Below are 122,225 nucleotides of genomic sequence, written 5' to 3'. Positions count from 1 at the left end.
ATGAACAAAATTTACCTTATGTTAATACCAATCCGATTTCCTTATATTTGAAATATTTTGAATTCTAAGTATCAATCCCTTGATTTTTCTACAGATTGGCAAGTTATTAGGACTCCCCAATATCAATATAACATAATTATATACTCTTAGGTATGAAATCGAACATATACTCTTAATACATTTCTTCTATTGAATTTGAATTTTAAATTTGAGAGTTCAGCCGACTTAAAAATTTGTTCAATATCTTTTTAAACCTAACAGTATTTTTTTAAACCTAATATAAATCATGATCTCTAGACATTTGGAAGTGCTATTTGGACTAAAGTAGCAATCCATAACTCAAATGAAGAACTCAAAACATGATAGGCATAATCTAATTTCACAAAAACAAAAATTAAATTACATTGTATCTTCACCATTATTTCAACAAACCAAATTAATTGGGTTAACATAATTATAATTATATATTCTTCGGCACGAAATCGTTGAGACTACCCAACATAATTATAATTATATAATCTTAGGTATGAAATTGAAATCTAATGGTGCATATCTCCAACATAATTATATATATACTTAGGTATATACTCTTATTATGTCCAAACAATACAAATATAGGTACAAAAGATTGAAATCGAGAAATGAATGAATTCTCTCCACTTAATATTAACTCACTCCCAATTCTAAAGAAATCATTGCAAAGAATCAACAAAGAAATCGAGAATGAATTCTCTTAAAGTCGTGCTAATTCATCTCCATCTCTCTTTCTATACAAAAACTAAATTATTTGTCAACAATTTTAAAAAAACTCTAAAGAAACCTAAAAAACACTAAAGATAATAGAAAAGACAATAGAAAAACGAGATCGTTTTTCTAATTTAAATTCAACTTCTTTTGGTATACTCTAATATCCCAACTTAAACTTGAAAACAGAGTCCATTCTGTTCAAGTCCCGACATATAATTCCGTACTTCCTTCTTTATCATCTCTTGCATTATAGATAAAAACTCAGAACTAAACGGAATAAAACTCTTCTCAACTTCCTGTTGTTGCTGATACACAACTGGCGACCTGAACTTTGTATATCCATTGTGTGGAGTTTTTGGGCAAATTTGCTGCAACGGAACCGCCACTGGTGGAAAAACTTGGCTTTGGTTAAGATTTTCTGTTGTTTCTAATGTCGCTGTTGTTGTTGTTGTTGTTGTTTTCGCCTCTGATGTGTGGATTCCTGGTGGACCCAAACTTAAACAAGTCGGTGGATCAATCATCGAAGAAGATATCTCCATCTGTGATGGAGTCATCATTACTCCTCCTGATCTCGGCACAGGTCGATACACATACGAAGAAGAACCCATCAAAGGAAGACTAGAATCACTTACATCAGATCCAGAAAGACTAACAGCACCAACACTAGAAGATCTTTTAAAACGTTGGTGGTGGTGGTGTTCTTCATGTCCATCCGAAGCAATACCATCATCTCCCGCCATTAAACAAGATTTCCTCTTTAAAGTTGAATTCCAATGATTCTTGATCGCGTTATCTGTTCGACCAGATAGAAGTCTAGCGATTGTAGCCCACTTATTTCCAAATTTCGCATGAGCACTGATGATCTTCTCGTCTTCTTCTGGTGTGAACGCTCTATGTTCTACTTGTGGTGAGAGCTGATTACACCAACGAAGACGACAAGATTTTCCAGATCTACCTGGAATCGATTTGCTTATAAGAGACCAATTTCTTGCTCCATGTTTATGTACAAGTTTCTGCAACGATTCGTCTTCTTCTGGACTCCATGGACCTTTGATCCGATCGTAATCTTTTCTGTTTGAAGCCATAACTTCAGATCTCAACAAAACGAAACCCTAACCCTAAAAAAGAAGGAAAATTTTATACAGAGAGGATAGAGAAGAAGAGAAAATTATGTAATCGTGGGAGGGAGATAGAGAGAGACTATTATTGCTCTACAAGAAAGATAGAGGGGGCGAAGAGTGGAATTGTATTTAAAGGAGAATTAGAGTAACCGAGTAAGTCGGTTAGAATTACCGGTTATAGGCGTTAGAAGCACGGCTTCTTCCAGCAAGGGCAGTTGGTTCTCAATACAGCTGTTAGGAGACACGCGTCGCTTCATAACCATATCTACTTTACGTAGTCACAATCAAACTCTTATCTTACGATTTGATATCTCGAGAAATTTGATAGAAATAAAACTTATTATACTGGCGCACCAATTTTTTTATAATACATCAATTTTATAATAATTATAAACAAAATTGAATATAAGAGAGGTCTTTTTTTTTTCTCATACTTTCCTAAAAAAGAGAAAGTATTATTGTCAATCAATCTTAATCTTACTATTCAATATTTTGTAAAATATTAGTAAAAATTCAATTGAATTTATATATATATATATATATATATATATAATTGAATAGGATTAATATGACTACCTCACATAACACACTCAATCAACCCTCCAAACATGACAACTTCGAGAATCTTAGATTTATACGTCTCAAAATACATGATTCTCTCTAATTACATATTTTTATGGGAAAATACAATTTTATATCTCGAGATATATAGATCTATGATTCTCGAAGTTATCACATCAAGAGAGCCGATTGAGTGTGCCACATGAGATAGTCAAATTATCATATTTCTTTTTAATTATTAAAATGTTTGTGATTGGTATAATATTTTCTGATTGAATGCAAATAAGTAATCTTATAATAAGAAGTAAAGTATTATTTTTATTATAAATATAAATATAAAAAAAAAAAATTGAATTTGAATATACAAGTATTAAGTCAAGACCAATTATTTCTATTTATATAATTCAAAATTTTGAATTAAACAATTATTCAAATATAATTAGTACATTTTATCTAACTACTTAATTAGGCGATTTTAACGTATTATTTGACAAATAATGTGAATGGAGACGAGGTTTAGTTAGTCTGTTAATATAAAAAATTGGTGTGACCCTATAAGTTTTCATAGAAGAGATAAGCTCAAAAGGAAAAGGAAATAATTACTAAAAATTATAAAAAAAATCGAGTAACGTTGAGTACGGAAGGCATAAGTTTGACTAAGCCAGGCTGTAGAGCATTTGTGAGGGATTTTCTTTATTAAAACTGCCGCACGAAAGTGCTGAGCTGTCAATAACGACAAAATCAGTCGCCGAATCGGAAGGCGGATCATTATTGCCATCCTGTCAGTCCAGTCTGTAAACCTGCCACCCAAACGGCATCTTAACGGCCTTCCTGTTACCTACTATAGCCGGTAACCTTTCCTTCTTTTTCGAACTGCCACAACCGACTACCTCCACCGTGACCGGTACGGATACGATCTCCACTCTCTCACTTCAACTTTGCTTCGTATTTCTTTTTCTTTTTTTTTTTAATTAATAATTTAGGTTTAAAAGGGGGACAAAAAAATAATTATTAAATTGCAAGGATGTTGGGGGAGATTTTAATAATTAATGCAAGATCTTGTAACCGATTCGTGTCGATTTCGGTTGCTTGTACGTCGTACCTACTACCTAATGCGTTGTTTGTGGTAACGATTCGTTTTGAATTTATTTTATTATTATTATTTTGAATCTTTGACTAAAAATTGCTTCAAAGATAATATCAAATAGTTATTATTCATTATCAAACCCCACCACCTAGGCCGGTGATATCTGTTTACAATCTCTCATAATAATTTTAAAACTCGTCCAAGACCGAGTTCACTCGCCCGATTCAACTCGATCTTTAGGGGCAATTTGGACGAGATGATCAAGTGAATCGTCCATTTCATTATCATTGACTCCTCCCATATTTTTAAAATTCAAAAAAATTTAACAAGTCAAAGGCTCTTCTTGATTAGTCAATTCTCGATCAGATTAGGGTATTAATGGGGTTCATCAAATGGAATCAGATCAAAATCTTTAAGATTGATTGAATCACGATCATAAAACGATGACGAACACATTTGCATATAAGTACCCACGTGCACCTTGATCATATTTGTTTATCAATCTCTCATGTAATTTTATAACTCATTCGAATTATTTGACTTCTTGAAACTGTTGGACATGAAGATGAAGCGAGCCGTTCAATATTTCGAAAATGTTATCTAATCAATCAATTTTTGTGTTGATAATTTTTTTTTTTTTAATTTAAATACTTTTTAATTTTATAAAGAGTAATTATATTCTGACATTCCCACGTGACATACTCAAAATACTTTTTTGACGTGGCATGTGTTAGAATCATAGATTTTTCTTTTAACGGGATACACAATAGCATAGATTTATAGGGATGTACAGTTGTATATTCCAAAACATAAAATTTGTGGTTATAGCGCATGTCACATCAGGAGAGTATTTTAAGTATGACACGTGGGGGACTCAAATTATCATGATTAGCCGATCCACCTTATAATGGGAAAAAAATTATAATTACTTAGTTTTAAATAAATAATATTAAATAAAATTAAAATTGGGTTAGATAGTTTGAATCGTCCGAGTTAGATGACCTTGACTAATCATCTCCTTTGTGATTTTGTAGGGGACGAGATGCTCGATTTGAAACTTGAGTTGAAATTTGGATTCGATCGGTAGTTATTGAGATTGGTTTGAATTAGTTGTTTTTATCTTTAATCCAATGAGTCAAATCCTATCAAATCACTTAAGAGATCAGCTCATTAGTGAATCACTAGAAAATATCTTTCCATTTCAGTAAGATTTTTAGGATTATCAAAGGATTAGGCGATTAGCATAACTTCGGGTTTGGAACAAAGCTTCATTTGATCTGACCAATAATATATGAGAAAACATGCAAATTATATTATATATTTTGTTTAAATTTATCATGTACTTGTATATATATCTTGCACATCAAATTGGGATTTATAGAGATCGGATCCTTATCGGAATCCAAAACATCGATCCAAACCCGGAGTTACGGAATAGATCGAATTTCGGATCTGATTTGATCCATTGACAACCCTAATTCATTCCACATTAAGATTTTTAGGGTTATTAAAAGATTAGCATAACTTTGGATTTGGATGATTCGGATTTCATGTTATCGGTTTGGATCAACCAAACTCTATAGAGATTCTATTAAGCCAATAATATATGAGAAAACATGTAATTTATAGTGTATATTTTGTTTAAATGTATCATATACTTGTTTATCTTGCACATCAAATTGGGATTTGATATGATCAAATCCAATCCTTTTGTAACCGGTTATGATTTGGGGCCAAATGATCAGATCAAGTGGGAAGACAATCCCAACAAGGACTCGATCCAATAATCGTCACATTGTTTGGAACGTATCCATTTTTATTGGATTGGTCCCAAATCAACTCTAATCAAATCTTTAACCCCCAACCCTAATTTATATCAGTAGATGGCATATACAAATGCATATGTATTACGAAAATTAGAATATAGGCATGATTAATTTTTTATTTATATTAAAACTTTATTTCAAAAGTTTAAAATAAAAAATTTAATTTTATATCATATTTTAATGTTTACAATATAATAAGGGCCTTTTTTATAATTAAAAATATTAAGTCATGATTTTGAAGAAAGCAAAATAAAAGAAATTTTAATAATTTTAGAAAACTAACTAGCAAGGTTGTGGGATTATAAGGAGATTTTTGTACCTTAAAATATTGATTAATGGAATTTTGAATATATATATTTTTGATTATTGAATTTTGAATATAAAATAACAAAAGGATATTTTGTAAATTAAGAAAACTAATGAGGGGATTGTAATTTTATTTAGGTTGGAAAAATTAACCTTGATAATAATAAAGTGAAAATGCAAATGTTGGGGTGATTTTGGTATCAAACCAATGTATTCCGCCTTCTCTCATTATCTCACCCCAAACTCGTATCCTGAAGAAGATCTCCCTCTTGTTCCCTACAAAAGATCTTAAATTTGATATGGATTCCGAGATTAAGACCTTTCGACAATTAAGTTAACTAAAAACAAGAAGGGCTAAATTAGAATATGCGTCAAAAAAATTTACATGTGTTTTGATAATTGTATTTATGAATTTCTAGAATTCTCACATTGATAACTTCATTTTTTTGAAAATCTTGAGCACATTCTAAAATCCTACATTAATTAATATCTTTCTATTTTATCTTGTCGATTCTGTGATGAATCGTAATTTTTTCTCATGTTCGTCTTCTTTGAATTTGTTCAAAAAATTTAACTCTAATTAAGACCATAGGAGTCTGTTAGGGTTTGCTACGATCTCCTTGTTATTTTTGTAGTTCTATCCTAAAACTTCAAACCCCATCAAAATTAGTTTACAAGTTGAAGGTAAAAATTGACAATCCATGATTCTTCAACTTGTAAACCACTTTTAATGGGGTTAGGAGTTTTAGAGTTAATTGATTTCTTGTGAGGATGATCTCTTCACCATAGTCATTTCAGAAACTTTTAATCCATATGAAAAAAAGGTTGTCAAATTTTGGTTGTCCCCAGATCTCAATCTCACACACACATTAGTAGGCGGCTAGTGCAAACGTACAACACATGTAAGCTGATTTTAAAGATAATATAAAAAAAAAAAAATTTTATAATTTTAAAAAGATAACTAAAATGATTATAAGGTTGTGGTGACATGTGTCACTCTATTATTGATCAAAAATTATCACTCACATCAACCATCAAGGGCAAATTTCATCTTGTATAACACATGATTAACAATGAAAAAAAATGACCATTGTAAATGTGTCTATAATCATTTGCGAGAATCATTGAAACAGTAATCACAACCTTCAAATCTCCATGGAAGGGACAATAGTTGTCTGTTACAAAAATAATAATATGATACATATCAATATGTAGGAATAAGGAGTAATGTAATTAAAAGTGCATCTCACGTGTGAGATAATTTGTTAGATGTAATTATTTGATAGTGGGTATTATAGGTGTAGTTTTTCTTCTCTTTTATTATTCTTTGTACTCGATTTAAGTAGGAAAATAATAATAATAATAATAATGAAGTTATCAAAATAGTGGGATAAGCCTAGATATATACTCCATTTATTTTCTTTATTACTTTTTTTTATGTGATTTTGATTACCACAATAGTGAATCCAACTTTGGCAAGAACAAAAATTGATGTTCAAAACAAATAATTAGAAGGTTTATGTTGTTGTGTATCTCGAGGAGTGAATTGGTCAAAATCATCACAATAATCTACATTTAAAATCATTTAAAAGCATATTGGACTTGGGAGTCTTAGAGCCATGCTCACGAATTCAATAGTATTCATTATAAGCAGGCCGAATTAATAAGGAACTGGTGGGGATAATTGTACCTATAGAACTTTGAGACACCCTTATATTTTCAACTAATTATATGTCTCATTTGTCCTCACTCCCTCATCTCTCTCCCCATTTGCCCCCACACCCTCACCTCCCTCCAAATTTTACCCCCTTCAATTTTTATTTTTTTTTTTGATGACATTGCCTGTTGACCAGGTATTCTCATGTATTAATTGGAAATTACTTAAATATCTTTTTCTTCAATTTTCAATAAAAAATCTCTTAATTTCTCTCTAAAATCATTCATTATTAAGTTCCTCAACTATATAATTAATCATAATTTGCCCTCATTACAAGAAAATCCTGGCTATGGCCCTGATTATAAGTTGAACAACCGTTTTTAACTGTATCTCTAACTGTAAAATAAAGGAAAGACATGAAGTTAGTGTGAATGTGTTATACGTCATGGTGTATGGATGATGGTCAATCATGGATTTATGTGCCTCACATCATACATACATACATGACGTATCGTCGTTTTGAGAACTAAACGGAAAAAGTTGGAAAATAGAAAGAAACAAAATTACAACCTTTTATGGACCCAACCTTTAACTGCTTTTGTCGTATACGTTAAGCAAGTACAAACCGTTTCTCACGCGTGTTTGACTGTTTAACCTACATATTCACTCGTGTATCTTATGTGAAAAGGGTTCCAATGGAGAAAATACACGTGTGCCGTGACGTGTTTTGCAGGGCTGTGAATGGACCGATTGACATCGGATCAGACTCGTGTAGGATCGTGTTTATTGATCTCAATAATAGGATCCAAGCCCGATCCAATAATAATCGGATCTGGTATGGATCAAACAAAACCTGATTATCAAAAACATAAACAAACTTATGTTCACCTAGAGACTTAAAAAAGTATTAAAAGCAAAGGATTGTGCCATATTTCAAGAAGATATCAATACAAACAATTTGATTCTTAGAAATATTGAATTATGATTGTAGACACCTCAAATTGCAGGAACAATGTTCAAATTAAGTAAAAAATCAAAAAATTGGGAAGGATTTGATCAATTGGTCACAAGGCAATATTAAATTTAAAATCTAAAAAATTAAAAATGTGGGCAGAGAACACTCAAGAGAGAGAAACTCACTCTTCTTTTTTTTTAAAATAAGTTATGTGCTTCCACGTCAACGTGCATCAAGTCCGTCCATCATATTATCAACACTCTTAGATTAACTGGCTTTTCATCTTTTTTAGAACAAAAGGAAAAAAAAAACTTTACCTAAGTTTCTCTACTCTATGACACAACTAAAGGAAATATCTCTTGAATCCAATTTTTTCTCACCTCAAGGAATCCAACTCTGATTTTCTCTCTCTTGAATATAAGTAATTTTAAGGGCTGAATCTTGTGGAATCACCCAAATGATGTAGAGGTCAAAATTCTAAACAAATTGAAAAAAAAATAAAAATCAAAAGAAAGTTATTTTCATTGTTAGATTGTAATTTTAATTTGGGAATTTTGTGGCCGTTCATTTTCAACACCTTGTATCAAGTCCAAAACTCTATATATATTTTTATTTAGATTCTAAGTTTTTCTATTTAATGTTGAGGGTTGTGGCGTTGAGCTGCCAATGTAGTAATCCATGCGAGCCCGACGACCTTTAGTAAGATTTGAAATCTAACTAAGCCAGGTTAGTCTTAATCTTTTAGAAATAGCAATGGGATTTTGAGGGGAGAGATTCATTGATAAATCATACTAAGTCAAATTAGAAAGATGGTAGGATTTCCGTGGGTCTCCAAGACCATGGATCTCCAAAATGGCACTCGTCAAAGCACTCGTCAAACTAGCCTTATTCATTTAGGCTTACAGAAACATTGACTAAGATTTAGAAGGAGAGAATTGTGGATATTAAATAATCTATTTATTTTATTTTTAAATTAATCAAATTATCCCCAAAAGCAAAAAAAAAAATAAAAAAAAAAAAAAAGGATAATTTTATCAATAAAAATAGTGGGACTCATGCTGTCTTGGACTTAGCATATATATATATATATACACACACCAAAGGTTCGTGTAAGGCCTAGACTGAGGTTCACATTTGGCCTAGGTTGTTAGGTTTGTCCAAATGACAACTCAACTATCTAGAGTTAATGGTTGAGATCTGGTTTGATTAAAAAAAATTCATAATTTATTTATTTTTTGTTAGATCTAAGACTTTGAAAATGAGTTGCTCCTTAAGACACAAATATAAAATTGAAATCCAACAGTGAAAAGAGACCTTAAAAAAAAAAACATCAAAATTCTTAAAAATTTATGCTCTACAACCATTTGGCAATCAATCATGTTTTGATGCCATGGACATGTGCAATTCATATAGATAGATTGTCATTTGATCTATATAACCCCGTCTCTTATATCTATATTATAAAATACAAATGTAAGTTCCACTCCTACTACAATTTTGTGGGGGGATAAACGTCCCCTCCAACTACAATGAAATAGGATTTACATAAATTTATACTCTATTGCATTTTTTCTTCACCCTTTCAATTTTATTGTCTTTCAACTCTTCCTCCCTCTTTATTTTTTAATAGTACTCCTCTAACTTTACACCCCCTAACTTATTATTTTTTACCCAAAAGAGGATGTCGTGTTATAGGTCTGGGGGAATTCTAGTATATAATAAAATGCAACAATTGTCTTCCTTCAATGTTATTAATGTCGCTCACATTTCGAAGAATAATTTCAATTTTATTCCCTTTTCTCCCCTCCCTTTCTAAGAATACCCTTTTAACTTTATTTCATTTTCTCTTTTACCATTTTTCAATAATATTCTTCTAACTTTATCATCTTACCTCTTCTCCCATTTTTCAATAATAACTCTTACAATTTTATTGTCTTTCTCTTTTACCCCCATTAACCTTAAAAATGATAAAAAATAGGATTAGATTCTATTGTCTCATGAAAAAAACACACAATCCCAAGCATTTAAACACAAAATCCAAATAGTTGAGATTTATCCCCGGGATAAGTATCCCTAAGATGAGTGTTATTTAAATGTATAAATCCCAACCAACAATTGGATTTCGTATTTAAATGGTCGGGATCATGTGTTTTCCAATGAGTCATTTTTCATTAGTCACTAGACCTCAACCCTATATATATAGGATCTGGTTCTACAACACCATTGGGAGACAAAATTTGTCTTATATGACTTAAAAGTTCATATTAAACTGATTTTTTGTATGAGGATGGTATCTAAAATCAATCCAATCTGAAACTTCTAACCCCATCTAAAGTGGTTTATAAATAGATGTTGTCTCCTTAAGTCCAAATTGAGTCTCCCATGCATGTGTTTTTGAATAATGATTTTTGATGCCCCCTCTGACACATTTCCTCATACACCCCCTGATGTGGCATGTGCTAGAACTATACATAATTTTTCTCGACATATACAAATGCACATATTTATAGCGATGCACAATTGTATATCCTAAGAGAAAAAATCTATGGTTCTAGACCATGCCATGTCACAGGGCGTGTGTCAAATTATATATCCTAAGAGAAAAAATCTATGATTCTAGACCATGCCATGTCATGGGGCGTGTGTCAAATTATATATCCTAAGGGAAAAAATCTATGATTTTAGACCATGCCATGTCACGGGGCGTGTGTCAGAAGGGGTGTCAAAAATTACAACATGAATCTAAATTTTATTTGTGCTTCTATTGACAACCTTTGATTAAACTAAATCCATCTATACCTTGGCAAGGGTGGAGCTAGTAAGGAGTTTGTGGGAGCAATTGCCCCCATAGGACTTTGAGACAGTCATGTATTTTCAATTAAATACATGTCTCATTTGCCCCCCCTCCCCCACTCACTTATCTCCTTTCTTATCCACCCCCACCCCCACCCCCAACTTTCCTTTTACAATTTTTGTAGATGAGATTATCTCTTGATTGGGCCTACTCTCATAGATTAATTGAAAAAGACCTAAATAACCTTTTATCCAATTTTCAATAAAAAATCTTTAAATCTTTTTTCAAAACTATTTATATTCAAGTTTTTCAACTATACCATTAATTATAGTTTGCCCTATTACAATAAAATCCTTGCTCTGCCTTGTCCCTTGGCCTTGAATATGAGATCTTGCATGACCAAAGGTGACCATCCTTATTCTCGGGATCTTGTGTGAATATGTTAAATGCATAAAATTATAGGTACATATCTCATGGTGATACATGTACCATCTGATAATGTTGAGATATTTTACTTGCACAATTATTATACTCTTTGAACCATAAAGATCTAAGATGTTTCCTCACATTGGGACCATGAATGTGCAGGGAGAAAAATAAAAGGAGTCCCACTTGGTGGATGAGACAATAATATAAAACCAAAACTTTGGTCCCGAGACAAAGTAAGCACGTCTCATTGCTTTTGCCGCATTCATACAGAATAAATAATTCTTACATCATGAAGACAATTAACTGCTACTAAATAAATATAAAGATGATTCAGACTTACCCTCCACATTTTGATGCATTTTTTAGGCATCCTTATATTTTATTAAAACTCATGAAATAAGTCCCTTGACCTTATTATATTATGTAAGACTAATAGAAAATGACCTAAATATCCTCAATGTCAAGCAAAAAATCTCATGATTTTACCCACTCATGGGTTGCTTAAGTGGTAAGGGTGAGCACATGAAGTGTGGGTTAAAAGCACGTCACGAGTTCAATTCTTCTCTTAGATTTTCTCATGATTTAACTGGGGGACCATGACGGTGGGTTGCTATGGTAGTCCTCCCCGAGATCAGTTGTGGTGCGTGCAAACTGACTTGGACACTTAGTTAGCAAAAAAAAAAAAATCTCCTAATTTTCTCCTCATAGATAAAAAATTTTCCTCATCTTCATCCTTGAGACCTTTTATTTTCTTCAATGACCAAACATATAGAACAAGATATATTTTAGCAAAGTCAAGTATAATAGAATTTTAGGTAGAAAAAATCAAGAATATTTTAAAGATGACGGATTAAAAACAAGATAGCATGAACATGTTGAAAGAAATGTATACTAGATTAGCGGCTCAAAAGCTTGAAAACTGTAGATATCTTGAGAGAAAAATCAATGGATAAGGCCATTTATGTCATTTGTGTCAGTTTTTCAATGTAGATCATAGTCAAGGGACATGTATTAATTAGTTTAAAATTACAGGGACTCTCAGATATTCACCAAAATGTTTCGAATATAAAACTATTGAAAGGATAAGGCAAAAGCTCTGAAGATTCGTTTTTCTTATGTTAAGTACATCGTTCTCGATATCGTTATTTTTATTATTTATTAATTACTGATAGTCGGATACAGACGAAAAAATATTTGAAACATCAGCCCTTTTAAAAAATACTTTTGAAGAAACCCTCCACGTGGCATTTCAAGGAGGTATTTAAAATTTTTTAAAATATAAAAATGTGAAATAAATAAATAAAATGCCACGTGTCTTGCAATGAAAAGGATTTCTACGAAATTTGAAGCGGCTAAGTCGGACTCGATACAGACTTCTCTTCCAACACAAAACCTATCGTGGAAAACGTGCCGCTTATACGGTCTCTCTCTCTTGTATTATTGGGTGTGGCACGTGAAAAACAAGCGGATAGACATGATGTCCCCTTCGCCCGAGACGGTCGGTAAGACCTCACAACAAGAAGTTTTCTACGATAAAGACGTCTCTATCAAAATTTAGAAGTTTGATATTATACACCACTCCAAAGAAAAAGCTCCTCCTTTCCCTTTTTGAAGGGCACTTATATTACCACTTCAACATAAAACTACCATACAATATACACTACTCATTAAAAGGAAAAAACTCCACCTTTATCAAAAGTTTTTAGTAAGAAAAAATAATTAAAAGTATTTTAGACTTTGGAAAAAATTTGAGATACCACCATGTGTTTTCATGTTCATGATAGATTAAAATAAAAGGACAAGAATGCCCTCAACTTTAATTAGGGGAGTAGCCAAGATTTTGCTCATGTGGGACAATTAGGAGTGGTAAAATATTTTGTAAGGGTAATAGTGATGAATTTTTTTATTCGTTGTTAATATATGTTATAATAGTTCATTATTTCATAGACTTTGAAAATTCTTGCTGGGGTCCATTGTAAATCCACCCTTGACTTTAACCTCTGACAAAAACCTTTTAATCTTTTTCTTAAAATTCATTGACTTCAACTTCTACGATTAATTATTTTTAACCTCTTTGAGTTTATCTTCAACTCTTGTGACAAATCCTTGATTTTCTTTTTAAAAATCTATCATTTTTAGTTTTTCTAAAATCATATTTTATTAACTTTAAGTTGAAGAAAATGGTATATAAGTTATTTTACCTCAGAAGTAGAACACGATGGATTTTTGAAAAAAATCAATGTTTTGAACAAATGTTAACTCATTTTATGTTAGTCTCACACAAAAGATGAAAGTCAAGGGATATGCAATCAATTTGAAAACATAAAGGTGTCACTAAATTTCATCAAAATCAAGAGGGGTTCTTCAATATTACCCAAGTGTGGTAATATAACATTCAACGATGACAATTTCACATGTGTTTTGTGATATACTATAATAGGATGATAAGTAGCCATATTACAATGGTATGGTAATATCACTTTCCTCATTTAAGTATAGATTGGAAAAAGAAAAAAAAAAAAACTCACACACATACACACATCATTAATTAGAACTAGGGGTGCAACTTGGTTCAGTTTAAACCAAAAATCGAACCAAATTGATAGTTTTGGGGGATAGATTGGTTCGGTTTGGTACAAGTTATAGTTTGATTCCGAATTGCAAAAATAGAAAATCGATCAATTTGATTTGATTATCGAATCAAGCTTGTATAGAATCAAATCCACATGCAAGATTGAGTTATGTTAGGATTATCTTCCACAAAATACAAGATTAGATTTATCTTTTGATCGAAAGTTAATTTTTCTTTTTGTTGATGATTTTGTTTTAGTAATCTAAATTTTTAAAGGAAATTAAAAGAAAAATAACAATTTTACTTTAAAATTTAAAAAAAAAAAAAAAAAAGTATTTGGAACAAGCGTATAAACCTATATTGGAGATAAAAACTCAGTTTTAGGGTGCTGTATATTCGTAGCATATTGGCGTGGTAAATATAACAAACTTTATTATTGTACTCCAGAAACCACGTGGCATTTTCAAAGAGGTTTTCCTTACATTTCTTTCACAACATGTCACGTATGCAAATAAATATTTCAACTTCTGATCTGATTCGATTCTGTTTAATTTGTCGTATCTCACAGTGAGACCCAACTGGTTATTTTGTCGTTTAGTGAGTGACGTGGTACAGGTATTTTAGAACCCTAACTGCTATTTTTTTTTTTTTAATATTATAAACAATTGTTTCCTTTCTTCGAGAACCCTTCAATTCAGTTGGGTTAAAGCCACGTCACAATTGCCAGCTATAACCCACTTTCTCGCACTCTATACCCGAAAAAGACAGCATCGCTTCGGGATTCGCTAACTGGGTACCACACCATCTGCCCCATATTCCCCTCTTTCTCGCTATTTTAAGCCGTATGCATACATCGTACGCGTAAACCACGTCCGTCCGTCCTTTTTTATTTTATTTTATTTTCATAGAAAAATGGGAGTGGTCGTATCATAATGTACTTAATGGTGCAAGTTAGAATTTATCCGTTTTTATACAGCATGTGAGTATGGGCTGCAATTGGTAAATGAGAGCTCTATTACCACACCAACTCTTTCTTATAGCAGTTCAAATAAGTAAAATCAAATCAATTAAGGATTTTGGAGAATAATATCATCGGGAGAGAGAGGGTCGTTTGGAAAGAGAGAAAAAAAGGGGTAGAGAGAAGGTTGGTGGTGGAGGACGAGATAATGAGTTGTTGTGCTAGCTCAACAAAATGGTCGAGCACAAGGCAAGTTTTTTTTATTGTTTGAGAATTTTTTTTTTTTTTTCTGATGGAAATTATGATAATAGCAACAATATCATTGACAGAGAGGAAAATAATAATCATAATTTATTCCTTAATTGTCATATTTATAATGTAGTTTAAAATCAAATGTACCAACTAATTTAGTTTGTAAAGTCTATGCATAATGTTACCATATATTTGGGATTCATTTTCTTCGATTACCAAGTTACTGATCTTATTAAAAACTGTCTTTGTTGATTGAAATTAAATTGAGTTGAATTGACTCAATTAGATTATGAGATGACACAATCTCCAAACTCAAGAGAACCAACTCATTGGCTCGAACTTGAAAAAGCATCAAGTTAGCTCGTCAAATAAATTGAGTCAACTAAAAAATGCATATAGTCAGATTTGAAACTGAACTCCCAAAACCCTTAATTTTTTGTTCAAAATTCATCATCTTCTAGTTCTTTAACCTATTCGACCTCGTCTTCAATATAACCACTTCAACATCCCAAATAAAAAAAAAAACAAAAAATCATTGATTTTTCAACCTGAAAGTCAATCATCTTCTACTGAGCCAAAAATCCTATATGTTCATAAGACATGTTAAGGTTGAAGAGGAGGGTATAAAGTTTTACCCTAAGGATTGAAGATGATAAGTTTTAAGGAGGGAAAAAAATCAAGGGTGTGCAATAAGTTTGAAAACAAAAGGCCATCTCAAATATTCACCAAAACTTGAAGGGACACTTCTAAATTGCCATGATAAATTTTATATTTTAGTCGATATATTCAATTTGACCCATCATGGGTCTCAACTGTGGATAGTGATCTTTTAATTGAGTTACAATTGAAGAATATTAGTGTGAGTTTGAAGGAGCTCTATAGATAGAGGTTAGCTCACGACCGTAAAGCCACCACCTCCCCATACTCCGAAAGGGAAGGGACAAAGCAAAGGCTCATACGGTCTGAGATTTTGATCGATCAAGTCCGAACTGACATAAGGGTAAGTAAGGATCTTGAATGTACAAGACCCAAAATCAAGGAAGTTGCTTTCCTACCCAAATACATGCATGTACATATTAATCTTATCAGAATGCGAGCGCGATTGTACTAGCGTACCTTAGGACCCACAATCTTTGACAGCTATTTTAAGTTAATAATCCCCATACTCTCTTAAGAATAGTTAGATTCGAAGTAATTCTTTCGAAGATTTTGAATTCTCCCCCGGGGTCAATTCGTAAAGGGTCGACATTACGAATTTTCAATTTGACTTGACTCAATGGAAATTTAAGTTGGGCCAAGTGTTTGAGTAATAAAATTATACTTTATTAGAAGTACCACGGCATAAAAGACAAATATATTGCATAATTATAAGATAAGTAAAATAATAAAGGGATATTTTGCATCACCTCCTTGGTTAATGTGATGAATTAGCGAAATACCCAGCATGTTTTATATAATAGACTGTCATTGTGTCATCTTATTTTACTCAGGCAAACATTTTAATTCTACAAATTGAGTGAAGTTTTAATGAAAATCAATTTTGAGATGAAAATACAATGTGATTTATGAGATCTCGCTTTCCATTTTGTTAAAATCATATCTTAATAGGCAATAAGGAAACTTTAATGAACATTTTGGTTATGCCAGAGACAGACAACTATGGCGGAAAGTTGGGCTGCCTACTGGCCCATTAAAGTGATCCACGTCAAAAACAAACTTTAGGGCCAAGCTTGGGCTTTTCCAATTTAGGCCTCTCAATCAAGCCCACGACCCACATACATTCAAATTTCCTCTTCATTACAACGCACGTGGCATTGTCTATTTATTTCACGCCCCTACATTTCCATCAAAATTTTAAATACCTCCTTTGAAATGCCACGTGGAATCTAATGGAGAGGGTACCTTCAAAATTTTGAAGTTTCAAAGTTTTTTCCACACAATTGAGGTTCATTGCTTGTCAATGACATTGACCCAATTCAAAGATATTTTATTTCTCTTGAGAATTTTGTCATTAAGTCTTAAATGAAAAAAAAAAAAAAAAATCCTCTCAAAGTATAAAATGTGTATAAAAATACTTCTAGAAAAATATAGAAAATTTTAATCATTCTTCTAATTAACTAATACATAGAAAAACAACAATAACAACAAAGGGAGGGACATAATTAACTCATCACCACCAAATTGATTCTTCCAAGCTGTCTTATATCATATTAAGATGAAATCTTTTAACTTTGATTTATAATTATTTATTAATAAATATTTATATTCAAATTTTACAATTTTTACATTAAAAAGTAGATTAAAAACAAGATCATATTTATATTTAATTAATAAATTTTAATTATTTATATCGAAAGCCCAAATGAATAATATTAATTAGATTTCCAATTAGTCAATGTGAAGGACAATTCACATTTAAAATCTCACTCATTTACAAAGATAACCAAGACGACTTACGCAAGTCATCTCCGTCAAGTTCGAATTTTAAAATCATAGCATGGCTCCACATATATTTAATTGGGCAGCCGTGCTTTGTTTCACAACAACCATCTTCCAACTGTCTACCATCAAACATAATAAATCTTAGAGAGAAAAAGAGAGGTTTGATGATTGATGTGGTCTGCCCAACGACTATTTCCTCTCTTTCTCTCTCCTATTATTTCTCTTCTGCGCTTGTTAATGTCCACATCGCTTTCACTATTTCCTTACTCTTTTGTAGAATAAGTTGTCACCATCTTATCTTTGGATGTCTATATCTTCGATTTTATATTAAATGAAGGAGCTTAGAGGCAATGAAATGTCCAACATCAACTTAGCTTTTTTTTTTTTTTTTTCATTTTAATCTTCTTCTTTTGATTGACATTTCTTTTTCTGATTTCTCTCCTCCATCAATTTTTTTTTTTTAATATTATATTTCCTTTCTATTCGGGTACCCATCCATGATTTTAAAATTCGTCGAAGACCGAGAGATGGGTTGGGTGAGTCATCCCTATCTTGGAGGTTACTAGATGAGATGGGCAACGTTAATCATCCATCATCGACATTGATTATTCCACGATCCTATTTTATAAAAAAGTTGTGATTTTCTAACGCCCCCTCTGATGTATGCCTCGATTTTTTTTTCTTGGGAGACACAATTGTACATCCCATAAATATGTGCAAATGTATATCCCGATGAAAATAATCTATAGTTCTAATGCATGCCACGTCGAGGGGGGGGGGTCATAAAATTATTATTCTTTATGAAAACTTAGGCAAGTCAACTGGGATTTGTGTTTTGTATATGAAGCAATTAATTTTTAAAATCGTGATAAATTGACTCGAAAAAAATCCACTAGAAATTCGTTCATTGATGTGGCATATGCACATAACCATAGTTCTTTTTCTTTGAGACACACGAGGAAAAAGATCTATAGTCCCTTACACAAATCCAAGTCAATGAGTGAATTTCAAGTGATTTTTTCCTAATTAGTCTATCATTAGTCTAATTTTTATTAATTTGAATATTTGTTATGATATAAAATATGATTTTGTGATTATCTATTAATCCAATTTATAGTTTAAAAAAAAAGTTATAAATATTTTTATTATAAAGTTAAATGAATTTGAATCAATTTAAAGAATTTATTTTTGAGGGCTGGTTTTCTAACTGGAAAAATCTTCACTTGGTCAATAATTAAGGATGTGCATTTTTGTATCCCGAGAAAAAAATTCTATGATTCCATGCCACATCAACTGAGTGTTGATAAGGGAAGACTTTCTAGTTAGAAAATCATTATCCTTTAATTTTTGAAACTCATCCAAGACAAGATGACTTGGATGAGGCAACTCAATATCGACAGGAGTGAGATAAGAAGAGAAACCAGATTTCGAAACCATGTACTCATGACCCTTGTAAATATCAAGTCAAGGTCGTCACCCCCACTTATGCTACAATTTATGATTTCCTTGGGTTAAATTCCTATCACCTCAAATTAAAAATTTAGATGAGACGCAATCAGCAAACAAGCAATTACAAGTTAGCCGTGAGTGGGTGAAGGCAAGTTTTGATCCAAGTGCCTTAAGGGTACACTTTAAAGAGCAACAAATACACTTTGAAAATTGGATTTTGTATCGAAAATTTATTTTTCTGTTTTTTTAAAACCCAAAATACCCATAAAATTATAATTTTTCAAAGTTTATTTATTGCACTTTAAACTGTGCTCTTAGGACACACATTAACAAAATCCAAAAATTTGAGAGCATTTTTGGTAGGAAATTTAATTTCTAAGGTGTATTTATTGCACCTAAACATGTTGACAAAACCCCGTTACAGTAATCACACATTTAATTACTTTAGAAAATATCTATTTTTGAATGGGAAGAATATTTTTTCGAATAATGATGAATGCAAGTGAGTTTTGGTAAACGCTACAATGCCAGTCACTTCTTTAGCATGACATTTATCAACTAACAAACACTTGGTATCTACATAATCATTCAAAGCATGGTTAATGTCATGAAGGAGTACGTTTGCTTAATTTCATACGTTGTGGTGTGTTAGGGATTCACTGACCATGATTTACTACCTCGGCGCCTTCGCTCTTCTCCTCTTACACGAGTTATGTTAATTTTACCATAATAAGTAGTTTGTTATAACAGTTCTACTTCCATGAAAAGTTATGATTGAAAATTTTAGAATACCTAATTAAATCTCATAAATGATCGTCATAGTGCTAAAAACAATTTGTACAATTGGATTGCCCTCCATTGTATCTAATGTGTGCCCTAAGGGCACACATTAAAGTGCAATAAATACACTTTGGAAATTGAATTTTATACCGAAATACCCTTAGACTCCAATTTCCAAAGTATATAAATACAACTATTAAATTAGGGTTATGTTGATTTGGTCATTTTCCATCGAAAATGAAAAATAGATTTCTTGATAAAACAATGGTTATTTTCCATCGAAAATGCATTGTAACATGATGAAACAATAATCTTTTATCTCAGTCCCTAGGAAAAGACATTTCCATCGGCTTTTCACCTTATTTCACCTCACCAACCTTCCCTATGCCTACGATGTCACAAACAATTTTCTTCTTCCTCGTCTCCTTCCTTTGTGTTTTGTAGTGCTAACCAAACCTTTAAGGTTTGATAGGGTTTATTATAATCCTTGTCGAACCATCAAATTTCAGTTTGGGCTGCATTGCTATTAAAGATAGATGATAGATTTGAAACATGGTGTGGTGGTATTATGTAATTAAGAGATGAATCGAAGCTTGAAACACATGGTATCAGACCCAACATTCGATTGGATGATCATAACCATTGACTATACATTTGTACTCTTGCATGTGAGGCCCACAAAAATATAATATTTGAAGAACCAACAGTCTGTGTAGATAAAACGGGTTGAATTTTTCCAAGGATATACTCTCCAAGATATGAATAATTCACCATACAGTCGGAAAAAATGCATATAGGAGAAGATGTTGCATGGACTACTGAAGCACCATGGGAAACCTAAACCAAGCTCCTCATTTGAGCCATGTGGATTGCCACGACAACAAGCCCAAATAACACCTCAATCTTATAGATTACATTGTTTAGATTGGGTATGCAAAATATATATACATTTTTTTGAGTCAGATCTAAGCTTTGAAAATGGACCACCACTAAACTTTCAAATTTAAAAATTAAATCGAGCAAAAACTGTCTTTTTTCAAACTCTCTTTGGACATTCATAAAATTTTGTACTGGTACATTCATCTGGCACTCGATTGTGTTTTTGGGTGTCACGTGGACATACAGTCTATATAGATAGATGATCCTTCTATCCATATACCCCATCATTATTTTTTATTTGTATGACACATATGACCCCATCTCATACATAACCAGTTTTTTAATAGTTAAAAGTAATACGAAAACATTTAACATATACTCCTCTGGCTTTATGTAAACTAGTCTACATGGAAATACATGTTGTGAGGACTCACAACCTCCTTAACCACCCAATCATAAGCGCTTTGTCGAATTGGGGTGGAGCCTAATATTCCCTTGGAGTCCAGGACATAAAAGACAAGAGGTTTAAGAGCTTATCTAAACAAATTTCGTTACAAGAGGATAAAGAATTGATTTACAAAAATTAAGTATAGTTTATAAAGAAATATAGAAAGGAAAAAAAAATCATAGACAATCTGGTTTGCTCTTTATATGGCATGAAGGTTGATTAAATATAAAATATGAACTTTCTCTCTTTGTTGATCATGCGGGCATGAGATCTAATTTGGTTCAACCTCCGAAAATAGACACATGGTTCTTAGAGACTAGTGGTGCAACTTGGTTCGGTTTGGGGTCAAATTGGAATCAAACCAACATAGGTTGGTTCCACTAAATAAGAATTAGAACCGAACCAAAATGCATTGGACCAGAACAACCCAAATTGAACTAAAGTCGGTTTGTTCGGTTCTGTTCTATGAGTTGCCAATATTCAAAGCCAAGTCTTTTTATTATTGAGGGTAGATATGAAAATTCACTTTCTTTTGGATCTTCCTCTCATTTTGTTAGTACCCACTTTCAATTTGCATACTATTTTTAGTTAGGATTGTAATCGATCTTCATTGAATGTGACCACACACTTGAGTTTCTCTTAATGTATCATCCATATTAAAGTCACTCCTACATTTTGTCGATTATATTTATTTCTTATTTTATTCTAGTTCTTCCATTTATCATTTACGAACAATTCTAAAATACTAACAACATATGTTGACTACCTAATGTATGAATCAATTCAATTTCAATTATGAGCATATTGGGTCCATTATTTCTACATCAAACCAAGAACATATTAAAAAAATAATTGTCACAAAAGATCTTGAGATCCCTTGAGGATTTCATTCATTATTTATAGAAGATTCAGTTACAACAAAAAATTTAAAATAATTTAAAATGTAATAACATAGATTTTCTGTTGAGATTGTGTTTATCACAACTTTCTTTTCTCAACTCAAGCTGTCGAGTCAACAGCCCAGTCAACAACATAAATCTTTTGTTGAGATCTTATCTTTTGTTGGAAGTGATTGTGTACTATATGCTCCAATATATATTTGTGTCTTTCTATCATCCCCCCTCGAGAAGTACGTGGATAATGGTCAAATGTTCAACTTTGATCGAAGAGCAACATAACTACCACTTGGTGAGAATTCACAAATACAATTTAAATCTTCGATAAGCTTGTTAACAAAGATTAGATTTTTTGTGATACCAAATATTAGAAGTACATCTTGTAACTTCAAATTACCCAAATCAATTTTCCCAATATGAGATATATAAGAGGCATTTCATTAGCAACACAAATTTTACTCATTCCATTATAAGGTGAAAGAGAATGAAAAATACCGTGTTGATTGGTCATGTAAGATGTAGCTCCGGTATCTAGATCATTTGGATCTTATATATTTAGAGTTGATAGAGTTTGGTAAACTCGATTTAGTTGAAAAGGTTGATCAAAACGATGCCAACAATCCAAAGCAATGTGACCACGCTTACCACAAACTTGACATTAAACCGGGTTATACGGTCTTTGGAAGTTGGATGACCCAGCAACAGAAAATTGATGTGATCCTTTTTGTTGGTTTGATGCAGATCTTGGTTGATTATTTTGATTTGAATGATCTTTCAAACCCTGCCCTTGAGGACTAGTAGTCCCCTTTCCTTCGAAATTTTCTTTCTTTGTAAAGAATGCACTTTTTAAATTCCCTTCGACAAGGATGTGTATCTCTTATCTGAGGAGATTTGGTACTAAGTCTTCACAAGAAAGTACTGGGGTTTTTTACAAATATCAAAGTAACAAAGTTCTCATAATCTGGACCTAAGCCATTCAAAACCCACACGACTTTGTTCTCATCAGATATGGGTTGACCTATGGCAGCCAGAGAATCATAGAGTTTTTTAAATCTTCTAAGATAGTCAGTTACAGAATCACCCTTTGCTTGCAATGCTATAAATGTTGTTTGAGTTGATACTCTTTAGCCTTTGAATGTTGGGAATAAATACTTGTTAATTTTTCCTAAATGTCTTTTGCTGAAATTAGTCTAACCACCTCAGTAAGGACATCTTCAGTCATTATGGCATCCATCCAACTCAATAAAATTTGATCATTAGCAATCCATGCCTCATAAGTTGGATTTAGAGATGTCATTTCGATATTGTCTTTAGTAACAATTATATGAGTTGATGGACGTGGGACACTACCATCAACATATCTCATTGATTTTTAACCTCTCAACAAAGATTCAAATTGAGATTTCCATAACAAATAATTGTTTGAATTGAGTTTTATGGAGATTAAATTCAAAATGGATGACAGAGAAAGAGTCGGTGTTACCGTGACCATTGATAAGACGCTTGAATGATTTATAAAGAAGATCTTGTAGATGGTTCTATAATAGCAGCTAACATGTAAAAGAGTTGTTGGTGAAAGAGTTTTTTTTTTTTTTTTTTTTGAAAAAAATATATATATATTTAACAGATTATCCGAGTCAACTCTTGAGTTTTGAATTGACTCGAGTCGGTTGATAGTCGAGTCAGTTTGAAAACTATGGTGCCAACTTTCTAGTTTCAACAATGCCTCGCTAAAGAACAAGAAGTTCGTTGGTTCGCTCAACTATAAGTGGGCCCCAACCACCAGAATTCATCATCCACCATAGCTGATGATATCCAACGGCTCCTATTGTCCGTAGTTGATTTCGCCCTGAAGTTGTAAACCCGTCAACCATTCGCAATCCTTCCTAAAGCCAAGCGAAACTCTTACGCCGTCGTAACTAGATACTTCCGTACATCCTTGCTTACTCTCTCTCTCTCTCTGTTACAGAAAACCCTAATCACCATGGGAGGAGACGATCTGGATAGCTCATCTTCATCAGATCAGGATTCATCCACTATATCTCCTCCCCCGTATCAGAAAGATGTCCATCAAGCTCTCGGTGGTGGCGCAGGTCTACTCCTTCTTCCTCTCTGTGTTTCTGTTTCTTTCATTCTTTTTTTTTTTTTTTTACTTCTAGGGTTTGAGTTTGCGTTCTCGTTTTCTTTTCGATTATATTATTTTCTATTTGATTTCTAATTTAATCCGAAATCTATGAATTATTGTGGCATTGATTCGGTATTGAGTGTGTATACATTAAAGAACCGGATTTTGAGACCTGGGCGGTTCCCACCGAGTCCAGTATTTGATTTGACGAGGTGACTCCTCTCAAATTGGTCCGAATCCATTTTAACATTAATTGTTATGAGTTGCAAAAATTAGTATTTACAAGGTTAAAAAATTCTATATAATTAATTTGAGATTGTTTAAGAAATTTCTAATAGATAGTCTAGCTTTATACAGTGTTGAAAATTTTGGTCAAAACAATTAATTTTGGTAAGAACTACATTTATTGCAGAAACACTATTTGCAATCAATGGTTTCCAAATTTTTAGATGGTTCAGTGGTTATCTTAAATCAACAGAGAGATTTTCTTCTGTTGTTTCCCACATTTTCTAAGATGGGTAGAAATTTGGAAGGTCTATTTAAAGTGGAGGCCGTCCCCTCCCTCTCTCAGTCTCTAAAGATCATACCATCGGTTTTAACTGTGAGAATGGTAAGGGTAGAGCACCACATTTTTTGTTCCTGATTTTGCAAGTATTAAGGAGAAAGGTCTGAAGAGTTTTAGATTTTATTGTTCAAGAGTTTTAAGGTTTAAAGAGGTTTCTTATTGATCTATTATATTGGGTTAAAGGTTGCTAATCTACATGGCCTTTGATCTTTATTATTCATGATATTAGATAACATTGATCGAATGTAGTAAGCTCAATATTTATGTATTTGGGGTAGGCTTTCATGCTTACCTTATTATTATTATTATTATTATTAAAAGGAGTAAGGGTTTTTTTATTATAAATTAAGAGGTTGAGTAAGGGAGGTTTGCTTGTTGGCTCTCATGGCTTATGGTCGATTTTATTTTAAGGTTCTATCTTTCAACAGAACCATGAGCTAGGTACTTTACCTTAAAAACCCATTTGCAGGTACCTGCTTGCCTTGGGGAAGCATAACTAGATCCCAAGTACCATTCTTCTCTATTCGCTCATATCCTACATAAGATCTTGCCAACATTTTTTAGTGGCGACCACGAGAAGACTTAGGTTCACTAAGAGAAGAAATAAAAGATAATAATGCAAACCTAGGTGTAGAAAAGAACCTAAAGGTACTGTAAGTGAAATAGGAAACGAGACTTTTGACTATTTTACTCTCTCAGGATAATAGCGCTAAGAGGTTCCTTTGGGATCTGAGCTCGGGTTCAATGGTTGATTGGGTTCTATTGGATGAGGATTAATAGGCCGTTAAGGAGTGCTTTGCATAATATCTTCAGAGCAATAAACTTGATTGTGATCATCATTTTGGCTTTCAAAGCTAAAACAGGATGCAAAAAAAAACTAGGAGAAACCAATGACAATTTATCAAATGAGGGCCACATCTCCCCTTGAGGACTAGTGAAGGGGCACAATGCTATTCAAGGGTATAACTATTTATAATAAAAAAAAAAGGTAGAACTAGAAAGAACAGAGAAGGTGACATGCGAAGAAGTCACAAGCTCTTTAGTGAGAAAATCAAACAAATAGGAGAACTGGATTTTATAAGATGGGTAACCAAGGAAGACGCCTAGATGAGATGTATCACTTAGCTTGTTCCTAAGAACAAATGGAATATGGATAAAGCAAAGAAAATCGAAAACGCGCAAGTTTTCATACTTGACTATATGTTTAATCAAAACATGTAGAGGAGATTTTCGCCCAAAATTGGGGTTACCATGCGATTAATAAGATAGGCAGGAGTCAAGATGGTTGAAGCCCAAAATAGTTTAGGAACATTCATTTACTAGAGGAGAAAACACTCAATACATAAATAAAAAACAATAAAATCCCAAATCTCTTTTAATCTTTTTCCTTAATACTTGCAAAACCAAGAACAAAAAATGTAGTTATCTATCCGTATCCTTCTCACAGTTAAAACCTATGGAATGATCTTCAGGGACAGTGAGAAGGAGGGGACGACCTCCACTTTAAATAGAGCTTCCCAGTTCCTACCCATCACAAAAAACATGATGAAATCTCTTCATTGATCTAAGATAACCCACTGAACCGTTTGAAAAACCGGAAACCATTAATTGCAAATAGTGTTCCAGCCATAAATGCAGTTCTTACAAAATTAATTATTTGGACCAAAATCTCCAACAATCTACCATTTGGTCCATACAAATTACTTTGATTTTAGAAAAGACTCAAAGATTTAAAACTTTATTTTTAAGGTCGAGTGACCACTCTTAATTTTAGAAAATCCACTACTTAAAGGTCTTTAGGAATTACTTCAACTTTCACCCAATTTTAGAATTAATATTAACAATGGATCACAAATGTCTTGGAGTTCCTTATAGTGATTCTAAGACAATTCCATGGTCTCAAAGCTAGATCACTAATGAACTTGAGAGTTAAAACTTTATGATAGTTTCAATGGAGTAATATATAAGATTATGTACACACCTCATGCAATCATTTGTGTACATATACTCTCAACATCACAAAACTAGCAGCTATGGGAGGTTGTGTCTTTCTTGAATTTTGGGATTAGCACTGATTTGCGTGAAACTTCTACATTTTTCCAAAAGGTGATTTGGTTGTCTTACGTGAATCGAGTGAACAAAATAGTCGCGAGTGCCTTAGAAGATGACGATAACTCTCTTGCCAAAAGGTAATGGAAGTGTCTAAGTCAAACTTGGATATAGGTGACTAGGTCTGTGCAAACTACTTGGTGTGATCCTGGGAGACATATTATGTCGAAATTTCTACCAAAAGGTGAGATTTTAATTTGTTTGTTCCCACAGGGTGGTAAGTTAGACACACATTAAGACACCATGGTCAATCCAATCATAACCCCTAGTGAGGATTGAATGTTGTTTAAAGTTAGAAGACCCCCGTAAAAAAAGTATAATTAGTGACACTTGTCATGTTTTCTTGTAAATAGCTATAGACGATTCTACAGTTTAAAGGCAGTTGGTAGGAATTGAGCCACTAAATCAAACCAATTATTCCCAATAGCAGATGAACATTGATATCACTTTGGGATATCTGGATTACGACTTTGTCATAAGGGCATTTTTGTAGCTTTTAAAAAATAATTAATGTTTCTCTCATTATAATAATGATGACTGGAGAAGTTGATTAGGGACTTCTTGCAGAATGACAAGGACGGGAATACGAAGCTCCATCTAGTCAAGTGGAAAGTTGTGTGCCCCCCCCCCCCCAAAAAAAAATAATAATAATAATAATAAATAAATAAAGAAGGTTGGGGACCTAGGTATTAGAGGTTTTAGGGTTTCCAACATGGCACTTCTAGGGAATGGTTATGGCGATTTAGGGAGGAGAGTGAATTTTTGGAAGAGGATTATCAAGGAAAAATATGAGGAGAAAACGTTCATGTGGGAGTGAGGAGGTGAAATCCACGTTTGGGTGTAGTATATGGAAATGTACAACGAGGTTGAACTCGAAGTTTATAAAATGGATTGAATTCAGAGTGGGGAAGGGAGATAGGGTCAGGTTTTGGGATGATTGGTGGTGTAGCGCCTCACCTTTGTGTCTCAAAGTCCCTCGAATTTTTAGATTGCCTACAAAAAAGAATTTGCCTGTTAAAGCTTTCTTGAGCCAAAATGGGAGGAATCGTCGTGGAACTTGGGATTCAAGAGCTAGCAGAACTAACCGACCAAATAGTTTTCATGCCTCGGGAGCCACTTGGTATGATAGGTGGGAGTGGACTTTCATCAAAAGAAAATTGCTTTATTGTTAAATCCTTCTCTGTAGCTCTGGACATCTCACACCAGGCCCCGCTTCAACTCCTGGTCTTAATTTGGGGAGCTAAGGTCACCTCGAAAGTGTTCTTTTTTTATTGGCTGGCCTCCCATGGTGGAATTCTCACAATCGATCAACTCATAAAGAAGGCTTTTTTTTTTTGTTGCCAAACTTTTGCGTCTTGTGTGCAAAGCTAATGGGGAATTGACGGACCATGTCTTGTTGCGTTGCCCTGTCTCTTTGTTTCTTTGGTCTCATTTTCTAGTCCTCTTTAATCGCAATTGGGTGGCTCCAAGTTCGATTTTGTGTCTCTTTCTTGGTTGGGATCAAACTTTGTTTTCTATGGATTCTTCTCCCATTTGCAGTGTGCTGGGGGATTTGGTTGGAGAGGAACATGTGAGCGTTCCAAGGAGTGGAAGCCTCTAAGCAGGAGCTCTAATTCAATGTTCTTGGGCTTTTATTTTATGGGAGCAAACAATTCCTAGAGTTTAAAGGAGTCTTCTTTGAAGAGTTTGTATTTAAATGGCAGTTGTTGCATTCTAGCTAGTTTTTTTTGGTTTGTTCTTGGTAGTCACCTTGACTACCTTTGTAAATCGCCATTAGCTTCAATAATTTATACTTAACATAAAAATCTTAAACATTGTTTATACACAAAAAAAAAACAATGAGCTTGACCAATTTTTCAAAATGTTGGACAAATTGACTTGACTTTTGGAAGAGGCAATGAGGTGGTTCATTCCCAATGGAAAACTTTCTCAGTAGCCCCAACCATTTTTGACTTGCCCAAGACAATTCGGACTCATCTGAATTTTAAAACAATGCGTGAGAGGTTCAATTGGTATTTACAGTTGCTGATGTGCTGTTGTGGAAGCAACCAAAGGCTGGAGCTTTTCTATTAGTTGCCGCAAGTGCAATGTGGTTCCTTTTTGAAAGAGCTGGATATAGTATCTTATCAGTTGCTGTGAATGCCTTACTACTTCTGGTTGTAATCTTGTTCTTCTGGGCAAAGTCGGCATCAATACTCAATAGGTATCATTGTTACGGCTTCTGAACGTTCTTCGTAGTTTTATCATTGTTAAACTCAAATAATTAGATATTTGTTTACTAGAGTTTATTAACTGATTATTATTGTGATTCAGACCTCTTCCCCCACTTCCCAATCTGGAAATTTCTGAAGAATTTGTTGGAAAGGTTGCTGATGTAGCAGTAGTGTGGATCAATCGTGTATTGGCAGTGGCACGTGATATCACTCTCAGGGGAAATGTGAAACTTTTCTTGAAGGTCTGATCAAGTTCTACGCTTTGAACTCCTTTGTTTATGTTTGTTAAGGAAACAAAATGACTTTGTTCTGTATGTAATTTGGTTTTACTGTTTTTAGGTAGCTTTTGGTCTGTGGCTAGTTTCTTATATCGGAAGTATTTTTAGCTTCCTCACTCTGGTTTATATTGGTAAGTTTTGAAATAGCTTTACTTGATTCTTTATTTTGTGTGAGTGGCGCCTTTTATTGCATAGTGTGTGTATCATTTTTGGATTGATTCATCTTTATTGATCGTGTTTCAGGGGTGCTTCTTTCTCTTACAGTTCCTGCTCTGTATGACAAGTACCAGGATCATGTTGATGAGAAGCTGAGTGTAGCAAACAAAATCCTTTCGACTCAGTATAAGAAAATTGATGAAAAGATCTTAAGCAAGATACCAAAGTCCCTAAGCAAGGAAAAGAAGACTCAATAGCATTAATGTAACTCTCTCTCTCTCTCTCTCTCTCTCTCTCACACACACACACACACACACACACACACACTATGACAAGAAAACTGGAACCAAACTCAAAAGGAAGAAGTCAAGCAGAATTTAACCCCTCTCAACAAGAGAGCATCATTGGTTCATGGTGAAACCAACCAAAATGATTATATGACTTTAATCAAAAAATGAATTTATGTATCTGTGAATTTCAGATCACCATGAACTGTCGAAAATATATTAGACTAAGAACCACTAGTACTAAAAGTAAAAATAATGACTTTTTTCCTAGTCATTAGTGATTTTTATATTGCCATTTATATTCTCATCTAAATATAGCTTCATTTTTTATCTCTTTTTTCTTTTTCTTGCTAGACTATTTGAAGGACAGACTGGTTTTGATTTGTTGGAGGTTGTTAGATAAGATCCAAAGACATGCTCTACAAGAAGATATGACCTTAGATGGAGTGGATGATGGAATAGGGCTTTTATAACTATCCACCAAGTAGTTGGGACAAGGCTTCCTTTGACTGTTTGGTTGGTGTTGGTTAGATTACCATTGCGAATCATCCATGATTAGGTGATACCTTTTACTAATTATTATCCTATAATTATCAACTATCTACTTTACACCCCCATGTAGTGTTCCCAAACCCAAATAAAGGAGGAGGTTTTTGTTTAGGTTGGCAGCTGGTGTAAAAATCCACCACTCCTAAACAAACAAATCTACTTTTCACTTTGTTAGTTAATAATTCTCTTGATTCTCAATGGTAAGAGTGAACAGATGAAAGTGAAAAAGCTTGACCACACTCCAAGAGAGCCTCTTGGGATTGATAGGCGGAAATTGATATGCACTAAAGGAAAATGTTTTTTTGTTAAATCCTTTTTCTCAGCTTAGCAGAATCCCCTTCAACCTCTCTACCATTTTCTAGTCTTGATCCTTTGGGGCTTGAAGGTCCCCTTGATGGTGTCTTTTCTCATTTAGTTAGCTTCTCAAGACAAAATCCTAACAATCAATCGTCTCTTGAAAGATGCGTTTTGTTGCCAAACTTTTTTTTTCCTTTGCAAGTCTAATGGAGAATCAGTGGACCACATCTTGTTGCATTGCCCTCTTACCTCATCTCTTCAATCTTAGTTGGGTGTGGTTCCAATATCAATCTTGGCTCTCTTCGAATGTTAGGATCAATCTTTGTTCTTCGAGAGGAAGAAAAAATTATGGGATTTTCTCCCCTTTGCAATGTGTTGGGGGATTTGGTTGGAGAGGAACAAAAGAGTTATTCTAGGAGAGGAATCCCCGGCCTAGGAGCTTGAAATTCACATTTTAGGGCTGTTATTCTTTTAGTGTAAAGTGTTCTTAGATTTTAATTTTTTTTTCTCCAAAGAGTTTGTATTTAGATGGGACTTTGTGTTCGACTTAGTTTTCTTTGCTTCTTTCTTGCAAGGCCAATCATCTCATCTGCCTTCTGTACATACTCTTTTTCTTTTAGCAAAAAATTATACTTGTCAAAAAAAAAAAAAAAACGCACAGGATCTAGGTAGATGTAAGATAGAGGCTATCCACAATTGGTTGACTCCGAATATGTTGACCAAGGTATTAAATTTCAATTTCGGTCGATGTTTCAGTCGGCTTGGAAATGGAAATATTTCGACATGTGTGGAAACAATTATAATTTTGTGGAAATTATGGAAATATTATGAAAATGATGGAAATATCACATAATTTTTGTTCAAACTTCAGAGAATGATAAATCGTGCATGAAAACACAATAATATCACAAATTACAATTAACTATATGTAACATATAAATAAAGATTCATAGCATTGTGCTATATGTTGTTGGTCGTTGATACTTGGAACCTAGCAGCTAAAATAGTTACATGGGAGCAAAGATATATGAGGATCTCATAGAAAAATTATTTTGAAAGTGCTGGACTGAAATATGGGTGGATTGATTGAAATTTCACTTTTTTAGATCAAATTTTATTGTTGAATAGTAGGTTATAAAATTTTAGCCAAGAGGTTGAAGATGATTGGGTTAGGGAACAAAATTCAAAAGGTTTATTTTATTTCAAGTTGAAGATGAGGGCATTTATGTTATTTTACACTAGTATATAAGTGGCCACATGGCATCTTTTAACATGCTAACAATTTTATTGTTTGACAGTCAATACCTACTCAATGTTAAGGAGTGAGGATATGTTGTTAAAATAAACCAACGTAGCAAATACTATCCTCAACTTGGCATATTTCTATTGCTTCACAGCTTACATCCTTATACTTCAACACAACAAATCTATACTCTTGAAATCTTGACTAATAAACCAACATACCAGGAGTCTGTTTATGGGTTTCAATGGAGCGAGATAGACACTGATCTCTCCGAAGACGCTGCTCTCTCTCTCCTAACATCTATAGAAGACGAACGAAACCCACTTCTTTTTTTTAAAACAAAATATTTTGTGGAAATGATTTCATGTTTCTGCTGTTCTTTAACTGTTTTGATCGAAACAAATAATGCTTTCGGCTGAAACATATACAACACTACTTTGTAACATAAATTTCGTTTTGCCAGCTGTCGAAACTGATATATTTCAACTGAAATAATCGAAATACGTCGATTTTTAATACCTTGATGTTAACGTAAGTCAAAGTTTTCACAAGTTATCAATGTCTTTTTGGCATCCCTTTATACTTCATGATCTAGGACATCTATAATTCTAGTTAGAGTTTTACTAGGATTTCTACTTCTAGTAGGATTTCTATTTCATATTTATGCTAGGAGTACAATTTCTTGTTAGTTTATAATTTGTTTTTATTATTTAGGCTATAATTAGAAGTGCTTAGAAGTGTCCAATTTGAGTTCTAATAAAATTAGAAAGTTAATATTATATTATAGATAGGTTAGGAATGTTAATTTTTAATATTTTAGTAAGATTCTAAGTTATGATAGAGTTATCTATATAAGAGGTTCCAAATCCAAAAATCCATCAATTCAATTATCTTTTCTCTTTTAATCACTTTTTAGCTTCATGTTGTATTTTCTTTTAAGCTACTGCTTGTTTATCAATTGAATCTATTGATTCAAATTGATTTAGAGTGTTCCATTGAATACAACCTTCTGCTACGTCACTTCATCCCTACACAGGATCTTGTGGAATGATAATAATGGGGTCAAGAAGATACACCTAGTGAATTGGAAGGTGACCTATGAGCCCAAGGAGAATGGGTGTCTAGGTATCAGGGGCTTTAGGGTGTCAAATAGGGCGTTGCTAGGAAAGTGGCACTGGACGTTTGGGTTGGAAATTTCCTTGTTATGGAGAAAGGTAATTAAGTCCAAATATGGGGAGAAGAGGAATGGTTGGGAAAGCGAGGATTTGAGATCTCCATATGGGTGCAGTATGTGGAAAGGATTCTTGAAAGTAGGAGAGGAGTTAGAAAATGGATTAAGTTCAAGGTGGGAAAAAGAGAAAAGATAAGATTCTAGGAGGACTGGTGGTGTGGTGCTTCAACCTTGTGTCATCAATTCCCTCCGCTTTATGATCTTTCCTCCAAAAAGGGAATACCATGCAATGCTTTCTTGAACCTTGAGGGACTCGATCCTGTATGGGATATGGGTTTCAGGAGGGACTTTAAAGATTGGAAAATTCAGGATCGTCGTCATCTTGAATATACTAATTGGACATCCATGGACGACAACAAAAGGAAATGGACTTGCACGAAAAGCAATGACTTCACTGTTAAATGTTTTGCTTCGGGTTTGCACATTCCCACTGTCGCTTTAGAGCATTTTCCTACCAAACTTATTTGGAGTTCTAAGGTTCCTACCAAGGTGCGTTGTTTTACTTGGCTAGTCGTGCTTCACAAGTTACCCACTCTTGATCTTTTAATTCGCAGGGGTTTTGTGACTCCAAACTCTTGCTTTCTTTGTAAATCGAATAACAAATCAATGGACCGCATCTTAATTCACTGCAAATTATCTTCTCGGGTTTGGTCAAATTTCTTTGATCTTTTCAACATTCCTTCGGTCTTTCCTCGCTTGCTTTTTTTTTTTTCTTCTTCTTTTCAGAGTTGGGATACCTCTTTGTTTGGCGGAAAAAGTAAATTCTATGAGGTCTCCTTCCTTTTGTTACCACTTGGGGTTTATGGCTTGAGAGAAACCGGAGGATCTTCAAAAGCTTGGAAACCACCTTTTAGGAGCTTATTCTAAATAGCTTAGGCCTTTTATTCTTTTGGTGTAAATTGTGGCCAAATTTCAAGGGCTTGTTCTTTGAGGATTTTGTTTTTAGAAGGGTCACGTTGTATTTTAGTTAGGTGTTTGTTGTTGGTTGGTCATCTCAACCGCCTTTGTTCTTTTCTTTATACCTTTTCTTCTCTTAATAAATTTATACTTTTTCAAAAAAAAAAAAAAAAAACAAACTATAGTACGAGAGGACAACTTTTTATGGACACCTCAAGCTAGGAGTTTTCAACAAATCAAATGTCACATGACAGGGAGTCCAAAATTGGCATTATCAGACTTTGACAATTTCTTTGATGTTGATTGTAATGCCTCACATTTTTTTGTAAGCCTAGGAAGCGTGATTGGTGATTAGTAATTAGTAGGTGAAGGAGGGTTTTGAACCGAGGTTATGGTATTGAAACTTACTCACTATAAACAACTTAGCAAGTTGACACCTTCCTAAGGCCTCACATGAGGACCCGGCCTCTATGCTTAGACAAGAATGTGGAGCAGTTGGAATGTGATATGGGAAGCCTACCTCCATGAACTCATGTTCATTTTTTTTTTTTGGCTTATCGTGGGTATCCCCCTCCTTCGGGTGAGACTACTCCCATGGTCACACGCACCGCCTCCTTGGAAAGTTCTACATGCAACTGGTTGAGTCATGGATCAACTGGACCCTGGAGGGTGGCCCCAAGGAATTCAATGCTTCGTGGTGTTTTGAACACTTGATCTACCCTTCCTGAGGAGCTTATGAAGGCTCGGCTTGCCACTAGGCCAACCCCTTGGGGTTTCCTGTTCATGTTAGACAACAAATCTGTGGCACCAAGTAATGTTGCAAATGCATTGAACCAACATTCCCATCTCCTACTCATTACCATCTGTCAATATTGGTTTTGAGAACCTCAAAGAACTTTATGTCGAAGATCCATTATTTCGAAGCATATTTCGAGAGTGTTGGAAAGTGTCTGCTTTGCTAAGTTGGCTAAAGTTAGTGAATGTTGATACCACAACTGGGTTCAAAACCCGCCTTCACCTACTAATTACTAACCACTAATCTTGCTTGCCTGGCGAAAAATAAATAATCGGAGTGTTGTGAGAAAGATAACCAAGTAGACTTCCTGCCATGGATGAGTTCAGAAATGACAAAACTCTGCGTACCTGAAGGCTTATTTCCAGAAAGGTTCGAGTTGCACAACAACGAATACGTGAGTTCGAGTTAAGACGTATGTAGCCATGTCTGGCAGTTAATATTGGTCTGAACTCTATTGAGATGTATGATTTGTAGAACAATGTAGAATGTGCCGGGTCTATAAAGGTTAATCTCAGAAAATCAGGTTGCATTTACCCTTTCCAATTCTGGAAAGGCCCTAGGTCAAGATTTCCTGGACTTCTTGAGGCATTTCTTGGTTACATGTCGGCAGATTCTTGGAACAAGGTCACAATATAGCAGTCCTTGCCAACCACTCCCAGTTGATTGGCAGACCAAAATGGTGGAAGCATAAGCTTGAGAATTTGCTCCATTGCTTAGCCAGTAAACGTCTGAAGTACTGGAATTTAGTATAATCTCATGCTAAGTTTGCCTCATATGGTGTTGTACACAATCATTAGGAGGTCACCATTTCAGATGGTATATTGGAAATATCCAAGATACTGATACCGAGTTGATGAAGGATGTTCATATAGAAATACAAAGAACATGCAAAAAGTTAAATTCAGAGTCAAGGAAGACATGGATCAATACGGAAGGGACAAATCTTATGAATTGGGAGATCTAATAGGCAAGAGCGATACCCTATAGGGCCATTATTTGAAGTTCAAATCCCGAAAGGTTGGTTCTTGTCGGTTACTCTTGAAAACTCACAAGGGCTCACACATGAAGCATTTGTAGTCAGTAATACTTGATTGGTGAAAGAAGAACTGTGGATTCAATGAAGATGTGTTCATCGCATTCAAAGATCATACCCACACTAAGTCAAGTTCTGTTCAACCAAGAGCGAGTTAATGCAGTGTGGAATTTTCAAAAGATTTATTTCGGTGGAAAAGGACGATAAATATCTTTCTTTCTTTTTTCCTCTTGGTAAAGTATGTAATAGTATAAAGCAAGTCCTAACTTACTGGCACTTAGCAAGGGTTCAGTTAGGGCTGTCAACGGATACTTATCGGTTCGAATACAGCTATATTCGAATCCGAATCCAAATCCAAGAAAATTATCTACTAATTGAATTCGTATCCGAATCCAATTATCCTCTCAGGTATCGAATAATATCCGATTTGAATTCAACAACTTCCATGAGATTCAGATGGGGTTACAAATTAGCAAATACGATGTGAAGCATCTAAAATGGTTCTCTATGATGGATTAGATGGGGATCGAGCATAAGGGTTTCATGCACTGGCTTGTAGCGCAACCAAGCAAGAGGGAGAGAGATAGATCAGAAGAGAGGGATTGGTTTTTTTTCCCTCCGAAGTATTTTAAGCAAGGGTTAGTTGCAGGGTTGAAAAGGATAAAAATAACTCTCGAGGCAAGCTTTAATGGTAGAAAGAGAGAGAGAGAGAGAGATGCTTACCTTCAACCACCAGAGACAGGATCACCAAAAAAGTTGAGGAGATGAAGATACTCGCCGACTCCCTTTTCTCACAAACCCTAAGTCGATGGAAGAGAAGATGAAGAGGCGATTTGGCGATGAATGACGAGTTGCTCAGAGCATAAAAGTTAACTATATGTATTTAAATATTTAATTAAATATCCAAAAATCGAATATTATCGGATCCGATATCCGAATATATTTCGATATCCTACTATCCGAAATATATTCAGATATAAAAATTCATTTGAATTCAAAGCCAATATCCGAAAATTCCGGATAATAACCGATTTTTCGAATACGGATTCGGATTTCGGCTATCCATAGACAGCCCTAGGTTCAGTAGTTTAGTATATAATCTTCTTATTGAGAGAGCTAGTTTTGCTCGGGTGTTTTCATGAGTCCTCGTCAGAGAAGAGTGAATTGTGTGTAATGTAGCTTGTTTCCTTCTCTTTGTAGATTCTGTCTCCCAGCCCACAGATGTCATAAGTATTTCTGTGGTGTGTTATTAACAGAATATATTTTTTCTGCTCACTTTAGTACCCTTATTATTATTATTATTATTTTGCATTCTCATCACTTGTTCCTGGAAATGAATAATTTGTGGTGTTATCTACTTCATTCAAGATTCTTTAGTTTCCGTTGCTTTTATGCGATAAATAGGAGCCCCTGATGCAATTGTCTAATATGTAAATTAATTTCAGGTTCCTGCTTTGTGGCCTACCAGCATCGTCATCACATGCAACAACCGATCTAATTACCATCATCCATTACAACTTCGACACTCTGGGTGAACTTTGATTGTTCGTTTTGATTGATATATTTTTTATTCGTTCGTTTTGATTTTTAAATTTTTTGCTCATATTGATGGTTTTTGTTCTACTTTGTGCTGAAGAATTCCTTTCTCCCACAGTACACGAATTTTCTGTAGGTAATGGGACCAAAATTTATATAATCTCTCTGGTGCTCACACTTTACTCAGTTGACTTGTTTATGAGAGCTTATTTCGTCACACCTACTTTTTTTAAAACATATATAAATATTACACACCAAATAATGATAGTGACAAAGAAGGGATATGAAGCAAAAGAAAAAAAAAATAGATTTAAAAAAGAGGAACCAATCTCTTTGGTAGCTCAAAGAGCTTTCCTAACATGAAACGAAGTGCTTGTACTCAAAAGAAGAAATGTGAAGTGTGTGGTCATTAAAAGTATGAATGCTTAGAGGTCAGATATGCTATGCTTTGCTTATGTTGGACAAGTGAGAATTTTTGTACTCGTAATTGAGCGTAACAAAAATGAGGATACTGAGGATCTTCTAATCAAGGTGAAGCTTGTTTTCTGAAACTTGGATATGGTAATTTGGTACTTGATCCTACTTAGAATCTAATTCTCATATTGTTCAAAATGTCGATCTCAATATTTACTTATCTTATTCATTATCATTAGTTTGGTCTGTCAAGGGTCTCCTTGCAGTGGGCACAAAGCCAACTGTTCTTTCGCCTTTTACTAAAGAATATGGTGTGCTTGTAGTGAAAAATGGCATAAAAATCTGACTCCTTTATCTAGAGAAGATCACAGGCTAAGTACTACATGCTGAAACTGTTTGCTTATAAGGAGAAAAAAATTCATAAGCCTATCTCATATAGAGTTACCAAGCTTGAGAAACTAAAATTTTCATTTCGGAACTTTTAATAATGTTCGAAGAACTGGACGGACTGCCAGACCAGGTTCGACCAGATTTAGTAATTGGTTCAGTTCTCTCTGAATTAGTATTTTATAAAGAGCTGTCAATTTTTTCAAAACCAATTGTTCAACCGTAAGAACTATGGGCTCTCATGTACCGGTTCTTGAATTTTAAAAAAGTATTATTACAAAAAATCACTTATATTAGGATTTTTTTTTTTTTTTTTTTTTTTTTTTTTAAGATTTGAAGAAATATAAAAGATTTCAAGAAAATCTTTAATACTTTTGCATTTTTTCATCGATTCATTAGAATCTAAAAAATTTCTTTCTTTTCCTTATATCTAATTTTTATATATTAACTATTAGTTGGTTTTAAAACATGACTTTTAATGGATAGCAATTCACGGGTTAATGTTATTGATTTTTTTTTTCTTTGGTAAGTGTAAAAATGAAAGGAGGCTGAGATAGCCCGTGGTATCAGAAATAAGAAGAAAAGAAAGCAAGAACAAAACAAATCAAAAGACCCCCCCTCACTCACTCACACACGAAAAAAATCTACGAATTATAAATAAAATCCCATCTGAAACAAAATCCTGAAATGAAATACTTCCCCCCCCCCCCCCCCCCCCAAAAAAAAAAAATAATAATAATAATAATAATAAAAAAATAAATCTATGCTTAGCTTGGACCGAAGATATAGAAAGCCCGATATTTCTAGAAACAATGCTTAGGATTTCCTTATCTTGGAACACCCTTTTATTTTTTTTTTGCTTTTCAAAGATCCCAAACAATAGCGGAAGGAAAAAAAGCTCATAAGTGTCTTTTTCTTAGAGAATAATGAAGATCCACCCCTCTATGAACAAAAAGAATGTTTGAAGTAATATCCAACCCACTTGAAAATGAGCAAGAAAGAAAATCCATATACCCCAATCAAAGGGATAATGAATTAAAATGTGAGTAGTAGATTCCCCATCTCTTATGCATAAAGAGAAAAAGTTTGAAGAAATCCAACTGCAAGAGATCAAATTATCCAAGGTGAGAATCTGCTCAAGAGAAGCCAACTACCAAAAAATAATAATAATGCCTTGACGGATGACTGAAAAGGATGAGAGTATGAATAAAGCTTGAAATTATTAGAATCAATCTTAAAATCTACCTATTTATAGAAAAATGAACCACCTATCTTATCCGTAAGAGTAACTTAAATCTGCTTATTTATGCCGCCTAACGTCAATGAATAAAATTAACTATAAATATGTAAGAATTACCTAATTTTATTTCTTTATTTCACCCAATTTGCTTCTATACCAGTATGGCACTAGATTTCCCTATGAACCATAGTATTTTTTTTTTTTTTTGTAAAAGCATAATTTAGTAAATGATTTGTCAAGGACAACATAAAATTTTAGTTGCAAGAGAAAGGTTCGTTCTTTAAACACGAATATTAACAGTTGTGTGATCAACACTCCACACATCTTACCAGCTTAACTAAGTTGGATGCTTCGACGTTGGCTTACTATGAAGAAATAAAAAACAAGCATATTTGATGATAGATCACAATGGCTATCATGGTGGGGCACAGATAGCTGAAGAATCATAGTCATCCTAGTGATCATTCTAAATAGCTTGACAAGTTCAAAGCAACAAACGATTCTGGGTCTGGGTTGCATAGCAGATCAAAGGCTGTAACTCGTGACTTTTCCCAGCTTTTGATATTTACTTTTCCCCACCAATGTCAGGCCTAGCAGCATTGGAAGGGTGCTTACCCAACCATACCCCTTCCCTTGACGCAACCTAATACAAGTTTGTGATGATCCTGAAAAGATTTGAGATCACATGGGTCAGACATTCCTCCATTGTGAAGTTCTCCAACAGTAGAATTGGAGGTACAAGCTGTTTTTAATGGATGAATCTTACATTGAACCCACCACAATTTAACCTTCATAACTACCATTTATACAATATGTGCTTTAATTCTGTTGGGTCATTTTCTGAGATAGATAGGCTTTTATTTCCAGGTAGGGCGCCTTATACGAGTTTAGTGGTTCAAAATACAGACGAAATTGAATTAGGGACTTTGAGAAGTCGATATTCCATATCCTCAACAAAGTAGGTAGAAAATCAACCCCTCGATGTTTTTCTTAAGCATACAAAACATGGGAACTCTTGAAGTAGGATTGTGATCAGTTGAGAGTACATTACATTATCTCACACAGCTTGATTGTTCCTCTTCATTGGCAAATATTCTTTTGAACCCCACTTTGAGAAATTTTGTTGACTTACTCAGGATTCGGGAAAAGTTAAAGCTTATGCAACTCTGGGAACTGGAACGCCTTCTGAAGGAGGTAATGTCACCGAACGTAGTAGCTCCAATGAGCAAACAAGCCCCAAGAAATGAGCAAGTATAGTGTTGGCTGAGGCCTACGAAAAAAAGAAAAAAAAAAGAATATAAGGTTGAGAATTAGAATACCAAATGAAGAAACACCTGGATCAAATCCATTTTCATTGAGAGAAATGTTAGCTAAATATTAAACAGTTAATAGTAAAGTGCAAAAAGTATTTCAAAGGGAACATCAGCATTCACAAACTCATAAATCAAACAACACTGGAGTCCTACAGCATACTACAGCTTCAAACTGACTGGACATGTGGTTTAGAACTCAGAAGAACCCAGTCCTTCACCAAAAGTATGGGTTCACACTTGAATCTTGAACTCTTGGAGGCGTTTGGTTTGAACATTGATGCTTTTTGGATTGAGTTATTGCAGCATATGTGCTATTTCAAGCTTGGCTTGAGCAGGATTATCAGCGTTCAATTGAACATCCTCAACATACAATTTTGGTTTTCCTGGGATGCAGTTTTCTTCGAAAAAGATGGCTTATACTCACTGTAGACAAAGAATTTTCATTTAATAAAATTTATTCTACTTGGTTTCAGGAGTCACAACCATTCATCAAAATTGAAGAGTGAATGGTCTCCTAAATTCATTTTTTTTAAAATTATTTTGAGAGAAAATTGACAACATTAAGCTTGGTAAAACAGAGAGACCGGATAAGGAGGTTCAATTGAAGAAAGAGGAAGGTGTTAGGCACCCCCCTCCCCACCAATTGATGGTTACTAAGAACTTGGTCATTATAAGGATTTTAAGGCTTAAATTGAGAGTGCTATTTAAATAAAAAATAAAAATCCTTGTTGGAACTTACCAATTTTGGGATTTTCGATTAGATTACCTCAAAAATGGATGAGAAATCTCTATTTAAATCCCTTGATGCACTTCATGATAGGATGCATGAGAATGTTAAAGCATTAAATCAGTCAACATCCTCATGCATCCCATCATAAAGTGCATCAAGGGATTTAAATGGAGGTTTCTCACCCACATTGAGATCTAATCGAAAATCCCAAAAAATTTCCAACAAGGATTCTTATTTTTTATTTAAATAACACTCTCAATCTAAGCCTAAAAATCCTCATAATGGCCAAGTTCCAGGTAAGCATTAATTGATGGGGAGGATGGGGTGTCTAACACCTTCCTCATCCTTCAATCGAACCTCCTTGCCCGTTCTCTCAACTTGACCAAGCTTAGCGTCGTCTATTTTCCCTCAAAATAATTTCACAAAAAAATAAAATAAATAAATAAGTGATCATTCACACCTTCAATTTCAATGAATGGTGGCCAACTCCCGAATCCAAGTAGAATAAATTTTCTTAAATGAAAATTCTATGTCTATACTCACAATAGAGTTATTGCTGCAACAAAGCATCCCCTAAAGCAATTTGTATTCAACTCATTAGCATAGTGAGGCAAGTAAGTCTTGAAGATCATTAGTATGACATGTATGCTACATTAGCTTTCAAGCTGTCATCATCATCAAAGCCTTATCCCAAATTTTGGGGTTGGGTGAACAAATCCTGTTCCTCTATTCAATTCCATCTAAAATCTCATAAATTTTGTTTGACTAAATGCAAAGCAGTAATAATACAATTCAGCATATAACCAGCAGTGGCGTGAGACGCACCGGACAGGTGAATTTCCAAAACATATGTTCTATTGAAAGAATTGAAAGAGGACTGATCAGAAGCCATTGGTGGTAGATCTTGTCAAGAGGTTGAAATTTGAATTTGAATCATTCATAAAACATAAAAATAAAAAATGGAAAGCTTAGGATTATCTTACTGGATCAAACAAAATGGAAAGCTTAGGATGTGTACAAAATCAGGTTCAATACTGGTCTTCATTCAGTGACCATTAATCTGCCTGCCTACCCCCCACCAAAAAAATGAAAAAGAAAAAGGAGGTACCATGCACTCTTCAGCTGCGTTAACAAGAACATTTTGGAAGCTATTTGCATCAGGAAGAATTTAAGCAGAGAAGTTAAACTTCCAAGGCCAAGAGTCCTTTTGAAGAGTCATAGGTAATGCCAACCTGTATTAAGATTCTGATCATGGGGGCCCAATGGCAGCTTTAGATAAATACCACGTGTAGAATTCTTACATCTGACCTTAATGAGGGAGAAGTATAGTAAATCCTTCAATTGAGTCTGTCTATGAGAAAATTTTGGAACATTGAAACCTCTTAAGAATAAACAACCCACTCGATTCACAATGGAAACTAACACAGGTCAAATTGCAGAGAGTAGATGGCACTGAGTTAAGAGTCTCTTTCACAAGAACTCTCTCTTTCTAATTCAAAATCTAATCAAGAATGAAATCATAAGATGATACTTAATAGTTTCAGATTGTGATTTGATGCCTCGCCTCGCCTCGCTAGTTGCAGGACTAGAGGTCTTCTAAACAGGTTGAGGTAAATAAACCATATCAGATTCCCAACACACAATTGACTTGGTGTACTCATATTGAACTTTGACAGACTGAGGCACACAAGTTTTAAATTTTAATGCAACATAACTTCAGGACTTATGAACTATGAATTCATAAATGGGGTGAGAACTCCTAAGAAGGCAGTAGGGCTTGGGGTCTGAAGCATCAAAGGGTCGAATATAGCTCTTCTAGGAAACAGGTTGTGAAGGTTTGGGGAGGATCGCGATGATTTATGACTTATGAGACAAGATTATACCAATTTGGATGGGCAACCAAACCCGTCAAAATTTCTTTCGATTCTGGTTTTTGGAAAAAAAATCCTGAAGGTGTTGCATCAGTATTGCAAGGGATTACCTTTTAAAGCTAGAAAGGTGATACAATTCAATTCTAGGAAGATTGTTGGTGTAAGCCTCTGCCTTTTAAGGATCAGTTTCCGGAACTTTATGTAGTGTCAACAAAGAAATGTTTACCCATTTGAAGCTCTCCTTCTTTGGACAGGAAGAGGGTGGTCTCATGGGTCTTTGTTTTAGAAGGAAGAGCCTTAACGATTAGGAGATTGACCTATTGTATCTTATTACTCGGATCTCATCGGAATGTCTATCTCCATCTCTATCTCTATTTTTGTCAAATGTTGATCATGGGACTTGGTTGAAGGGTCGAAATGGTGTCTATTCTGTTAAATCATTTATAGGGCTCTAAACTTCTATTATGATTCCTCATTTTCGGCATCAGGTCTTTGGGGCAATAAACTTTTTTCAAAAGTTTCCTTCTTCATTAGGTCGGCAGCCTAGGGTAGGATTTTGACCCTCAATAGTATAATTATAAGGGGTGTCACATCTGTTAATTTCTAGTCTCTACAAATGTTGTGGGGAATCCATTAATCATATTCCCATCCATTGCGCATTTACTAATAAGTCAATTTGGTCTCATTTCTTATCCTTATTTCAAATATCTAGGCCTTCTTCAAAGTCTGTGTCTTCACCTATCAAAAAAAAAATTTGTTTTTTGTAGTCCAAGGATGGATGTCCTCTCCTATAATTGACAAGAAAGGAATTCTCTAGAGTATGATACACTATTCCATTTGTTGGAGTTTATGGAAGGCGAGAAATGAGTGGGGTTTCCATGGTAAGGAGAACCAAGTCTACATGTTATTATATCCATCTTAAGGTTAATGTTCTTTTGGTGTAAATAAGCAACCCCCCGACTTTAAGGAATTCTTTTTGACGATTTTTTGTTTAAACAGAGTTTGTGTATTGTAACAGCTCGAGCAATAGTCATTAGTTTGGTCCTCTTTGCATTTGTTGGCTTTTTTCCTTAAGGTAAGTCCTGTTAACCTCCTTTGTATTCCACTCCTTTTTTTTTTCCCCTTCTTGAAGAAATTTACTTACCAAAAAAGAGAAAAACAATTCAGGACCTACTGTCCTTGTATTTTCTTCACTTCATCATCTCTCCATCGAATCAAATTAGCTCAAGGTGTAAGCTCACAAGCCCAAGCTACGGGTTACTTCATAAAACTTCCATAATCCTCATTTCAAATAACAATTCAATGAGAAAAAAAGAAGTGTACCTGCACCAAGAACACATCCAAAGCCAAAACAGGACTGGTACCAGGAGAGATACCCTGGTAATATGGGTTTGCAGAGGAAGTGAGTGCCTTAGCAACCAATATTCCTACAGTAGCTTGCATGCCAAGAATTGCAGCACCCATGCCCAGAAGATTTACCCCTATACCATTCTTCAAGCTTTTCACCACTTCAGCACGAGGAGGAGCCTGGAAAAGTTCCACTCAGTGAAATTCGAAAGGCAAAAATTACGCTTAAAAAGAGAGATTCTATTGCCACACCAACTTTTGCTAACGCCGCCCAATTCATATGTAAATCACCAAAGAATTAGCACACATCTTGGGGTGGCATTGGCAAAAAAAATGGTGTGGCAATAGAACTTCTCCTAAAAAATTCACTGTCCAAGGCATGATACAAATTCCACAAAACTTTCTAGTGCTCACACTTAAGAACATTTTTAAGAGTACATATACAAGTTTGTTGTTCTATGCTCTTCTTGCACATGCACTTTGCCTGAGAGTTCTAGCTGAATAATTCAAACACACTAGAGTCCATAGGTGTTTGAATGGACAAATGAAGTGCGTGCAGCCACCTATGCACATGGATAATACATAAATACTTACAAAATATTCATTTTATCAAGTTTATATATATATATATATATATATATATATATATATAACATATTCATGAGGTACTAATATTGAAGACGTGCAATTATTACACTAGAACCAAGCCTAACTTGTAATCGGATATTTGATACTAGCATTTCCGGCCATTCATCCGTCACAAATTGAAGATATGACATGTTTTTGAAGTTGGTCATTAGAAGTAGTACTTTTCATCTGCTGTTTAACCCTGATACATTTGAATCATGGAATAAGGGTGACACAATTTAAGTTACTCTATTTTCTTTCAAATTCATCAGGTTCACTAATTTTCCATATCCAGCAATTATTTTTACAGCCTAAATGATACATCACTCACTGATAAGTATCCCTGAAAAATCAATATTTCCTACTTTTCCCAATTAGTCAATATATCAAATTTTGGAATATTTCAACCATGTATAGGTTTCTCCCTCAAATTCAAGGAAGTTTAGCATTTTCTAGTTCAGAAAAAAGTTCGTACAAGCAAGAACTGTGCTAGAAAATCCATGTCTTCTCTCTTCCATAAATAAATGAAAAACACATCAATTGCACCAATGTAACTCTCACCCAAAGAATCATCGATTCTACACTTCAATTGTTTCCCATTGTATATGGGGTAAGCATATATTTGTAATCTAGATCATACATATAGAGTTATAGACATCCTTCTCAAACCCCGGAGATTGGGTTTTGAGCCCTCTTCACAGTTAATCATGCAAAATTCCACACATCAGTAATTCTAAGGTCTCCTAAAATTGAAAAAAGAAAATGACAAGAAAGCATCACTTGTTCTGCGTCAAGCTTTGAGTGATTTTAACACAAAGAACGAATAATTTATGTATCTACCACCCAAAGAGATACAACTACTACATATTAATTTAAATTGCAAACCTTAAGTTTCTGCACTTTTACCTTTGCAGGATCATTGGCAGTTCTCCGGAGCCTATCCGAAAGGCGAAGATAACCGAAGGACCAAAAGACCGAAATAAAAGCGGCCGCAATACCACCAGCAGTAGCATAGAATGTAAATGGTGATGAGATTTTCCCAGTAACAACAATCGAGAACGACAGAATCACAGCTGCCACTACAGTGCAAACTAATTGACCCCAAAGCCCAAAACTACCAAATCTCTTGAAATACCTCGAAGTGGTCTCTAGTCTCTTTGCAACCTAATTATCCAAACAAAAACAAACCCAATCTTTAATTAATCAGATTAAAACAAACCCAGTCTTAAATTAAAAAAAATTACAGAAAAAAAAAACTGATTTTATGAGAAATTGAGAGAAGAAGAGAGTACCTGAGCGAGTTTCACTTTCTCTGATTCATCGTTAGGGTAAAGGGATGCTGATGCAGTGGCAGTGGTGATGCTGGTTGCTCTCTTGATCGAAGAAGAAGAGAGGATTCGTGTTGGGGTGGTGAGAGAGAGAGATTTGAGAAGAGGAGGAGGAGGAAGAGAGATGGTGGGGTGGTCTTTTAGGGTTCTTCGATGGAGAAGAGAGAGAGAAGAAAAAGAAGAAGGAAGCGTCACCGCTCCATTGGACCGAAACGTGGGCTGCAGAAGCAGCACCTGCATTGTGAAGGTGCGTAGGGAAGGTAATGGCGCACGTTAGCACTGCACTTGTTCTTCCACTCTACACAATACAGAGCAAACTTTACTTTTGAGTAAAATTCCTTTCAATTGGGTATTTGGTGGTGAAGAGATGCATGAGACTTCTATGCTTGTCCATTGCAAGTACTGCACACTTGGCACTAACAGGAGGAGGGTTGGACTTAGTGGGCCCACTTTGGTTACTAGGATTTAGAGATCAGAACAAATCTGGACCTCCGATTATGTTAAAGATTGAATAAGATGCAAATTTGGGCCAATGGATGAATCATATTGCTTATCTACCCAATCTAGAACCAATCTAGACTTCTAATTAGGTTTGAATGAGAATAAGAGCATCTCCAAGAATAATGTTAAATTTGTTTTTAATAATTCTATTTTTTGAGATAATAAAGTGTAAAAATATTATATTTGACACATACCTCTCCAATGCTTCATCTCAAACAATAATGTCATCAATATATTTTGAATGATAATTTGGTAAAAATAAAATAAAATAAAAGATACCTTTTATAACCCAAATCAGACTATGAGATATGTTAAAAGCAATGTCAAATATAACATTGATTTTAACATGTGTCATATTTGAGAGTCCATTTGAGACGTGTGTTAGAACACATTTATCTGAGACTATTTCAAATTTTGGAATTATCATCCCAATTTGAGAGGCCATTGGAGATGCTCTAAGGTTGAGTTTGTTCTCAAGATTTGAGTTTTAAAAGAGTTTGGAATCCATCGATTTTTCTAGATCTTAGATCTATTTTTATAATGTATCTAGTTGGATAAGGAATGTGAGGATCCTAAAGGTGTTTTGGGCACTTAAGAGTGAGATTTAGTTCAACTAAGCTTATTCTTGGCACAATAACATAATTATGCGGCTTGGTGCCACATAGCCAATATGCCTTGGCATAGTCGGCTAGGGCGGTTTGGATGGCTCTAATGATTTCATGATACTCTGAAAATAATCCTAGCAATGGTTTTATGCTATGTCATAGCAATGGTTTTATGCTATGTCATATATATATATATAATATATATATATATATATATATATTTGAGACTAACAAAAAAGGTTACGTTGCTTCAAGGGTCGAAAACAAGTCTCCTTACTATAGTAAGGGCAAGCGAGATGCCCTTTGGTGTGTCATTTGAAAAACTTAGTGTATCTTAGAAGTCATTAATCATTCATACGATTGTCCCTTTCATTCGAAAAGTGTGATTGTTATGTGTATCATAGTTTTGTACGACAAACTCTCACAGCTATTTCAACACATGTCGCTATTAGGTTCTTAAGGACCAAAAAGTAGCAACAACATCATGAGATAAGATTGCTTCATGCACATCGTAGATGCATATCGTTAGTATGAAAAGTCACGTGTCATGAGAAATACTCATCGTCATACATTGATTCAAATCGTTGGTTGTTAACCCAATTTTAATATTACAATTGTCTAAAGAGAAAGACCAGTGTTTAGTGTCGAAATATTTCTAGGCAAGGAGTCAAATAGATACCTCAAGGACTTGTCCTTGGTCAAGCTCTGGTCTTGCCATATAAAAAACGAGGTTGTTTTCAATGATATCAACCACCTTAGAATTGATGAGAAATATTGTAATACCTTGTTAGAAATCTTTGTCTTTAGTTGCTGACAGGGTTGCCTCTTCATTCAAATTATGTTGTGTATATTTTCATTTAGAATCACCCCACATCTTACAAATTTAGTTGTCGACGACCTCTTTCCAACTGGTTTAAGGATTTAATAAGAGTTTTTGAGTAGATGTTGAAGATGAGGTTAAGTTAAATCCATAGTCTTCAATGTCTTGTAAAAATCATTGATTTTGCTACCCAAAAATCCAATATTGTTCTTAAGGTTTGAAAGTTGAAGAAGATAAGATCTTAGAAAACATTGATGAAAATACTTAACCTGGTACTAGAGATGACTAATTTTAGGGATAAAAACTAGAGTTCTTAAAACTAAATATAGGTTGATGGAGAGAGCCTTCAAGACATTTTTCATAATTTTGAGTCTTTGCGAAAAATATAGGTTAAGGGATGAATATTATCAATTCGAAAACACAAGGATATCTCTAATATCTATCCAATATGTGAGCTAAATTACCCATTTTTGTTTAAAGTTCAATTGTCTTACGTGGCTCCACTCCTATAAGGACAAAATTCAAAGTTTTGGAGGAATCTTCGTCCCCTTTACAATGACACATGTTCACTCCACTTTTGGGTGAATTTTTCGAATACTTCTCTATTTTCACATTCGTGACAAACTCTTTGACCTCAATCTTCATTTATCAACTAAAGAAAAAAAATACATTGAAACCTTTTATTTTTCTTCCCTAAACTAGTCATCTTCAACCTCTAAGATATGATGAAGATGATGATGGTAATGGATGATGACAATGAAGGCAGTGATGATGATGACGGTGGTGACAATAATTATGTTGGTGATGAAGGCATTGAGGTCATTTTTAATTATACGAAAACACCAAATTCCAGGGTTACCTCATTAGTTGGAAGGAAACAAGGCAATATCTCAAATATTCACAAAAAATATTGAAGGCTGCAGCCTTATTTTGAAAACATTAAAGTACCAACAAAATTTTGAAGCATGTTGGAAACTTCATAATTGAACTTCCCTTACAAGGGATGCATGTTGTCAACTTGAAAAACATAGGGGTACCTCTAAGATCGATCAAAACATGGGGGCTAAATGATGAGTTTTTGATTTTTTTTTTTTTGAACTTCAATGCCCAACTTGGCTTATTGACTCTGCCCTTATAAGAGATGCATGTCGTCGGTTTGAAAACACAGAAGTTATCTCTGGTAACGATTACAATTTTGAGGGCAAATTATCAAACTTTTTTTACTAAATATTTTTCTCCCCAGGGAAGGTTATAGCCCCACTCATCCCTACATGTCTCCCTCTTAGTTAAAAACAATCTAAATGCACGTAAATTAGTCATCTTCAAGCTCTTGATTTTTCTTCTTAAAATCAATCAAATTCAAATTCTTCAATATTTATTGTAAATTATTTTTAATCTATTTAAATTTATCTTCAATACATTATTTTCAACATCGCCTTAATCCTTTGTAGAAAACTTTTGATTTTTCTTGGAAATTGAAGAAAATGGTAAAAAAAATGTTCAAAGAATAATAATTATTGATATTGAGAAGAAAACTTTAGATTTAAAAAAAAAATTATAAATTGTAGACACGGGCATTTATGTTATTTTTTCACTTTTCTATCAGAGAGGACAAAAGTCACTAAGGCCCGTCATCAGTTTGAAAATGCAGGGGTATCTCAAATATTCACCCAAACATGGTGGTGTGTCTTTTATTATAATGCCACTATGAGTCTATCACACAACCCCATTTAAAATGGCTAATTATTATATTTTAAAAAGGAAAATGTTGAAGTAACATTAAAATTGACATCGTTTCAGACATTGCTGACGTGGACGGGTATATAGAACTATAGATGCTTTTCATCAAAATACGAGTTAAAAGCATCTATGGCTCTGTGCACACCAATGTCCCCAACGATGTCAATTTCAATGTTACTCCAACACGATTAAAAAATTTGGATATTTTTTTGGCCAACTCAAACAGAACCCGATTCACAGTCGTAGACTCGTTTTTGGCCCTCTTAATCTTTTCTGACTCTCCTATTCGACTCGGACTCGAACGAGTTTTAAAACAGTGGTCATAATACAACTGTACATAGTTGGTGCCCCCTCCACCAGAATTGTTGCTTAAAGAAAACAAAATCGAGACACTCATTATGTGGGCCTAATTAACGAAAACTTTCTGTCAACCTCAAGATAACGTCTTTCCTGATTTTAGACCATTAAATTTCCTCGAGATGTTGTAATTTGAAAGAAGGATAATTTTGAGACACTCCACTATGTTTTGAAAAATATTGAAATGCTCCTACATTTTCAAAACTTATGACATACCCCCCTTCCTCGTTTTTCTCTAATAAATTAAGAGAGCTGCTGTTGACACCCTAACTTTTACTTGTTTCACCCCAATTAAAATAGAAAAATAAAAGGATTTTTCCCAAAAACATGCACAACTTATATCCAAATTCCAACTTCTGCAGACTGTTCATTATAAATCCTAAAACATGCATTTTAAGTGAATTCGTCACTTTTATAATCAATGAATTCGCTGGTACATCTACGAATTCATAGATATTAAAAGTGACAAACTCACGAGTTCTCAAAAATAATATCTAATTAAGAATATGTAAAAGTTCGAGTGCTAATAAAAACTCTCTTTCTTGTTTAGATTTTTATTTGCCAAATTTAGGATTTTATATGAACCTAATCCAAATTGTAAACAATTGTTGACTTGGTTTGAACGTGGTATAATGCTTTGTGATGTTGAGTAATAACTTGAACAAAACTTTTAGAATATTTGAATAATGTGTTAAATTTTAATTAGAGTATTATACATAATTTAAGAAATTGGGTATAATAAGTAAAAGTTGGGTGACTATCAACTCTCTGAATTAATCTTAAACACCTAAATGCTCTTATCTTTAACATGGAGCATAGAATCCTCGATTTTCTTCTTTAAAAAAACTGTCATATTTGATTTCTTAAAAAAATAAAAAAAAAATAATAATAATAACGTCTTTAACCTTAAGATTCTAGTTACTTACCTTCGAACCTTAATAATAAAATAGGATTTTGGGATGATTGAAAGATTAAATTTTGGGTAAAATCAAGAGGTTTTTTACCTTGAATTAAAGCAAAATTAGAAACAATTGATTAACGAGGGAACAAAGTTGATGTGAAGGCTTCAAAGAACAAATGTTATGCAAAACATGCATGCTAAGCGCTAACCACATCAACCTTTATTTTATTTTTTTAATTTCAATGTTCCACTAACTTGTTTTTCTCCATGTAAATGACCTAAATACCCATATGTTCAATTTCTAATAAGAAACCCCATCTATGAGTATTTTTTATTATATATATTATATTTTAAACCTATTCAATCTAAATTTAAATCTACAAATTTTAATGTAACATTAATCATTTGAAGAGAACTTCAGATTTTTCTATCAAAATATCATCAATGACTAGTTTTGTATGAAAAATTAAGGATTTAAGATGGATAATTTTAAGAAAGAGAAAAAATATGAAGGTAATGATGATTAATTTTATGGGAAAAAAAAAATTCAAATAAGATTTAGAATACATTAAATAATATATGGAGGAAGTCAAACTTAAAGATGATGATTAGTTTTGGAGAGCTGCTATTACCACACCAACTTCTACTAATGCCACATAAATTTCCAAGTATATCATCAAAGAATTGCACACCGTTGATGTGGCATTAGTAAAAGTTGGCGAGGCAATAGTAACTCTTTAGTTTATGACAAGATAAATAAGGTTTTTTTTTTTTTTGTTGTTGTTGTTAGAGTTTGAAGAAGAAGGCATTTGCTATTTCGGCCATTTGGCACAGAGAAGATCGAATTCAAAATGCTAATGTGGCAGGCACACATTAAACTTGGACACTATTGAAGATGAAGGTATTTTGGTCATTTTATTAGTAAATTATAAAAGACTGAGAGGTCAAGGGTCATGCCATCATTTTAAAAACATAAGGAGGTGTCTCAAATATTCACGAGGGGTAAGACTAATTAAGGATAACGTCCTCCTCAGGCGTACACCACCATTTTACGCCTATTTCTACAAAACACCGCAAACTCTGAACCCGAAAGAGAGAGAAAGAGAGAGAAGAAGAACAATGGCGGCTTCTGGATCATCAAGTCTTCTCTTCACACCATCTCTGAAGAAACCCTCATCTTCTTCATCTCTCTCATGGCGGATCTCTCTCCCCTCTACCTTCACCTCACTTCCTCTACGCGCAAGAAACCATTCATCTTCCTTCGTTATCTCAGCCATGGACGCCAAACCTACAGTTCTCGTAGCAGAGAAGCTCGGTGAAGCAGGTCTCGAACTCTTGAAAACCTTCGCTAATGTTGATTGTTCTTATAACTTGAGCCAAGAAGAACTCTGCACCAAGATCTCTCTATGTGACGCCTTAATCGTTCGTAGTGGCACCAAAGTTAGTCGAGAAGTGTTTGAATCGTCTGGTGGAAGATTAAAGGTTGTTGGAAGAGCTGGAGTCGGGATCGATAATGTCGATCTGTCCGCCGCTACTGAACATGGGTGTCTTGTTGTTAATGCTCCAACAGCTAATACTGTTGCTGCTGCTGAGCATGGAATCGCTCTTCTTACGGCTATGTCGCGGAATATTGCTCAAGCCGATGCTTCTACAAAAGATGGTAAGTAATTTTTTATTTTATCTTCGTTCAGGAATTTTGTCAAACTGTTTGTGTGCTTTTGTTTTTTGAAGTAGGTTTTTGCATCGGAGCTTCTTCTTGTTGTATATAAATGGATTAGAAAACCACTTTCCTTACTAACTTATTAAGATTTTAACTCTTACTAAGGGTCTTTGAGCTCAAATGGATTACCACATTGGCAATCCAGCACTACAGCCCTCTAGATTTCAAGGAAAAACTCAGAAAAAAAAAATATATCAAATTTTTTTTAGGCTTGATCCAAGGTTTTGAAAATGGATGGCTACCAAACTTCCACGGAACTCCCAAATTTAAAAATCAACGGTGAAAAATAACATTTTTTTTTCCATGGTCTATAGAATTTTGTCCTCTACAGCCCTGTGGCATCGGCTCATGTTTTGGGATGCCACAAGGTGAGCTCAACCACCCTTAGTAAGAGTTGAAATCTTACTAAGTAAGCCTAGTCAGACTCAATGGGTTATGTGGTTTGGTCACTGATAGTTAGGATTGTAATGTTAGCTAATTGTAGAATTGGTTTAGTATTTGAGACTTGAAAATTACTTAAAATAGTGAAAAAAGAATTCTAATCACACCTCTTTCAAAGCTGATCCTTGTTTTTTTGTTTTTTTTGTTTTATCGTCTTTTAGGCTTTTTTTTCTAACAGTTTGTGTGCTTTTTTGTTTTTAAGTAGGGTTTGCATTGGAGCTTGTTGTTGCATCTAAATGGGTTATGTAATTTGATCACTGATTGTTAGGGTTGTGTTGTTGTTCATTAATTGTAGAATTGGTTTAGTGTTTGAAGCCAGAAAATTACTTAAAATAGTGAAATGAGGATTCAGATCCAATGTTAACTGGTTTGTTGGTTAGCCATGGTTCTCCATCACGAATGTTACCGAGATAACTCGGCAAGGCTGCTCAGTTACAAGACGGTAGCTTTTCCCAAGTTCTCCTAATCAGGATGAGGAAGACTACGAAGAAGCACCAGAGAAGGAGATGAGTAAACCAAATAACTTGGTGATGGTGTCTCGTTCATGAATGATTCCAAGTCATCTTGGTCTCGGGTGATTTTTGAAACAATGCAGTTTGCTCGGTTCAAATTTGGGTTTGTGGTCCACTCTAGAACGAAACCAGTTTGTCCGGGTAGGCTAAGATGATTAGTTCTTGGTTACTTAGGTTTGCTAGTTTGGTTCGCTTATGCACATAAATAATTCAAGCATGCAAGTTACTAGTACAACCATGATGTTAAAAAATTCTAAGAGTTACTTAAATATAAAAAAAAAAATCTAAGAGTTAAACAGAAAACAAAATCTAGATTTGCTTCTCTTTTTTGTATATGAAGAAGAAGGTAGATGAAGAGGCATAATTGCATATTCTCTATTTGGTTCGGTGAACTCAATGCCTAAGTTCAGCGAACCAGAATGGTTGGGTTCTCACATTGGTTACTATGTGGTTCCTTGTATTCTGCGAATGCAATATGAACTGTATCACAAACTGGTCACTTTGTACCAGTTCATGGTTCAATCTAGTAAGAATTGATCTGATCTGCGCATGCGTGCATGCGTGTGTGTGGCACGCACGCACACACTGGGAAGCAACACACACGCACGCACACACTGGGAAGCAAAAGATAGTATCCTTGTTGTGCTTGGCCATTGGATATGTTTCTTTGTCTTTGTGGATCACCTAAATCTTGTATCCAACTCACGCCAAACCAACCACCTATGCACATTGTTAACTCAGAAAAGGTTTAACCTATTTACTTCCATAAGCTCACTGGGTGTTTTGTTAGAGTTGTGTGGTCTTCATTGGAGGAAATTCAGTGAGTTAAATTTCTATTACTGGATGTAATAAATAAATCTTTGTTAACACTGCTTTTTCCCGGTAGCCTCAAATTTAATTTGGGACGATATTGAAGATTCCATGACGATGTTCGCTTCGAGTTTTAGTTTGGAAAATACACATCTTAATTGATTCTCTCTCCTTTTTTTTTTGTGAATACAGGGAAGTGGCAACGGAGCAAATATGTTGGTGTGTCACTTGTTGGAAAAACACTTGCTGTGATGGGATTCGGAAAGGTTGGATCAGAGGTTGCCCGACGTGCCAAGGGGTTGGGTATGCACGTGATTGCTCATGATCCATATGCCCCTGCTGATCGTGCCCGTGCAATAGGTGTTGAATTGGTGTCCTTTGATGAAGCCATATCGACTGCAGATTTCATCTCACTACACATGCCCCTTACTCCTGCTACATCAAAGATGCTTAATGATGAAACTTTTGCAAAAATGAAGAAAGGTGTTAGGATTGTCAATGTCGCTCGTGGTGGTGTGATTGATGAAGATGCTTTAGTGAGGGCACTGGATTCTGGGTTTGTTGCTCAGGTTCTTCTTATTCCATTCTCCAACCCAGACTTTGTCATTTTTATATAGGGTAAATTACACTTTCACCCCTTGTGGTTTGGCATAATTCTATGTTGACCCCCTAACGTTTCGACAATTGCACTTACCTCCCTTATAGTCATCTAAGGGGCTCACTTACCCCCTCTTTCATCTACTTGCTGTCAACCAAACAGTTAAAAAATGATTTTTATTTTTATAAAGACCGTTTTGCCCTTCTTTAAATTTTTATTTTTTTATAAACAAAAATATCCCAGTAAAAAAAATGTGTTTCATGTGCAAGAGTGTGAATACTTGGATGGGGGCATTTTTAATTATCATTTTAAAATTTATTATTTTAATAAAAAAAGATAAAATGAGAGGGAAAAATAGTAAAAAATAACACCGTCAATGAAAGGGGAGGTAAGTACAATTATCAAAATGTTAGTGGATCAACATGGATTTATGCCAAATTATAGGGGGTCAAAGTGTAATTTACCCTTTAATAAAAACTTTGGAGAGAATAATGGATTAACTTTTGTTTCTTGTTTGATTCAGGCAGCACTTGACGTGTTCACTGTGGAGCCACCACCGAAAGATAGCAAGTTGGTACAACATGAAAATGTAACCGTAACTCCACATCTTGGAGCCAGTACTATGGAAGCACAGGTACGTTTGATGATCAGCTGTGACCTGAAGTTGCTTCATTCACTTCTTTTGCTGTTTCGATCTTTCGAATGATTGAGTATGATTCTCAGGAAGGTGTGGCCATTGAGATAGCTGAAGCTGTCGTTGGGGCCTTGAAAGGGGAGCTGGCAGCGACCGCAGTAAATGCACCCATGGTTCCGGCAGAGGTATCTCTTCATCTTTTTGTTGCTGTTGTTATTTGTATTCTGTGCATTGTCAGGGTCCAGAACTTCCTTTTTGTTTCTAATGAAGTTTTAAGTTTCTATCCCTGATCCAATCAGCTGGAACTCATATATTTTATCTATCTTTTTGAGAGCTGCTATTGGCACCCCCCTGTTACTCATTACACCCCAATTAAAAATAAAGAAAATATAGAATGGTTGCGAATAAGTAAAAGCTGGGGTGCCAATAGAAACGTTATTGTTTTTTTGCTAGATCTCTATTTTTTGGGTTTAGGATTTTATACGAGCATAATCATAAATTCATAATCGTCAACAACTACTGAAATTGTTCGAAAAAGGGTATAATGTTTTGTAATGTTTGAGATTATGATTAGAGGCAAACCTTTTTAATGTTTGAAGACTGCTTTTGATAAATAACTTAAGAAATTGGGGTGTAATAAGTAAAAGTTGGGATGCCAATAGCAGCTCTAATCGTCTTAGTGAGCCTTGAAATCATGCAAAGGTGGCCTATATTTTTCGCAATTTGAAATCTGATTCCTTTCCCTATATAGTTTTCTTTCAGTTTGTCCTGAAGTGCAACTACAAAATTGTGTTGTCTTCCCATGTTATATTTAGAAAAAAATATAGGAATTCCTTTTCATATAGGGCTCTGGGACTCTTACAATCCTGTGCCCAATATTTGGTGATCTGATTTAGTAGTCTCAACCATGCATCAAACAGTGATCACAACCATCCATCAATTCCCTTTTCGATTGTCAGAAAGAATACAGTGGCAGAATAGCCACCTTCATGGATCATTTTGCTTACAAATTACAATCATCTATCAGATTGATTTTTGACCTTGAATATGTTGTATGGACACTCAAATGGATTTTTAACCGTGTTGGACACTTTTTATTATTATTTATTATTATGAGAAAATGAGATCTCAAAACTTCCTTCCTGTACACAGGTCCTCTCAGAGCTCGCACCGTTTGTTATACTGTCCGAAAAACTCGGCAGATTGGCCGTGCAATTGGTAGCAGGTGGAAGTGGTGTGAAATCAGTGAAGGTGACATACGCTTCAGCTAGAACTCCCGATGACCTCGACACTAGGTTGCTTCGTGCCATGATCACCAAAGGTCTGATCGAACCCATATCCAGCGTGTTTGTGAACTTGGTTAATGCCGATTTCACCGCCAAACAGAGAGGTCTTCGAATCACAGAAGAGCGTATTCTACTTGACGGTTCGCCTGAGAATCCACTCGAATTCATCCAGGTTCAGATTGCTAATGTTGAGTCTAAGTTTGCGAGTGCAATCTCAGAGACGGGGGAAATTAAAGTAGAGGGAAGGGTGAAAGATGGGATCCCACATTTGACAAAGGTGGGATCTTTTGATGTTGATGTGAGCATGGAAGGTAGCCTCATACTTTGTAGGCAAGTTGATCAACCAGGTATGATTGGAAGGGTGGGGAGTATTTTGGGTGAGGAGAATGTGAATGTGAGCTTCATGAGCGTTGGAAGGATTGCCCCTAGAAAACAGGCGGTAATGGCAATTGGTGTTGATGAAGAACCGAAGAAGGAAGCCCTGAAGAAAATTGGAGAGATATCAGCCATCGAGGAGTTCGTTTTCCTCAAGTTGTAGTTTTGAGTTTTGAGTTTGTCATCGGCAGTTGTTTTGGTTTGTTTGATGCCCAAAATTTTGTAAGACACTGCAAATTTTCCCTTCAAGATGATTTGTATTCCTGAGTGTTTTGTTGAACAATTGATCTTCAAGGAAAGTTTTCGATCATGGACACTCTATGAGTAGTCTTTAAATAAAGTTCTTGTTTGACATTGATTTAGATTATGGTTCTTTGTTATATTTGAAATTTGAAACAATTTGACTGCTATTTGATTTTCTAATAGGCCCTCAGGTGATATCATGAGAGGAAACCAAGCATTTCGAAGCCTGTAGAATTTTTGTTCTATTTCAGTTTAGATAGATTTATCGGACGAACCTATATGTTACTTTATACGATGGTTACCTACACAAACCTTATTTCATGAATCTGATTATCATCTTATTGAGTGGTGTCCAAAAAAAAATAAAAAAATTTCAGCTTAATCGTAGATGTTGAAAATGTATGACTATCAAACTCCTAAATTTAAAATTCAAGTTGAATCTGCTCCAAGTGCCTGTATTTTGAGCATTTGAAGAAGGGAAATGTTCAGCACCCTAAGTTTTACCACACACTTTATCAAACGTTTTTTGTCCTACATGGGTTAGAAGTTTTGGAATGAGTTGATTTTTGGTGAGGATGATCTCTATGATTAGAAGATCATCCTCCCCAAAAATCAGCCCATTCCGAAATGTTTAGCCCCATGTTTACACATTGAAAAATCGTGGACCGTCCATTTTTTGTAAATCAATTTTGATGGGGTTAGAAGTTTCGGAATGAGCTGATTTTTGGTGAGGAGATCATCCTCACCAAAAATCAGCTCATTCCGAAACTTCTAACCCATGTAAGACAAAACGCGTTTGTTAAAGTGTGTGGTAAAACTAAGGGTGGCGAACGGGACCCTTTGAAGAAATCTATTTATGTCCAAGTTGAAAAAACAAAACATGTTGAACACCAACTAATACAACAACCAAAGAAAGAGAGAGGTTGTTCTACTCAACAATAGGATGAGTCGGATGAGCAATATTATGGACCGATTGCCAGCCCTAGCAGGCGCAAACCACTGTTTTCCGCCCCAGCGGGCTAACCGGCTCAATTGAAGAAACCAGACCGGTCGAATCGGTCTCAATTGAAGAAGCCAGATCGGTTGCATCTGGTTTGACCGAAATTTGTAATATCCCGGTTCAGCAACCTTAGTGGGCGATAGAAAGACACGTGGATGTTTCGTTTCTGAAGTAGAGAAACAAGTATATCCTTAACTACTGCTACTAATTGTAGGGAGGGAAAAAAACTCAATTCATACGACCACCAGCAATGGCCCAAGCTCACATTATTTCTTCCTCTCTCTATCTTTCCTTCCAAGGTACTCAAACCTCTCTCTATCTCTCTCTCTCTCTCTCTGAAATCTCATCTTCGACGCTTTTCTTGCAGATGTTAATCGCGCAAAATCAACACATTCTCGTGTTCTTCCTCGGATTTCTCTTTCCAACATCGTACAAACATCCAAATCCTTCATTCGAGGATCTCCTCTTTGTAAGATTTCTCTATTTTTCTGAATTCTTCTTGATTCTCCACTCTCTTAATAGTTCAAATAGACTAAATGAAATTGCTTTTGTTTCTGTCGATGCTCCTTCTTGTTCAAATTGAGAATTGTTTTTTGTTCCAAGTAATTTTGAAAAATTTACATCCAAACTGCAGTTTTACAGACGATTTTAGTTACATTTATGGCTTTATAGGTCTTTCGTTTCAGAATTTAGTTTTTGTCTTATGAAGATGAACTTCTGAAGTGCTATTATGAATCTATTTGGGGCCATGAATTTTGCAACCTTTCACTTTCTACTTTTGGAGTGAAAAATTTATTTCCTTTTCATAAATACAATTTTTATATTTTTATTTTTGAATATGGTTGAAAATTGGGGAAAATTTCATGGTGGTACAAACCATTTTTTTTTTCCCGGAGAATGAAGTATGAACTCCTCACTAGTAACTATGTTACTGGGTTTACTGAAGAATGGTTAATTCGGTGGTGTTGAAAACCATTTTTTATCTAAAAATAAAATATGAACGCATGAGTTACTAATTACTATATCATTGGGTTCATTAAAGTATGAACTCACGAGGTCATACTAGCTAGGTCGCTCTAAATGGTTTATTATAGATAAGTTTTATGTTTTTTTTATTCCCTTTATTGTAATTGTATAGAAGCATACGGATAAAATATGTTAAATAGGTGTACATAATTCAAATTAGGGCTTTGGCTTGTTGAGATAAGCAGCCCAAAAATCAGAACATTCCTTCTTCATTTCTCTCCTTTAAATTCTTCATAGATAAAATTATCATGGTATCAGAGCATGATTCTCTCTCCTCTCTGGATGAACTGTAGATGGATTCTTCAACATGTTGTTGATTTTTTCATCATTTTATTAGCAATCTGTATGGACCTGTTTCATATTGATTTTGGGCAATCTATTTGAACGACCTAGGTGTGGGTGGGGTATCAAACTTCTGTCTGTGATGGTGGGATCCTCTGAAATCACTCTGATCTGGGGCATAGGTGTAGGACTTGCCAAAGAATCTCTAACATCGAAGTTAGTGCTTTGATTAGAATACAGCTCTCAGATCAATGATGAATCCAAAAATTCTTATCTCCTAAGACAAGGGGTTTGTTATGTGCACAAATCTTGAGGTTGGTATAAACCAACTATCAAAGGTTGTTCACAACACGTTTTGTTGTCTTTCATGTTTCTTTTGGAGTGGGTTATGATGTCTATCCTGTCAATATGTGGGTAGTCCTGATTTGGCTTGCCTATGGGTATTTTGTGAATCTCAATTTTGAACCCATTGGGACACTTCTTGCCACAATTGATTTCATTCTTTTGGATATAGTGTATTCTGCTATCATTTTATTGGGATTTCCCGATCTCGGCATCAAATTATTATTCTAGATCCTTCCTTACTATAGCATGATGGCCAATGCTCTTCTCGTCATGTAAAACCTTGTTGCTTCTTTGATAGTAGAAATTATGGTCTTTCGATTATACATTTTCGGAGTTTTTCGAAAGGTATTGGTCTCTGAGGCATAATAGATGGAACATATCTCACTCTCGATCCTACAGAGGTGAAGCGATAAACGATTAATGTATGAAAACTAGGAGACTTCTGACTTGGATATTGGATTCCATTGATAAGACTGTCATTGTTGGCCTAACCCCACATAGGATGAGTCAAGCCATGTAAACACACCTCCATACTATATATCAGTAGATTAACGAAGCTTGCCTCTATAAATTTGAGTGGGAGTTAGCTCAACTTGCTCAAGGGGATCAACTATTCAAATGTTTTATAATGCGAAGGTTAACATTTGGATATATATATGACATTACAGTCCTTACTCATAAGCTTCTCAATCAAAGTAAGGACTGTAATGTCATTAACGTTTTCCTTCCACTATTTCTATAGAATATGTTATGGTGGTTGGAAATTGAGCTATTAGTGAGTCGCACCAATTAATAAATGAGCTAGAGATATCTAAACTCACCTAACCACATCACATCCATGTGGTAGAGGCCATAGTTAGTAAGTTCATGGATAATTTGTGAGTGATTTAAATGAATCCATTTGGAACTGCCATTTGATTCAAAACTTTGCGTATTTTAGGAGTGAGCCTAATGTATCATGAGCTATTCATCAATTGAATAAATTGGATATAAAATGAGAAAAAAGGGCAAACTATTTTTCTTGCTGTCATCCCATCTTGCGGTTTTGGGTTGTTAATTTTCTTTTCTTCTTGTCTTGTTCTGTGTGGTGGCTTCCTTGGCCACCTTTCTTTTTCATTATTAATATATAAAAAAACTGCTTTGCCTATCAAAAGAATGTCCATGTCTAGTAGCTATCTGCCTTGCCAGTTGGCCGTTGGCTCTGCTAGTTAGGTTTCTTTGTTTTCTTTTCATTTTCCTTACTCTCTATTTTCTTGCTTTTGAGAACTCAATGAAGTAACTTTTTCTTGTTGCAGATAACAATATATAAGAACTTATTATTTCTTAAGTAAAGTCAACTTTTAGGATTTGCTAATGTGAAACAATGTTGGACACAAATTATCCAACGAACAACTAAGATGGGATGAGATCCTTGAGGATTAAAAAAAAAAAATTTAAGCTCACTAGGATAAGTTGATTGGGAAGGTGAGAAGGATAAAGAGCCTAGAAGATGAGTAAGTGAGTCTCATCAGTAGTCGTTATGACTTAACTACCAATATAAGGCTGAGAATCAATTAGGGAAGAAAAATTACCCATTTTATGATTAAATGCTCCAGAATCAATATACCAAGGAGAAGTGGTAAAGGCACCTAAGAATCCAACAACTGATAAAATTTGGGCAGTTAGCTTAATTAGTTTGGGAGTAAGAGATGCAACAAAAGAGCCAGTGGATGCGTGGTAGCATCACTAGCAGGCGTGGGAACAGAAGAAGAATCCTTAATAGCCATGTTAGCCTTGCCCCTACCCTTCTTCTTTCACCACTCTTGAGCAGTATGACCACAGTTACCACAATAGCTATAGGTAGGAGAAATAGGATATTTTGATGCAAGATGGCCAAGCTGGTGGAAATGAAGGGGTTGAGACCAACAAGGAAGTATCAGAGTCTAGTATAGGGAAAAACTACACAGGGCCTAAAGGCATCGTTCCTCTGCAAGAAGGTTAGGTATGCCAATAATTATAATAGGAAGAGGGGTGCAATTAAGTAGAGCCACCTGAAAAGGGTCAAAATTTAGTTGCAACTTCATAAAAAACTTCCTAACCTAAGTACGCCATGGAATCTCAGGATCCATCATTGTTATCTCTATATGGATGCTAAAAATGGCATTATAAAATGGTTGAATAGTCTGAGACCCTAGAGTGAGTTGAGCTAACTCTTGCTCAAGCTGATAAAGGCAGGCCTTATTACTTTCTTGATGTATGGTCTGAAGATGGGTCCACATAGCTCAAGTAGTCCTATGTGGGGGACAAAGTGCTAGTCACTCTTACATGATTGATACATGTTTCCTTCTCTTCAGACAACCTTAAATGGTCGTTTGACACTGGTCTAGCCCTTTTGATGGCTGGAGAAATTAATCATTAAATATTGCATACATATTTTTTAATCATGAATAGCATGCTAATTTTTTCCATATACCCGTTTGAAGATAAGAATTTTAACACATGAGAAATGATTCCCCCAATAAAGTGAAGGGGACTAAAATACCAAATTGGATCTTTATTGGTTTACTCCCCTTGGTCAATAGTGTTGACCAATTCAAGTTTGAGCATGGTCTCCATCGATTGTGGAGATCATGCTTCCGTAGTTGCCACATATACTTCAGAATTCTTTAATGTTTTCCAATATTGGTCTTCAAAATTTTCTCAACCTTCCTATTTCTCCATTAAATTAAAAAAAAATTAATTGGATTATGAGATAACTTGTGTATTTCTTTTCAGTGGTTTCAAGAACTTCCAGTCAGAGGAGGCCGGAATGTAGAGCAACATCAGTTTCCATAAGATGTGAGCAGGGTGCGAAGGATAGTAGTGGACTGGATATATGGTTGGGACGGATTGCAATGGTTGGATTTGCGACGGCTATCACGGTTGAAATAACAACAGGCAAGGGACTTTTGGAGGTATGGAATATGAAGAAGTCCTGTGTAGTATTAAAGATACACATTACAGGATTTAGTTAGACCCCAACTGTTACTTATTACACCCCAATCTCTTCAATTATTTATCACACCCCAATTAACGATTATCACACACTCTTCAAACATTACAAAGGTTTGGCTCAAATTATAATTTCAACATTACAAAACCTTATCGCACTCATTTAAACAATATCAGTATGTGTTTACAATTATGATTAGGCTCATATAAAATCCTAAACCCAAAAAATAAGAATCTAGCAAAAAAATACGAGAGAGCTTCTATTGGCTCTTCAACTTTTAATTTTTCTCAACCACTCAAATATTTTCTTTATTTTTAATTGGGGTGTAATAAGTAAAAGTTGGGGTGCCAATAGCAGCTCTCTTTAGTTAATATGCAAATTACAACAGCAACTTTGGAAAAATCTTTAGTTTATTTCAGGGATGTGTAGTTTTTTTTTTTGTCTTTATTTTATACAAAACAATTAATTAGCCTGGAAAAATACTTGAAACTAACATCATTTGTGCCTATCTGTGCATTTCAGTATCAACACATTCGATGACCACTAGTCAAATTTAGCATATTTTACAGATTCTTTAAATAGTAAAATTGCTTTTTTAACTGCTTACGAGGGAACCTATTAAAATTTGTAATGTTAGTAGGCCTATGAACCTAATATTTAAGCATATATGAATACCTGATAAGCTTCTTCAACAATAAGCTATTGGAAAATAGGTATTTAAAGCTGTGAGTTTGAAAACTATTGACCTTGATATGCTTGATTTACTATACTGTTGCATCATATTAAAAAAGCTCTTCTCCCTTCAGTCTCTAAATGTTAGTTGTAGTAGGAACCAAATATGATCATTCCTAGGGATTAACTAAGTGATCTTAGATATGGGAAATAATTCATCGAGATACAAAATCCAACCTGGTAGAAAAAAAATCAATCCAACAAAGGTCCAGCCCGATAACTCAAACTTTATGGCTTGAGTTCAAGTTTTTTAGGGAGTTTGGAGGTTCACACAACATTGTTCAGTGATTTAAAAGGATTGCAACCTTGCACTCCCTCAACCAGAATTATTGAGAGATCGTATAGATCTTTACGTCTGTTACCTTTGGCTGCGTGATACATTTTCATATATGTGATGCAGTTTGAAGTAGCGAAGCTTGTGAAGTCATGGTTATAATGTTCTTGTCTTATTTTTCATGGTCATATACTAGATTTGTAGTGTCACATATGTTGATCCGTGTCTTTTTATTATTAAACCCTGAGCGAACGTATGGGCTTATTACTTGATCCAGAGAAGGAAAAGAGAATCAGGAGTTTCTTTTTGAATAATGCTGAAGTGACCTCAAAGATTGACCTCATTTCGCACTTTCCTGACGTGGGGATGTGTACGAACCATAGATTTTTTCATCGAGATACGACTTAAAAGCATCTATGGTTCCGTGCCCACCTCCACATCAGGAAAGTGCGAAATGAGTATGAATCTTGAGGTCACTCCAGCATCACTTTTTCTTTTACCTAAGACATCATGGGTAAAAGATCTCAAAAGTTGAAAAACCCACAAATACATATGCCTTTGCACATCAAAATGTTCAAGTTTATGATTTATATTCAATCATGCACATCAAAGGCTTTTGAACCAGAATTCACGTAATGTGACCCATCTTTTTAAGGACAAAGCGGCTGTGACATCCTACTCTCCCTCCCTCTCTCTCTCTCTCTCTCTCTCTCTCTCTCTCTCTCTCTCACACACACACACACACACACACATGTGATCCTTACCATGTGAAATATTTGTTCTTATAGTCTTAAAGGAAAACTGCTTTTTGATTCAGAAAATTTACAGTTTTGAATTTCTATCATACAAGTCTAATTGGTTTTGAAGAGTTTCTGTTTGATCAAAGATGAGTACAAATTGATTTTGCAGAATTTCGGGCTTACAAGCCCCTTACCAACGGTAGCCTTGGCCGTTACAGCATTGGTTGGAGTTCTAACTGCAATCTTTATATTCCAGTCGGCCTCTAAAGATTGATTACTTACAAGTTTTGTGAAATAATGTCTGTTTTGAGATGATTCCTGAATTGCTGTGTTCAAATTATTTTCATGTCCATTTTTTGTTGTTGTTGTTGTTGTCTTAGAGCCGAAGAAAACAGCTCATGAGAATGTATTTGGTTGAGACTTTCAATTATATAGAAACAGGAAGGCATTCTGTTTTTATGAAGAGATGTCCATCGACATCTTTTCTAGTGTTTGATTTAATATTCATAAAACATCATCTTCTATATTGATAAATCCCTAAAAAACAAAAAATATATTTTCTGTGGCGTTTATCAATTGAATGGTTTAGATTGATCACAATGTGCACTGCTACTTCATCTATGTAAGCTAAGTGATACTAAACTCTTTGTAGATCAGATCGAAAACATAATCAAAGAAAAATAACTCATTTATCACAGCTAACATAAGTCAAATAAGATTATTTTTGGAATAGGGAATCTCAAATGTGATGCATTGATCGGCTAGTCCAGACCATCATTGTAAACAAGTTTGGATTGGCAATCATTCAGCAGGGGTCGGCTTCATTTGATTCAGATAAATCCAGGAAAGTTAAGGAAAATTTTGGGGGTGATACCAATGATGATTTTGAGTTTCTTCACAAAATCCCATCAACCTCAACCTCTTAAAAACCGTATCTTCTTAACATTTGACAGTTGAAGGTAATTAATTGGTTAATTTAATAATTTGGTCTCTTATTTATTATTATTGTTGTTGTTATTTGAAAATTGTGCCAAATTTAGTGGAAAAAATTATAATTGAGTTCATACTTTATAGATGATATATTAGTTTTTTTAGAAGGAAAAAAAATATATATTATACGATTTTTAAATATTTGTTTGCCATATGATACTTGAGAACCAGAACAACGGGTACCCATGATCGATTCTGATTCCACTTTTAGAACCAGAACTGGCACCGACAAGAATTGAAATCGAAATTGAAAGAATATGGTGAATATGGTTCTAATTTTCTTAGGAACTGGACCTGAACCGACGCATTGACACCCCTAATTGGACCTAGATGCAGTTCATGGTCTAGTGAGACCTGTGCTCTTCCTTACTATTCTTTTCCTCATGGAGGTGGGATGGAGAATTAAAAAGGCTTTAAGATACTTTGCTGTATCACACATTGGCAGTGGAATGATGTGAATTATTTGACGACCATTTGATATGTAAAACTTTACAATGGATTGCCATGGAGGTGGACCCATCATTTGACTAAAGTTGGATCAGCATTTAGTGTAGGATGGCTCATGGAAAATTATTTCCTCTGAAAATGCGATCCTCAGGCGTATACGATTACACATTTTCTCCGGAATTCAATGTCCTGTCCAAAGTGGTTTTCTACCTTGGAATGGAAAATGTTCCCCCGAGAAAATGAATTTTCTACCTCTTAGGAATCAAAAAAAAAAAACCTCTCTTTTATTCTTTTTTTTTTTATTGGAAAATATCTTACGAATCACTATGAAGAAGGTTATAGATTCGATCCTTGGTAACCTCGGGTTTGATAAGAGAAAGAAACTTATAAAATCGCAGTTTCTCATGATTATTTTGGCTAATTGATCTTCCAATATGATTGTATTATAGAGCTTTATTTATTTTCTAGATGATTATTTGCGAACTTAAGTTTTCTTAAAGGAATAGACAAAGACCACTTAGATTTTGGTTTTTATAGATCTTGGATGAAAAAATGTTTCTCATTATTGCCTTTTGTTAAATGATCTAAAGGTCAAATCCATCCCATATTTTAGGTGTGAGGTCTATTACTATACTATTTAGTTCTTGTGTCGATCTGCTTTGATGGGTTTTAATAATTCGATCATGGGTAGTACTAGTTTGATGGATATGTGGGTCCAATGTCTAGTATCGAACCACTTGAATATATTTTGACTATGGATTTTGCTTTTGGAAATCCATAACCACTAGGCGAAAATCATTTCCTCCAACATGAATGTGTGGGCCTATTCATGATTGATTTTTTTGTATAAGTTTATGAGCGACATAGGAAACCTATTGAAATTTGACGTCCACACGAAGTCTATGGCTTAAGTTTTAACATCAATTCCCATCAATGAGATAACAACCAAGGTTTCCTCCACACATAAATAATACTACAAATATAGTAAGGAAAGAATCATGAGATAACATGAATAATTTTATGCCCATTTATATAATATGTGGTAGATCAATACTATTGACCATATACAAGACAATTAATGGAGAGAGATTTTTTGCTCACAGAAAAATCAATCCGAAATTTCATAAAATCCTGAATGACCAATCACATGAAACCTAATAAATATATTTTTGTAAATTATAGATACCCTCAATATACACAAATTTGTTTGATTGGTCGGAATGAGATTATATGAAATCATGTATTGACTTTTTTGAAAATAAAATACTTTTTCACTGATGAATAGGCGCTTGGGTGGCATAATGCAAGACCAATGCCATTAATGTGATTAGCCTTAAGTCCTTGATTTTGAGAGTGATAAGTTAACTCCTTTATTTCTTGATCTTGAGATCCTTGAAGTTTGTGCCAAAACCCACTAATTAATAATCATTAACTTATTTATATAAATCTAGGTTATTGGATTCATTCTTGCTATATTGAACCATGAATTAGTACAAAACGTATCGGTTCGCAGTTAAATTCGCCCAGGGTTCATGGAAACTAGTAGACCCATATAACCTACTTATTCTGGTTTAGAGGTATTAACTACACTAAGCATCAAGTCAATATAAGAGATATCTCATTTGAAAAATAACAAAAACCTCCACTTTTTTTGTTAATATAAAAAAGAATCGTCGTAAATTTGACTTCGTTTAACATTGTGCTGATGTGACAGTGTATAGAAAATCGTTGATTTTTTTCTTACGATACACAAAAAAGAAAATCAACGATTTTTTTTACCCACTACCACATCAGTGCAGTGTTGAGCACAATGTCTAAGGAAGTCGGCTCAACATTTTCCATCCAAAAATACCCAAGTATTTTCAAAGATGACATGCCCCTTGACCTAGGTCATCTTCCTAAGACTAGACAATAAATGACTTGAATACCCTCTACAAACTATCTTTAGGAATCCCATTTTCGCCCAGAGCAAACCATGAACTAAGTGATTGATGACAAGGCACACTTGTAGCCGTATTTTTTGGCGGAAAGTCAATATAAGCTGCAACATTTGGATCTGGCAGCTGATAAAGTCAATGTCTCGACTGACTAATGATGTGACATGTTTACAACATCAATAGGGTTGACTTATATAATGCCTTATTGGATTGGTTGACTATTTTTCTCCAGAGTAGCTCTTAATATCCAATTTTAAATCGGGTTGGGTCCATATGGATGTAGTCGTGCCCCCACTTACGCATATAGATAGAACATAATTGATGCATGGCGTCAATGAGCACTCTATATGGAAGAGAACTGTGAATCTCAAGGACTATCCGATGGTTTAAACCAACAAGCCACACCACTCATTTTTTAAACTCTCGGTGGTGTTTCGACTTTTCGAGAGCTTCTATTATCACACAACCTTTAGCTAATGCTACTCCAAGATGTATGTTAATTCTTTGATGATTTGCTTGTGGATTGGGGTTAGTAAAAATTGGTGTGACAATAGAATCTCTTGCCTTTTATAGGATCCAATCCAACCCTCACTAGATGTTGGAATTTTTAAGCTTCATTACCGATGGACATGGAAGGGAGAGATGCTGTTAATGGACGAGGTTTGGATTGGTAGCTAATTGGTACAAATCTGATGAGAAATTTGTTAGATCTATACCCAATTGGATATGTCATTTAATTAAGTTAATTTGATATGATGTAACATTTGTTGTTTGGGATCAATTTGTTTTGATTCGAAAAATCAATATTTTCAAATTAGTCCTAATCAATTCATTTTGATTAAATAAAAATAGAAGGTACATAACATACATTACATATCTTAATACAAATATTAAAGATGTAGATACATAATTTATTTTGTATATTACAAACACATTGTTATATTGGAAGATAGTTTGATCCAAAACAATTCGATATATCAAATCAAATTCTTATTGAGTCAAATCCTTAACAAAACCGAATCCTTAATTTTTCAATCACATATAATTGGAACTATGTAAAAATACTTCATTTTTCATTCTATTCAATACCTAGACCCCTAATTCTCTAATAAAGAAAATTATTTATTTATTTATTTTTCCTTAATCTAGCAACAACATATTATTTGATTCTCATTTTCAACTATTTCTTGGTCTTGGGACCTTTCTTCATGACCATTGTTCCATGTCATTACTTACATGTTTTCAATAAGTTTTCATGGACATTATTTCATTTCATTTCTATTTTTCAAATATAAAGTTTACAGAGCAATTTCGTTCATTTCTTGATGTTGGTGTGGTTCATGTTTATGAATATGTGACTTTTTATCTTATATCTTAGGTATTAGGAGTGAAAAATCTCTCATCTGAACCTAAGAGATGGTAAAGTTATATTTTAAAATGAAAACAAATTATTTCAAATCATCCATCAAGCCCTTGGAGAATCCTCCAAATATCGAGGGATCAACAATCAAGAGGTTTTTTTACTAGAGGTAGAAGAAGAAGAATTGTGATCATTTTAGAGTAATCTTGCAAAAAAGACCAAGTTCAAAGGTGTTACAGAGCCTGATGGTACTGATTAACAAGGAGGTACTGTAGACCAAGCTATACGTTCATGCCGATTGAGCTCGTTGCGGGCTATGAGGGTGCCAGTAATCCCCTTTTAGGAGGGGTCCGGGGGCAAAACTCCAAAAAGAAAATTTCCAAGGTTATTTTAATAATTTCATTAATATTATGTAAGCTAAGTTTCCTGGGGTATTTATATTTCTCATTTTTTTTGAAATAGTATAATTTGTAATTGAGAGTTTTCTTTTCATAGTGGAATCGGTGTGATTCATGGACATACCTCAATCTTGAGGGAACCACGTTAAAATCAATGTTTTATTTCGATTGTTCTTGTTTTCCCAACAAAATGTTATGTTAACACCATTGAATATATTTTGATTGCACAATGATCTAACCTTTTTCAAGGCTTGATTTTCTTTTATTTTATCGAACAACTTGAACCATTGTATATACAACAAAAACAAGCTTGATTTTGAAAGGCAAGAAACAATTCATCTTTTGTAAAACAAAACGAGTAGGTAAAACTGTTCACAAAACAGGTAGGTAAAACTTAAAAAGAAACTCTTTTTACAATTGCATTAAAAATAATCGTACATAATTTATGAAAAAAAAAATCAAGTTTCTGATTTTTTTTTCCTTCTAATTTCTTCACTTTCCACTTCACATTCAATCAAATGTCTTGTGAGTAATGTAGCTATGGTTGGATTCTTGATGCCAACACAAGCTCTTCTGAGGTATAGACGCATGCGATTCTTATAGTTTTGTTAATACACTGAACTTTATTTTTTTAATTGGTTAATACATCAAATCTGAGCATAAAATAATTGTGCATCCTTTTTCTTTTTAAACTTGTCCCTATTATATATCATGAGCTATATATCACAAATATTTTGGAATAAAGCTTTGAGGAAGACAACAATGATGATCTAACCTCATTGAATAAATGCTTGATTTGACATTTAAAGAGAGGGATTTGTTAATTTCATAGTGTACTGGATCCTGTTAAGAAACTATATCATTTAGAGTGAGTATTGTGTTCACTTTATTTTTTTTGGCTTATCGTGGGTATCCTCACCCTTCGGGTGAGACAAATCTCACGGTCACCCGCACCGCCCCCTTGGAAAGTCCTACGTGGTCAACCTGACCCCAGAGGGTGGCCCCAAGGAAGATATAGTTTCGTGGGGTTTCAAACACTTGACCTAACCTCCGAGCTTATCAAGGCTTGGCTTGCTTTGCCACTAGGCCAACCCTTGGGGTTGTGTTCACTTTGTTATTCATTGATAATTGCATGTAACTAAGTGGGCCCTTTTCATATCCAATATTTTATAGACAGACCAAACTTGTTCCAAGATGCACCTTATCAAGAAAGTTGGTAGATTACATCTAGAGATTTGCCTTACTGTTTATAGTGAGAGTGGTTATGTCTCATGTCCAAAGCTTCTTTTGGGAAGGTTTCCATATGTTATAACCTATGCAAATGCATAATCATTTCTCATCCCAATAAAAAGTTAATTTCACCCATCAAAGGAGAAAATGTTTGTAATTTTTTTTTTTCTTCAAAACACCAGTTATGTGGTTTGGACTGTTTAAAGTTTCCTAAATGAGATTCTGTTGGGCCCACAAGGGTTACTTGTTCTGCTCTCTTAACAAGTTTAGCTGTAGAATTATAGATTTTGCTCCTTTCCCCCTCCCTTTTGTTCCTAAAGAAAAGAGTGTTTAGTGGGGCCTCTTATGTTAAGAGAAACTGTTAGAGAAATAGTTATGTTGTAAACTTTGAAGGTACATTGAGAACCACTGAATCATATTTAGGATTAAATCAAGTGGTTAGGGTGGTTAGTCATTTATGTAACTACTTGTAGTTACTATTTATCAAGTATCTATAGAAGACCGATGTGATTCGGTTAATATCTTTTCAAACTCCATTATTGTCTTTAGTATTTCAACTATATTGTAGATACAAATTGTTTTTACATTTTTGTCAACGGCGTGTTTGATGAAAGATAAAGAAATCACTTGTTTCAGTTTGATTGCACTTGAGAAATTGGATTTAGATGGAAATTTGATTCTTATTTGATTACAGATTTGTCACTTTTATAATTTATGAACTCGTGAGCTTGTCACTTTTAACATTTACGAAATTGTAGATAAAATATCAATAATTTTGCCATACCAACAAATTCGTTGATTATAAAAGTGATGAATCTATTGGAAAAATATATTTTGAGAATTAAAATAAATATTATACCGAGAAAAATCCCTTTTCAATTTTTAATTTGCGTGTGGTAAATAAAAATTAGGGTGCCAATAGCAGTTCTGTCTTAAATTTTTTTAAAAGTTTGTTCTCTAAGTCCTTCTTGTGTGGTGTGAGATCTTGTTTCTTACTAAGTTAGTAAGGCTAGCTTACTCTTTTGGGAATATGCTCTCACGGAAGAGAACACGTCCACGTGTTCCCTCGTACTTGGTCCACGAGAAGAAAGCTCGCAGAGTCCTTTTTTCTGATCGGCAAAGCTCATAGACGCAGAGTTCTCTTCATATCCGATGCCCTAGAGAGAGAGAGAGAGAGTAGTGGAGGACCTCCAATTTTGATTTGAAATGGGAGATCTGCACGAACACTTGAACATTTTCTTTGGATCTATCATTTAGGATCTCGATATCCAAGTGGCACTGGTGGTTCTCTCAGTCTCATATATTCGAGAGAGAGAGAGAGAGAGAGAGAGAGAGAGAGTTGTTTTGGTGTTTGAATCAGATGGAAGGTCGTTTCTGGGTTGCTTTTTTGGTGGCACTTTCGTGTCTCGTTAGGGTTCTCAACGCCAGCGCTGGAGACGCTGATCCACTCTACAAGTAAGCTCGCTCTCTCTCTCGCTTTCTTTTCTTCTTTCTTGATCGTTTGGTTTTCTGTTACAATCCCAACTTGATAAACTTTATCGTTTGGTTTTATGTAGTTGTAATCTTTGTTGATTGAGAAATTGTGTTAGAAAGATAGAGAGAGAAAGAAAGATCTTTGGGTTCTAACTAAATTAAATTGGAACAAAATGGCAAACTGGATTCATATTTATTGAGAAAATTGAAGCATTGGAACCCGAATTTCTAAATAAACAATCAGGGACAAAGCATAAATTTAGTTGTGCAGGAAATATATAACAATCATCTTCAACTTTGAGAGGATTCCTAACACATAAAATCAATCTAACAACTCCCTTGATAACATGTTTGCTATTATGCTGGGGTTGACTTTAAATATGGGTTTTGCAAAGACAAAACAATGGATTCGTTTGGGGATACATTGATTTTGATTTGATTTGGTTTCCCTCTTTGACTACTTGGATACTTAATGCTATTTGGTCGAGAAGGCTGTTGGATATAGATTGCCTAATTTGATAACTTAAATGTTCAGCTATGAAGCAATTGGTACTGAAAACCAATTACATCTTCTACAGTCAATTTAAGGCGTGGGCTATAGTCTCCTTATTTTCAATTTTCATAGACTTAGTTTATTTATTTATTTTTTCCTTAACAAAAAAGATTTTGTAAGAAGAGAATATATAAGGAGAGAGATTACAGTCCGATTATGATTGTAATGTTGACAATAAATTTTCTCTATAAGATGTCTTTGAGAATGATTGCATTCATTTATTGAGTAGATCCAACTTAGGTAGGTAGTTATTATATAATATTGTAGTGGATAAAATGCCACAGAATTGACGCAAGACGGTGAGGTTTGGTTTAAAAGTATGGGCTATAATAGGGTTACCCTAAAGGTTTAGGCGAAATCCAAAAGGATTTGGGTTTTGGGGTTTAATTTTAACGTTCTGTAATTACAATTATGAATTTAAGACAATTAAGAAATCAAGAATTCATGATTTCTTGATAATCAAGAGAACAAAGTTTTATGGGCTGGTTTCTTGATGGGGTTGGGGGAATCTTGATGGGCTCAAAACAGAAAAAAAGAAAAAAAAAGAAAAAAAGAAAAAGAATAAGGTCAAAAGAACAGAATGATAAATTTACCTTGGAATCATCCAAATGATTTTTACGTCAACAATAAGTTGAATGCACCAACATTCAAACAAGAAACCAGAAAATTTTGTAAATTTTCCAAATGCTTCTCTAAATCAATATAAAGATATGTTTAAATACGAAAACAAAACCCTAAGCTATCCTTAACTTAGATATAAATTACAAAAGTAATCTAATTTCCATAACTTTATCTCTCCTAAAATTTCAAACCTTAATAAAAATACATACTAAATTTATCAAAGTACCATCCCTAAACATCTATAATAAGATCATGAGCTAAAAAAAATATGAGATAAGTTCAAGAACATCAACATGAATCCAAAAGAAAAGTCAAACTCTACTCTTCATGCTTTGATGCCCCCATCAATTCTCCCCGATTGAGAAAATTTCATCATTGGCTAAATAAAATGGATGGAATACCCCAGCAAATCAAGTCCTTATACTCTACATGTAATCTTGTCCTGGCTTGCTTCTCAATCAATGTATCCTCCTAGTTCCAATAGATAACATCAAACAAAATAAATAATTGTTGGGCTCTTATTTTCTGTTAATAACCAAAGTTGACACTTTAAAATGCTCTATATATAGCGTAATTCATTGGCTTATCTAACATATTATCTACCTTTTCTTTTCCATAGGATAAAGGTTGTGTAAGCGATAAAGGATGTAGTGGTTGAACAATTTCCTTTGCCAATTATTCAGATTCTCCAGACATAGATTTGTCTTCAAGAACCAATAATGATGCCTCACACTTGTCAATAAACTCTTTTTAAACTCTAGCTCAGATTTCTTCATCAATTTCCTCATTACTCACCTTGAGTTTAGGCTCATGACTTTGATCCCATATATTTCATTGTCCCAGTCAAGCAATTCAATTTATAGTGTCCAAGACGATTGCACTTGCAGTTGCTTGAGCACTTCATCATGTTGTTTACTTAATTGTCTGCCCTCTTCGTTTTCATTTATAATACAATCATGGACATAGCGAAAGTATGCTCTATGGTGATGTGTTTAACAACATAGTTGTTATATGAGAATATACCAATTTGTTTATTCGTGTTGCCTAAATGTCCCACCCCAAAATCTCAACACAAATCTCGAGGATTCATCAGTTAGAATCTCGAGGTATGAGATAAACACACACACACACACAATCTGATAGAACAATCATAGACAATAATACTTATGAAATGAAATATGCACAACGAAAATGAATATTTGATAAACTAATAGAAATCAGAGCAAAACGAAAATTAATCATCGTCAATTAATTACATCAAATCAATAATTTATAAACATACCACGTGATAACAATCTCCCAAATGCAACTTTTCAAAATACATCAAGTCCCACAGTATGAATTAGAACACAATCATTAAACTGCTAAGGTAATCTTCAAGCTGATGGAGGTTGTAAATCCTCAACATACTTTTTAAAGGGGACCTCCTCGAGCGATTCCTCATGTGTGAGCTCCTCAACAAGTGAATACTCTGAAATGTAGGATAAGGTAAGTAATAGGGGAATGCTCAGCAAGATGAATGTTGTTCTAACAGCGAGTCATACATGCACGAGTAATCAACTGAACAATTAAATAATGTAGGTTTTTATAATGTAACATGCGATAAATGTCTAAGCATAATCAGTAAACAATTGACATAAACTTGAATTAATCATTTTTGACATTTAAGATAATTTATACTACCGTTAAATTGTAAATCATCTATTAACATTACAAAAGAAAGGAAAAGTACATAATACAAACACGGCGGTGTAGTAGATAAGAGAGTAGAGGAATAAGCTTGTATAACCGCCTTGACTATGACAATCCGATATTCCAGACTTCAAATCCGATGTGTAATCCCATTGTTATAATCTGATTTTGTGGCCTATCTAGCATACCATGATTTGGGTGATCATTTATCTAGCTTAGGCCGGCCTTTGACTAAGAACCCAATACTGAGTTCAACTAACGGTGAGGTCGACCGTTTGACAACTACAGACTAAAAGTGATCACTAACTAGTCCAGGAGATCCTTTGCGTCGAAGCCTATTAAAAGGCAATGCATGTGAACCCTGACGACCTCTACACTACAGAAATCGTCTTTACACAAAGTTTCCTAGGAAAGAAGTAGGAAAATTTTTTCGGATCTCACAATTTGTAATATGCTCTAAGGTATCCCATACTACCGAAGAGCATACGACATCTAGTGTTATCTTAGATTGATCGGTCGTTTCCAAATATACAGTAACGTGTCACTCTTTTTAGGTTTTCTATGACCCTTTTCTGGTAAACAAAAACAGTTTATTTTGTATATAATATATCGTTTATTCTATTGAAAATACAAGCAAGATTCGGTAGTGCTCTCCAATGACATCTATCTATTACTCCATCCATCCATCTATCATATCTCACGTGATCGTGGGAATGTGAGATATACATCCGTCTATCTATCTATCATGTCTTACATGGCAAGGCCATTGAATAAGAGTAGATTATAACTTCATTCAAAGGAACAATAAAGATATCGGATTTTGAAAAATTAGGCAAAAATGCCATAATTTACATTTTGTTCTTGGACTTTTTACCCCAAAAGGACTCGGTACTATGTAGGTTCGGTTTGCTTCTTATGAATACTTCAAGCATCGCACTCTTGGGCGATGTGGGACTAATCCCCTCACTCCGTATCGTGCTATCTCTTAGAGCGGGTTACTACATTTACCCCTCTGCCAGGCACATACCCACGTGTACACTAGGCGATCTCCCCACCACGCAAGCATCAGGCTTTGATACTGTTTTGTCACGTCCCGACCCACAACAATACCAATATTGTCCCTGAATTAACCGTCTAATGGACTTAGGGTTTTGTTTTTGAAATCAAAAATCAAAAATTGATACGATGAGATTTGGATTTTAAAACCATTCCTAAAGTTTTCAAATGGGGGGTAAAATCTAATTTCATTAAAAAACTTAAAGTAAATGGAAAGTAAAAAATTAAAGAAGACATTTACTTTAATGTTTTTTATGAAAATTAAGGTTGGAAAATTAGATATAAACTGCGGGTAAAATAAAACAAAAAAAAAAAGATTTCAATTCTGAACAAAATTATTTTTGACGGTGGTGTCGGGATTCGTCACGTTGGCCAATAGTGGCGTCGGCAGCAAGCAGAAGACTCGAAATTTTTTTCACCGTAAACAATCCAAAATCGATACAAAAGTTATCGATTTGTTTCTAAAACATTACACAATTTATAAAAGACTTAAATCATATCAAATGAAACAAATCTATCTGATAGAAAATTTATAACTACGATCAAATCAAATAAAAACGTACATGAATTTAGTCAATTTATTGATAATTGAAAAATGAGAATAATATCATAGATCAAGATCATTTTCTATGAAAAATTTCATACAACTCGAAGGTAGAAGGGAATGCATCATACTTCTGACTATTTTCGACGGTTGATTGGAGTTGATGATCGTCTCCGGTCGATCATAGAATTTTCCTTTAGCGAAATGTGAAGTTTCTTGTGTCCACATATAACCCTCGACGAGGTGAATGTTTTTCTTTCTTGCGACAAAACTTGAACCGCTCTCATTTGGCATAGATATAAATTGCAAAGTAAAGAGAATTTAGGATTGGTTCTTGTTGTTTGGAGAAGAAGGAAAATTAGAATTTTTTTTAAGTATTGATATTTATACTTAAGTGGGGATGTAGGCATCATTTCAGAAATTTTTTTTTTTTCCGAATGTCGATTCGGACATTCTTATACTCTATTTTGGATGATTTTTCGATAAGGTGAGATAGGGAGAAAATTTGTTTGATTGATTGATTTAAATTTGTTATTTGTTAAGGAATATAAAATTAAGGGAGCACAGTACCTTTGAAGTAGACATCTTTATCAACTCAAGTTGCTATCTCGTTGGCATTGACTATTTAAGATTTCATAAATTTTTTTTTAGGATCATATATTTTTGTGAAATTTGATTTGTAAAGGAGAAAACTATACTTGTTTATATTTCGATTGAAGATCTTTGATTTATCAAAGAAATCTATGAACTCAGTTAAGGAAGTGAAATTGAGAGTTTAAATTTAATGATTCAATTAGAATCAGTATAATGATTCTGAACTTTCCATGGTATAGGACTACAGTTAATTTATTAAAAAGATTGATGAGGCATTTTGATTGAACTAAAGATTAATATCGATTTGAACAATCTAATTGGGAAGAATTGAAATTATTGAAATCGTATCGACGAACTTGCGAAAGTTGGAAAATATACAATGTTAGAGTAAAATGGTTGTTTACACGAACCAATAATTCTAATTTAAGGATGTACTTGTAGAATGGGGAAATATTTATCTTTGATTTGAGTTTACTAGAAAAAATGTGTGATATAAGATTTATGTTCTTTAGTAAGAGTTTAATTCATAATGTTTATGATATAAGTTTTGAGAAATATCACGATAAGTAGAATGTGGAATGAGAGGTAGGAATGTTGAAATTTGATTTGGATATCAAACGTAAGGACTATTTGAAGATAGAATACGTTCATAAATTTCGAGGACAAAATTCTTTTTAAGAGGGGAGGATGTAATGGCCTAAAATTTTAACACGTATCTCGAGACTAAATTGTAAGTTTTAATTTTGTAAATTTTGAGTTTATTTTAATGACTTAAAAGTTTGGATTTTGATTTATTAATATTTGTGGAAATCCATCATCGCTAATAGATTCAAAAGGATTGAGTAACATACTTTAGCCTGTAGGCACGTCTTAATGAGAAGTCTATTGAAAAAGTTGTCAAATCCTTGAGTTCCGTGTCAACTTTTATCTAATAGGTAAAAAGTTAACTTAGAGACATAGTTTGAGAAATCCAATCGCACTGTTAGTTTCATATCGAAAAATCACCCAAAATAAAGTATAAGAATGTTTGAATCGGCATTCGAGAAAAATAATTCTTGTAATGACGCCTACGTCCCCGCTTAAGTATAAATATCGATACTTTAGAAAATTTAATTTTCCTTCTTTTCCAAATAACAAGAACCAACTCCAAATTCTCTTCACCTTGCAATTTAGATTTATGCTAAACAAGAGCGATCCGAGTTTTGTTGCAAAATGAAAGACGTTCACCTCGTCGAGCGCTACTCGTGGATGTAAGGAACTTCGTATTTCGCCTGAGAAAAATTCTATGATCGGTCGGAGGCGATCATCAGCTCCGATCAACCGTCGAAAACAATCCGAAGTAGGATGCCTTCCCTACTACCCTCGAGTTATACGAAAATTTTAATAGAAAATGATATTGATATATGATATTATTCTCATTTTCCAATTATCAATAAATTTATGTACGTTTGATTTGATTTAATCGTTCGGGTAAATTTGTTTCATTTGATGTGATTTAAGTTTTTTTATAAATTGTGTAATGTTTTAGAAACAAATTGATAGTTTTTGTATCGATTTTAGATTGTTTTTTTGATAAAAAAATAAAAAATGAAGAAAATTTTTCGAGTCTTCCGCTTGCTGCCGACGCAGTCATTGGCCACCGTGCAGAATCACGGTATCACCGTTGGAAACAATTTTGTTCAGAAGTGAAATCTTGTTTTTGTTTTGTTTTTCCCTGCAATTTATATGTAATTTTTCAACCTTAATTTTCATTAAAATTTTTTTAGTAAATTTCCTCCTTAATTTTTACTTTTCATTTACTTTGAGTTCTTTAATGACATTAAGGTTTTACCTCCCATTTAGTAATTTTGGGAATAGTTTTAATATTCAAATCTCATTATATCAAAATTTGATTTTTGGTTTCAAGAACAAAACCTTAAGTCCATGGGGCGGTTAATTCAGGGACAATATTGGTACTGTTGTGGGCCGGGGCGTGACAAAATGGTATCAGAGTCTGATGTTTGCGTGTTGGGGGGATCGCCTCGTGCACATGTGGGCGTGTGCCTTGCAAGGGGGGGGGGGGTAAACGTAGTAATCCACTCCTGGAGGTAGCACGACACGGGGTGAGAGGTTTAGTCCCACATCAGCCAGGAGTGCGATACTTGAAGTATTCATAAGGAGCAAATCAAACTTACATAGTACCTAGGCCTTTTGAGGTAAAAAAAGCCCAAGAACAAAACCCTCGGCCTATGGGGTGGTTAATTTAAGGACAATATTGGTATTGTTGTGGGCCGGGGCGTGACACTGAACCTAGTCTATTTTACCACTTTGAAGATGGATGGTGAGGGAAGAAGACAAAATATGTGGTAGCAAATCTGATTTGGAAGTGGCTTAAGATTAATGGCTAAGGAAAAATGGATTTCAAGAAAATGTTTTAGACCTAGAAGGTCTTGTTGGCTATTGTGAAAGGTTTACACAATCCCAATGGATATATGTTGAAAGGTAAAATGCAATTTTGTTTTTGTACTTACAATAATTTTCATTAGGATCCTGTAATTAGGTTTAGAGATATTAAATAGGGTTAGGTTTGATGGAGGGATGACTTGAGGATTGTTGATTGGGAGTAAAGGTTAAGAGAAAACGGAAAGGATTAAAGGTTGAGGGTAAGGGGTTTCAAGAATTCAAGTGTTCTTAAATTCAAGAACAGGGAAATTAAAAGAAAATCAAGAAAATAAAAATAAGATTAGAAAAGAAAGAGAAGAGATAGAAAGATAGAACCTTGGAATCACACCAAGAATAATAGAGAGCTCACACCAAGAAACTCCATTGAAATAAATTAATTCTTTATTCCACAAACTCTTTACGTAAATAAATCCTAATACAATTTATATGTAAAGAAAACCTACTTAAGAATCCTAAGAAAATTAAACTACTAAATTAGGAATCTGATCCTAAAGCCCTAACCAGATTAGGCCACTAAAATAAAAACCAAATCAAACATGGATTTGATCTCCACGTAAATAAAACGTCTTAGTTTACTACTACCCCTACACTAATAAGAATTAGTCATAGACCCCTATAATTCTCATAATTGTGAATAGATCCAGGACTGCAAATACTCTTAACAATAAAGTTTCTGGCTGAAAATAAAATCCAAAAAGAAAATTTACTCTTCAAGCTTTGATGTCCCCATCAATTTTTTGTTGTTGTTTATGTTGTGATACTTGTCGACTTATTCATTATTTTTTATCTTATATATTATTATGATATATTTGGGATTGTAACAAATTTGAGAGAGGTTTCGGATGTGCATTTTGTGCTAATCATGCACTTACCTTTCCTTCTAAAGATGAAACTAATTTTATTTTACATGTTGGCTATTTTGAGTGTTTGCTTTCTATTTTCTATGATTTAGGGGCATCCAAGAGATTACAAAAATTACTTTAAAAAAGGAGATTACATATACTCTCTCTCTCTCTTTTTAAAACTACAACTGATCATCAAAAAGTTTTTATTGCAAGTCACGTATTTTTGTCCACGAAGGGAGAACAGTGAAGCCATTACTGATTTCCTATTTTGTCCAATTTACTGTGAATTATGGATGACTTTCCATAATTAATATGGTGATTTCATGGCTTGGGGAAGGGTAACATGGACCAAATGTTAGCTCTAGGACCAGAGATTTTCTATACCATATTCATTCCAACCAATCAAGACAAAACACGTAAATTTTGTAATTTTAAATCTTCATAGATGTATTGTTTTCTAGATAATGGCATGTCCTTGTCCGTGGTCTTCTCTACTAGACCAACCCTTATGTATTGAAAATGATGCCATACCATTGATCTGAGTCTCTTGAAGACTTTTTGTTTTCTAGATAATGGCATGTCCTTGACCTTGGTCTTCTCCACTAGACGACTAGCCCCTTAATGTTTTGGTAAATAATTAGACACCCATATGTATTCAAATTGATGACAAACTCCTTGCCCTGGGTTACTACTTGAAGTCCTCTTTATTTTCAAACTAATGCAATGCTATTGACCTTGGTCATCTCTACAAGACCTACCCCTCAATGTTTTGGTGAATATTTGAGCCACCCATGGGTCTTTAAAATGATAACATTTTCCTTGATTTGAGTCTTCTATGAAGGGCTTTACTTCAAAGAGGTAAATGTTTGAGATAGCTATGTTTTTTCAAACTGATGGTATACCTTGACCTCGGTCTCCTTTATAAAACTTTTGTAGGATGACTTAAATGCCCTCTTCAACTCAAAAATCAATCTTTTCCAGTATAAAATGAGTAAGACTAAAATGTTAATATTTTGACTTATAAAAAAATGTGAATATTTTGACTTAGCAAAAAAAATGTGAATATTTTGAAGAAATATCTCCAATATTCACTAAAGTTGAAGGGAAATGAATAAATGACCGAAAAAATGAATATGTACATTAAATCATGTACATGTTAATTTAAATTACTAGTGGGATGTGATTGTGCATTATTTTTCATAAGATTGTTGACTTGGCACACCGTGCCTTGTCCACGTGATATTGGATGGGAGCATGCATAACAAGTTCTTAGAAAATGCCTTTGGTAGAAATGTAAATGGTGCGGCTTTGAAGGAAAGAGTGGTGGGGTTACGAGGCTCAACATAACACCTTGCTAGAGTATGTAGTGATGTTAAAGATTGCCCAAAGTGTCCTTTTGATATTTCTCGGGTTGTGAGAGACAATTTAGAAGAACTTGTAATCACAAAAGAAAAATGTCATGCTAGACGAATTGAGTTCGATAAGATGTTGATGGAGAGGCTAGGCAAGCAACAAATCCTTGTTGATGATGATAGTGATGACGATCTGGACAATTCAGGATTCGCACCCAATTTACTACATAAGCGATAGATGAAAGGCACCATGCTACAAGATCCGCACCCGATCTTACCCACCGTTTATTTCATGGCCTCTAAGCCAATTTTTAATAATAAACTATGTGGTCTTGCAAAGAAGACCAATGTCACCAACATAATGTCATCAATTTGACATTATATAGAGGTCTTCAATAGGAGAGAAAGAACAGGTCTTCAAGAGGAGTCCAAGGTCATGGGATATGTTAATAAAACATGAGAGGAGTCAATATTATCAATAAAAGGAATGAGAATGTTTATAAAAATAAAAATTCCATTTAAAGGGTTTCATATGAACCCATCTCTTTATTGTGAAGTTTTTCTAGAGACTCGAAGCTCGAATGCTCAATTCCCTCTCTGCAAAATGGAGGAAAAAGGGTGTGATAGGAGAAAAAAAAATGCTTGCGATGAAACCCCTTAGCAAATCCAAGCCTTCTCGTCTCCAATCCAACTCCGGCAGGTACACACGTGGTAAACCCTAATCTCTTCTCTCAGTGTGTGTGAGAGAAAATTGAATGGATTGGAGAGTATGACTCTCCCCTATTTATAATAATCATTTGTGTTACATTGTTAGAACTTGTGGTTTTGTAAAAAGGAAAGCTATGGCTGTGCGAATATCTGTTTTTTACAAAGATTCTAAGTAGCGAATCTCTATTTTTATAGAGTTTTAAGTTGCTTTCGGATTGTGATTTTTTACTGGGATTTTGTTGTGCGAATCTTTATTTTTGTTGCACAGAGTTGTGATTTTTATTTGGGTTCTCGTTTGTATCGGCCGAAACATTTTGATACAAATTGAAACATTGACTGAACTATAAATTCTTGCATGTTTCGTCTCGGCTAGCTGAAATTCCAAAATGTTCCATACGAAACGAGACAATTTTAAACCATGGTTACAGTGTTAGGACCCGTGATTTTGTAGAAGGGAGAGTTATGGTTGTGAGAATCTCTATTTTTAAAGAAAGTGTAAATTGCTTTTGGATTATGATTTTTTACAAAGATTCTATCGTGAAAATGTCTTTTTTTTTGTTCCTTAGGTTGTGATTTTTTTAAAAAAAATTTATTTGGGTTCTTAGTTTGTATCGATTTGTTTCAGATGTGAAACATTTCGATGCAAATCGAAACATTGACTGGATGATAAATTTTTGCATGTTTTGTCTCGGCAAAGCTGAAATTCTGAAACATTTCGTACGAAACAAGACATTTTTTTTTAACAAGTAAAACGAGACAAATTTTTAAACCATGATCCTCGATAACATGGTGAAGATTTCGTGGGAAAATTCAGTCTTGAGCTTGTTAGAAAAGTTTTCGTAATCATTTTTTGCATTCATATCCAAAAATAAAATGTAATTTTATTTATTTATTTGTTTATTTCTTGTTTTCTTTCAAGAACCTCTCCATGAAGTTCTGGTGTGTTGAGTGTTGTGTTATCCACCTCCGATCCCAGGTGTCGTGCTCACATATCGTGCCCCAGTTCGACCCATGATCCTCTTATATTCATAGTTGCACCTTCCCCATCAGATCCGTCTTTTGGGATAATGGTTGTCAAAATGATGATGTCTACTCACTGTCCAAAACTGCTTGTTAAAACTTTCAACTCTTCTTTTTTAGTCAATTTTTTTTCTAATAATATAATCCCCTTCCATTGACATGAAAAAGGCTTCTCAATTTATTTATAGTTATGCCATCTATGAAGCAAAGAATGTATATAGTGTACATCTTGTTGCAATACTATCCCATCAACGCATAAAATTGCGCAATTTGTTTGAATGACTCCTTTTTATTACGATTAGATGGCGTATTTTATTAGCTATCCAAGAAACTCACAAGATTGCACAATTTGGACATAATTTGACCTAATTGATAGTGTACAGGTCCATGGTGGGATTACCTCCCGCGCCATCTCATTGTTGCTTCTATTTTTAAACTCTAATATATAATTAATTCAAGTTTAGTTCCTTAACTGTGCCTAGAGTGTTGTGAGTTGTGACTTCATTCCATTTTGTTCACAGTGGTAATTGTTCTCTTTTGATTCAGTTTTCTACTCTACAAACTCTAATCCATCATTAGCCTAGTCTTCACCAATTTTTTTTAGCTAACAATCAACCATTTTAACCCACCTTTCATTATCTAGCCTGGTGGTAGCCCTTAACTCTATTGTGATACCTCATTCAACCAGCCTTTAGAACCCCATTACTAATTTCAAGAGCTTTTTAATTTAACTCAACGAGCTCTTGATCCTCAACCTGAATGTAACCCTCACAGTTTGTGAAAATCTTGTAACAAGGTCATTCCTTCTTTATGTAAACTTATATAAGTATTTTTTTTCCTGTTCTGTCTTCTCTTGACAAATGACATAAAGAACCTTTCTCTTTTAAGTTGGGGCACAAATGGTTGTAATAATGAATCCAAAATAATAATTGTGGTTATAATATTTTCGGTTATTGCAATTAATGGAACAGTGATGTAATAGTAGCAAAACCCGTAATATTTTTGAAATATAAATTTCTACAGCAATTGAGACCATCAAAGTGCAAAGAATTCTTCAATTATTATCATCATGTAATCCGATTTTGAAACCGGTTGCCTACCTAATGTGAACTCCGCCTTTATCTAGGCTCGGGTCTGGTAATGTAGTATAGAAGAAACACTACACAAGCGGAGTTAATTCTTCAACTGTAGAAACACTATAATTTTTGTTACCAGCAAGTAATAATACTGATCAAGGATTATGTGGAGATGGCTAGTTGGTGGTCGTTTGACCATTGGGTAGCATAACCTGGTTATATTAGTTGACTCCATGCTCTGGTCACTTTGTATTATTTGGTTTGACTCTGATGACTTTACCTTCGTTAGGTTCCTTATGCTAGTATTTTCTTCTAGTGTTAACCTTTTATTACCAAACTCTTTTGAACGTATAAACTTTCTGTTCTTTCATCTAATTAGCGAAGCATCTGCGATTCGCAAAAGATGCAATTTATTTTGTTTCTATTCTCTTCATAGAAACATACTAGTTTGAAGTTCCTAACTGAGAAATATTCTTCGTAACTAATCTGTCCTATCGTTTTTTTATTTATATATTATGATTTTGATATGGAAGGCTATATCTGCAATGAAATTTTGCTTAGTTAGAAGGGTTATCTTTTATATTAGAGAGCTGCTATTGGGACCTCAACTTTTACTTTTTTTTTTTTTTTTTTGATCGATAAAGATAATTTATTGAAAAAAGAGAACGAGGGGCCCAACTTTTACTTATTACACCCCAATTAAAGATAAAGAAAATAAGCGAATGGTTTAGAATAAGTAAAAGTTGGGGTGGCAATAGAAACTCTCAATTTTTTTCCTAGATTTCTATTTTTTAAGGTTTAGGATTTTATATGAGCCTAATCATAATTGGAAACAACTACTGAAATTGTTTGAATGAGTGTTATAATGTTTTGTAATGTTGAGATTATAATTTGAGCCAAACCTTCTGTAATTTTGAAGAGCGTGTTTTAATCATTAATTGAGGTGTCTTAAATAATTTAAGAAATTGGGGTGTAATAAGTAAAAGTTGGGGTGCCACTAGCAGCTCTCTTATATTATTAGCAGAACTTGCAATTATATTTTGTTATGTTATTTAAGCTAGATGGAAGTTTATGTTTTTGGTGTTTATGAAATATCTTTGGAATGCAGGGTTTGCGTAGATCAATGCGAGAAGACCGGATGTGTTGGGGACAAATGTTTCCAGCACTGTAGATTTTCGTCTGATGGTGTGCCTGTTGATGGTCCATGGTACATGCAGGAACCATTGTACCTACGATGGAAGCAATGGGATTGCCAAAGTGACTGCCGGTACAATTGTATGCTCGAGACAGAGAGAGAAAGAGAGATACTTGGGAATAAGCCTGCCAAGTATCATGGAAAATGGCCCTTCAAGCGTGCCTTTGGAATTCAGGTTTATAATTTTATAACTTTTTAGTGGTTTTTTGAATTTCTTGTTTTCGTACCTTGAGAAAAAAAGGTCACTCTTGTATTCAGGAGCCCGTTTCTGTTGCGTTTTCTGCGCTCAACCTTGCAATGCAATTCCATGGATGGCTATCCTTTTTCATTCTTCTATATTACAAGTTGCCTTTAAGGCCTCAAAATAGAAAGCCATACTATGAATTTACTGGCTTGTGGCATATATATGGGCTCTTAGCAATGAATTCGTGGTTCTGGAGTGCTGTTTTCCACAGTCGGTATGTGTTGATTTTTTATTACAATATTGATAAACTATATAATTTTAGAGAGCTGCTATTGTCACCCCAGCTCTTACTTATTAGATCCTGATTAAAAAGTTAAAAAAAAAGTCAATGGTAGACAATAAGTAAAAGTTGGGGTGCCAATAGAATTTCTCTTTTTTGTTCAGATTTTTATTTGTTAAATTTAGGATTTTATAAGCCTAATCCTAATTGTAAACAAGTGCTGAAGTTGTTTGAATGAATGTGTTATAATGCTTTGTAATTTAAAGTAACAACTTTTTTTGAAAAGTATAATATATTAAGAAAAGGAGGGAAAAAGATTACAAGGAGGCCGAGGAGGCCTCACAAAGAGCTGCAAGCAAAAGAAAACAGAAAAAACATCAATGATTACATAGAGAGTTTAAAGTAATAACTTGAACCAAACTTTTGTAATGTTTGAATGGTGTGCTTTCTCTTTAATTAGGGGGTGAGAAATAATTTAAGAAATTGGAGCGTAATAAGTAAAAGTCGGGGTGTCAATAGCAGCTCTCTATTTTAAGTATATAATGTGCGGATGCAGCTCTCCACTTGTCTACATGGCTAGCCAATGATTTTGAATAATTTTGCAGAGATGTTGATCTGACAGAGAAGTTAGACTACTCTTCAGCTGTGGCATTGCTCGGATACTCCCTCATTCTGGCCATATTACGGACTTTCAATGTGAGGGATGAGGCAGCAAGAGTCATGGTTGTTGCTCCATTTATCGCATTTGTGACTACGCATATCTTATATCTCAACTTCTACAAACTTGATTATGGTACGTCCTGATCACTTTTTACTATTTCTGTTCTGTTATGGCCTGACTGGGTTGGACCAGACCCACTAGCTTCTACGGGTTGAGTTTATCGAAAAACCCGATTTAAAAAAAAAACCAATTGGTCTCCAATTGTTAGTAAGATTTTAATTGTTGGACCCACATAAAGTGTCATGTTGGAAAAATAACACTCCAACCCTCTAAAATTCATGCTGGACCTGATTTAAAACGAAGAAAATAAAAATATTAATTTTCTTTTTTTGCTTGATCCATGCTTAAAAAATGGACGACCACTGAACTCTTAAATTTCAAATTCAATTCAAATGGTGAAAAATTATCTTTTTAATTCAAATTTAGTAATCTACATCCCTAAGGCATCAGATATATTTTTGAAGTTGAAGAAACCTGATTTGGGGAAGAAACAAAAAAAAATATTTAATATTTCATTCTTGGGTTCGACTGGTTTGACCCACCGGTCGGACCAATTTGGACCAAACTGGTTAGTCAGACAGGTCAATGACCAACATAGTTTACAAGTATTTTATCAAGTTCACGAAAAATATCCCAAGAGATCTCTTAGGTGTTTATAGTTATATCCATGTAATGTTATTATTGTCTTGGTAAGTATTCTAATCAATTTTGAAAATTTGGGCAGGGTTGAACATGAAAGTGTGCGTGGTGATGGGCGTCGCTCAGCTTCTACTTTGGGCCATATGGGCAGGTGTCACTCGTCATCCTTCACGGTGGAAGTTGTGGATAGTTGTTGTGGGTGGTGGGCTTGCAATGCTCTTGGAGATCTATGATTTCCCTCCGTACAAAGGATTCGTTGATGCTCATGCTCTTTGGCACGCCACCACAATCCCTCTCACCTATCTGTGGTGGAGTTTCATCAAAGACGATGCCGAGTTCAGGACTTCTACTCTCACTAAAAAGGCGAATTAGGTAATACATGCTCCAACCGTCAACCAATCAGTGGATTGTATCATGTTAACGACACTGTCTGCATGATTTGAACTTATTGTGTTCTCTTCATGCCGACAAATACTTGGCAGGATTAAATTTAGGGTGTTTCTTGGAACTTAGTATTGGTGAACCATTGCAATCTTGAAGGGGCTTGGACTTGTAGCTCAGTTGGTTTGACAAATTTCAAAGCAACTTTGGGGTTGTGAGTTCTAGTGCAGCTTACCCATCAGAAAAAAAGGAAAAAAAGTTGCACTCTTGAAGCAGGATTTTGTATTGATATTCGTTCGTACCCTGGAAGATTATGTTGTCATTCGCCAACTTAAAATTGTACATGGTACTGTAGCAGAGACCTAAGCCTTTTCAAGTTTAATTGAAGTTGTGAAACCCATGTCTCAGTTACTCAAGGGTCTGGAAATATTAAACTTATTTCTTCTGGAACCATGTTAGAGACATCATATTAGGTCGTTCCTCGAAATCTTTTTATGAGTTATAAATACCTTTGTTTGAGATGCTCTCTCCCTCCTGTTATGGTACTTGTCAAGACACTGATGCTTATGTTTCACACTTTTCTATTCATAGTAGTATGAGGTATTAGTAGAAAATTTTCTTCTCTAACATGAAAATCTTCTGTCTTTTCCTTGCCATCCCCCAAAGGAAATATATTTTCTTTTGACTTCCTCTCCTCAACCCATGAAGGGCCCAATTTTTTCATCACTTCGTAACCCAAAAAAAAAAAAAAAACCGTGCTTTTTCCACACCTGTGTCAATGATTATGCTAAAGTTCAAATATGAAGAGGAGGAATTCCAATGGAAGATTGGTTCCACTAGCCTAGGATTCCAATTACTAATAGTAGCAGGAAGGGCTATGGAAGAGGTTTGGTTTGGTGTATTGGAGTGGAAGACAACAGGTTTTTTACTGCCGCGTGTCTTCGAAAAACAGAGAAGCAAGTTAGGGTTAATAGTAGAAAAAAAAAATGTAGAAAGATGTTAGAGAGAGTAGAGAAGAGGAAGAGAATAATGTAATACTCACCTTGGATTCACACCAAAATGGAGGTTGGGTTTCACACCCTCACCTGTCGTTGGAGACTTTTTCAAAGGAAACTTGCACTTTTTTTCTTTTTTCCATTCATGCCTCCACCCTAAAAGACTTTGCAGAATTCTGTATTTATAGAGTTCTAGTGCTTCTAAAATAACAATAGAAACATTTTCCTTACTTAATAAAGGTTTTGAAAATGGAATTTAAAATTAATATTCAACGGGGAAAGATTTTTTTTTCTTCTTTTGAAGTTCGTAGAATTTTGTCGTCCTCTGAAAACCTGAAGCATCGGATTGTGGTTTTGGATGTCACAAGTTGAGCCAAAGGACTCTTAGTGAGGGTGAAATCCTTACTAAATTCTAGTCAGACACATTGAAAAATTATTTTGCTTTAGTACATCACATGACATATCGTTTTAAAAATCGTCCAAGGTCATGCCCATGAGTCATGTCGGTAATGTTTGTGCTTCAACGGGGTTGCCAGAGCACCAAAACTCCCCAATTGTTGAAGGAGTACTTGCAGCACTTACATTCTCTCCAAACTCCAATTACACTGAAAGTGCTAGGTGTGTTGGAGGACCATCTATTCACCTCACCACCATATCTAACTTTCCTCACCATGTTAGAGAGGAAAAAGGCCTTTCTAAGCCACATCCACCATAAAAAGAACTTGAGATGCATAAAACAAGATCTCAAGATTTGTTATGAATCTTGAGGACTTGTTTTACAAATCTCAATGTTTTTTATGACAGTGGATGAGGCTTAGTATACAGTTTTTCCTTCTTCACTAGGTAAGTAAGATTAGTCAATCTCTTCTAATGATGATATACTTTCTAAGATGCAGCAACAAGAGTCTGCTCCTCTTGGTTGTGCGTTCGAAACTGAGTTGCTTCTTGATTTACTGATACATGTGTTGAGTGGGCCGTGCATGTACTCATGGACTAGTCCTGTTGGATATAGCTCGAGCATTGATTGGGCTAAGCTCAATTGTGGTCTAATCCACTATCAACGCGAAACAATGCTAAAAAAAGAAAATAACTTTTTAAAAAGTCATATTTTTTTAGTTTTCTAAAATGAATTCAAACATTATTATTTTACTTTCTAATTTTTAAAAGTAAAAAAAACAAGAAAAAAAAGTGTATCCAAACGGGATCTATTATATTTTTCTCATGATTAAACACCCATGTTTTCTGAATCAAACACCTCCATTTATTGTCGGAAAATCAATTTTATGGATTAAATATGTTTTTAAGCAATCTAATACAATGATTCTCTTCTCAGAAAAACGATTGTTTCACCATGGAGGAGCCTTGAATCTTGATAATGAGGGCAATCAAATGTCCACCGGATGAGAGTGACTCATATGAGGTGGAATCATTGTTGTTCCTCCATTCAATTCTGTCTAGATTCATATTTTTTTTTTTATAGTTTTAAATACTATCTCAATCTGTCTTTTATCTCCTTTGTAATCTTCTTTCTCACTCATTTTGAACCTTAGATTTGATCCATTGTGTGGGTTGTGGTAGTTGCTGTGGTTGAATCGATCCTTATTCTTTTCCTCTAACTGTTCAGTGGCACACTTGTGCACCACAAAGGCTGATGCAGAATAGGGAATCTAAATTATTAGTGGGGGTTATCCCCTACATTTGGAAATAAAAATAAGGAAATATTATTTAAAGGGCCTTGATGAAGGGATTTATTTCTAAATAGTCCCTAAGTTTTGGGCAATAGCTTGATGATCCATTTAGTAAAATTTTTATTTCTTAATGGTCTCTTATTATTGGTGAGCTCACTGCATTTTACTTATTATCGAGTTCACAATTTTTATTGTCAAACTCGCCACTTTTTATTGTCGAGTCACCACCTTTTCATTTATTGTCGAACTTGACAATAAAATATGGTGACTCAACATGGGTAAAACTCACCCATTTTCGATTTTTGAGTTTTTTTGATTAAAATATATAGAAAGATCGACTAAAAACTTGAGATAATTAAAGAATTGTTTAGATTATTTCAACTCAAAAGAACCATTTTTAATCAATTTTCATCTTACAACAAAGAAAAAACCCTAATTTTTTTACATTAGTCTTCAAAATGTTTGAAAAAAACTCTTGATAATGGCTTCTCCTTTCATCTTAAATCCTTTTCGACAAAATGAAGTCTTCGAAACTCGATTGAGATGTCAAAAATCTAATTTTATTTTATTTTATTTATAAAAACGATGAGTTTGAACGATTAGGGGATTCAATTGTGAAAAATGTGGGAAGTGAAGTCTAGAGATTAATTAGAAATAATTTTTTTAATAAATAGACTATTAAGAGAGGTCCTAAAATTTAGGGATTAATTAAAAGAACTCCCTCTACGAGGGTCCTTTAAGTAATTTTTACTAAAAATAAAGGAAAATTATTTTATGTATCATAGGCCGGGATATCTTTCTTATTGCCCTCTGTTTTCAAACCATGCGCCCCCTTGACCCTGTCATTGTCTAATCAACTATGGAAAATGATTTAAATACCCTCATTTTCAACTTGTAGCAAATAAAAAAAAAATACTGAGTTTTCTTTCGAAAATCAATCATTGTTAGTCTTAGAGCCAATGTTTTTTTCTTTTTTTAACTATCATCTTCAATCTTTAGAATCCATCTACTTCGACGTTCACACCTATATAATATTTTGGAGAAGTAGATAAAGCTGGAATTTTGGATAGAAAAATCAAGTGTTTTCTATAAAAGGGTCAAAGGTGAGGATGAAAATGATAGATTGAAGATGAGGTTGAAAAACAAAGGGATTTTTTTTTTCTAAAGTTGAAGATGAGGGCATTTAGGTAATTGTAGATTAGTTTACAATGAGAAGTCCAAGGTCAAGGGGTATGTCATAAGTTTAAGAACACAGGGTGTATTTCAAATATTCACCAAAATCTGAAGAGGTATATCTAAATCACCCAGATTTAAAACATAAAATTCTTTTTAAATAGCAACGGCTACCACCGAAAGATTAAAAGGAAGAAAAGCTAAGCCACTTTAGTTTATTCCTCTCCCTCTCTCATCCGAATCCTATTCTTCTTCCCATTTAACTCCTTCACAAATGTCTTTGTGTCTCATATTTCTCATCTGCACAAATTTTCTTTTATTTGGGTGGAACAATCTTTCTCTATTCTCCAATTTGAATTTTGATTTTGCGTTCTTTCTTCCCTTTTAAGATATATTTTTCCTTATTGGGTTGTCGTTGGATTGAATCAATTGTGAAAATGGGAATGGTGCTATCTCGAATGGTAAGGATGCTGTTTGCGAAGAAAGAAATGCGAATTCTGATGGTGGGTCTTGATGCTGCTGGAAAAACAACAATTCTCTATAAGCTCAAACTTGGAGAGATCGTTACCACCATACCCACCATTGGTATCTTTACTCAATTTTCATTTATTTATTTATTTGTTTATATTTCTTTCTAAGTACTCTTGTATGGAGTCCATTGTTACAAAATGCTTTAGATTCTAGGAAATGGATGTTGTATGGAGTACCAAAAAGAAAATTTTCAAGGGTATTTTTGTAATTTTATTAGTATTATGTAAAATCCTAACTATGTTTTCATAAATTATATATTTCTCTTTTTCGGTGAAAGATAGTAATATGTACCAGTTACCTTAATCTTGAGGGAACATGTAAAATCTCTACTCTCTCTCACTCCTAGGACTTAAAACAATTTATATCCGGATCTGATTGAATTAATTAATTTGGGTCGGGTCAGATAATGCCAAACCATTCAAGGTTATTTCAAATAAAATTGTTAAAATGTGTTTAAATGGTAATTTGAAATCAAGACCTCTCCATTTTGAAGAGAGGTCTTGACCACCATACCCAATTATTATTAGTTGATGGAAAATAACTTAACATATATAAAATACAATTTATAAAGTAATATATCATTCAGATCTTGATGGATATAGGAATGAAATCATATTCGACCAGGATCTGATTCGAATCAAGGGACATCAACTCATATCTGAATCATATTTTAATTCGGATATATTTGATGGGACCAAAGCCACTAAATTTGGATTCGGTGCACTTGAATTTTGGATAAAATCCATCCCATTTTAAGCCCTCACCCCATTGTCTTTCTACGAAGAGGATCATCGTCTATTCATTTCTTACCCATCTGCGTGGTTGGACTAATACCCTTCTTTGGTCTTTGTGGGCCTTGAATTTCGTCCAAGGGTAGCCTTCTTCATTTGATTTTGTGATTTTAGATAAAATCTTAACCACAGGCAATATTATATCTAGGGGAATCACCTCTATGAATGTGTTCTAGTTATGCAAAGTAAGTGTCACGAATTGGTCAACCATTAGTTTAAGGTCTCACTTCCTATCATCGTGTTATATCTCTTGGTGTCATCTTTGGTCAATTAAATCTGCATTTTAGAGTTGTCAAATCGAACTTCTTGCTTCGAGAAAAAGGATATATGAAAGATGATCCCTTTCGCCATTTCTTGGGGTGTTTGAAAGGAAAGAAATTGTACTTTATTTCAGGGCAAGGACCACTCTCCTCGTGAGGTGTTTATTAGTAATTTTGTATGGTTGGAGTATGGGTGTCTCTAGCTGGTCCAACATAGCGATGTAAATTCGAGTTCCACTTTATTTATCAAGCAATGGAGACCCATAACAAACATATTTGTACTTATTGTGGAATTCATCCAACCTTACTTAATTGTACAATATCCGAGTTCCAATCAACCAAGTTAGCTAAAAAAATTTTAGGCTACACCCCACCTAAATCTTTGACCACTAATGAAAATAGTTGTATCTTGGAATTCATAAAAGGGTTTGATGGATCTGACTTCTAATAGTCTCTCTTCCTGGATCGAGAACAACCTTCAAACTTTAGGTTGGACCGGGGTTTTGAATAGGGAGTTTTAAGGGCAATAGAACTCAACAACTGCAAATAAGAATTGGCATGCTTACAAAAGAAAAATAAGTCTCTATTTGTACTATTTTTTTTAAATGTTGCGATTCAGAGCGGTGTCCCGTTCCTATAACAACATACAGTGTCTACGTGGCACATTATGGTTGGAGATTAAACACATCAGGCTGCATGCAATGTAGAAAACGGCTTGGTTAGGATCCCGATGTATTTTAAATTCCTGCAAAAATTTGCCGCGTAAACACCATGGCCTTTATTCTTAATTTAGCCTCTAGATATCCAATGGACTTGCTAAGATTGTATATTCAACTACGTTGGGCTTCACTTTATATTCAAAATCAGAGGAAGAATTAAGAGGACAATCTAAGTGTTGCCACAACATGTTGTCAATGTATACCTCTATCGTTCTTTCAAACATGTTTCGTCACAAGTTGATAGTAATCAACCCAACCATTTTTACTTTCAAATGGCACCACCTTGTGACGAAGGTTGGTATCTCTCGATTCTCTAAATCCAGAGGACCTTATTGTACACAATGTATTCATCTATTAAGGATGGCAATAGCATTGATGAATCTATGAAGGAAAATTGTTTTTGGGGCAAGCTTTGTTCAAATTGCAATTCTGAATAAATTTTTGATTTTTCATGGTTCAGGTTTTAATGTGGAAACTGTGGAATACAAGAATGTTAGCTTCACTGTATGGGATGTAGGAGGCCAAGATAAGGTAATAAACTTGATTCTCTATACCTTATCCATGTTTCTTTGAACTCCATTCAATCAATTTAATTGTGTACTTCCATTTATCATATTGTTTCATATCTAACAAAACATCCATATAACCAAGTTCATAATTCATTTTTTTTTACACATAAATAGTTATTTAATGTATGATCAGCCAATTCGATGAAATTATGTAATCAGGTCTGTATCCATTTTTTTTAAATATTGAACAGAAAAAAAAAGACTGGTTCAGTCAATTGTGCAAAATTCTAGACATGATTCATAAAACATCCTTATTTTTATGTGGACTATTAATTGAATATTGGAATAAGATTTACAACAAATTTTTTGGATAAAGCTTTGATAATGAGGATGCTTATCCAAATCAGAAATGATTTCCTAAGCTATGTCATATAGTCATTGGGAGTAAATTTATACTTACAATTATAGTTTGAAGTCTTGCAAATGGAAGATAAATTTTAAAGCGGAATATCGCCAAAGATGATTATTAATACCATTCTACTTTTCCTTTGTCTTATTTTTCTAAGATTGTACGATTATTATAATTATAAGATCTCCACTGAGACAATCCTGAATCATTCAATATTTCAAGTCCAATATTTCACTACGATCTGAGCTAAGACCCAAACTTGATCAAGAAAAAACCAAAATTGTTTGTATTAAGATGTAAGATCCTTGAGTTATTCAATGTTTTGGAATTGATATTTTGTTTATAGATAGTGGCCCCCACAACATGGAAAAAACCTATATTTGACTGCCCAAGACTGACGAATTTCTTAAAATAACGGACCAAGGAGTCAAAATTTTCATTGTGAATTTTTTTTTGACGGACTGAAACCATTAAATTAATGGAGGATGGGAGAAATTTGATGGCTCTACGCCGTTGAATTGGGGATCATCAAAAATTTCAACAGTCATAGGCCGTCAAAATTCACTTTCTAAAATTTATGGGCTTTGGCCAGTTGAATTTTCTTGTCAAAATTTTCACTTTGCACATAGTGCAAGACATTCCAAGACAATGTGAACTTTGAAATATGGTTTCTAATGCATTCTATGTTTGATCGAATCATTTGTATTTGGCATGAAATCATGTGTGCATGGTAACAAAACTACCAATATTTTGTATCTTCTAATTAATTCTATGTTAAACAGATTCGTCCTTTATGGAGGCACTACTTCCAGAACACACAAGGACTTATTTTCGTCGTGGACAGCAACGACAGAGAACGTGTTTCAGAAGCCAAAAATGAGATACATCGGATGCTAAGTGAGGTAAGTAAAATCTTTCTAACTATGAGGAAGAACATGAAGGTTTTGTTTTGACCTTTTTTTTTCCTTGTTGTAGGATGAACTACGTGATGCGATATTGCTCGTATTTGCCAATAAGCAAGATCTTCCTAACGCGATGAGTGTCTCCGAGCTCACTGATAAACTTGGCTTACACTCACTTCGTCAGCGCCGTTGGTAAGTTCTCAGCTTTCATTTATGTTGTTGGGACCATGGTCTAAATTCTCATGTCGAGGCAATCATAACATACATTCAGAGACAATCCGAAACACTCAAGGTTTGTATGATTGCGCATGGAAAATATTTTCCCTGAAAAATATTATTTTCAGGAATATGATTACATTTTCCCTGGAATTTTATTTTCAAGCGTACAACAACAATTACAACAAACCCTTAGTGCCTAGGGGGGGTTGACTTAGCAGTAAAACTAACGACTAGGGTTTGTTTTCTTTGATCGTGTGTTTGAATGACTTACTTTATTGCACGTTGAAAAACATCTATGGAATTGGGATGTGCAACTATAGGGACAATCGCATCCCAAAAGGGTGTGGGGATACCTTGTGATATAGGAAAAAAAGAACCTAATATCTCAAAGATTTTGGGTTGGCTAAACGAATCTTGTTTTTTCCATTCCACTCTATCCAATATAATGTATTAAGCATAACTATATGTAGGCTAATTCCTCAATATAGATTGCGGACACTTTTATGCGAAAAATATCTTTTAACTATTAATTTAGTTAGCAACATCAAGAATCTATCATACAAATAGAGAAGTGATTTTCTCATGCCACAATTTCTACTTTTTTAATGAATTTTTGTATTAACTTAGCATTTTTTTTTGTTAATAGCGGTATTGATGAAGTGTCTTCTACAGGTACATCCAGAGTACTTGCGCCACCAGCGGTGAAGGACTTTATGAGGGTCTTGATTGGTTATCCAACAATATCTCTAATAAGGCAAGAATATGAATATATATATATATATATATATATATATATATATATATAGTCTCCTTTTCTTCTAATAAACATTATGATAATCTTTTTGTTGAACTAGATATACAAACTAACCTCTTCAAAGTTGTGTTTTTCTTGCAGTGATGACTTGTACTACAGATGATAGTAAGGATTAAAGCTGTGGGCTTACCTTTCAAATACTTATCACTATTTCTTTAGAGAAAAAGTACAAGAAAGAAAACTACACTTGAACTTATAAAGATTGTAACCAAACTAAATATAACAATGTTTCTAGTCTCTATGTTGAGACTAAAGAGTGATGTTCTATGGATTATGACTATAAAATATATAGTTTGCTTTAGTAATTTTCGGTTTTTTGGAATGGGATTATCTCATGGTTTTAAATTCATCCGAGACCGAGACCAGTTGACAAGTAGTTTCAAAGACATTGTTTATTCTAATTTTAAGGCATTTTTTTAAATCTCATCCGAGACGACTGAAATAAATTGGATATCTCATGTGAGATGACTCAGTCTCGTTCATGGACAAGACGAGACGTCAAAACGAGTTTTAAAATCATCAATCATCTTCATTTGGGTTTTCATTTTCAAAATATGTAGCTTTTTACTCTAGGCAGATTGTACCGGATATGATGTTTAGTGAGATCATCAAGAAACCTATCCAAAATGTGGCTTATAGATCATCACTTGCATCCTTAATTCTTTGATGCTTCGTCATTAAAATGGTCCCCATCATATTCATCAAGGTTAGCTCCTCTACTAGTGCATAATCTGAGATTGGATATGGAGGGATGAAATTTTATTTAGGCTTACATACCACAGATTACCAAAACAACATTGGAATTCTCATTTTTCATTTTTTTTCCGATTTAATCGAGAAGTACACGATATCAAAGTAACTATTGCCAAAAGTCACAAAATTCTCTGAAACAGGATCAGCCGATTTGACAAATCAACAAATTAAATTCCAGCACTTGATGTAATGCGGTTCATTCTCTAGTCTGGAAGATTAAGGGATGATTCTCGGCAATTATTTGAACGGGGTTTAATTCAGTTAAGTTAGGGATGATTTCGCAAAACAAAAAATAGGAAAAATTTCAGGGAATGAAAGCCATATCTTATTCTTGAGATTTGACAGCTTAGAGAAGAATAAATTTTGAACTTGAAGGGTAAAAATGTCATAAATCGTATTTGACGAAATATCGATAAAATGTTGATTAATTTTTCACTTAGCCAATTTAATTGTCTGATTCCCTATTTTCGAGAATTTGAAAAAAAATTTGGAAAAATTAGGAGCATTTTGTGATTATGATCTGTAATCGGTTATTTAAAAGTTCAAAATAAAAAAATTGTATATTCATGTAATTGGATCGTGCATATGCTGGTGTGGGTCAATCTACATTAACCCATTTTTATAATTTACACATTTTGCTTATTGGTCTTCGATGATCCACATTTGGATCAAGCGTTGAGCAAATTGAACTATTGAGGCACAATAACGAAATCATCAAGTTATTGTGACTCGTTCTAAGCCACAATAACTCGATAGAGTTTTAAAATCACGTTTGGAAACAAATTTTTTGTAAATTATACTATCTCATGGGATCAATTATGGATTTTACAATTCCATGGTAGTCTCACGATTCTAACAGTTTATGAGTGTAAGAATGCCCTTCGAATTATTTTTCTTTGTGGAAGATTAAATTTTTTATTTTTTTTATTTTTACATTCATCTATTGCAGTGTTTGTTGGATTGAGTGGGATTGGAAATTAAAGTGCGACAACCGGATTTTGAGGTCTAACTGCTACATGATATGGAGTCGTCACCATTTATCGAGTTAAATGGGTGTGGAAGGCCGCACTATTTGATTTGGTATGCGAGTTGACTTCAAGGATAGAAAGTAGTCAAATTAGAGATTCAGGTTTGGAGATTCGGTTCTGAGTCGCAGAAGGTATTAGGCACACCTGTGTATATGGTTACCTATATAACCTCACTCGATAATTTGACCCACATTGACTTTTTATTATTTTGTTGTTATTATTACTTTTCTATTTTCAAATTATTTGTACAATGCATCTTGTCGAATGAAGATGATCAATCATAGATATTTGACAAAACAATGGTTTGAGGACTTCTTGTGCATACTCCGACACTACTTCTAATCACTCATTAGTTAATGAGTTGAGACCAATGATTCAACTGAGTCCATCTTGATTGACTGTGTGCGCAAGTGTTATTTTTAGGGTTTATTAAAATATTGGATTTTTTGTTCTAAATTCTTGAAATATCAAGATAACTAAATCATTATTCAAGCAAAATCTGAATATTGCATTTCTATAATTATTGAATCAATCCAAATATTTCTCATAAAAAAATATGAATTTTTTTACATAGGTCTGAATTAAATCGCATCAAATTTAACACATGAACAATTATATGCCTCTTATCACACAACGTGAAAAAGCCTATATTTAACGATTCAAAACCATCGAATTTCATAAAATTTGATGGATCAAGACATCAATTTTATTTTTTCAACGGACCAAAACTGTTAAATTAATGGAGAATGGTAGAAATTTGATGACTCTAAGCTGTCGAATTAGGGATCATAAAAAATTTTAACGATTATAAGCCGTCAAATTTCACTTTCTAAAATTTGTGGGCTTTGACCCGTCGAATTTTCTTGTCAAAACTTTCGGGTTTCACATAATGTCAAGTTAATGAAAGAGATCTAATATTTGCATACATTGAGGCCTTGTTGGATAACACTGTCAAATTCTACTAGGAACATTGAAAAGTTTGTTTGATAGAATTTTGTAGAAGTGTTGTGTTGTTTACCAGAATTTAGTAATTATTGTTTGATATAGTTGTTGAATTCTGGTAAAATGACTAGAATACCTTTAATGTTGGTAATGCACTTATAATACACAAAAAATGATCAGAAGACCCTAATAAATATATAATTACACTATATATATATATATATATATATATATATATATATATATATATATATATATATATAATATATATAAAATTATAAAAATAATTATTTTAATTTAAATAAATTTATAAATTTTATAATTCTATCAAAATTTCGGTAACATTTCCTCTTAAAAAAAGACATGTGAAATTTTCCTGATAAAGAAAATACCTGCATAATATACAATCCAACATCCACTTAACATCTTATATACATAACGCATCTACATAACATCTCATTTGGATGTGTTAAGTATATAAACTATTACAAAGAAAATGCCATGTTTCTTGCGGTTAGCATTAACACAATTCCAATTAGTTTATGCCTTTTTGTTGCACTTAAAAATATAATCACAAAAATTTTGAATTTAAAAAAAAAATTCTCCGAATAAGGGATCAACCAATTAAATCGACAAATCAAAGAATTAACCGCTAAATATGGTAACATGTTCACCTTTCAATTTAGTCCTTTCTTGCAGTCTTTTGTCTTGGTCAAACTGATCTAAAAGCTTTTGTTTCCCCGTTGAAAACTTTTAGAACTTAAGATTACACCAAATTTAATGTGATCTTAAATGTCACGCTTAGCAATCCATAGGAAAATGTCCTATGATGTAGACCATTACAAAGGGAATGTCATGTTTCTTGAGATTAGCATTAATACAAATCCAATTAGTTATGCCTTTTGTTGCACTTAAAAACATAATTTCTGAATTTTTTTTTTTTTTTTTAAATTCTCTGAATAAGAGATCAACCAATTAAATCGACAAATCAATGAATTAACCGCTAAACATGGTAACATGTTCACCTTTCAACCTAAAATTGTTTAACTTCTTGAACCTTTAAATTTCCAATAACAAGATAGGGGCTTTGGGGAGGTTGAAGGGTAATGGATTTTGGAAAGAAACCCAAAACCATAATTTGTATATCTCCGATATGTTACCGATTTTTTAACGAAACTTTACCGAATTTAACAAAATAAACCCCCACCTAAAGAACTACTGTCAAGTTATTAAAATAATGAAAACTAAAAATAAAAGGAAATGTAAAGGAAGATCTGACCTTGCAACAAACTTGCAGATAGCCTCAAGAGTGTTCTCAATTTGCAACCGAAGAAACAAATTCGACGAAAGCTTAGGGTTTCGAAGCCAATAATGACCAACCATCCTTCCCACATCAGGATTAGTGATTGCACCCTTCTCAAGCTCCTGCATCGCTCTAAAAGCAGCTTGAAATCTAGGCTCTATCTTCTTCACAAATTCATCACTAAAGCCTATCCGACTCACATCGATAAACAATCCTAATTCCTTGTGTTGGTAAAGCTAATCGACGTATCAATGCCACAAAACATCATTCATTTGTTCTTGACAAGTCAACAGGAATCTCTCGAGCGATTGATTGACTCGGCTTGAGATAGCGAATTCGATGGAGAGATCAATTGATGAGATTAAAACAAATCGGATATGAGATTTGATCCTTACAGAAGGATATGATGGAAGAATAGATGAGTTTTTCATGTTTGAAGGTTGATGAGGAAGAACAGATTCCTCAGATGGACGCCATTAGTATTAGAGAAGAACTTGAAGAATCGAAGAAGCTCTCGTTTGGGTTTTAGTCGTGGGACTTAAGTTGTAAATATGTTATCTGATGAAGGGTATTAAGATCATTTCACATCAATATATATTATAGTTTTTAAAAGCAGTTATGAGAAGCTCATATAAAAAATACGGTCAAAAGCCACACACAAAAATGACTTTTGAAGTACTATCAAACACAAATCACGGCGTGAAATTGAGTTTTAACTGCAAAAACTATGAAAAATAACTTTTTAAAGCGCTATCAACATCACCTGAGTATAGGTCGACTCTCTATTATTTCTACCTAAAAAGGCATTAGTAGTTGGAGCCGTTCCCAATGTGTATCTAACATTGTCTATCGTCTCTCTATTATTTTGATGTACCTGTCACTTGTCATTTGCTACTTATGTCACATTCAAAGGGTCGGTGACTTTAGTTTCTACCTACTTACACAAGTGGATGATCAATCTCTCACAAATGAGAGAGAGATAAAATAAAAATAAAAATAAAAAAAAGTTGAAGCTTGCTCGAGGGAGGTTACAAGAAGAAAGTTGTTTTAAAGGATTAAGATGTTATGCAAGTCTTATTGACCCTGGTACATATATAAGGGTTTAGTGACATATGGTATGTGTGGTAATCTAATTGTCTAAGCCTAACATATCTCACTAATTTTTTCTCCATCAGTGACCTTATATGGATACTATTTTTCAATAATAAAATTGGTCACACAACCATGCTATAGAAGATGTCCGTAATCATCAAATCTTATCCTCTTGATGATCTACTAATAATTTGAAAAGAGTCGTGATTTTTTGACCCCCTCCTCTGACATACTCTTCCATACTCTCTTGACATGACATGTGATAGAATCATAGATTTTTCTTTGGGATATACAATTGCACATCCCCATAATATGTGTAGTTATATATATCCCAAAACAAAATCTATAATTATAACGCATGATACATCAGGAGATTATAAAATCATTAATCATTTGATAAAAATTCATATATAAGAATTTATGTACAACATATGTTATTGTATGTGCTTAGTAATGAGAAAACATGACAGATACGCATGCAAAATTCACGATGTAATATCATAGCCAAACTAAATACAACATACGACATTCTTCAATAAATGGCATTGAATCTAAAATGTACTATCTACACTTACATCATTTCTCATTTCATGCTTTTGATTTTCCAAATAATTTTTTATTTCCTTTCAATTAATAACAATGTTTTGAAAAACATAACCATGTGCATGTAATCAATGGGGATATGTTGTTTCCACTTTGAAGAGCGCACCCTACCTAATCAATTAAAGAAATTGTGACCACTGACCACATAGGAAAATATATCTTGCCATACCTTCTTTGATGCTTTAACAATATATAATTGACATATGTATTAATCCATACTATTTTTTTTTTTTTAGAGATGTGGGATTAATTATAGTAGTAAATGTTAGGTCAATTGACAACTGGGTTTTGAATTTAAATATCAAGAAGTGTTGGTTATTGAAATTAAACAATTTAAATATATTCAAGAATCCACTCTATTTATAAATAAAACAGAATCCGAGGTAAATAAATAATGTACCAAAAACTTTGAACAAACATTCAATCATTTTTTTATTTGTTGAATTGGACACTAAATTTAAATAGAAGATTGGTTGATTATGTTTGGGCTTCGATGTACCCTAAGCTTATAATATAATGATCATTAAACGTCATCCTATCATGGAATCTGTACATCTTGAGTGAAATAATATATTATTTTAAATGTTTATAAACCCACAACCATTGGATAATTTCAAATAATCCCTCCAGCTTTTGGTGAAAATTGTAGATACCCCTATGTTTTCAAACTAAATGAGACACCCTTGGCCCCCCACTTGTGTCTTGACCAGAACCCAATGTCTTCTACTTTTACTCGAAAAAAGTTCACCATCGTCTTCGATCAAAAGATTCTCTCATTCAATCATCAAACCTCAAGAGTAAAATGTGATTTTGGGTAGGTTGAAGATAATATTTTGTTTGAAATTAAAATCACAGATTTTTAGCAAGAGGTTGAAGACAAATTTGAAGATTCTCAATAGGTTAAAAAATTGATCGTTGAGGTTTAAGATAATTGATTTTTTGAAACAAGTTCAAGGGGTTTTTTCATGAGGTTGTTCCAAGATGAGGCATTTTGGTCATTACTAAGGCAATACAAAAGTCAAGGGGTATCTCGTTGATTTGAAAAAGTGTGGAGGTATCTCTAAATTTTTATGTTTTGTGTAAAAATTTTACTTATATAATCCAATAAAGTCCATAAATTTTTGAACATTTTGTGTAAAATTCTTATTTGTTCAAATATTTCAACAAAATCTTAAAAAAAATTAGAATCCCAACTTGGTTTGTCTTTTTTTTGTTGTTGTTACAAATCGTCAAATAGATATAAAAAAACATTCAAATGTTTGAAATTAGGATTATATCATTCTTCATCCTTTATTCACCATTAAAATTTTTCGAAAATGATTGCAATCACCGTTGAAAAACCTAGGTATGTGAAAAATATGAGAAAGTAGTAGTTTGGATACTCAAAAAATATTGTTAGGGGAAACGAGTTTGATTTATCATTTAAATATAGAGTAAGGCTAGCCTTATTAACTTAATAAGATTTCAAATATTTCAAAAGATAATTGATTTTACTTGTGTCATCTAAAAATATGATCTGATGCCACAGGAATGTAGAAGACAAAATTCTATGAACTAAAAAAAAAAAAAAAATCTTTAAAAAATTTAATTTTTTTTTCTTTAAATTTGGAAGTTCTTCCATTCTCAAAACCTTGGATCAAGCCCAAAAAAATTATTTATTATTATATTGATTTTTCATGAAGTTTGTTCACTTACCAATTTAGTGATCAATTTGAGCTCAACAACTCTCGATAAGAAGAGTGTTCTCTATACATATAAAAGGTTAATAGTCATTCTAATTTGACATACTCCCCTGGCATGGTAGTGTATCGAACCATTGATTTATTTTCTCGAGATACACAATTACACATCTCCTATAATTATGTGCAATTGTGTTTGGAAAAAAAAAAAACTGGTCTTACTCACTATCACGCCAGGGGAGTATGGCAGAGAGGAGTCAAAAAATCATTATCCAAAAAGTTAATTATATGAAGAATAATGATTTTTACCCTAATCACAGAATCATAAATCATTTACCTCGTGATACGCAGAATCGTAAATCTTTTTCTCGTGTATCCCGAGGGAAATGATCTAGAGGTCTGTGATAGGGGCGTATGTTAGAGGGGCGTCCAGTTATCACGAATCTTAAATTTTAACTATCAAGATACTCCCAGAATCAAGGATTATTTAAAAAGAAACCCTTCCCACAAGGGCTATTTAGTAATTTTTCCAACTATTTAACACGGAAAAGCTGCGTTGTTGTCTTGCTTGAGTCCACACCGTACAGTATTACTATAAGCACGTGTGTTTGCTGTCATGCTTGCGTACACACCGTCAGATGGTAGTGGACATCCCCAGAAAACTTTAATGCTGGGATGACACAGGAATTTACTGTGATTCTCACATTTCTGACGTGGAGGTGGTCAGATAATTGTAGATGCTTCTTACTCGTATCTCGATGAAAGATATCTATGACTATCACATCAATGCAGTGAGAATCACAGTGAAAATAAAGTCCCGAAGGATTTTCGTTAAAAGTTTACCAACATTTTCCGCAACAGCACCGACAAAGGTTCACAACACCTGACATACAAGTACGTACAATATATAAATAAATAAAAATGGTGCAACTTGCTCAGTTTTTTTTTACCAACCCAGCATAATAATGCGAGATTCTATTGCCACACCAAATTTTGCTAATGCCGCCTCAATCCATGTAAATCTCCATTGAATTAGCACACATATTGGTGTAGTATTAGAAAAAGGTGGTGTGGCAATAGAATCTTTAGTAATAAAACTTATTTTCGAGAACTCTATTTAAGAATATAGAAAGTCCTCCTTCAACCATTGACCTAATTTATGAAAATGTCCAGACATTGACTCTTTACAATATTACATCTATAAGAATTTGGCCTTCCCGAACTCATCGAATTGCTATTTAAAACCACACCCAGTCTAATGTGATATGTGCTATTTTGAATCCAATCTCATCAGATCTGATTAAAAAAATAAATATTTTATTGATTGATAATAATCCAACCTTATTTGATTTGATGAAAGTCTATATTGTGGGGTTTGAATCACCTAAACTTCTCTCTTAGTTTAAACCAATTGATCGTTGCATGACTCCACCTGCAATTCTCACGATTAAGTTAATTTTGAAATTGATAGAGTTTGACTTCATTCAATGAAAATCATTACATTTTCTTTATTTCTATGCATATCTCTCTAATTTATAAAATTTTGATTTATTATATATGTCATAACATATGTTGAAGATGTTTGTTGAATGTTATAAAGACTAATCATTTTGGACTTATGTCTAGACTCATGGAGCTGCGTGCTAGTCTTGTTGATTCATTTTAATTGCCGCGATCATTTTGTCATGATTGCATCTCTCCTTGCTGAAGTTTATTTACCACTTCTTGTTCGCAAGATGTTGTTTGTTGGGATATTGACACTTAATGACTTATGTTTTGCTATAACTTACTTTTTGTCGATTATATTAATAAATTTGAGGGTCCAACTCAAAATCAATTGGCAATGACAATGAGTAGAGAGGCCCAGGGGTTTATAAGGATAGAAACAAGGCAATGAATGCATGATGTGAGACTAAACTCAATACGCTCCCACATGTATAGATCGAATTGGGCCAAAGCATTTATAAATATGAACTAGGTGACGTGACGGAGAGAAAGACCAACTCTGATACCATGATAAATATAAAATAAGTATATGATACCCATCATATATTTAAATAAATATACAATTGGAAAATGTTGAAATGACACAAGGTATTTATTGCGATTCTCACAAGTTTGACGTGGGATGTGCTCATGACCATAAATTATTTCCTCGAGATATGACTAAAAACCATCTATGGTTATGCATGTATGTCCACGTCAGAATTGTGAGAATCACAATAAATCCTTTGTCACCACAGCACAACTCTATACAATTTAATTGTATATCATTTCTATGTTTCAAATACATTATCGGATCAAGAGGGTTGATCAAAAATCAATTCAATACAACGTGGTTTAAAATATCAGAATATATTGACTGAGACTAATACAAAAAATTGACTCTAAAACATTGAGTGTTTTGGGAATGTATTGGCCGATATCACATCAATATCTTAATTGATAGACACATTCAATATAATGTTACAAACCTTGATTCTTGAAACCCCCCAAATCCTTGTTCTAGATACATAGTTATTGCATCAGCCAATATATTCCGATATTTTAAAATATCAAGGAGTCAATAAAAATTTGTTTACAAAAATGGGGAGTAATGGTGTATATATCTCATAAACCAGGGAGGTAACAAGAAAAAAACCCTTTATTGAATGATAATGATTTACAAGCCACCATTACAACATGTACTTTACTAGGGTCGAACAAACGGTAATGATGGTACGTAGTATATCTTTCCATCTCAGCCGTTACTTAAAGCTATACAAATTTAACCTGCGAACCTTCTAATTTAGACTAATTAACATTAAAACCTAAATAATAATAATAATAAAAATATATAAATATTAAGGCCGAAAACGACCATACACTTGCTTACAAATCGAACTCGGTTTTTGCGGCGGCAAACAAAGCTGCGAAGAAACCGGACAAGTCTGAAGACAATTATCACCAAAACTCCCTGAAATTTCTCCTTTATTAGTAAAAAACCCACCTGGAACTTTCCCATTCAAGAAATTACCATCCAAAAATAACCTTCTCAAAGAGACTTTGTTACCATACTGCCACGGAATTGGCCCTCGAAATTTATTGTACCGAAGCGAAACCGAAGCCAACATCGGAAACGCAGTGAAGTCTACAGGCAAGTACCCATCAATTCTATTGAAACTCAAGTCAACGGCTACTAATCCACTATCAGAATTAACAGGTTTCCAGATCTCGACACGTGTAAAGCTGTTATTGGCTAGATCGACTTGTTGCAAAGAAGGGAGAAGAAAGAACCAACCTTTTAATAGTCCGGTCAACATATTATCACTCAGCTCCACCACTTCAAGTTGGTTGAGACCTTGGAAGGAAAATTGTGAGAGAGACCCATTTAGGTAATTTCCCTTTAGAGCTAACTCTGCTAGGTTGGAGGGTAGTTTAGGAAGAGAACCTGTAATTTTGTTGAAGCTGAGATCGAGTGTTTTTAAGTTTGAGAGAGAAGTGAGGGTATTGGGGAGGGTACCAGTAAGGGCATTATGAGAAATATCGAGGGATTTGAGAGAGGTGAGTTGGGTTAAAGAAGGTGGGATCGGACCAGAGAGTGAGTTAGATCGGAGAGAGAGGGTTTCGAGCTGGGTGAGAGAGGAGAGAGAAGAGGGGATTGGGCCGTAGAAGGAGTTGTCTGAGAGGTCGAGATGAGTGAGTTGGGTGAGCTGAGAGAGGAGAGGAGAGAGAGGAGCAGAGTAGCCAATTGGGTCGAGGACGAGTGAGATTATACGAGTTGACTCGGCGTTGCAGGTGATGCCACATATGAAGGAGGTGCGATGAGGAAGGGAACAAGGGTCGGAAGAGAAGTTCCAAGAGGAGAGACAAGACCAAGTGGGGATGGTTTTAGGGTTTATGGAGGATTTGAAGGATTTAAGAGCTGAGATGTCTGAAGGGTTAGTGAGAGATTGGAGAGTTGTAAGGAGAGAGAGACAGAAGAAGAGAAGAAGATGAAGATGGTGATGGTGAAGAGATGGGTTTGACATGATGAGGTCAAGCCTTGGATTCTCTCTCTCTCTCTCTTTGTAGGAGAAAGAGTGGAGGGTGTGGTGTTACTAAGAATTGAAGCATAGTTGGGTGGATTCGATGAGCTGGAGATGACTTTGAGGTTTACATTCGGATTCCCACTCTCTCTCTCTCTTTCTTTCTTTCTTATATGTTTTGTGTGGTTGAGAGCGATTTTTTTTTTTTTTTTGACTTTCAAGCCTCAAATGAAGTTAAAAGGATAGTTTGAAAACTCTTTGTCGGCTGGAAACTCGTCCGAGTTGACTAGACTGGATTAGATTTCGAGGTGAGTCCGCCCCACAATTCAATGAAACCATCCCACCCAGTCAACTCGGTTGGGAATTTATCATGTCAACTCGGAAACTCAACCGAGTTATGTGAAAAATACATTGAGTATGATTAGAAACCAGATTGAATAACTCGGTTATACATCCAAAAGACAGATTTAATATTCAAAAAGATCAAATGTTCTTACCTTTTGTTGTTTAAAATTGCATATAAGAGTACCATTAGTGGGTGTGGACCAATAAGACCCCTCCACATGATCTCTAAAAATAGAATAGGGCTGAGTAGGAAGGGGCATGAATTTTATTCTTGATGTAAGTACGTCCATTCGACGGATAATTAGTTGAAACATCTTAGTATAACCAACTCTTTAAAAGAGCCCAGTCTGAATAACATGTGTAAGAATCTGAAACACTTGGCTTAACATGGTCGAGAGCTTAGTTCATTAATGGAAAATTACAGAATTAATAAGAGAATAAAAACATACGTTAAACGAACAGTTTCCTATGACCTATAGGATCCTAACTAAAACGGGATTGCTAGACCAAATTATCCAGAGATTAGAAAAAGAAAGAATTGTGATTTATAAAGGAATCAACAAAATAAGTATAGAAAGATCCTAATCCAAGGAGTGCTTGAATTTGAAGATATGCACAAGATTTTCAAAGAAGTTACTAATTTGAAAAGAATTCTAGGAATATATAAATACATGTATCAACACACGGGTGAGACACTTTTTTTAGCTCTAGCTCTAATTCAACCTTTCTCACTTTTCTACTAACATGATCATCAGAGGATCTTAAATTGGGAATCTCTCAAATTTGAGATTTTTTGTAAGAAATAAGAAGGAGATCATTCTAAGAATACGAGTTTGGGGGTAAGGTAATTTTAGTTTACTTACACCATTTTAATTTTGATGTAGAACAATGTAATCCTTTAAAAAATTTGGACTGTTAAGAAAAAACTGATTTAAATTTGGTTGAGTCACGTATAATGTTGTTTTCTTTAAGGTGTTTGGCATATCTACAATCATGGTAGGTAGATAAGTGACATTACATCCCCAAGGTACAACCACCCAATCAAATAGAATGTAAATCTCCAAATTCGTTGCTTTGAATTACTGTGTCTCAATTCACTGCACTTTCAATTTTCCCAAAACTAAATATAATTAAAGCAGATTTACCAAAACATGCACAACATTTCGAATATTTACCAAAACGGTACACTGTAGCAATTAATTCCGAAAACGGTAAATTTATCGTTTTCGAAATTTTTTTTATATACTAAAACGGTAAAAGAAGTAAAATTTATTTATTTTTATCGAAAATGCCCTTTTTTATTTTTTGACTGAAATTACGAAAATAAATTTGATTTCAGTAAAAAAAAATTATAAATACATATGATTGTTGGATTACTGAAAGAGAGTGAATCTTTTTAGTTGGATTTTCATTTTTTTAAGGTTAAAATTGTAAATATATATGTAAAACAAAAAAAGGGTATTTTCGGTATAAAAAAAAATATTTTACTGTTTTGGTAAAAAATATTAATTCCGAAAACGGTAAATTTACCGTTTTCAGAATTAATTGCTACAGTGTACCATTTTCGGAATTAATTTCGAAAATTCTATCGTTTTGATAAATTATTCTATAATTAAAGCAATTAGAGCGAGAAGAAGAATTCATTGATTGTAATAAATAAATAAAAATCTGTTTTAACCAATTTGTAAAGAAGACAAATTTGTTTAAACAAATATATCTGAAAAGATGTGTACAACTATAAATTATTTCAATTTGGAAAATATATTGTTTTGAAGAGGTACAATGTCTTAGAAAATAAAAAATAAAAGTAAGTATTTATGAACCTGCACCACACCACACCGAACAACATTGCCCGCTCAACCCGACTGACTTGGCTCGATGATGCATGTGTGTTTGTGTGTGTATTATTGAGTTGATTAAGTGAAGCAAGTTTCCTCCCATGGCACATGCAGGAGAGGGAGTGACTTGGGTTCCTCTTGAGACCAACCCAAGTAACAAAAACCACTTTTAAGAATTGCCTCATGTTCTCTGTTTCATCCATGTTGGATTAAAAGAATATGAGATCAAAAAAACCCAAACTCAAAGAAAGATTCAAAAACAAAACGTTTGCTTCTCATATAAGAGCTTCACTCACAACAAGAGAAATGACTAATAGATTAAAATATATATATATATATATATATATATTATATATATATATATATATATATATACTTTTTTGTATTTCAAAACAAGTACAATATAAAATATCAAAATAATAATAATAATTCCTTACTTATTTTAATAATATAAATAAATAAAGATAATATTATACTTAAAGGAAAGTATATAATATCAATCTTGAACTTTCATATAGTGTTTATGCATTCAATATATAAGAAAAGTGAGTGATTATATCTTGAATTCAAAATCTTTTTTATCATAAAAGATTAAAATCCATGCTCAATTTCTAATAGGTTAAAATTTTATATGTTAGCATGTTCCAATCATATACTTTTATCCCAACATTCATAATTGTGATAAAGAAGTCTCGGGCTTAGTCCCCCCAAGGAATTAATAGGCACAAATCTCTCTCTCTCTCTCTCTCAATTCGAATGGTCGTACTAGCTACTTTAAGAATGCGATGCATGTCCCTTCCTACTCAGCCTTACTTTGCCTTGGTGGTCACGTGGATGTGTCTTATGGTCCACATTATCAAACAAAATTATGCCTTCTTGGTTGGAATACATTCAAACTTACAAATATCAAAAGATTAATGATAATCGGACACTCTCATGTTCATACTTAAAATACTCATCTGACATCGGATATGCCAAAACAATAGATTTTCTTTCCTTCGAAAACACAACTGCACATATTTATGAGGATGTGTGATTGTGTGTCCTGAGGCATAAAGTCTATGATTTTGACACATCCATATCAATTGAGTATACCACATGGGAGAGTCAGATTGTCACGACTCATGTCAAAATGAACTAATTATGAATTTCTTTAAACAGATTTATGAGAATATCTTGTCATATTAATCATCATTAAACACCCAAGTATAATAATAATAATAATAATAATAATAAAACTATTAAAGCCCAAAAGCACCATACACTTGCTTGCAAATAGAAGTTGGTTTCTGCGGCGGCAAGCAGAGCTGCGAAAAACCCGGACAATTCTCAAGACAATTATCACCAAAACTCCCTGAAATTTCCACCCTTTTATCAAAAAACCCAGTTGGAACTTTCCCATTCAAGAAATTTCCATCCAAAAATAACCACTCCAAAGACACTTTATTACTATACTGCCATGGAATTGGTCCTCGGAACCTATTGTAGTGAAGCGAAATCGAAGCCAACATTGGAAATGCTGCGAAATCTACAGGCAAGTATCCTTCGATTCTATTAAACCCCAAGTCAACGGCTACCAATCCACTATCAGATTTCACAGGTTCGATATCTCGACACGTGTAAAACTGTTATTGGCTAGATTGATTTGTTGTATGGAAGGGAGAAGAAAAAACCAACTTTGTAATTCTCCTCTCAACATGTTATTACTCAGCTCCACCACTTTAAGTTGGTTAAGACCTTGGAATGAAGATTGTGAGAGAAGCCCATTTAGGTAATTTCCCTTTAGAGCTAACTCGGCTAGGCTGGAGGGTAGTTTGGGAAGAGAACCAGTAATTTTGTTGAAGCTTAGATCGATTGTTTTTAAGTTTGATAGAGAAGAGAGGGTACTGGGGAGTGTACCATTAATGGCATTATGGGAAATATAGATGGATTTGAGTGAGGTGAGTTGGGATAAGGAAGGTGGAATCGAACCAGAGAGTGAGTTGGATCGTAGAGAGAGGGTTTCGAGTTGGGTAAGAGAGGAGAGAGAGGAGGGGATTGTGCCGTAGAAGTTGTTGTCAGAGAGGTCGATATGGATGAGTTGGGTGAGTTGAGAGAGGACAGGAGAGAGAGGGGCAGAGTAGCCAACTGGGTCAAGGACGAGTGAGATAACACGGGTTGACTCTGAGTTGCATGTGATGCCACAAATGAAGGACGTACGGTGAGAGAGGGAACAAGGGTCTGAAGAGAAGTTCCACGAGGAGAGACAAGACCAAATAGGTATGGTTTTGGGGTTTATGGAGGATTTGAAGGATTTGAGAGCTGAGATATCTGAAGGGTGAGTGAGAGATTGGAGAGTTGTGAGGAGAGAGAGACATAAGAGGAGGAGAAGAAGATGATGATGAAGATATGGGTTTGACATGTTGAGTTGGGTAACAGATTTAGTTCATTTTTTTTTTACACAAAATAGGCATATATTTATACCACAAAAAGAAAATTGAAATCATAGTTGTTGGAATTTAGGAAAAGGAAAGAAAAAGGAAAGTTAAAGCAAAAGATAGTTTTAAATCATTGTCCTTGATTGAAGGGTGAGTTAGAAATGATCTCTATGTTTTGCTTGTTGTGTATAGTCTTTGTGAAATTCACTTAGTAATTTGATAAAATATTTATTGGATATTTTACCCAATATCTTATATGTAATAGTTTTCAAATTCTTATTTGATAATGACAATTAAGAATAATCTAATTAATAATAGTAAATACAAAGAATATAAACAAATATACAAAGAAAAAGTAAAAACATAATACCCACAACACGAGATTTTATGTGATTCATGCAAAAATTATGTTCACAAAAGTATAAGCGTTGAAACTTGATTTCATTATGAAGAAATTGGACAAATCAATATAAGAGTTACCTCTATCACTTATCTTCACCTTCTTCGAAATTTCAATTTTTTCAAACCTCTCAACTTTCTTTTTCTAGGTTTTCTTTCATTTTCTTTTCTCTTCTCTAAAAAGTTTAGACTTATAACTTAAAGAAAATCAAAATCCCTTTTTAGAAACACCACATAAGTGAGCCACTTATATAAGTGAGTCACTTATATAGGTTATAAGCCTAATCCAAAATTACCTTAGAATAACCCAAAAAACACACATATTTGGATTGGGCCTAATTGTTTTGAGCCGTATTTTAACACTGCTAAATATTAGAAATACCAGCTATGTTTTGAAAATGATGACATGCTTCCATTGAGCTCACTTTTCTACATGAACTAAGAGGAAAATACTTGAACACGTCTTCAACTTCTAATAAAAAATCTAAAATTTTCTTCTAAAACTAATCATCTTCAATTTCATTGGATAAATTTTTTAATCTACATCAACTATCTTAAGATTTGATCTACTTCAAGTATTCAACCTTCAAATCTCATGGAAAGATAGAATTTTTTAGGAAGTATAAAATGATGAAATTTTGAATTAAAATTCTAGGATTTTCTACAAAGAAGGTAATGTAGAAAATTATTGATTAAAGTAAAGATTGAATAGATTAAAGTTACCATAAAAATTGAAGAACGTGAAAATGACTTATTTTGGGAAGAACAAATAAATAATATTTTTGGAAAAATTAAAAATAATGAGATTTTTGATAGAAAAATCAAGGGTTTTAGGTAAAAGGTTAGTTCTAGGTAGAAAACAATGAATTGAAGATTAAGTTAAGTACATATGGAGGTGAGGTCATTTGAGTTTTTCCCCTTTAGTCTATTTGGAAGATTAGGGTCAAGAGATGCAAATCATCAATTTCAAAATATAAGGGATATCTCTAATATTCAGCAAAATGTTAGGAGGTATGTCTAAATCACCCTTGATTAAATTATAATATCTTGTATTTCCTTCCTAATATGTTGGGTAAATTTGATGTATCAGGCTAGCTTAATTAATTTTGAAAGATTTGGAATCTTATTATGTGCCTTTGGTTCGATTTGATTATTAAGATCCAAACCCGATCCAGTAACAAATGAATTAGACCAAACCCCATTTGAACTACAAAATCTAAATAAACTTTATATGTTTTAATAAATATAGAATATCATTTATATAATGTCTCACATTTTATCAATCAGGTTATTATCGGATTAAGACATGATCAATCCAGATTTGATTCAATAAGATATCATATTAGACCCTTATCAGATCAGATCTTAATAAAAATCTAAATCATCAATCCAAACCCGAAGTTATCATATCGGAATAAATCGGATTTGGGGCCTGATCTGATCTGATCTGTCCTGCCCTTGATTTTTCTATTACTTTTCTTTATTGCACTGTTCTGGTTTTTTTTTTTTTCATTTTATTTAATAATTAATCTCTTTTTTATTGGGGGTGAGGACGGATTGACTATCTCTTGACCCTAGTTGTCGAAAATGGGTCCATTTTCTCGTGCAGATGTTTTGATTTTGACTAAAAGGCCCTAATTGTGGATAAAAGGGCTTACTTTCATTGCAGACGTTGTAGTTACCAGTTGAGAACATAATTTTAAAACTAGTCGAGTCGACCCAACAAACTCAGCCAAGTAGATTCGATTGGATTTTGTGGTGACTCAACACCAAAACTCAATGGAACGAACTTAGTGAGTCAACTCAAAACATTAGTTGAGTCAAGTCGAAAATGGGCCGAGTCATGTCAGAAACTCAACTGAGTTATTGGACTATATAATATGTTTTGGAGAACAAAAAATATTTATTTATTTTGTATTTAAAAAGTTTGAAACTAAATTTCAAATATAAATTTTATTTGATTCGACTCAGTGGACATCCGAGTCAAGTATTAAAACTCTAAGCTTGCTTCTCCATTCAAGAATCAAAATTTTCTATGCCAAAGAAATGGCACATGGCAGCTTTTCAGCGAAGTTTACCTTACCCTTGAATGTTTGGTGTGATGGACCAAAAGGTGGGCCAAAGATTCAGGGCTCAGATTGATTTGCTATGGGGCCCATACATTGTCATGACGTAGCTTAGATAATTAAGCCTGACTTGCTAGACTAATTTAAAGCTCTATATTGGCCCAATTTTTGGGGTCGAACCGCTTGAGCGTATTTAGATCTGGCCCGTTAAGGCATCAAGAATTAGAATTGCGTTGATACCGGGCCTCGAAAAGCCCAGTATGATGCTTCAGGCTATTCTCAAATTAAAGCTTGGCCCATGCTACATTTATTCTTACCCAAGCCTCATAAAGGATTTATGCAAGGTCCAGTCCAGTCCAGTCCAAGTGGACATTTACCTTGGGCCGTTTTTTGCCTAACTTTAATCACAGTCTAGCCATCCAAGCCCAAACAGAGTTATGAAGAAAATTTAGTCAACTCGGAACATAAATATGTTTGGATCGGTTCAATGAGTCAACTCAATACACAAAGATGCATTTTTATTTAATATTATCCTTTATATATATATATGGGAAATGTTCAGCACCCTAAGTTTTACCACACACTTTAACAAACGTTTTTTGTCCTACATAGGTTAGAAGTTTTGGAATGGGCTGATTTTTGGTGAGGATGATACCAAAAATCAGCCCATTCCGAAATGTTTAGCCCCATGTTTACAAGTTGAAAAATCGTGGACCGTCCATTTTTTATAAATCATTTTTTATGGGGTTAGAAGTTTTGGAATGAGCTGATTTTTGGTGAGGATGATCTCCTCACCATAGAGATCATCCTCACCAAAAATCAGCCCATTCCGAAACTTCTAACCCATGTAGGACAAAACGTGTTTGTTAAAGTGTGTGGTAAAACTTAGGGTGCCGAACGGGACCCTATATATATATATATATATATATAGGGAAATGTTCAGCACCCTAAGTTTTACCACACACTTAACAAACGTTTTTTGTCCTACATGGGTTAGAAGTTTTGGAATGAGCTGATTTTTGGTGAGGATGATCTCTATGATTAGAAGATCATCCTCCCCAAAAATCAGCCCATTCCGAAATGTTTAGCCCCATGTTTACACGTTGAAAAATCGTGGACCGTCCATTTTTTGTAATCAATTTTGATGGGGTTAGAAGTTTTGGAATGAGCTGATTTTTGGTGAGGATGATCTCCTCACCATAGAGATCATCCTCACCAAAAATCAGCCCATTCCGAAACTTCTAACCCATGTAGGACAAAACGTGTTTGTTAAAGTGTGTGGTAAAACTTAGGGTGCCGAACGGGACCCTATATATATATATATATGGTGCAAGATGAACCACCATGGGGAAGGCACCCCTAGGTGACATGACGCTAGGTTGCTACAATATTATCGTAGGGCTACATTGGTGTTGGGTCCCCTAGCCCTACACCAGGTGTTGGCATAGGGCACTGGTCCCCATCAATTCCATGGAAAAATGGGGCTCGCTACTTCTTCAAAGCCCCCAAGATAGAGAGGAGCTCAGCTTCTACCCCATCCATGTAATAACTAACTAATTCTAAAGAGTCGTGATCATATGAAACCCTTTTTGACACACACCCCCGTCATAGAATCATAGATCATTTGCTCGGGATACACAAGAAAAAGATTTATGATTATACGTAACTCAAGGCAAATGATCTCTGATCCTGTGATGGAGGCATGTGTGTGTGTGTGAGTGAGGGGAGCATTGGAAAATCATTACACTTCCGAAAAGTATCAAATCATGTTTTGACGCTTGTGTTGGACATGAGAGTTTAAGAGGGAGAGAGATGAAAAATAATAAAGTGAATTAAAAAGAGTAAAAAAGAATATAATTAAACGGAATGTTTATCGTAGCCGAATAAAAATTTATCCCCCACAAAAGTAGGTCATACCATATAGACTAGATTTCACACGTGCCTAAGAGAGAAAAAATAAAATGGAACCCACACCGGGTTGGATGGGACGTTTATTCCCCATAAGTGGACTCCACCATGGTATTTTATATAGATTACTTTATTCATCGGTTGGCTCAATTCGAATTTGAGTTTGTGATATGTGATTCATGATTTGTCACTAGGTAGGATCTTGTTGCACCTTCCATTTGATGCAAGTGCACCTCTATTCAGCTTGCACCTTCCGAAATTATAATACATACTTGAAAAATGCACCTCACCTATTAAGTGCACCTTCCAACCAGATACCTTTACCATTCATCTTCTTCTTCCCATTGTCCTCATGTCCCTCCTTAGCAGGTGAACCACCAACCACCACATTCTCTTATATTCTTTGTAAAATAATGTACTCCAGTTGCTTGTTAGAAAAAGATAAAAACCCAGAAAAGTGAAGTATTCCTAGAAACCCAAATCATTTCGTTATAATATTAGTTTTAGAAAGAACAAAAAAAATCAATCTTTTTGGTCTGTTCAATGTCGACGTGGATTGAGCCATGTTGACATCATCCCATGGACATACATTTAACTTTATTTTTGTTTTTTTAGATTTTAAAAATATAATGGAAAAAAGTTTTGTAATATTCATTACTCCTTTTTCAAGAAAAACACACAACATGGAAGGAAAAAAAAAAGTTGTGGTTTTTGTCAGTGTCGGTAGGTCTCCGTCTTTGATAGAAACATGTCGACAAACACGTAGGTTCCACGTTGACAGGCCTGTCAACACATAACACCCTCCCCCACTCCCCAAAATAAAAAAATAAAATAAAAAATCATCTAAATTCACACATTATGTAAGTCTTGGAAGCTTTAGAGAGGTAGAAGGGACCCCTGTCATGGTTCGTGAAGCCTGATTTTTACTAGTTCACCTTATCATCTTCATCCTTCAAATCTCAAGAAACAAGATTGGATTTTGAAGGAGCTTGAAGAGATGATGGGTTTTTAAGAAGAAACCCAATCCATACTTGATTACTATTATCTTGAGATTGAGAAATATAAATTAATACATAAATATAATATAACTCTTAAGAATTACCATTATTGTCATTTAGAAACTACATCCTAATTTATCTCTCTACTCCCAAATACCAACCTCCATAAACCCATCCTCAGTAGCACACCCTCTAAACATCCCAATAGTATTAAACCCATAAGCCACCTTCCCATCCTTTGACACAGCAATCATGCCAGCCATCCCCTCATCCAACCTCTCCTTCACCACATAATCCACAGCATCCTGAAGGCTTAACCCCTTATACTCCATCACGGCCGCAACGTCCCTTGCCAACGTCCCACGTATTATGGCCTCACCCTCCCCTGTACACGACACGGCGCAAAGATCACAAGCATATGTCCCTGCACCTATCAAGGGTGAGTCACCTATGCGACCCGTCATCTTGTTCATGAGGCCACCTGTGGATGTTGCCGCTGCACACCGGCCTTGGCTGTCCACCACCACACATCCAACAGTTTCGGGTGCATATATGCTGATTGGAAGGCCGTTCATTTGCAAACCGCTCTCCACCACTCCGGCACCAACACTGCACGTCTCCAGACCCAATGATGGGATCCTGTAATCGAACTGAAACAAAAGATCATACATACATAATTCCCAAATGATATTCCTTAATAATAAGGTAAGGGCATCAGCCAACATTCGATTTGGGGCATCTAGGTCATTTTCATTAATTAGTCTGTAAACAACAACACCGAGGTCATGGATTGCATGTCATAACTTGACATATAGAGGGGGTATTCAGTAAATTAGTTTCAAAGTTAACTCAACCAACTTCAAAGCCGAGTGAACTCATATTGAAATCAAAATCAAGTCGAGTCATTGGAGTTCTGAAAAGTGCCAATTTGGTCGCTCTAATAATTTTGCGGTGGTTTCTGACAAGATCTGAAAAACATGACCCCAGCCTGTTGAAAAGGACTTATGTTTTGGTTTGTGATTTTGCAGTGGGCCCCCACTGGATCCCACTTTGACAACCTTTTTTGCAGAGCCTTTTTGGGGACCAAACCAACCCACTTGTCCACAAATCATTTAACACTAATTCTTGTTTAGATTAACTTAAGTCTTGTTTCCAAACACCACCTTAGATAAACAAATTTACGTAACGTAAGCCAATTAAATACTCGGACGCACCTGCGCTTATAATCAAATATTCAGAACCGAAGCCAAAGTCCATCAGAAGCCGATAAAAGAGGAGGAAGTTTTTAATTTAGGACTGGGAATCTTTTATATAACCCCTCTTACCTTTCAAACTGATGATATACCCCTTCACTCAGTTATCTCACTCGAACAAGACGAACGTTTTTTAGAATTTTAATTTAAAATAATTTCATAAATTTTAGAACCTTCAATTTTTTTTTTTTTTTCTATATAATTTAATGAAAACTTAATTTTTATTATTATTTTCCAAAAAAATGAATTATTTTTGCCAAAAGTAGAAGATAAGGGCGTTCAGGTCATTTTGAAAAATACACTGGTCACGACGCAAAGTATGACATCAACTTCGAAGCATAAGGGTGTCTCAGATATTCACCAAAAACATGGAGGATTTATATCTAAAGCACCCTTTAATCAAGGGATTCAGATTAACATACCACAATTGCATTTGCTTCCTTGGCCAGCTTCAACATCCCAACGTTGTCCTCCGTTATAAAATACTCATTTTCCACTACTTCCACGCCCTACACAAAACCAAATCCAACAAAGATCATTAGTTTTCATTACCAAACACGTGTCCCACAAACTCCCTGATTGGTGATGTCTCTCGGTTGGATCGAAAATAGAACAAAGTAAGTTGTACCAAAAAATAATTACTTGTTGTCTGGCAAATTCCTCAGCACCAGAGAAGGCGAGATACGAATGAGGAGATTTCTCCATTACGAGACGCGCGAGTGAGATTGGATTCTTCACTGTTGTTACACCCGAAACCGCACCGCATCTCCTCTTGGGCCCATCCATGATGCTTGCTTCCATCTCAACCGTTCCCTTATCTGTCAAAGCAGATCCACGGCCAGAATTGAAGAATGGATCTGTTTCAAGTTCACGTACCTGGAACCACAGAATAAAATCTCATCTCATAAAATATTGAAAATCTGAACCGTTGATTTAAGAAAGAAAGATCGCAGCGGACTTACAACAAGTTCGACGACATCGATTGCAGAGAGAGAAGAGCGAAGTGAAGAGATCCCCAAATTGAGACAGCGAATGAGAAGTTGTTTCGCCTCCTCTTGACGCTGTGGTGGAAGATTAGGGTCCACACCAGCGCCACCATGCACCGCTATAGCCCAACCACCCATCTCTCTCTCTCTCTCTCTCTCTCTCTCTCTCGATCTTGCTTAGAGAACGATGAAAGGTTGCTATCCTGATTTTATAGG

General features: G+C 34.3%; 8 protein-coding genes and 3 pseudogenes across 10 annotated transcripts; 6 read left to right on the top strand and 5 right to left on the bottom strand.

The window, feature by feature from the left end:
• Nucleotides 1-642: 642 nt before the first annotated feature.
• LOC147403835 (transcription factor MYB44 pseudogene) lies at nucleotides 643-1,979 on the bottom strand (annotated as a pseudogene).
• Nucleotides 1,980-23,909: 21,930 nt separating this feature from the next.
• Nucleotides 23,910-37,660, top strand: LOC147403834 (Reticulon family protein). Of its 2 annotated transcripts, none has more exons than XM_086439578.1 (6): nucleotides 23,910-24,252; nucleotides 28,981-29,161; nucleotides 29,272-29,413; nucleotides 29,511-29,580; nucleotides 29,693-29,869; nucleotides 30,247-32,330. In XM_086439578.1, exons 1-5 carry the CDS (start codon nucleotides 24,144-24,146, stop codon nucleotides 29,860-29,862), a joined length of 672 nt encoding a protein of 223 aa, XP_086295704.1. In that variant the 5' UTR covers nucleotides 23,910-24,143; the 3' UTR covers nucleotides 29,863-29,869; nucleotides 30,247-32,330. The 2 variants fall into 2 exon arrangements, with proteins under 2 accessions (XP_086295704.1, XP_086295703.1); XM_086439577.1 differs by lacking the exon at nucleotides 30,247-32,330 and adding an exon at nucleotides 37,384-37,660 and having other exon boundaries at nucleotides 23,914-24,252.
• Nucleotides 37,661-38,144: 484 nt separating this feature from the next.
• Nucleotides 38,145-38,252, top strand: LOC147403833 (U5 spliceosomal RNA; annotated as a pseudogene).
• Nucleotides 38,253-40,351: 2,099 nt separating this feature from the next.
• Nucleotides 40,352-47,093, bottom strand: TIC21 (translocon at inner membrane of chloroplasts 21). The gene is made up of 4 exons (XM_086439576.1): nucleotides 46,696-47,093; nucleotides 46,310-46,567; nucleotides 44,753-44,956; nucleotides 40,352-40,785 (listed from the first exon to the last, which is right to left on the bottom strand). The coding sequence occupies exons 1-4, from the start codon at nucleotides 46,969-46,971 to the stop codon at nucleotides 40,672-40,674; spliced, it is 852 nt and encodes a 283-aa protein (XP_086295702.1). The 5' UTR covers nucleotides 46,972-47,093; the 3' UTR covers nucleotides 40,352-40,671.
• A 5,640-nt stretch (nucleotides 47,094-52,733) lies between these two features.
• On the top strand, nucleotides 52,734-58,393 carry EDA9 (D-3-phosphoglycerate dehydrogenase). Its single transcript, XM_086439575.1, has 5 exons — nucleotides 52,734-53,315; nucleotides 55,331-55,707; nucleotides 56,260-56,370; nucleotides 56,460-56,555; nucleotides 57,523-58,393. Exons 1-5 carry the CDS (start codon nucleotides 52,775-52,777, stop codon nucleotides 58,192-58,194), a joined length of 1,797 nt encoding a protein of 598 aa, XP_086295701.1. The 5' UTR covers nucleotides 52,734-52,774; the 3' UTR covers nucleotides 58,195-58,393.
• A 1,020-nt stretch (nucleotides 58,394-59,413) lies between these two features.
• Nucleotides 59,414-66,107, top strand: LOC147403830 (stress enhanced protein 1). The gene is made up of 4 exons (XM_086439574.1): nucleotides 59,414-59,573; nucleotides 59,642-59,743; nucleotides 63,682-63,860; nucleotides 65,814-66,107. The coding sequence occupies exons 1-4, from the start codon at nucleotides 59,525-59,527 to the stop codon at nucleotides 65,916-65,918; spliced, it is 435 nt and encodes a 144-aa protein (XP_086295700.1). The 5' UTR covers nucleotides 59,414-59,524; the 3' UTR covers nucleotides 65,919-66,107.
• Nucleotides 66,108-73,110: 7,003 nt separating this feature from the next.
• LOC147403829 (uncharacterized) lies at nucleotides 73,111-89,903 on the top strand. The gene is made up of 6 exons (XM_086439572.1): nucleotides 73,111-73,461; nucleotides 87,091-87,352; nucleotides 87,436-87,635; nucleotides 88,247-88,434; nucleotides 89,087-89,373; nucleotides 89,484-89,903. The coding sequence occupies exons 1-5, from the start codon at nucleotides 73,367-73,369 to the stop codon at nucleotides 89,371-89,373; spliced, it is 1,032 nt and encodes a 343-aa protein (XP_086295698.1). The 5' UTR covers nucleotides 73,111-73,366; the 3' UTR covers nucleotides 89,484-89,903.
• A 3,611-nt stretch (nucleotides 89,904-93,514) lies between these two features.
• LOC147403828 (ADP-ribosylation factor 2-like) lies at nucleotides 93,515-98,697 on the top strand. 2 transcript variants are annotated; one of them, XM_086439571.1, is made up of 6 exons: nucleotides 93,515-93,823; nucleotides 96,000-96,070; nucleotides 97,240-97,359; nucleotides 97,433-97,551; nucleotides 98,251-98,332; nucleotides 98,474-98,697. In XM_086439571.1, the coding sequence occupies exons 1-6, from the start codon at nucleotides 93,676-93,678 to the stop codon at nucleotides 98,474-98,476; spliced, it is 543 nt and encodes a 180-aa protein (XP_086295697.1). In that variant the 5' UTR covers nucleotides 93,515-93,675; the 3' UTR covers nucleotides 98,477-98,697. The 2 variants fall into 2 exon arrangements, with proteins under 2 accessions (XP_086295697.1, XP_086295696.1); XM_086439570.1 differs by lacking the exon at nucleotides 98,474-98,697 and having other exon boundaries at nucleotides 98,251-98,344.
• A 9,721-nt stretch (nucleotides 98,698-108,418) lies between these two features.
• Nucleotides 108,419-109,990, bottom strand: LOC147403827 (Leucine-rich repeat (LRR) family protein). Its single transcript, XM_086439569.1, has one exon. It carries the CDS (start codon nucleotides 109,800-109,802, stop codon nucleotides 108,636-108,638), a length of 1,167 nt encoding a protein of 388 aa, XP_086295695.1. The 5' UTR covers nucleotides 109,803-109,990; the 3' UTR covers nucleotides 108,419-108,635.
• Nucleotides 109,991-113,196: 3,206 nt separating this feature from the next.
• On the bottom strand, nucleotides 113,197-114,390 carry LOC147403826 (uncharacterized; annotated as a pseudogene).
• Nucleotides 114,391-119,824: 5,434 nt separating this feature from the next.
• LOC147403825 (putative isoaspartyl peptidase/L-asparaginase 2) lies at nucleotides 119,825-122,203 on the bottom strand. The gene is made up of 4 exons (XM_086439568.1): nucleotides 121,986-122,203; nucleotides 121,666-121,899; nucleotides 121,446-121,532; nucleotides 119,825-120,420 (listed from the first exon to the last, which is right to left on the bottom strand). The coding sequence occupies exons 1-4, from the start codon at nucleotides 122,145-122,147 to the stop codon at nucleotides 119,914-119,916; spliced, it is 990 nt and encodes a 329-aa protein (XP_086295694.1). The 5' UTR covers nucleotides 122,148-122,203; the 3' UTR covers nucleotides 119,825-119,913.
• Between the last annotated feature and the right edge of the window lie 22 nt (nucleotides 122,204-122,225).

The sequence above is a fragment of the Akebia trifoliata genome, chromosome 4 (genome assembly GCF_017979445.1).
Source record: "Akebia trifoliata isolate Shusen 1 chromosome 4, ASM1797944v1, whole genome shotgun sequence".
Classification (NCBI taxonomy): Eukaryota; Viridiplantae; Streptophyta; class Magnoliopsida; order Ranunculales; family Lardizabalaceae; genus Akebia; species Akebia trifoliata.
The sequence above is the reverse complement of the archived record's forward strand: the minus strand, read 5'-3'. Positions and strand labels throughout refer to the sequence as shown.

Excerpts from the sequence above, each read along its gene's own strand:
- LOC147403834 (XM_086439577.1), top strand. The coding sequence starts at position 24,144 with ATGGGAGGAGACGATCTGGATAGCTCATCTTCATCAGATCAGGATTCA. Across the intron at positions 24,253-28,980 it reads AGCTCTCGGTGGTGGCGCAG|TTGCTGATGTGCTGTTGTGG; the intron begins GTCTACTCCTTC and ends TGGTATTTACAG. Across the intron at positions 29,581-29,692 it reads CCTCACTCTGGTTTATATTG|GGGTGCTTCTTTCTCTTACA; the intron begins GTAAGTTTTGAA and ends ATCGTGTTTCAG.
- TIC21 (XM_086439576.1), bottom strand. The coding sequence starts at position 46,971 with ATGCAGGTGCTGCTTCTGCAGCCCACGTTTCGGTCCAATGGAGCGGTG. Across the intron at positions 44,957-46,309 it reads CTGCCAATGATCCTGCAAAG|GCTCCTCCTCGTGCTGAAGT; the intron begins GTAAAAGTGCAG and ends GAACTTTTCCAG. Across the intron at positions 40,786-44,752 it reads TGGATGTGTTCTTGGTGCAG|GCCTCAGCCAACACTATACT; the intron begins GTACACTTCTTT and ends TTTTTTTCGTAG.
- EDA9 (XM_086439575.1), top strand. The coding sequence starts at position 52,775 with ATGGCGGCTTCTGGATCATCAAGTCTTCTCTTCACACCATCTCTGAAG. Across the intron at positions 56,371-56,459 it reads CCAGTACTATGGAAGCACAG|GAAGGTGTGGCCATTGAGAT; the intron begins GTACGTTTGATG and ends TATGATTCTCAG. Across the intron at positions 56,556-57,522 it reads CACCCATGGTTCCGGCAGAG|GTCCTCTCAGAGCTCGCACC; the intron begins GTATCTCTTCAT and ends TCCTGTACACAG.
- LOC147403830 (XM_086439574.1), top strand. The coding sequence starts at position 59,525 with ATGGCCCAAGCTCACATTATTTCTTCCTCTCTCTATCTTTCCTTCCAA. Across the intron at positions 59,744-63,681 it reads CATTCGAGGATCTCCTCTTT|TGGTTTCAAGAACTTCCAGT; the intron begins GTAAGATTTCTC and ends ATTTCTTTTCAG. Across the intron at positions 63,861-65,813 it reads CAGGCAAGGGACTTTTGGAG|AATTTCGGGCTTACAAGCCC; the intron begins GTATGGAATATG and ends TTGATTTTGCAG.
- LOC147403829 (XM_086439572.1), top strand. The coding sequence starts at position 73,367 with ATGGAAGGTCGTTTCTGGGTTGCTTTTTTGGTGGCACTTTCGTGTCTC. Across the intron at positions 73,462-87,090 it reads GACGCTGATCCACTCTACAA|GGTTTGCGTAGATCAATGCG; the intron begins GTAAGCTCGCTC and ends TTTGGAATGCAG. Across the intron at positions 88,435-89,086 it reads CTTCTACAAACTTGATTATG|GGTTGAACATGAAAGTGTGC; the intron begins GTACGTCCTGAT and ends AAATTTGGGCAG.
- LOC147403828 (XM_086439570.1), top strand. The coding sequence starts at position 93,676 with ATGGGAATGGTGCTATCTCGAATGGTAAGGATGCTGTTTGCGAAGAAA. Across the intron at positions 97,360-97,432 it reads TACATCGGATGCTAAGTGAG|GATGAACTACGTGATGCGAT; the intron begins GTAAGTAAAATC and ends TCCTTGTTGTAG. Across the intron at positions 97,552-98,250 it reads TCACTTCGTCAGCGCCGTTG|GTACATCCAGAGTACTTGCG; the intron begins GTAAGTTCTCAG and ends TGTCTTCTACAG.
- LOC147403827 (XM_086439569.1), bottom strand. The coding sequence starts at position 109,802 with ATGTCAAACCCATCTCTTCACCATCACCATCTTCATCTTCTTCTCTTC.
- LOC147403825 (XM_086439568.1), bottom strand. The coding sequence starts at position 122,147 with ATGGGTGGTTGGGCTATAGCGGTGCATGGTGGCGCTGGTGTGGACCCT. Across the intron at positions 121,533-121,665 it reads AGGAATTTGCCAGACAACAA|GGCGTGGAAGTAGTGGAAAA; the intron begins GTAATTATTTTT and ends GGTTTTGTGTAG. Across the intron at positions 120,421-121,445 it reads AGGAAGCAAATGCAATTGTG|TTCGATTACAGGATCCCATC; the intron begins GTATGTTAATCT and ends CTTTTGTTTCAG.